Consider the following 144,179-nt stretch of genomic DNA (forward strand, 5'->3'; position numbering starts at 1 on the left):
GATTTCTTAAAAAACTGGACATAGAACTGCCATATGACCCAGCAATCCCACTTCTGGGCATACACACTGAGGAAACCAGATCTGAAAGAGACACGTGCACCCCAATGTTCATTGCAGCACTGTTTATAATAGCCAGGACATGGAAGCAACCTAGATGCCCATCAGCAGATGAATGGATAAGGAAGCTGTGGTACATATATACCATGGAATATTACTCAGCCATTAAAAAGAATTCATTTGAACCAGTCCTAATGAGATGGATGAAGCTGGAGCCCCTTATACAGAGTGAAGTAAGCCAGAAAGATAAAGAACATTACAGCATACTGACCCATGTATATGGAATTTAGAAAGGTGATAACGATAACCCTATATGCAGAACAGAAAAAGAGACACAGAAATACAGAACAGACTTTTGAACTTTGTGGGAGAATGTGAGGGTGGGATATTTCAAAAGAACAGCATGTATACTATCTATGGTGAAACAGATCACCAGCCCAGGTGGGATGCACGAGACAAGTGCTCCGGCCTGGTGCACTGGGAAGACCCAGAGGAATCGGGTGGAGAGGGAGGTTGGAGGGGGGATCGGGATTGGGAATACATGTAAATCCATGGCTGATTCATATCAATGTATGACAAAACCCACTGGAAAAAAAAATAATAATAATAAAAATTAAAGAAAAGAAAATGGATAGGAGTCCCAGGATCCCTGTGGCACGTGGAAAGGGACCCTGGGTCTCCGGCCTCACGTGGAGACGCGTCAAAATTGCCATGCCAAGTCTCGAGGAGAATCCCGAGGTGTCCCTCGCACCTAGGCAGGAGTCCTGACGTCGCTGAACAAACACGTGTCTGGAAGGTCCCTCCCCGTCGTAACTCGAGAATATACCCCAGGTTCCGGCCTCAACTCGAGAAAAACCATGAGACTTCCCCCTCGCCGCGAGATGAGGCCCGTTTCCCCTGCACTGCGTGCAGAGCAATTCCGTGTTCCACATCAAACGTGAAAGGAGCCTTGATTTCCTTGATGGCACTCCAGAGAAAACCCAAGATCACTGTCTCAAGTCTAGAGGGATCCTGAGGTCAATGGAGCAACACGAAGGGCTCCGTGGACCCCAAATCGACTCGAGATGAGAGCTTAGTCCCTGGCTTCGACTCAAGAGGAATACCAACTTTCCACAAGCACCTCAAGAGGAGGCTTCTCTCAGCTACAGCTATGTGAGAGGACCCTGAGTTCGTGGCCTTAAGTGGAATGGACACCGAGATGCTCTGACTCGATGTAAGGCCGGGTATCCCTGCAGTGAATTGAATGCAGGTTCGTCTTGCATCTCCCAAGACGAAGGGATGTCTGAATCCCTGTGGAGACCACAGAGAAAGACCTAGTTCTCCGCCTCATCGCGACCGGAGTCCTCACATCGTTTGAAAATTCGAGAGGTCCGCGGAGATCAATGCTTCCAAAGCAGACGATGCCTGACTCCTCTTGAAAATGGATAGGAGTCCCAGGATCCCTGTGGCACGTGGAAAGGGACCCTGGGTCTCCCGCCTCACGTGGAGACGCGTCCCAATTGCTATGCCAAGACTCGAGGAGAATCCCGAGGTGTCCCTCGCACCTAGGCAGGAGTCCTGACGTCGCTGAACAAACACGTGTCTGGAAGGGCCCTCCCCGTCGTAACTCGAGAATATGCCCCAGATTCCGGCCGGAACTCGAGAAAAACCATGAGACTTCCCCCTCGCCGCGAGACGAGGCCCGATTCCCCTGCACTGCATGCAGAGCAATTCCGTGTTCCACATCAAACGTGAAAGGAGCCTTGATTTCCTTGATGACACTCCAGAGAAAACCCAAGATCACTGTCTCAAGTCTAGAGGGATCCTGAGGTCACTGGAGCAACACGAAAGGGCTCCGTGGACCCCAAATCAACTCGAGATGAGAGCTTAGTCCCTGGCTTAGACTCAAGAGGAATACCAACTTTCCACAAGCACCTCAAGAGGAGGCTGCTCTCAGCTACATGTATGTGAGAGGAACCCTGAGTTTGTGGCCTCAAGTGCAATGGACACCGAGATGCTCTGACTCGAAATAAGGCCGGATATCCCTGCAGTGAATTGAAAGCAGGCTCGTCTTGCATCTCCCAAGATGAAGGGATGTCTGAATCCCCTGTGGAGACCACAGAGAAAGACCTAGTCCTCCGCCTCATCGCGACCGGAGGCCTCACATCCTTTGAAACCTCGAGAGGTCCGCGGAGATCAATGCCTCCAAAGGAGACGATGCCTGACTCCTCTTGAAAATGGATAGGAGTCCCAGGATCCCTGTGGCACGTGGAAAGGGACCCTGGGTCTCCCGCCTCACCTGCAGACGCGTCCCAATTGCCATGCCAAGACTCGAGGAGAATACCGAGGTGTCCCTCGCACCTAGGCCGGAGTCCTGCCGTCGCTGAACAAACACGAGTCTGGAAGGGCCCTCCCCGTCGTAACTCGAGAATATACCCCAGGTTCCGGCCGCAACTCGAGAAAAACCATGAGACTTCCCCCTCGCCGCAAGATGAGGCCCGATTCCCCTGCACTGCCTGCAGAGCAATTCCGTGTTGCACATCAAACGTGAAAGGAGCCTTGATTTCCTTGATGGCACTCCAGAGAATACCCAAAGTCACTGTCTCAAGTCTAGAGGGATCCTGAGGTCACTGGAGCAACACGAAAGGGCTCCATGGACCCCAAATCAACTCGAGATGAGAGCTTAGTCCCTGGCTTCGACTCAAGAGGAATACCAAGTTTCCACAACCACCTCAAGAGGAGGCTTCTCTCAGCTACATGTATGTGAGAGGTACCCTGAGTTTGTGGCCTCAAGTGGAATGGACACCGAGATGCTCTGACTCGACGTAAGGCCGGTTATCCCTGCAGTGAATTGAATGCAAGGTCGTCTTGCATCTCCCAAGACGAAGGGATGTCTGAATCCCCTGTGGAGACCACAGAGAGAGACCTAGTTCTCCGCCTCATCTCGACCGGAGGCCTCACATCCTTTGAAAACTCGAGAGGTCCGCGGAGATCAATGCTTCCAAAGGAGACGTTGCCTGACTCCTCTTGAAAATGGTTAGGAGTCCCAGGATCCCTGTCCACATGGACGGGGACACTGGGTCTCCCGCTTCACGTGGAGACGCGTCCCAATTGCCATGCTAAGACTCGAGGAGAATCCCGAGGTGTCCTCGCACCTAGGCAGGAGTCCTGCCGTCGCTGAACAAACACTTTTCTGGAAGGGCCCTCCCCGTGGTAACTCGAGAATATACCCCAGGTTCCGGCCGCAACTCGAGAAGAACCATGAGACTTCCCCCTCGTCGCGAGATGAGGCCCGATTCCCTTGCACTGCGTGCAGAGCAATTCCGTGTTCCACATCAAACGTGAAAGGAGCCTTGATTTCCTTGATGGCACTCCAGAGAAAACCCAAGATCACTGTCTCAAGTCTAGAGGGATCCTGAGGTCACTGGAGCAACACGAAAGGGCTCCGTGGACCCCAAATCAACTCGAGATGAGAGCTTAGTCCCTGGCTTCGACTCAAGAGGAATACCAAGTTTCCACAAGCACCTCAAGAGGAGGCTTCTCTCAGCTACAGGTAGGTGAGAGGGACCCTGAGTTTGTGGCCTCAAGTGGAATGGACACTGAGATGCTCTGACTCGAATTTAGGCTGGATATCCCTGCAGTGAATTGAATGCAGGCTCGTCTTGCATCTCCCAAGACGAAGGGATGTCTGAATCCCCTGTGGAGACCACAGAGAAAGACCTAATTCTCCGCCTCATCGCGACCGGAGGCCTCACATCCTTTGAAAACTCGAGAGGTCCGCGGAGATCAATGCTTCCAAAGGAGACGATGCCTGACTCCTCTTGAAAATGGATAGGAGACCCAGGATCCCTGTGGCACGTGGAAAGGGACCCTGGGTCTCCCGCCTCACGTGGAGACGCCTCCCAATTGCCATGCCAAGACTCGTGGAGAATCCCGAATTGTCCCACGCACCTAGGCAGGAGTCCTGACGTCGCTGAACAAACACGTGTCTGGAAGGGCCCTCCCCGTCGTAACTCGAGAATATACCCCAGGTTCCGGCCGCAACTCGAGAAAAACCATGAGAATTCCCCCTCACCGCGAGATGAGGCCCGATTCCCCTGCACTGCGTGCAGAGCAATTCCTGAGCAGCGCAGACGGAGAGAGCAGCGCCAGCCCCTCCCCGCAGCGCCAGCCCGTCCCCGCAGCACAAGCCCCTCCCCCCGGAGCGACGGAACTAGCTACCTGAATAAGAGTCCACCTCCGCCCGCCTGTGTCAGGGCGGAAATGAGGCTCTGAAGAGACCGGCAAACAGAAGCCAAATAAACAAAGGGAACCGCTTCAGAAGGGACTGGTGCAACAGATTAAAATCCCTCTAGGAAACATTGACTACACCGGAGGAGCCTGTAGATATCGAGAAGCATAAGCTGGAACGAGGAGCTATCTGAAACTGAGCCGAACCCACACTGACCGCAACAGCTCCAGAGAAACTCCTAGATATAATTTTACTTTTTTCTCTTTTTTTAATTTTTTTTCTTTTTTTCTTTTTTCTTTTTTATTTTTTCTCTTTTATTTTCCTTTAAAATCCCCTATTACTCCCCCATTACTCCTTAACTTTCATTTCCATAGACTTTTACGATTTTTTAATTAGGGGGAAAAAAAAAATTTTTTTTCCTTTTTTTTTTCTTTTTTTTCTGTTTTTTTTTCTTTTTCTTTCTTTTTTGTTTCTTTTTTTTCTTTCCTTTTTCTCTTCTATTTTCTATTTTTCTTTTTCTCTTATTTCTTTTAAATTCCTCTAGTACTCCTCTACTACTCCTTAATTTTCATTTTCAATACACTATAACCTTACAAAAAAAAAAAAAAAAAAGAAGAGAAGCCCTATTTTTAAACTGAAGATTATTCTCTCCCAATCTTGACTCTCTGTTTTCTACCTCAGAACACCTCTATTTCCTCCTTTCCCCTTCTCTTCCCAATCCAATTCTGTGAATCTTTGTAGGTGACTGGGCTACGGAGAACACTCTGGGAACAGACAGCTGTGTAGATCTGTCTCTCTCCTCTTGAGTCCCCCTTTTTCTCCTCCTGTTCATCTCTATCTCCCTCCTCCCTCTCCTCTTCTTCATGTGACTCTGTGAACCTCTCTGGGTGTCCCTAACGGGGGAGAATCTTTTAGCCATTAACCTAGAAGTTTTCTTATCAGGGCTGCATAGTTGGAGAAGTCCTGAGACTACAGGAAGAATAAAACTGAAATCCAGAGGCAGGAGACTTAAGCCCAAAACCTGAGAACACCAGAAAACTCCTGACTACAAGGAACTTTAAGTGATAAGTGACTGTCCAAAAGCCTCCATACCTACACTGAAACCAACTACCACACAAGAGCCAATAAGTTTTAGAGCAAGACATACCACGCAAATTCTCCAGCAACGCAGGAACATAGCCCTGAACATCAACATACAGGCTGCCCAAGGTCACACCTAACACATAGACCCATCTCAAAACTCATTACTGGGCACTCCATTGCTTTCCAAAGAGAAGAAATCAAGTTCCACACACCAGAACACTGATGCAAGCTTCCCTAACCAGGAAACCTTGACAAGCCAATCGTCTAACCCCATCCACTGGGTTAATCCTCCACAACAAAAAGGAACCACAGACCTCCAGAATACAGAAAGCCCACTCCAGATACAGCAATCTAAACAAGATGAAAAGGCAAAGAAATACCCAACAGGTAAAGGAACATGAAAAATGCCCACCAAGTCAAACAAAAGAGGAGGAGATAGGGAATCTACCTGAAAAAGAATTTAGAATAATGATAATAAAAATGATCCAAAATCTTGAAAACAAAATGGAGTTACAGATAAATAGCCTGGAAACAAAGATTGAAAAGATTCAAGAACTGTTTAATAAAGACCTAGAAGAAATAAAAAAGAGTCAATTACAAATGAATAATGCAATGAATGAGATCAAAAACACTTTGGAGGGAACCAAGAGTAGAATAACGGAGGCAGAAGATAGGATAAGTGAGGTAGAAGATAAAATGGTGGAAATAAATGAAGCAGAGAGGAAAAAAGAAAAAAGGATCAAAAGAAATGAGGACAACCTCAGGGACCTCTGGGACACTGTGAAACGCCCCAACATTCGAATCATAGGAGTTCCAGAAGAAGAAGACAAAAAGAAGGGCCATGAGAAAATACTCGAGGAGATAATAGCTGAAAACTTCCCGAAAATGGGGAAGGAAATAGCCACCCAAATCCAAGAAACCCAGAGAGTCCCAAACAGGATAAACCCAAGGCGAAACACCCCAAGACACATATTAATCAAATTAACAAAGATCAAACACAAAGAACAAATATTAAAAGCAGCAAGGGAAAAACAACAAATAACACACAAAGGGATTCCCATAAGGATAACAGCTGATCTATCAATAGAAACCCTCCAGGCCAGAAGGGAATGGCAGGACGTACTGAAAGTAATGAAAGAGAATAACCTACAACCTAGATTACTGTATCCAGCAAGGATCTCATTCAGATATGAAGGAGAATTCAAAAGCTTTACAGATAAGCAAAAGCTGAGAGAATTCAGCACCACCAAACCAGCTCTTCAACAAATGCTAAAGGATCTTCTCTAGACAGGAAATGCAGAAAGGTTTTATAAATGTGAACCCAAAACAACAAAGTAAATGGCAACGGGACCACACCTATCAATAATTACCCTAAATGTAAATGGGTTGAATGCCCCAACCAAAAGACAAAGATTGGCTGAATGGATACAAAAACAAGACCCCTATATATGCTGTCTACAAGAGACCCACCTCAAAACAAGAGACACATACAGACTAAAAGTGAAGGGCTGGAAAAAAATATTTCATGCAAATGGAGACCAAAAGAAAGCAGGAGTCGCAATACTCATATCAGATAAAATAGACTTTCAAATAAAGGAAGTGAAAAGAGACAAAGAAGGACACTACATAATGATCAAAGGATCAATCAAAAAAGAAGATATAACAATTATAAATATATATGCACCCAACATAGGAGCACCGCAATATGTACGGCAAACGCTAACAAGTATGAAAGAGGAAATTAATAGTAACACAATAATAGTGGGAGACTTTAATACCCCACTCACAACTATGGATAGATCAACTAAACAGAAAATTAACAAGGAAACACAAACCTTAAATGACACAATGGACCAGCTAGACCTAATTGATATCTATAGGACATTTCACCCCAAAACAATCAACTTCACCTTTTTCTCAAGTGCACACGGAACATTCTCCAGAATAGATCACATCCTGGGCCATAAATCTGGTCTTGGAAAATTCAAAAAAATTGAAATCATTCCAGTTATCTTTTCTGACCACAGTGCAGTAAGATTAGATCTCAATTACAGGGAAAAAATTGTTAAAACTTCAAACATATGGAGGCTAAATAACACGCTTCTGAATAACCAACAAATCATAGAAGAAATCAAAAAAGAAATCAAAATATGTATAGAAATGAATGAAAATGAAAACACAACAACCCAAAACCTATGGGACACTGTAAAAGCAGTGCTAAGGGGAAGGTTCATAGCATTACAGGCTTACATCAAGAAACAGGAAAAAAACCAATTAAATAACCTAACTCTACACCTAAAGCAATTAGAGAAGGAAGAAATGAAGAACCCCAGAGTTAGCAGAAGGAAAGAAATCTTAAAAATCAGGGCAGAAATAAATGCAAAAGAAACTAAAGAGACCATAGCAAAAATCAACAAAGCTAAAAGCTGGTTTTTTGAAAAAATAAACAAAATTGACAAACCATTAGCAAGACTCATTAAGAAACAAAGAGAGAAAAACCAAATTAACAAAATTAGAAATGAAAATGGAGAGATCACAACAGACAACACTGAAATACAAAGGATCATAAGAGACTACTACCAGCAGCTCTATGCCAATAAAATGGACAACTTGGATGAAATGGACAAATTCTTAGAAAAGTATAACTTTCCAAAACTGAACCAGGAAGAAATAGAAGATCTTAACAGACCCATCACAAGCAAGGAAATCGAAACTGTCATCAAAAATCTTCCAGCAAACAAAAGCCCAGGACCAGATGGCTTCACAGCTGAATTCTACCAAAAATTTAGAGAAGAGCTAACACCTATCTTACTCAAACTCTTCCAGAAAATTGCAGAAGAAGGTAAGCTTCCAAACTCATTCTATGAGGCCACCATCACCCTAATTCCAAAACCAGACAAAGATGCCACAAAAAAAGAAAACTACAGGCCAATATCACTGATGAACATAGATGCAAAAATCCTTAACAAAATTCTAGCAAACAGAATCCAACAACATATTAAAAAAATCATACACCATGACCAAGTGGGCTTTATCCCAGGAATGCAAGGATTCTTTAATATCCGCAAATCAATCAATGTAATACACCACATTAACAAATTGAAAGATAAAAACCATATGATTATCTCAATAGATGCAGAGAAAGCCTTTGACAAAATTCAACACTCATTTATGATTAAAACTCTCCAAAAAGCAGGAATAGAAGGAACATACCTCAACATAATAAAAGCTATATATGACAAACCCACAGCAAGCATCACCCTCAATGGTGAAATATTGAAGGCATTTCCCCTGAAATCAGGAACAAGACAAGGGTGCCCACTCTCACCACTACTATTCAACATAGTGTTGGAAGTGCTGGCCACAGCAATCAGAGCAGAAAAAGAAGTAAAAGGAATCCAGATAGGAAAAGAAGAAGTAAAACTCTCACTGTTTGCAGATGACATGATCCTCTACATAGAAAACCCTAAAGATTCTACCAGAAAATTACTAGAGCTAATCAATGAATATAGTAAAGTTGCAGGATATAAAATTAACACACAGAAATCCCTTGCATTCCTATATACTAACAATGAAAAAACAGACAGAGAAATTAAGGAAACAATACCATTCACCATTGCAACAAAAAGAATAAAATACTTAGGAGTATATCTACCTAAAGAAACAAAGGACCTATACATAGAAAACTATAAAACACTGATGAAAGAAATCAAAGAGGACACAAACAGATGGAGAAACATACCGTGTTCATGGATTGGAAGAATTAATATTGTCAAAATGGCTATTCTACCCAAAGCAGTCTATAGATTCAATGCAATCCCTATCAAGCTACCAACGGTATTTTTCACAGAACTAGACCAAAGAATTTCACAATTTGTATGGAAATACAAAAAACCTCGAATAGCCAAAGTAATCTTGAGAAAGAAGAATGGAACTGGAGGAATCAACCTGCCTGACTTCAGACTCTACTACAAAGCCACAGTCATCAAGACAGTATGGTACTGGCACAAAGACAGAAATATAGATCAATGGAACAGAATAGAAAGCCCAGAGATAAATCCACGAACCTATGGACACCTTATCTTTGACAAAGGAGGCAAGGATATACAATGGAAAAAAGACAACCTCTTTAACAAGTGGTGCTGGGAAAACTGGTCAACCACTTGTAAAAGAATGAAACTAGAACACTTTCTAACACCATACACAAAAATAAACTCAAAATGGATTAAAGATCTAAATGTAAGACCAGAAACTATAAAACTCCTAGAGGAGAACATAGGCAAAACACTCTCCGACATAAATCAAAGCAAGATCCTCTATGACCCACCTCCCAGAATATTGGAAATAAAAGCAAAACTAAACAAATGGGACCTAATGAAACTTAAAAGCTTTTGCACTACAAAGGAAACTATAAGTAAGATGAAAAGACAGCCCTCAGATTGGGAGAAAATAATAGCAAATGAAGAAACAGACAAAGGACTAATCTCAAAAATATACAAGCAACTCCTGCAGCTCAATTCCAGAAAAATAAATGACCCAATCAAAAAATGGGCCAAAGAACTAAACAGACATTTCTCCAAGGAAGACATACAGATGGCTAACAAACACATGAAAAGAGGCTCAACATCACTCATTATTAGAGAAATGCAAATCAAAACCACAATGAGGTACCATTACACGCCAGTCAGGATGGCTGCTATCCAAAAGTCTACAAGCAATAAATGCTGGAGAGGGTGTGGAGAAAAGGGAACCCTCTTACACTGTTGGTGGGAATGCAAACTAGTACAGCCGCTATGGAAAACAGTGTGGAGATTTCTTAAAAAACTGGACATAGAACTGCCATATGACCCAGCAATCCCACTTCTGGGCATACACACTGAGGAAACCAGATCTGAAAGAGACACGTGCACCCCAATGTTCATTGCAGCACTGTTTATAATAGCCAGGACATGGAAGCAACCTAGATGCCCATCAGCAGATGAATGGATAAGGAAGCTGTGGTACATATATACCATGGAATATTACTCAGCCATTAAAAAGAATTCATTTGAACCAGTCCTAATGAGATGGATGAAGCTGGAGCCCCTTATACAGAGTGAAGTAAGCCAGAAAGATAAAGAACATTACAGCATACTGACCCATGTATATGGAATTTAGAAAGGTGATAACGATAACCCTATATGCAGAACAGAAAAAGAGACACAGAAATACAGAACAGACTTTTGAACTTTGTGGGAGAATGTGAGGGTGGGATATTTCAAAAGAACAGCATGTATACTATCTATGGTGAAACAGATCACCAGCCCAGGTGGGATGCACAGGACAAGTGCTCCGGCCTGGTGCACTGGGAAGACCCAGAGGAATCGGGTGGAGAGGGAGGTTGGAGGGGGGATCGGGATTGGGAATACATGTAAATCCATGGCTGATTCATATCAATGTATGACAAAACCCACTGGAAAAAAAAATAATAATAATAAAAATTAAAAAAAAAAAAAAAAAAGAAAATGGATAGGAGTCCCAGGATCCCTGTGGCACGTGGAAAGGGACCCTGGGTCTCCCGCCTCACGTGGAGACGCGTCAAAATTGCCATGCCAAGTCTCGAGGAGAATCCCGAGGTGTCCCTCGCACCTAGGCAGGAGTCCTGACGTCGCTGAACAAACACGTGTCTGGAAGGTCCCTCCCCGTCGTAACTCGAGAATATACCCCAGGTTCCGGCCTCAACTCGAGAAAAACCATGAGACTTCCCCCTCGCCGCGAGATGAGGCCCGTTTCCCCTGCACTGCGTGCAGAGCAATTCCGTGTTCCACATCAAACGTGAAAGGAGCCTTGATTTCCTTGATGGCACTCCAGAGAAAACCCAAGATCACTGTCTCAAGTCTAGAGGGATCCTGAGGTCAATGGAGCAACACGAAGGGCTCCGTGGACCCCAAATCGACTCGAGATGAGAGCTTAGTCCCTGGCTTCGACTCAAGAGGAATACCAACTTTCCACAAGCACCTCAAGAGGAGGCTTCTCTCAGCTACAGCTATGTGAGAGGACCCTGAGTTCGTGGCCTTAAGTGGAGTGGACACCGAGATGCTCTGACTCGATGTAAGGCCGGGTATCCCTGCAGTGAATTGAATGCAGGTTCGTCTTGCATCTCCCAAGACGAAGGGATGTCTGAATCCCTGTGGAGACCACAGAGAAAGACCTAGTTCTCCGCCTCATCGCGACCTGAGTCCTCACATCGTTTGAAAATTCGAGAGGTCCACGGAGATCAATGCTTCCAAAGCAGACGATGCCTGACTCCTCTTGAAAATGGATAGGAGTCCCAGGATCCCTGTGGCACGTGGAAAGGGACCCTGGGTCTCCCGCCTCACGTGGAGACGCGTCCCAATTGCTATGCCAAGACTCGAGGAGAATCCCGAGGTGTCCCTCGCACCTAGGCAGGAGTCCTGACGTCGCTGAACAAACACGTGTCTGGAAGGGCCCTCCCCGTCGTAACTCGAGAATATGCCCCAGATTCCGGCCGGAACTCGAGAAAAACCATGAGACTTCCCCCTCGCCGCGAGACGAGGCCCGATTCCCCTGCACTGCATGCAGAGCAATTCCGTGTTCCACATCAAACGTGAAAGGAGCCTTGATTTCCTTGATGACACTCCAGAGAAAACCCAAGATCACTGTCTCAAGTCTAGAGGGATCCTGAGGTCACTGGAGCAACACAAAAGGGCTCCGTGGACCCCAAATCAACTCGAGATGAGAGCTTAGTCCCTGGCTTAGACTCAAGAGGAATACCAACTTTCCACAAGCACTTCAAGAGGAGGCTGCTCTCAGCTACATGTATGTGAGAGGAACCCTGAGTTTGTGGCCTCAAGTGCAATGGACACCGAGATGCTCTGACTCGAAATAAGGCCGGATATCCCTGCAGTGAATTGAAAGCAGGCTCGTCTTGCATCTCCCAAGATGAAGGGATGTCTGAATCCCCTGTGGAGACCACAGAGAAAGACCTAGTCCTCCGCCTCATCGTGACCGGAGGCCTCACATCCTTTGAAAACTCGAGAGGTCTGCAGAGATCAATGCTTCCAAAGGAGACGATGCCTGACTCCTCTTGAAAATGGATAGGAGTCCCAGGATCCCTGTGGCACGTGGAAAGGGACACTGGGTCTCCCTCCTCACGTGGAGACGCGTGCCAATTGCCATGCCAAGTCTCGAGGACAATCACGAGGTGTCCCTCGCACCTAGGCAGGAGTCCTGACGTCGCTGAACAAACACGTGTCTGGAAGGGCCCTCCCAGTCGTAACTCGAGAATATACCCCAGGTTCGGGCCGCAACTCGAGAAAAACCATGAGACTTCCGCCTCCCCGCAGGATGAGGCCCGATTCCCCTGCACTGCGTGCAGACCAATTCCGTGTTCCACATCAAACGTGAAAGGAGCCTTGATTTCCTTAATGGCACTCCAGAGAAAACCCAAGATCACTGTCTCAAGTCTAGAGGGATCCTGAGGTCACTGTAGCAACACGAAAGGTCTCTGTGGACCACAAATCAACTCGACATGAGAGCTTAGTCCCTGGCTTCAACTCAAGAGGAATACCAACTTTCCACAAGCACCTCAAGAGGAGGCTTCTCTCAGCTACAGGTATGTGAGAGGGACCCTGAGTTTGTGGCCTCAAGTGGAATGGACACCGAGATGCTCTGACTCGAAGTAAAGCCGGATATCCCTGCAGTGAATTGAATGCAGGCTCGTCTTTCATCTCCCAAGATGAAGGGATGTCTGAATCCGCTGTGGAGACCACAGAGAAGACCTAGTTCTCCACCTCTTCACTACTGGAGGCCTCACATCCTTTCAAAACTCGAGAGGTCTGCGGAGATCAATGCTTCCAAAGGAGACGATGCCTGACTCTTCTTGAAAATGGATAGGAGTCCCAGGATCCCTGTGGCACGTGGAAAGGGACCCTAGGTCTCCCACCTCACGTTTAGACGCATCCCAATTGCCATGCCAAGACTCGAGGAGAATCCCGAGGTGTCCCTCGCACCTAGGCAGGAGTCCTGACGTCGCTGAACAAACACGTGTCTGGAAGGGCCCTCCCCGTCGTAACTCGAGAATATACCCCAGGTTCCGGCCGCAACACGAGAAAAACCATGAGACTTCCCCCTCCCCGGGAGATGAGGCCCGATTAACGTGCACTGCGTGCAGACCAATTCCATGTTCCACATCAAACGTGAAAGGAGCCTTGATTTCCTTAATGGCACTCCAGAGAAAACCCAAGATCACTGTCTCAAGTCTAGAGGGATCCTGAGGTCACTGTAGCAGCACGAAAGGGCTCCGTGGACCCCAAATCAACTCGAGATGAGAGCTTAGTCCCTGGCTTCGACTCAAGAGTAATACCAACTTTCCACAAGCACCTCAAGAGGAGGATTCTCTCAGCTACTGGTATGTCAGAGGGACCCTGAGTTTGTGGCCTCAAGTGGAATGGACACCGAGATGCTCTGACTCGAAGTAAGGCCGGATATCCCTGCAGTGAATTGAATACAGGCTCGTCTTGCATCTCCCAATTCGAAGGGTTGTCTGAATCCCCTGTGGAGACCACAGAGAAAGACCTAGTCCTCCGCCTCAACGCGACCGGAGGCCTCACATCCTTTGAAAATTCGAAAGGTCCGCGGAGATCAATACTTCCGAAGGAGACGATGCCTGACTCCTCTTGAAAATGGATAGGAGTCCCAGGATCCGTGTGGCACGTGGAAAGGGACCCTGGGTCTCCCGCCTCACGTGGAGACGCCTCCCAATTGCCATGCCAAGACTCTAGGAGAATCCCGAGGTGTCCCTCGCACCTAGACAGGAGTCCTGACGTCGCTGAACAAACACGTGTCTCGAAGGGCCCTCCCCGTCGTAACTCGAGAATATGCCCCAGGTTCCGGCCGCAACTCGAGAAAAACCATGAGACTTCCCCCTCGCCGTGAGATGAGGCCCGATTCCCCTGCACTGCGTGCAGACCAATTCCGTGTTCCACATCAAACGTGAAAGGAGCCTTGATTTCCTTGATGGCACTCCAGAGAAAACCCAAGATCACTGTCTCAAGTCTAGAGGGATCCTGAGGTCACTGGAGCAACACGAAAGGGCTCCGTGGACCCCAAATCAACTCGAGATGAGAGATTAGTCCCTGGCTTCAACTCAAGAGAAATACGAAATTTCCCGAAGCCCCTCAAGAGGAGGCTTCTCTCAGCTACAGGTATGTGAGAGGGACCCTGAGTTTGTGGCCTCAAGTGGAATGGACACCGAGATGCTCTGACTCAAAGTAAGGCCAGATATCCCTGCAGTGAATTGAATGCAGGCTCGTCTTGCATCTCCCAAGATGAAGGGATGTCTGAATCCCCTGTGGAGACCACAGAGAAAGACCTAGTCCTCCGCCTCATCGCGACCGGAGGCCTCACATCCTTTGAAAACTAGAGATGTCCGCGGAGATCAATGCTTCCAAAGGAGACGATGCCTGACTCCTCTTGAAAATGGATAGGAGTCCCAGGATCCCTGTGGCACGTGGAAAGGGACCCTGGGTCTCCCGCCTCACGTGGAGACGCGTCCCCATTGCCATGCCAAGACTCGAGGAGAATCCCGAGGTGTCCCTCGCACCTAGGCAGGAGTCCTGACGTCGCTGAACAAACACGTGTCTGGAAGGGCCCTCCCCGTCGTAACTCGAGAATATACTCCAGGTTCCGGGCGCAACTCGAGAAAAACCATGAGACTTCCCCCTCGCCGTGAGATGAGGCCCGATTCCCCTGCCCTGCGTGCAGAGCAATTCCGTACTCCACATCAAAAATGAAAGGAGCCTTGATTTCCTTGATGGCACTCCAGAGAAAACCCAAGATCACTGTCTCAAGTCTAGAGGGGTCCTGAGGTCACTGGAGCATCACGAAAGGGCTCCGTGGACCCCAAATCAACTCGAGATGAGAGCTTAGTCCCTGGCTTCGACTCAACAGGAATACCAACTTTCCACAAGCACCTCAAGAGGAGGCTACTCTCAGCTAATGGTATGTGAGAGGGACCCTGAGTTTGTCGCCTCAAGTGGAATGGACACCGAGATGCTCTGACTCAAAGTAAGGCCGGATATCCCTGCAGTGAATTGAATGCAGGCTCGTCTTGCATCTCCCAAGACGAAGGGATGTCTGAATCCCCTGTGGAGACCACAGAGAAAGACCTAGTCCTCCGCCTCATCGCGACCGGAGGCCTCACATCCTTTGAAAACTCGAGAGGTCCGCGGAGATCAATGCTTCCAAAGGAAACGATGCCTGTCGCCTCTTGAAAATGGATAGGAGTCCCAGGATCACTGTCGCACGTGGAAAGGGACCCGGGGTCTCCCGCCTCACGTGGAGACGCATCCCAATTGCCATTCCAAGACTTGAGGAGAATCCCGAGGTGTCCCTCGCACCTAGGCAGGAGTCCAGACGTCGCTGAACAAACACGTGTCTGGAAGGGCCCTCCCCGTCGTAACTCGAGAATATACCCCAGGTTCCGGCCACAATTCGAGAAAAACCATGAAACTTCTTCCTCGCCGCGAGATGAGGCCCGATTCCCCTGCACTGCGTGCAGAGTAATTCTGTGTTCCACATCAAACGTGAAAGGAGCCTTGATTTCCTTGATGGCACTCCAGAGAAAACCCAAGATCACTGTCTCAAGTCTAGAGGGATCCTGAGGTCACTGGAGCATCACGAAAGGGCTCCATGAACCCCAAATCAACTCGAGATGAGAGCTTAGTCCCTGGCTTCGACTCAACAGGCATACCAACTTTCCACAAGCACCTCAAGAGGAGGCTTCTCTCAGCTACAGGTATGTGAGAGGGACCCTGAGTTTGTGGCCTCAAGTGGAATGGACACCGAGATGCTCTGATTCGAAATAAGGCCGGATATCCCTGCAGTGAATTGAATGCAGGCTCGTCTCGCATCTCCCAAGTCGAAGGGATGTCTGAATCCCCTGTGGAGACCACAGAGAAAGACCTAGTTCTCCGCCTTATCTTGACCGGAGGCCTCACATTCTTTAAAAACTCAAGAGGTCCGCGGAGATCAATGCTTCCAAAGGAGACGATGCCTGACTCCACTTGAAAAAGGATAGGAGTCCCAGGATCCCTGTGGCACGTGGAAAGGGACCCTGGGTCTCCCGCCTCACGTGGAGACGCGTCAGAATTGCCATGCCAAGACTCGAGGAGAATGCCGAGGTGTCCCTCGCACCTAGGCAGTAGTCCTGACGTCGCTGAACAAACACGTGTCTGGAAGGGCCCTCCCCGTCGTAACTCGAGAATATACCCCAGGTTCCGGCCGCAACTCGAGAAAAACCATGAGACTTCCCCCTAGCTGCGAGATGAGGCCCTATTCCCCTGCACTGCGTGCAGAGCAATTCCGTGTTCCACATCAAACGTGAAAGGAGCCTTGATTTCCTTGATGGCACTCCAGAGAAAACCCAAGATCACTGTCTCAAGTCTAGAGGGATCCTGAGGTGACTGTAGCAACACGAAAAGGCTCCGTGGACCCCAAATCAAATCGAGATGAGAGCTTAGTCCCTGGCTTTGACTCAGGAGGATTACCAACTTTCCACAAGCACCTCAAGAGGAGGTTTCTCTCAGCTACAGGTATGTGAGCGGGACCCTGAGTTTGTGGCCTCAAGTGGAATGGACACCGAGATGCTCTGACTTGAAGTAAGGCCGGATATCCCTGCAGTGAATTGAATGCAGGCTCGTCTTGCATCTCCCAAGACGAAGGGTTGTCTGAATCCCCTGTGGAGACAACAGAAAAAGACCTAGTTCTCCGCCTTATCGTGACCTGTGGCCTCACATCCTTTGAAAATTCGAGAGGTCCGCGGAGATCAATGTTTCCAAATGAGACGATGCCTGACTACTCTTGAAAATGGATAGGAGTCCCAGGATCCCTGTGGCATGTGGAAAGGGACAGTGGGTCTCCCGCCTCACGTGGAGACGCGTCCCAATTGCCATGCCAAGACTCGAGAAGAAACCCGAGGTGTCCCTCGCACCTAGGCAGTAGTCCAGACATCGCTGAACAAACACGTGACTGGAAGGGCCCTTCCCGTCGTAACTCTAGAATATACCCCCGGTTCCTGCCGCAAGTCGAGAAAAACCATGAGACTTCCCCCTCGCCGCGTGATGAGGCCCTAATCCCCTGCACTGCGTGCAGAGCAATTCCGTGTTCCACATCAAACGTGAAAGGAGCCTTGATTTCCTTGATTGCACTCCAGAGAGTATCCAGCATCACTGCCTCAAGTCTAGAGGGATCCTGAGGTCACTGTCGCAACACGAAAGGGCTCCGTGGACCCCAAATCAACTCGAGATGAGAGGTTAGTCCCTGGCTTCGACTCAAGAGGAATACCAACTTTCCACAAGCACCTCAAGAGGAGGCTTCTCTCAGCTACAGGAATGTGAGAGGGACACTGAGTTTGTGGCCTCAATTGGAATGGACACCGAGATGCTCTGACTGGAAGTAAGGCCGGATATCCCTGCAGTGAATTGAATGCAGGCTCGTCTTGCATCTCCCAAGACGAAGGGATGTCTGAATCCCCTGTGGAGACCACAGAGAAAGACCTAGTTTTCCGCCTCATCGCGACCGGAGGCCTCACATCCTTTGAAAACTCTTGAGGTCCGCCGAGAACCATGCTTAAAAAGGAGACGATGCCTGACTCCTCTTGAAAATGGATAGGAGTCCCAGGATCCCTGTGGCACGTGGAAAGGGACACTGGGTCTCCCGCCTCACGTGGAGACGAGTCCCAATTGCCATGCCAAGTCTCGAGGAAAATCCCGAGGTGTCCCTCGCACCTAGGCAGGAGTCCTGACGTCGCTGAACAAACACGTATATGGAAGCGCCCTCCCCGTCGTAACTCGAGAATATACCCCAGGTTCTGGCCCAACTCGAGAAAAACCATGAGACTTCCCCCTCGCCGCGAGATAAGGCCCGATTCCCCTGCACTGCGTGCAGAGCAATTCCGTGTTCCACATCAAACGTGAAAGGAGCATTGATTTCCTTGATGGCACTCCAGAGAAAACCCAAGATCACTGTCTCAAGTCTAGAGGGATCCTGAGGTCACTGGAGTAACACGAAAAGCCTCCTGGAACCCAAATCAACTCGAGATGAGAGCTTAGTCCCTGGCTTCGACTCAAGAGGAATACCAACTTTCCATAAGCACCTCAAGAGGAGGCTTCTCTCAGCAACAGGTATGTGAGAGGGACCCTGAGTTTGTGGCCTCAATTGGAATGGACACCGAGATGCTCTGACTCGAAGTAAGGCCAGATATCCCTGCAGTGAATTTAATGCAGGCTCGTCTTGCATCTCCCAAGACGAAGGGATGTCTGAATCCCCTGTGGAGACCACAGAGAAAGACCTAGTCATCCGCCTCAACGCGAACGGAGGCCTCACAACCTTTGAAAACTCGAGAGGTCCGCGGAGATCAATGCTTCCAAAGGATACGATGCCTGACTACTCTTGAAACTGGATAGGAGGCCCAGGATCCCTGAGGCACGTGGAAAGGGACCCTGGGTCTCGCGCCTCACGTGGAGACGCGTCCCAATTGCCATGCCAAGACTCGAGGAGAATACCGAGGTGTCCCTCGCACCTAGGCAGGAATCCTGACGTCGCTGAACAAACACGTGTCTGGAAGGGCCCTCCCCGTCGAAACTCGAGAATATACCCTGGGTTCCGGCCGCAACTCGAGAAAAACCAAGAGACTTCCCCCTCGCCGCGAGATGAGGCCCGATTCCCCTGCACTGCGTGCAGAGCATTTCCGTGTTCCACATCAAACGTGAAAGGAGCCTTGATTTCCTTCATGGCACTCCAGAGAAAACCCTGATCACTGGCTCAAGTCTAGAGGGATCCTGAGGTCACTGGAGCATCACGAAAGGGCTCCAGGGACCCCAAATCAACTCGAGATGAGAGCATAGTCCCTGGCTTCGACTCAAGAGGAATACCAACTTTCCACAAGCACCTCAAGAGGAGGCATCTCTCAGCTACAGGTATGTGAGAGGGATCCTGAGTTTGTGGCCTCAAGTGCAATGGACACCGAGATGCTCTGACTCGAAGTAAGGCCGAATATCCCTGCAATGAATTGAATGCAGGCTCCTCTTGCATCTCCCAACACGAAGGGTTGTCTGAATCCCCTGTGGAGACCACAGAGAAAGACCTAGTCCTCCGCCTCAACGCGAACGGAGGCCTCACATCCTTTGAAAACTCGAGAGGTCCGAGGAGATCAATGTTTCCAAAGGAGACGATGCCTGACTCCTCTTGAAAATGGATAGGAGTCCCAGGATCCCTGTGGCACGTGGAAAGGGAACCTGGGTCTCCCGCCTCAGGTGGAGACGCATCCCAATTGCCATGCCAAGACTCGAGGAGAATTCCGAGGTGTCCCGCGCACCTAGGCAGGAGTCCTGACGTCGCTGAGCAAACACGTGTCTGGAAGGCCCTCCCCGTCGTAACTCGAGAATATACCCCAGGTTCCGGCCGGAACTCAAGAAAAACCATGAGACTTCCCCCTCGCCGCAGATGAGGCCCGATTCCCCTGCACTGCGTGCAGAGCATTTCCGTGTTCCACATCAAACGTGAAAGGAGCCTTGATTTCCTTGATTGCACTCCAGAGAGTATCCAGCATCACTGCCTCAAGTCTAGAGGGATCCTGAGGTCACTGTACCAAAACGAAAGAGCTCCGTGGACCCCAAATCAACTCGAGATGAGAGCTTAGTCCCTGGTTTCGACTCAAGAGGATTACCAACTTTCCACAAGCACCTCAAGAGGAGGCTTCTCTCAGCTACAGGTATGTGAGAGGGACCCTGAGTTTGTGGCCTCAAGTGGAATGGACACCGAGATGCTCTGACTCGAAGTAAGGCCGGATATCCCTGCAGTGAAGTGAATGCAGGCTCGTCTTGCATCTCCCAAGACGAACGGTTGTCTGAATCCCCTGTGGAGAGCACAGAGAAAGACCTAGTCCTACGCCTCAAAGCAACCGGAGGCCTCATATTCTTTGAAAAATCGAAAGGTCTGCGTAGATCAATACTTCCGAAGGAGACGATGCCTGACTCCTCTTGAAAATGGATAGGAGTCCCAGGATCCCTGTGGCACGTGGAAATGGACACTGGGTCTCCGGCCTCACGTGGAGACGCGTCCCAATTGCCATGCCAAGCCTCGAGGAGAATCCCGAGGTGTCCCTCGCACCTAGGCAGGAGTCCTGACGTCCCTGAACAAACACGTGTCTGGAAGGGCCCTCCCCGTCGTAACTCGAGAATATACCCCAGGTTCCGGCCGCAACTCGAGAAAAACCATGAGACTTCCCCCTCGCCGCGAGATGAGGCCCGATTCCCCTGCACTGCGTGCAGAGCAATTCCGTGTTCCACATCAAACGTGAAAGGAGCCTTGATTTCCTTGATGGCACTCTAGAGAAAACCCAAGATCACTGTCTCAAGTCTAGAGGGATCCTGAGGTCACTGTAGCAACACGAAAGGGCTTCATGGACCCCAAATCAACTCGAGATGAGAGCTTAGTCCCTTGCTTCAACTCAAGAGGAATACCAACTTTCCACAAGCACCTCAAGAGGAGGCTTCTCTCAGCTACAGGTTTGTGAGAGGGACCCTGAGTTTGTGGCCTCAAGTGGAATGGACACCGAGATGCTCTGACTCGAAGTAAGGCCGGATATCCCTGCAGTGAATTGAATGCAGGCTCGTCTTGCATCTCCCAAGACGAAGGGTTGTCTGAATCCCCTGTGGAGACCACAGAGAAAGACCTAGTCCTCCACCTCATCGCGACCGGAGGCCTCACATCCTTTGAAAACTCGAGAGGTCCGCAGAGATCAATACTTCCGAAGGAGACGATGCCTGAGTCCTCTTGAAAATGGATAGTAGTCCCAGGATCCCTGTGGCTCGTGGAAAGGGACCCTGGGTCTCCCGCCTCACTTGGAGACGCGTCCCAATTGCCATGCCAAGACTCGAGGAGAATCCCGAGGTGTCCCTCGCACCAAGGCAGGAGTCCTGACGTCGCTGAACAAACACGTGTCTGGAAGGGCCCTCCCCACGTAACTCGAGAATATACCCCAGGTTCCGGCCGCAACTCGAGAAAAACCATGAGACTTCCTCCTCACCGCGAGATGAGGCCCGATTCCCCTGCACTGCGTGCAGAGCAATTCCTTCTTCCACATCAAACGTGAAAGGAGCCTTGATTTCCTTGATGGCACTCTAGAGAAAACCCAAGATCACTGTCTCAAGTCTAGAGGGATCCTGAGGTCACTGTAGCAACACGAAAGGGCTCCGTGGACCCCAAATCAACTCGAGATGAGAGCTTAGTCCCTGGCTTCGACTCAAGAGGAATACCAACTTTCCACAAGCACCTCAAGAGGAGGCTTCTCTCAGCTACAGTTATGTGAGAGGGACCCTGAGTTTGTGGCCTCAAGTGGAATGGACCCCGAGATGCTCTGACTCGAAGTAAGGCCGGATATCCCTGCAGTGAATTGAATGAAGGCTCGTCTTGCATCTCCCAAGACGAAGGGATGTCTGAATCCCCTGTGGAGACCACAGAGAAAGACCTAATTCTCCGCCTCATCGCGACCGGAGGCCTCACATCTTTGAAAACTCGAGAGGTCTACGGAGATCAATGCTTCCAAAGGAGACGATGCCTGACTCCTCTTGAAAATGGATAGGAGTCCCAGGATCACTGTGGCACGTGGAAAGGGACCCTTGGTCTACCGCCTCACGTGGAGACGCGTCCCAATTGCCATGCCAAGACTCGAGTAGAATACCGAGGTGTCCCTCGCACCTAGGCAGGAATCCTGACGTCGCTGAACAAACACGTGTCTGGAAGGGCGCTCCCCGTCGTAACTCGAGAATATACCCTGGGATCCGGCCGCAACTCGAGAAAAACCAAGAGACTTCCCCCTCGCCGCGAGATGAGGCCCGATTCCACTGCACTGCGTGCAGAGCAATTCCGTGTTCCACATCAAACGTGAAAGGAGCCTTGATTTCCTTGATGGCACTCCAGAGAAAACCCTGATCACTGGCTCAAGTCTAGAGGGATCCTGAGGTCACTGGAGCAACACGAAAGGGCTCCAGGGACTCCAAATCTACTCGAGATGAGAGCATAGTCCCTGGCTTCGACTCAAGAGGAATACCAACTTTCCACAAGCACCTCAAGAGGAGGCATCTCTCAGCTACAGGTATGTGAGAGGGATCCTGAGTTTGTGGCCTCAAGTGGAATGGACACCGAGATGCTCTGACTCGAAGTAAGGCCGAATATCCCTGCAATGAATTGAATGCAGGCTCCTCTTGCATCTCCCAAGACGAAGGGTTGTCTGAATCCCCTGTGGAGACCACAGAGAAAGACTAGTCCTCCGCCTCAACGCGAACGGAGGCCTCACATCCTTTGAAAACTCGAGAGGTCCGAGGAGATCAATGCTTCCAAAGGAGACGATGCCTGACTCCTCTTGAAAATGGATAGGAGTCCCAGGATCCCTGTGGCACGTGGAAAGGGACCCTGGGTCTCCCGCCTCAGGTGGAGACGCATCCCAATTGCCATGCCAAGACTCGAGGAGAATTCCGAGGTGTCCCGCGCACCTAGGCAGGAGTCCTGACGTCGCTGAGCAAACATGTGTCTGGAAGGCCCTCCCCGTCGTAACTCGAGAATATACCCCCGGTTCCGGCCGGAACTCAAGAAAAACCATGAGACTTCCCGCTCGCCGCAGATGAGGCCCGATTCCCCTGCACTGCGTGCAGAGCATTTCCGTGTTCCACATCAAACGTGAAAGGAGCCTTGATTTCCTTGATTGCACTCCAGAGAGTATCCAGCATCACTGCCTCAAGTCTAGAGGGATCCTGAGGTCACTGGAGCAACACGAAAGGGCTCGGTGGACCCCAAATCAACTCGAGATGAGAGCTTAATCTCTGGCTTCGACTCAAGAGGAATACCAACTTTCCACAAGCACCTCAAGAGGAGGCTTCTCTCAGCTACAGGTATGTGAGAGGGACCCTGAGTTTGTGGCCTCAATTGGAATGGACACTGAGATGCTCTGACTCGAAGTAAGGCCGGATATCCGTGCAGTGAATTGAATGCAGGCTCGTCTTGCTCCTCCCAATCCGAAGGGATGTCTGAATCCCCTGTGGAGACCACAGAGAAAGATCTAGTTCTCCGCCTCATCGTGACCGGAGGCCTCACATCCGTTCAATACTGGAGAGGTCCGCGGCGATCAATGCTTCCAAAGGAGACGATGCGTGACTCCTCTTGAAAATGGACAGGAGTTTCAGGATCCCTGTGGAACTTGGAAAGGGACCCTTGGTCTACCGCCTCACGTGGAGACGCGTCCCAATTGCCATGCCAAGACTCGAAGAGAATCCCGAGGAGTCAATCGCTCCTAGGCAGGAGTCCTGACTTCGCTGAACAAACACGTGTTCGGAAGGGACCTCCCCGTCGTAACTCGAGAATATACCCCAGGTTCCGGCCGCAACTCGAGAAAAACCATGAAACTTCCCCCTCGCTGCGAGATGAGGCCCGATTCCCCTGCACTGTGTGCAGAGCAATTCCGGGTTCCACATCAAACTTAAAAGGAGCCTTGATTTCCTTGATGGCACTCCAGAGAAAACCCAAGATCACTGTCTCAAGTCTAGAGGGATCCTGAGGTCACTGTACCAAAACGAAAGGGCTCCGTGGACCCCAAATCAACTCGAGATGAGAGCTTAGTCCCTGGCTTCGACTCAAGAGGATTACCAACTTTCCACAAGCACCTCAAGAGGAGGCTTCTCTCAGCTACAGGTATGTGAGAGGGACCCTGAGTTTGTGGCCTCAAGTGGAATGGACACCGAGATGCTCTGACTCGAAGTAAGGCCGGATATCCCTGCAGTGAAGTGAATGCAGGCTCGTCTTGCATCTCCCAAGACGAAGGGATGTCTGAATCCCCTGTGGAGAGCACAGAGAAAGACCTAGTCCTACGCCTCAAAGCAACCGGAGGCCTCATATTCTTTGAAAAATCGAAAGGTCTGCGTAGATCAATACTTCCGAAGGAGACGATGCCTGACTCCTCTTGAAAATGGATAGGAGTCCCAGGATCCCTGTGGCACGTGGAAAGGGACCCTGGGTCTCCCGCCTCACGTGGAGACGCGTCCCAATTGCCATGCCAAGACTCGAGGAGAATCCCGAGGTGTCCCTCGCACCTAGGCAGGAGTCCTGACGTCCTGAACAAACACGTGTCTGGAAGGGCCCTCCCCGTCGTAACTCGAGAATATACCCCAGGTTCCGGCCGCAACTCGAGAAAAACCATGAGACTTCCCGTTCGCCGCGAGATAAGGCCTTATTCCCCTGCACTGCGTGCAGAGCAATTCCGTGTTCCACATCAAATGTGAAAGGAGCCTTGATTTCCTTGATGGCACTCCAGAGAAAACCCAAGATCACTGTCTCAAGTCTAGAGGGATCCTGAGGTCACTGGAGCAAAAGGAAAGGGCTCCGTGGACCCCAAATCACCTCGAGATGAGAGCTTAGTCCCTGGCTTCGACTCAAGATGAATACGAACTTTCCACAAGCCCCTCAATAGGAGGCTTCTCTCAGCTACAGGTATGTGAGAGGGACCCTGAGTTTGTGGCCTCAAGTGAAATGGACACCGAGATGCTCTGACTCGAAGTAAGGCCAGATATCCCTGCAGTGAATTGAATGCAGGCTCGTCTTGCATCTCCCAAGACAAATGGATGTCTGAATCCCCTGTGGAGACCACAGAGAAAGACCTAGTTCTCCGCCTCTTCGGGACCGGAGGCCTGACATCCTTTGAAAACTCGAGAGGTCCGCGGAGATCAATGCTTCCAAAGGAGACGATACCTGACTCCTCTTGCAAATGGATAGCAGTCCCAGGATCCCTGTGGCACGTGGAAAGGGACGCTGGGTCTCCAGCCTCACGGGGAGACGCGTCTCAATTGCCATGCCAAGACTCGAGAAGAATCCCGAGGTGTCCCTCGAACCTAGGCAGGAGTGCTGACGTCGCTGAACAAACACGTGTCTGGAAGGGCCCTCCCCATCGTAACTCGAGAATATACCCCAGGTTCCGGCCGCAACTCGAGAAAAACTATGAGACTTCCCCCTCGCCGCGAGATGAGGCCCTATTCCCCTGCACTGCGTGCAGAGCAATTCCGTGTTCCACATCAAACATGAAATGAGCCTTGATTTCCTTGATGGCACTCCAGAGGAAACCCAAGATCACTGTCTCAAGTCTAGAGGGATCCTGAGGTCACTGGAGCAACACGAAAGGGCTCCGTGGACCCCAAATCAATTCGAGATGAGAGCTTAGTCCCTTGCTTCAACTCAAGAGGAATACCAACTTTCCAAAAGCATCTAAAGTGGAGGCTTCTCTCAGCTACAGGTATGTGAGAGGGACCCTGAGTTTGTGGCCTCAACTCAAGGACACCGAAATGCTCTGACTCGAAGTAAGGCCGGATATCCCTGCAGTGAATTGAATGCAGGCTCGTCTTCAATCTCCCAAGATGAAGGGATGTCTGAATCCCCTGTGAAGACCACAGAGAAAGACCTAATACTCCGCCTCATCGCGACAGGAGGCCTCACATCCTTTGAAAACTAGAGAGGTCCGCGGAGATCAATGCTTCCAAAGGAGAAGATGCCTTACTCCTCTCGAAAATGGATAGGAGTCCCAGGATCACTGTGGCACGTGGAAAGGGACCCTGGGTCTCCCGCCTCACGTGGAGACGCGTCCCAAATGCCATGCCAAGACTCGAGAAGAATCCCGAGGTGTCCCTCGAACCTAGGCAGGAGTGCTGACGTCGCTGAACAAACACGTGTCTGGAAGGGCCCTCCCCGTCCAAAACCCAAGAAAACTGTCTCAAGTCTAGAGGGATCCTGAGGTCACTGTAGCAACACGAAAGGGCTCTGTGGACCCCAAATCAACTGGAGATGGGTGCTTAGTCCCTGGCTTCAACTCAAGAGGAATACCAACTTTCTACAAGCACCTCAAGAGGAGGCTTCTCTCAGCTACAGGTATGTGAGAGGAATGCTGAGTTTGTGGCCTCAAGTGGAATGGACACCGAGATGCTCTGACTCGAAGTAAGGCCGGATATCCCTGCAGTGAATTGAATGCAGGTTCGTCTTGCATCTCCCAAGACGAAGGGATGTCTGAATCCCCTGTGGAGACCACAGAGAAAGACCTAGTCCTCCGCCTCATCGCGACCGGAGGCCTCACATCCTATGAAAATTCGAGAGGTCCGCGGAGATCAATGCTTCCAAAGGAGACGATGCCTGAATCCTCTTGAAAATGGATAGGAGTCCCAGGATCCCTGTGGCACGTGGAAAGGTACCCTGGATCTCCCGCCTCACGTGGAGACGCGTCCCAATTGCCATGCAAAGACTCGAGGAGAATCCCGAGGTATCCTTCGCACCTAGGCAGGAGTCCTGACTTCGCTGTTCAAACACGTGTCTGGAAGGGCCCTCCCCGTGGTAACTCGAGAATATACCCCAGGTTCCGGCCGCAACTCGAGAAAAACCATAGGACTTCCCCCTCGCCGCGAGATGAGGCCCGATTCCCCTGCACTGCGTGCAGAGCAATTCCGTGTTCCACATCAAACGTGAAAGGAGACTTGATCTCCTTGATGGCACTCCAGAGAAAACCCAAGATCACTGTCTCAAGTCTAGAGGGATCCTGAGGTCACTGTAGCAACACAAAAGGGCTCCGTGGACCCCAAATCAACTCGAGATGAGAGCTTAGTCCCTGGCTTCGACTCAAGAGGAATACCAACTTTCCACAAGCACATCAAGAAGAGGCTTCTCTCAGCTACATGGATGTGAGAGGTACCCTGAGTTTGTGGCCTCAAGTGGAATGGACACCGAGATGCTCTGACTCGAAGTAAGGCCGGATATCCCTGCAGTGAATTGAATGCAGGCTCGTCTTGCATCTCCCAAGACGAAGGGATGTCTGAATCCCCTGTGGAGGCCACAGAGAAAGACCTAGTCCTCCGCCTCATCGCGACCGGAGGCCTCACATCCTTTGAAAACTCGAGATGTCCGCGGAGATCAATGCTTCCAAAGGAGACGATGCCTGACTCCTCTTGAAAATGGATAGGAGTCCCAGGATCCCTGTGGCACGTGGAAAGGTACCCTGGATCTCCCGCCTCACGTGGAGACGCGTCCCAATTGCCAGGCCAAGACTCGAGGAGAATCTCGAGGTGTCCCTCGCACCTAGGCCAGAGTCCTGACGTCGCTGAACAAACAGGTGTCTGGAGGGCCCTCCCCGTCGTAACTCGAGAATATACCCCAGGTTCCGGCCGCAACTCGAGAAAAACCATGAGACTTCCCCCTCGCCCTGAGATGAGGCCCGATTCCCCTGCACTGCGTGCAGAGCAATTCCGTGTTCCACATCAAACGTGAAAGGAGCCTTGATTTCCTTGATGGCACTCCAGAGAAAACCCAAGATCACTGTCTCAAGTCTAGAGGGATCCTGAGGTCACTGGAGCAACACGAAAGGGCTCCGAGGACCCCAAATCAACTCGAGATGAAAGCTTAGTCCCTGGCTTCGACTCAAGAGGAATACCAACTTTCCACAAGCACCTCAAGAGGAGGCTTCTCTCAGCTACAGGTATGTGAGAGGGCCCCTGAGTTTGTGGCCTCAAGTGGAATGGACACCGAGATGCTCTGACTCGAAGTAAGGCCGGATATCCCTGCAGTGAATTGAATGCAGGCTCGTCTTGCATCTCCCAAGACGAAGGGATGTCTGAATACCCTCTGGAGACCACAGAGAAAGACCTAGTTCTCTGCCTCATCGCGACCGGAGGCCTCACATTCTTTGAAAACTCGAGAGGTCCGGGGAGATCAATGCTTCCAAAGGAGACGATGCCTGACTCTTCTTGAAAATGGATAGGAGTCCCAGGATCCCTGTGGCACGTGGAAAGGGACCCTGGGTCTCCCGCCTCACGTGGAGACGCGTCCCAATTGCCATGCCAAGACTCGAGGAGAATCCCGAGGTGTCCATGGCACCTAGGCAGGAGTCCTGACGTCGCTGAACAAACACGTGTCTGAAAGGGCCCTCCCCATCGTAACTCGAGAATATACCCCAGGTTCCGGCCGCAACTCGAGAAAAATCATGAGACTTCCCACTCGCTGGGAGGTGAGGCCCGATTCCCCTGCACTGCGTGCAGAGCAATTCCGTGTTCCACATCAAACGAGAAAAAAGCCTTGATTTCCTTGATGGCACTCCAGAGAAAACCCAAGATCACTGTCTCAAGTCTAGAGGGATCCTGAGGTCACTGTAGCAAAATGAAAGGGCTCCGTGGACCCCAAATCAACTCGAGATGAGAGCTTAGTCCCTGGCTTCGACTCAAGAGGAATACCTCCTTTCCACAAGCACCTCAAGAGGAGGCTTCTCTCTGCTACAGGTATGTGAGAGGGACCCTGAGTTTGTGGCCTCAAGTGGAATGGACACCGAGATGCTCTGACTCGAAGTAAGGCCGGATATCCCTGCAGTGAATTGAATGCAGGCTCGTCCTGCATTTCCCAAGAGGAAGGGATGTCTGAATCCCCTGTGGAGACCACAGAGAAAGACCTAGTTCTCCGCCTCATCGCGACCGGAGGCCTCACATCCTTTGAAAACTCGAGAGGTCCGCGGAGATCAATGCTTCCAAAGGAGACGTTGCTGACTCTCTTGAAATTGCATAGGAGTTCCAGGATCCCTGTGGCAATTGGAAAGGGACCCGTGGTCTCCTGCGTCACGTGGAGACGGGTCCCAATTGCGATGCCAGGAGTGAAGGAGAATCCCGAGTTGTCCCTCGCACCTAGGCAAAAGTCCTGACGTCGCTGAACAAACACGTGTCTGGAAGGGCCCTCCCCGTCGTAACTCGAGAATATAACCCAGGTTCCGGCCGCAACTCGAGAAAAACCATGAGACTTCCCCCTCGCCGCGAGATGAGGCCCGATTCCCCTGCACTGTGTGCAGAGCAATTCCGTGTTCCGCATCAAACGTGAAAGGAGCCTTGATTTCCTTGATGGCACTCCAGAGAAAACCAAACATCACTGTCTCAAGTCTAGAAGGATCCTGAGGTCACTGTTGCAACACAAAAGGGCTCCGTGGACACAAAATCAACTCGAGATGAGAGCTTAGTCCCTGGCTTCAACTCAAGAGGAATACCAACTTTCCACAATCACCTCAAGAGGAGGCTTCTCTCAGCTACAGGTATGTGAGAGGGACCCTGAGTTTGTGGCCTCAAGTGGAATGGACACCGAGATGCTCTGACTCGGAGTAAGGCCGGATATCCCTGCAGTGAGTTGAATGCAGGCTCGTCTTGCATCTCCCAAGACGAAGGGATGTCTGAATCCCCTGTGGAGACCACAGAGAAAGACCTAGTTCTCCACCTCATCGCGACCGGAGGCCTCACATCCTTTGAAAACTCGAGAGGTCCGCGGAGATCAATGCTTCCAAAGGAGACGATGCCTGACTCCTCTTGAAAATGGATAGGAGTCCCAGGATCCCTGTGGCATGTGGAAACGGAACTGGGTCTCACATCTCACATGGAGACGCGTCCCAATGGCCATGCCAAGACTCGAGGAGAATCCCGAGGTGTCCCTCGCACCTAGGCAGGAGTCCTGACGTCGCTGAACAAACACGTGTCTGGAACGGCCCTCCCCGTCGTAACTCGAGAATATACCCCAGGTTCCGGCCGCAACTCGACAAAAACCATGAGACTTCCCCCTCACCGCGAGATGAGGCCCGATTCCCCTGCAATGCGTGCAGAGCAATTCCGTGTTCCACATCAAACATGAAAGGAGCCTTGATTTCCCTGATGGCACTCCAGATAAAACCCAAGATTACTGTCTCAAGTCTAGAGGGATCCTGAGGTCACTGTAGCAACACGAAAGGGCTCCTTGGACCCGAAATCAACTCGAGATGAGAGCTTCGTCCCTGGCTTCGACTCAAGAGGAATACCCACTTTCCACAAGCACCTCAAGAGGAGGCTTCTCTCAGCTACAGGTATGTGAGAGGGACCCTGAGCTTGTGGCCTCAAGGAGAATGGACACCGAGATGCTCTGACTCGAAGTAAGACCGGATATCCCTGCAGTGAATTGAATGCAGGCTCGTCTTGCATCTCCCAAGATGAAGGGATGTCTGAATCACCTGTGGAGACCACAGAGAAAGACCTAGTCCTCCGCCTCAACGCGAACGGAGGCCTCACATCCTTTGAAAACTCGAGAGGTCCGAGGAGATCAATGCTTCCCAAGGAGACGATGCCTGACTCCTCTTGAAAGTGGATAGGAGTCCCAGGATCCCTGTGGCACGTGGAATGGGACCCTGGGTCTCCCGCCTCACGTGGAGACGCGTCCCAATTGCCATGCCAAGACTCGAGGAGAATCCTGAGGTGTCCCTCGCACCTAGGCAGGAGTCCTGACGTCGCTGAACAAACACGTGTCTGGAAGGGCCCTCCCCGTCGTAACTCGAGAATATACCCCAGGTTCCGGCCGCAACTCGAGAAAAACCATGAGACTTCCCCCTCGCCTCGAGATGAGGCCCGATTCCCCTGCACTGCGTGCAGAGCAATTCCGTGTTCCGCATCAAATGTGAAAGGAGCCTTGATTTCCTTGATGGCACTCCAGAGAAAACCCAAGATCACTGTATCAAGCCTAGAGGGATCCTGAGGTCACTGGAGCAACATGAAAGGTCTCTGTGGACCCCAAGTCAACTCGAGATGAGAGCTTAGTCCTTGGCTTCGACTCAAGAGGAACACCAACTTTCCATAAGCACCTCAAGAGGAGGCTTCTCTCAGCTACAGGTATGTGAGAGGGACCCTGAGTTTGTGGCCTCAAGTGGAATGGACACCGAGATGCTCTGACTCGAAGTAGGGCCGGATATCCCTGCAGTTAATTGAATCCAGGCTCGTCTTGCATCTCCCAAGACGAAGGGATGTCTGAATCCCCTGTGGAGACCACAGAGAAAGATCTAGTCCTCCGCCTCATCGCGACCGGAGGCCTCACATCCTTTGAAAACTCGTGAGGTCTGCGGAGATCAATGCTTCCAAAGGAGACGATGCCTACCTCCTCTTGAAAATGGATAGGAGTCCAAGGATCCCTGTGGCACGTGGGAAGGGACACTGGGTCTCGCCCCTCACGTGGAGACGCGTCCCAAATGCCATGCCAAAACTCGAGGAGAATCCCGAGGTGTCCCTCGCACGTAGGCAGGAGTCCTGACGTCGCTGAACAAACACGTGCATGGAAGGGCCCTCCCCGTCGTAACTCGAGAATATACCCCAGATTCCGGCCGCAACTCGAGAAAAACCATAGGACTTCCCCCTCGCCGCGAAATGAGGCCCGATTCCCCTGCACTGCGTGCAGAGCAATTCCGTGTTCCACATCAAACGTGAAAGGAGACTTGATTTCCTTGATGGCACTTCAGAGAAAACCCAAGATCACTGTCTCAAGTCTAGAGGGATCCTGAGGTCACTGTAGCAACACAAAAGGGCTCCGTGGAACCCAAATCAACTCGAGATGAGAGCTTAGTCCCTGGCTTCGACTCAAGAGGAATACCAACTTTCCACAAGCGCATCAAGAAGAGGCTTCTCTCAGCTACATGGATGTGAGAGGTACCCTGAGTTTGTGGCCTCAAGTGGAATGGACACCGAGATGCTCTGACTCGAAGTAAGGCCGGATATCCCTGCAGTGAATTGAATGCAGGCTCGTCTTGCATCTCCCAAGACGAAGGGATGTCTGAATCCCCTGTGGAGGCCACAGAGAAAGACCTAGTCCTCCGCCTCATCGCGACCGGAGGCCTCACATCCTTTGAAAACTCTAGAGGTCCGCGGAGATCAATGCTTGCAAAGGAGACGATGCCTGACTTCTCTTGAAAATGGATAGGAGTCCCAGGATCCCTGTGGCATGTGGAAACGAACCTGGGTCTCCCATTTCACATGGAGACGCGTCCCAATTGCCATGACAAGACTCGAAGAGAATCCCGAGGTGTCCCTCGCACCTAGGCAGGAGTCCTGACGTCGCTGAACAAACACGTATCTGGAAGGGCCCTCCCCGTCGTAACTCGAGAATATACCCCACGTTCCGGCCGAAACTCGAGAAAAACTATGAGACTTCCCCCTCGCCACGAGATGAGGCCCGATTCCCCTGCACTGCGTGCAGAGCAATTCCGTGTTCCACATCAAACGTGAAAGGAGCCTTGATTTCCTTGATGGCACTCCAGAGAAAACCCAAGATCACTGTCTCAATTCTAGAGGGATCCTGAGGTCACTGGAGCAACATGAAAGGGCTCCGTGGACCCCAAATCAACTCGAGATGAGAGCTTAGTCCCTGGCTTCGACTCAAGAGTGATACCAATTTTCCACAAGCACCTCAAGAGGAGGCTTCTCTCAGCTACAGGTATGTGAGAGGGACCCTGAGTTTGTGGCCTCAAGTGGAATTGACACGGAGATGCTCTGACTCGAAGTAAGGCCGGATATCCCTGCAGTGAATTGAATGCAGGCTCGCCTTGCATCTCCCAAGACGAAGGGATGTCTGAATCCCCTGTGGAGACCACAGAGAAAGACCTAGTTCTCCGCCTCATCGCGACCAGAGGCCTCACATCCTTTGAAAACTCGAGAGGACCGCGGAGATCAATGCTTAGAAAGGAGACGATGCCTGACTCCTCTTGAAAATGGATAGGAGTCCCAGGATCCCTGTGGCACGTGGAAAGGGACACTGGGTCTTCCGCCTCACGTGGAGATGCGTCCCAATTGCCATGCCAAGACTCGAGGAGAATCCCGAGGTGTCCCTTGCACCTAGGCAGGAGTCCTGACGTCGCTGAACAAACACGTGTTTGGAAGGGCCCTCCCCGTCATAACTCGAGAATATACCCCAGGTTCCGACCGCAACTCGAGAAAAACCATGAGACTTACGCCTCGCCGCGAGATGAGGCCCGATTCCCCTGCACTGGGTGCAGCACAATTCCGTGATCGACATCAAACGTGAAAGGAGCCTTGATTTTATTGATGGCACTCCTGAGAAAACCCAAGATCACTGTCTCAAGTCTAGAGGGATCCTGAGGACACTGTAGCAACACGAATGGGCTCCAAGGACCCCAAATCACCTCGAGATGAGAGCTTAGTCCCTGGCTTCAACTCAAGAGGAATACCAACTTTCCACAAACACCTCAAGAGGAGGCTTCTCTCAGCTACAGGTATGTGAGAGGGACCCTGAGTTTGTGGCCTCAGGAGGAATGGACACCGAGATGCTCTGACTCGAATTAAGGCCGGATATCCCTGCAGTGAATTGAGTGCAGGCTCGTCCTGCATCTCCCAAGACGAAGGGATGTCTGAATCCCCTGTGGAGACCACAGAGAAAGACCTAGTTCTCTTCCTCATCGCGACCGGAGGCCTCACATCCTTTGAAAACTCGAGAGGTCCACGGAGATCAATGCTTCCAAAGGAGACGATGCCTGACTCCTCTTGAAAATGGATAGGATTCCCAGGATCCCTGTGGCACGTGGAAAGGGACCCTGGGTCTCCCGCCTCATGTGGAGACGCGTCCCAATTGCCATGCCAAGACTCGAGGAGAATCCCGAGGTGTCCCTCGCAACTAGGCAGGAGTCCTGACGTCGCTGAACAAACACATGTCTGGAAGGGCCCTCCCCGTCGTAACTCGAGAATATAGCCCAGGTTTCGGCCGCCACTCGAGAAAAACCATGAGACTTCCCCCTCGCCACGAGATGAGGCCCGATTCCCTTGCACTGCGTGCAGAGCAATTCCGTGTTCCCCATCAAACGTGAAAGGAGCCTTGATTTCCTTGATGGCACTCCAGAGAAAACCCAAGATCACTGTCTCAGGTCTAGAGGGATCCTCAGGTCACTGGAGCATAACGAATGGGCTCCGTGGACCCCAAATCAACTCGAGATGAGAGCTTAGTCCCTGGCTTCAGCTCAAGAGGAACACAAACTTTCCACAAGCACCTCAAGAGGAGGCTTCTCTCACCTACAGGTATGTGAGAGGGACCCTGAGTTTGTGGCCTCAAGTGGAATGGACACCGAGATGCTCTGACTCGAAGTAAGGCCATATATCCCTGCAGTGAATTGAATGCAGGCTCGTTTTGCATCTCCCAAGACGAAGGGATGTCTGAATCCCCTGTGGAGACCACAGAGAAAGACCTAGTTCTCCGCCTCATCGCGAGCAGAGCCCTCACATCCTTTGAAAACTCGAGAGGTCCGCGGAGATCAATGCTTTCAAAGGAGACGATGCCTGACTCCTCGTGAAAATGGATAGGAGTCCCAGGATCCCTGTGGCACGTGGAAAGGGACCCTGGGTCTCCTGCCTCACGTGGAGACGCGTCCCAATTGCCATGCCAAGACTCGAGGAGAATCCCAAGGTGTCCCTCGCACCTAGGCAGTAGTGCTGACGTCGCTGAACAAACACCTGTCTGGAAGGGCCCTCCCCGTCGTAACTCGAGAATATACCCCAGGTTCCGGCCGCAACTCGAGAAAAACCATGAGACTTCGCCCTCGCCGCGAGATGAGGCCCGACTCCCCTGCCGTGCGTGCATAACAATTGCGTGTTCCACATCAAACGTGAAAGAAGCCTTGATTTCCTTGAGGGCACACCAGAGAAAACCCAAGATCAATGTCTCAAGTCTACAGGGATCCTGAGGTCACTGTAGCAACACGAAAGGGCCCCGTGGACCCCAAATCAACTCGAGATGAGACCTTAGCCCCGGGCTTCGACTCAAGGGGAATACCAACTTTCCACATGCACCTCAAGAGGAGGCTTCTCTCAGCTACAGGTATGTGAGAGGGACCCTGAGTTTGTGGCCTCAAGTGGAATGGACACCTCTATGCTCTGACTCGAAGTAAGGCTGGATATCCCTGCAGTGAATTGAATGCAGGCTCGTCTTGCATCTGCCAAGACGAAGGGATGTCTGAATCCCCTGTGGAGACCACAGAGAAAGACCTAGTTCTCCGCCTCATCGCGACCGGAGGCCTCACATACTTTGAAAACTCGAGAGGTCCGCGGAGATCAATGTTTCCAAAGGAGAAGATGCTTGACTCCTCTTAAAATGGATATGAGACCCAGGATCCCTGTGCCACGTGGAAAGGGACCCTGGGTCTACCGCCTCACGTGGAGACGCGTCCCAATTGCCATGCCAAGACTCGAGGAGAATCCCGAGGTGTCCCTCGCACCTAGGCAGGAGTCCTGAGGTCGCTGAACAAACACGTGTCTGGCAGGGACCTCCCCGTCATAACTCGAGAATATACCCCAGGTTCCGGCCTCAACTCGAGAAAAACCATGAGACTTCCCACTCACCACGAGATGAGGCCTGATTCCCCTGCACTGCGTGCAGAGCAATTCTGTGTTCCACATCCAACGTGAAAGGAGCCTTGATTTCCTTGATGGCACTCCAGAGAAAACCCAAGATCACTGGCTCAAGTCTAGAGGGATCCTGAGGTCACTGGAACAACATGAAAGGGCTCCGTGGAACCCAAATCAACTCGAGATGAGAGCTTAGTCCCTGGCTTCGACTCAAGAGGAATTCCAACTTTCCACAAGCACCTCAAGAGAAGGCTTCCCTCAGCTAACATGTATGTGAGAGGGACCCTGAGGTTATGGCCTCAAGATGAATGGACACCGAGATGCTCTGACTCGAAGTAAGGCTGGATATCCCTGCAGTGAATTGAATGCAGGCTCGTCTTGCATCTCCCAAGACGAAGGGATATCTGAATCCCCTGTGGAGACCACAGAGAAAGACCTAGTCCTCCGCCTCATCGCGACCGGAGGCCTCACATCCTTTGAAAACTCGAGAGGTCCAAGGAGATCAATGCTTCCAAAGGAGACGGTGCCTGGCTCTTCTTGAAAATGGATAGGAGTCCCAGGATCCCTGTGGCACGTGGAAAGGGACCCTGGGTCTCCCGCCTCACGTGGAGACGCATCCCAATTGCCATGCCAAGACTCGAGGAGAATCCTGAGGTGTCCCTCACACCTAGGTAGGAGTCCTGACGTCGCTGACCAAACACGTGTCTGGAAGGGCTCTCCCGGTCGTAACTCGAGAATATATCCCAGGTTCCGGCCGCAACTCGATAAAAACCATGCGACTTCCCCCTCGCCGCGAGATGAGGCCCGATTCCCCTGCACTGCGTGCAGAGCAATTCCGTGTTCCACATCAAACGTGCAAGGAGCCTTGATTTCCTTGATGGCACTACAGAGAAAACCCAAGATCACTGTCTCAAGTCTAGAGGGATCCTGAGGTCACTGGAGCAACACGAAAGGGCTCTGTGGACCCCAAATCAACTCGAGATGAGAGCTTAGTCCCTGGCTTCGACTCAAGAGGAATACCAACTTTCCACAAGCACCTCAAGAGGAGGCTTCTCTCAGCTACAGGTATGTGAGAGGGACACTGAGTTTGTGGCCTCAAGTGGAATGGACACCGAGATGCTCTGACTCGAAGTAAGACCGGATATCCCTGCAGTGAATTGAATGCAGGCTCGTCTTGCATCTCCCAAGATGAAGGGATGTCTGAATCACCTGTGGAGACCACAGAGAAAGACCTAGTCCTCCGCCTCAACGCGAACGGAGGCCTCACATCCTTTGAAAACTCGAGAGGTCCGAGGAGATCAATGATTCCCAAGGAGACGATGCCTGACTCCTCTTGAAAGTGGATAGGAGTCCCAGGATCCCTGTGGCACGTGGAATGGGACCCTGGGTCTCCCGCCTCACGTGGAGACGCGTCCCAATTGCCATGCCAAGACTCGAGGAGAATCCCGAGGTGTCCCTCGCACCTAGGCAGGAGTCCTGACGTTGCTGAACAAACACGTGTCTGGAAGGGCCCTCCCCTTCGTAACTCGAGAATATACCACAGGTTCCGGCCGCAACTCGAGAAAAACCATGAGACTTCCCCCTCGCCGCGAGATGAGGCCCGATTCCCCTAACTGCGTGCAGAGCAATTCCGTGTTCCACATCAAACGTGAAAGGAGCCTTGATTTCCTTGATGGCACTCCAGAGAAAACCCAAGATCACTGTCTCAAGCCTAGAGGGATCCTGAGGTCACTGTAGCAACACAAAAGGGCTCCGTGGACCCCAAATCAACTCGAGATGAGAGCTTAGTCCCTGGCTTCGACTCAAGAGGAATACCAACTTTCCACAATCACCTCAAGAGGAGGCTTCTCTCAGCTACAGGTATGTGAGAGGGACCCTGAGTTTGTGGCCTCAAGTGGAATGGACACCGAGATGCTCTGACTCGGAGTAAGGCCGGATATCCCTGCAGTGAGTTGAATGCAGGCTCGTCTTGCATCTCCCAAGACGAAGGGATGTCTGAATCCCCTGTGGAGACCACAGAGAAAGACCTAGTTCTCCACCTCATCGCGACCGGAGGCCTCACATCCTTTGAAAACTCGAGAGGTCCGCGGAGATCAATGCTTCCAAAGGAGACGATGCCTGACTCCTCTTGAAAATGGATAGGAGTCCCAGGATCCCTGTGGCATGTGGAAACGGACCTGGGTCTCCCATCTCACATGGAGACGCGTCCCAATTGCCATGACAAGACTCGAGGAGAATCCCGAGGTGTCCCTCGCACCTAGGCAGGAGTCCTGACGTCGCTGAACAAGCACGTATCTGGAAGGGCCCTCCCCGTCGTAACTCGAGAATATACCCCAAGTTCCGGCCGAAACTCGAGAAAAACTATGAGACTTCCCCGTCGCCACGAGATGAGGCCCGATTCCCCTGCACTGCGTGCAGAGCAATTCCGTGTTCCACATCAAACGTGAAAGGAGCCTTGATTTCCTTGATGGCACTCCAGAGAAAACCCAAGATCACTGTCTCAATTCTAGAGGGATCCTGAGGTCACTGGAGCAACATGAAAGGGCTCCGTGGACCCCAAATCAACTCGAGATGAGAGCTTAGTCCCTGGCTTCGACTCAAGAGTGATACCAACTTTCCACAAGCACCTCAAGAGGAGGCTTCTCTCAGCTACAGGTATGTGAGAGGGACCCTGAGTTTGTGGCCTCAAGTGGAATTGACACGGAGATGCTCTGCCTCGAAGTAAGGCCGGATATCCCTGCAGTGAATTGAATGCAGGCTCGCCTTGCATCTCCCAAGACGAAGGGATGTCTGAATCCCCTGTGGAGACCACAGAGAAAGACCTAGTTCTCCGCCTCATCGCGACCGGAGGCCTCACATCCTTTGAAAACTCGAGAGGACCGCGGAGATCAATGCTTAGAAAGGAGACGATGCCTGACTCCTCTTGAAAATGGATAGGAGTCCCAGGATCCCTGTGGCACGTGGAAAGGGACACTGGGTCTTCCGCCTCATGTGGAGATGCGTCCCAATTGCCATGCCAAGACTCGAGGAGAATCCCGAGGTGTCCCTTGCACCTAGGCAGGAGTCCTGACGTCGCTGAACAAACACGTGTCTGGAAGGGCCCTCCCCGTCATAACTCGAGAATATACCCCGGGTTCCGACCGCAACTCGAAAAAAACCATGAGACTTACCCCTCGCCGCGAGATGAGGCCCGATTCCCCTGCACTGCGTGCAGCACAATTCCGTGATCGACATCAAACGTGAAAGGAGCCTTGATTTTATTGATGGCACTCCTGAGAAAACCCAAGATCACTGTCTCAAGTCTAGAGGGATCCTGAGGACACTGTAGCAACACGAATGGGCTCCAAGGACCCCAAATCAACTCGAGATGAGAGCTTAGTCCCTGGCTTCAACTCAAGAGGAATGCCAACTTTCCACAAGCACCTCAAGAGGAGGCTTCTCTCAGCTACAGGTATGTGAGAGGGACCCTGAGTTTGTGGCCTCAAGTGGAATGGACACCGAGATGCTCTGACTCGAAGTAAGGCCGGATATCCCTGCAGTGAATTGAATACAGGCTCGTCTTGCATCTCCCAAGACGAAGGGATGTCTGAATCCCCTGTGGAGACCACAGAGAAAGACCTAGTCCTCCGCCTCATCGCGACCGGAGGCCTCACATCCTTTGAAAACTCGAGAGGTCCGCGGAGATCAATGCTTCCAAAGGAGACGATGCCTGAATCCTCTTGAAAATGGATAGGAGTCCCAGGATCCCTGTGGCACGTGGAAAGGTACCCTGGATCTCCCGCCTCACGTGGAGACGCGTCCCAATTGCGATGCCAGGAGTGAAGGAGAATCCCGAGGTGTCCCTCGCACCTAGGCAAAAGTCCTGACGTCGCTGAACAAACACGTGTCTGGAAAGGCCCTCCCCGTCGTAACTCGAGAATAAACCCCAGGTTCCGGCCGCAACTCGAGAAAAACCATGAGACTTCGCCCTCGCCGCGAGATGAGGCCCGATTCCCCTGCACTGTGTGCAGAGCAATTCCGTGTTCCACATCAAACGTGAAAGGAGGCTTGATTTCCTTGATGGCACTCCAGAGAAAACCAAACATCACTGTCTCAAGTCTAGAAGGATCCTGAGCTCACTGTTTCAACACGAAAGGGCTCCGTGGACCCCAAATCAACTCGAGATGAGAGCTTAGTCCCTGGCTTCGACTCAAGAGGAATACCAACTTTCCACAATCACCTCAAGAGGAGGCTTCTCTCAGCTACAGGTATGTGTGAGGGACCCTGAGTTTGTGGCCTCAAGTGGAATGGACACCGAGATGCTCTGACTCGGAGTAAGGCCGGATATCCCTGCAGTGAGTTGAATGCAGGCTCGTCTTGCATCTCCCAAGACGAAGGGATGTCTGAATCCCCTGTGGAGACCACAGAGAAAGACCTAGTTCTCCACCTCATCGCGACCGGAGGCCTCACATCCTTTGAAAACTCGAGAGGTCCGCGGAGATCAATGCTTCCAAAGGAGACGATGCCTGACTCCTCTTGAAAATGGATAGGAGTCCCAGGATCCCTGTGGCATGTGGAAACGGACCTGGGTCTCCCATCTCACATGGAGACGCGTCCCAATTGCCATGACAAGACTCGAGGAGAATCCCGAGGTGTCCCTCGCACCTAGGCAGGAGTCCTGACGTCGCTGAACAAACACGTATCTGGAAGGGCCCTCCCCGTCGTAACTCGAGAATATACCCCAAGTTCCGGCCGAAACTCGAGAAAAACTATGAGACTTCCCCCTCGCCACGAGATGAGGCCCGATTCCCCTGCACTGCGTGCAGAGCAATTCCGTGTTCCACATCAAACGTGAAAGGAGCCTTGATTTCCTTGATGGCACTCCAGAGAAAACCCAAGATCACTGTCTCAAGTCTAGAGGGATCCTGAGGTCACTGTAGCAACAAGAAAGGGCTCCGTGGAACCCAAATCAACTCGAGATTAGAGGTTAGTCCCTGGCTTAAACTCAAGAGGAATACCAACTTTCCACAAGCACCTCAAGAGGAGGCTTCTCTCAGCTACAGGTATGTGAGAGGGACCCTGAGTTTGTGGCCTCAAGTGGAATGGACACCGAGATGCTCTGACTCGAAGTAAGGCCGGATATCCCTGCAGTGAATTTAATGCAGGCTCGTCTTGCATCTCCCAAGAGGAAGGGATATCTGAATCCCCTGTTGAGACCACAGAGAAAGAACTAGTTCTCCATCTCATCGCAATCAAAGGCCTCACATCCTTTGAAAATCCGAGAGGTCCGCGGAGATCAATGCTTCCAAAGGAGACGATGCCTGACTCCTCTTGAAAATGGATAGGAGTCCCAGGATCCCTGTGGCACGTGGAACGGAACCCTGGGTCTCCCGCCTCACGTGGAGATGCGTCCCAATTGCCATGCCACGCCTCGAGGAGAATACCGAGGTGTCCATCGAACCTAGGCATTGGTTCTGACGTCGCTGAACAAACACGTGTCTGGAAGGGCACACCCCGTCGTAACTCGAGAATATACCAAAGGTTCCGGCAGCCACTCGAGAAAAACCATGAGACTTCCCCCTCGCCGTGAGATGAAGACCGATTCCTCTGCACTGCGTGCAAAGCAATTCCGTGTTCCACATCAAACGTGAAAGGAGCCTTGATTTCCTTGATGGCACTCCAGAGAAAACCCAAGATCACTGTCTCAAGTCTAGAGGGAACATGAGGTCACTGGAGCAACACGAAAGGGCTCCGTGGACGCCAAATCAACTCAAGATGAGAGCTTAGTCCCTGGCTTCGACTCAAGAGGAATACCAACTTTCCACAAGCAGCTCAAGAGGAGGCTTCTCTCAGCTACAGGTATGTGAGAGGGACCCTGAGTTTGTGGCCTCAAGTGGAATGGACACCGAGATGCTCTGACTCGAAGTAAGGCCGGATATCCCTGCAGTGAATTGAATACAGGCTCGTCTTGCATCTCCCAAAACGAAGGGATGTCTGAATCCCCTGTGGAGACCACAGAGAAAAAACTAGTTCTCGCCACATCGCGACCGGAGGACTCACATCCATTGAAAACTCGAGGTCCGTGGAGATCAATGCTTCCAAAGGAGACGATGCCTGACTCCTCTTGAAAATGGTTATTATTCCCAGGATCCCTGTGGCACGTGGAAAGGGACCCTGGGTCTCCCGCCTCATGTAGAGACGCGTCCCAATTGCCATGCCAAGACTCGAGGAGAATCCCGAGTTGTCCTTGGCACCTGGGCAGGAGTCCTAACGTCGCTGAACAAACACGTGTCTGGAAGGGCCCTCGCCGTCGTAACTCGAGAATATACCCCAGGATCCGGCCGCATCTCGAGAAAAACCATGAAACTTCCCCTCGCCGCAACATGAGGCCCGATTCCCCTGCACTGTGTGCAGAGCAAATCCATGTTCCATATCAAACTTGAAAGGAGCCTTGATTTCCTTGATGGCACTCCAGAGAAAACCCAAGATCACTGTCTCAAGTCTAGAGGGATCCTGAGGTCAATTGAGCAACACGAAAGGGCTCCGTAGACCCCAAATTAACTCGAGATGAGAGCTTAGTCCCTGGCTTCAACTCACGGGAAATACCAACTTTCCACAAGCACGTCAAGAGGAGGCTTCTCTCAGCTACAGGTATGTGAGAGGGACCCTGAGTTTGTGGCCTCAAGTGGAATGGACACCGAGATGCTCTGACTCAAAGTAAGGCCGGATATCCCTGCAGTGAATTGAATGCAGCCTCGTCTTGCATCTCCCAAGACGAAGAGATGTCTGAATCTGCTGTTGAGACCACCGAGAAAGACCTAGTTCTCCGACTCATCGCGACCGGAGGCCTCACATCCTTTGAAAATTCGAGAGGTATGCGGAGATCAATGCTTCCAGAGGAGACGATGCCTGACTCCTCTTGAAAATGGATAGGAGTCACAGGATCCCTGTGGCACGTGGAAAGGGACCCTGGGTCTCCCGCCTCACGTGGAGACGCGTCCCAATTGCCATGTCAAGACTCAAGGAGAATCCCGGGTGTCCATCCCACCTAGGAAGGAGTCCTGACGTCGCTGAACAAACACGTGTCTCGAAGGGCCCTCCCCGTCGTAACTCGAGTATATACCCCAGGTTCGGCCCGCAACTCGAGAAAAACCATGAGACTTCCCCCTCGCCGCGAGATGAGGCCCGATTCCCCTGCTCTGCGTGCAGAGCAATTCCGTGTTCCACATCAAACGTGAAAGGAGCCTGGATTTCCTTGATGGCACTCCAGAGAAAACCCAAGATCACTGTCTCAAGTCTACAGGGATCCTGAGGTCACTGTAGCAACACGAAAGGGCCCCGTGGACCCCAAATCAACTCGAGATGGGACCTTAGCCCCGGGTTTCGACTCAAGGGGAATACCAACTTTCCACATGCACCTCAAGAGGAGGCTTCTCTCAGCTACAGGTATGTGAGAGGGACCCTGAGTTTGTGGCCTCAAGTGGAATGGACACCGAGATGCTCTGACTCGAAGTAAGGCCGGATATCCCTGCAGTGAATTGAATGCAGGCTCGTCTTGCATCTGCCAAGACGAAGGGATGTCTGAATCCCCTGTGGAGACCACAGAGAAAGACCTAGTTCTCCGCCTCATCGCGACCGGAGGCCTCACATACTTTGAAAAGTCGAGAGGTCCGCGGAGATCAATGTTTCCAAAGGAGAAGATGCTTGACTCCTCTTAAAATGGATATGAGACCCAGGATCCCTGTGGCACGTGGAAAGGGACCCTGGGTCTACCGCCTCACGTGGAGACGCGTCCCAATTGCCATGCCAAGACTCGAGGAGAATCCCGAGGTGTCCCTCGCACCTAGGCAGGAGTCCTGAGGTCGCTGAAAAAACAGGTGTCTGGAAGGGCCCTCCCCGTCGTAACTCGAGAATATACCACAGGTTCCGGCCGCAACTCGAGAAAAACCATGAGACTTCTCCCTCTCCGCAAGATGAGGCCCGATTCCCTGCACTGTGTGCAGAGCAATTCCGAGATCCACATCAAACATGAAAGGAGGCTTGATTTCATTGATGGCACTCCAGAGAAAAAGCAAGATCACTGTGTCAAGCCTAGAGGGATCCTGAGGTCACTGGAGAAACACGAAAGGGCTCCGTGGACACCAAATCAACTCGAGATGAGAGCTTAGTCCCTCGCTTCGACTCAGGAGGAATACCAACTTTCCACAAGCATCTCGAGAGGAGGCTTCTCTCAGCTACAGGTATGTGAGAGGGACCCTGAGTTTGTGGCCTCAAGTGGAATGGACACCGAAATGCTCTGACTCGAATTAAGGCCGGATATCCCTGCAGTGAATTGAATGCAGGCTCGTCTTGCATCTGCCAAGACGAAGGGATGTCTGAATCCCCTGTGGAGACGACAGAGAAAGGCCTAGTTCTCCGCCTCATCGCGACCGGAGGCCTCACATCCTTTCAAAACTGGAGAGGTCCGCGGAGATCAATGCTTCCAAAGGAGACGATGCCTGACTCCTCTTGAAAATGGACAGGAGTCCCAGGATCGCTGTGGCACGTGGAAAGGGACCCTGGGCCTCCCGGCTCACGTGGAGACGCGTCCCAATTGCCATGCCAAGACTCGAGGAGAATCCCGAGGTGTCCCTCGCACCTAGGCAGGAGTCCTGACGTCGCTGAACAAACACGTGTCTGGAAGGGCCCTCCCCGTCGTAACTCGAGAATATACCCCACGTTCCGGCCGCAATTCGAGAAAAACTATGAGATTTCCCCCTCGCCGCGAGATGAGGAACGATTCCCATGCACTGCGTGCAGAGCAATTCCGTGTTCCACATCAAACGTGAAAGGAGCCTTGATTTCCTTGATGGCACTCCAGAGAAAACCCAAGATCACTGTCTCAAGTCTAGAGGGATCCTGAGTTCACTAGGCAACACGAAAGGGCTCCGTGGACCCCAAATCAACTCGAGATGAGAGCTTAGTCCCTTGCTTCGACTCAAGAGCAATACCAACTTTCCACAAGCACCTCAAGAGAAGGCTTCTCTCAGCAGCAGGTATGTGAGAGGGACCCTGAGTTTGTGGCCTCAAGTGGAATGGACTCCGAGATGCTCTGACTCGAAGTAAGGCGAGATATCCCTGCAGTGAATTGAATGCAGGCTCGTCTTGCATCTCCCAAGACGAAGGGATGTCTGAATCCCCTGTGGAGACCACAGAGAAAGACCTAGTCGTCCGCCTCATCGCGACCGGAGGCCTCACATCTTTTGAAAACTGGAGAGGTCCGCGGAGATCAATGCTTCCAAAGGTGACGATGCCGGACTCCTCTTGAAAATGGATAGGAGTCCCAGGATCCCTGTGGCACGTGGAAAGGGACGCTGGATCTCCCGCCTCATGTGGAGACGTTTCCCAATTGCCATGCGAAGATTCAAGGAGAATATCGAGGTGTCCCATGAACCTAGGCAGGAGTCCTGACGTCGCTGAACAAACACGTGTCTGGAAGGGCCCTCCCCGTCGTAACTCGAGAATATACCCCAGGTTCCGCCCGCAACTCGAGAAAAACCATGAGACTTCCCCCTCGCCGCGAGATGAGGCCCGATTCCCCTGCACTGCGTGCAGAGCAATTCCGTGTTCCACATCAAAAGTCAAAGTAGCCTTGATTTCCTTGATGGCACTCCAGAGAAAACCCAAGATCAATGTCTCAAGTCTAGAGGGATCCTGAGGTCACTGGAACAACACCAAAGGGCTCCGATGACCCCAAATCAACTCGAGATGAGAGCTTAGTCCCTGGCTTCGACTCAAGAGGAATACCAACTTTCCACAAGCACCTCAAGAGGAGGCTTCTCTCAGCTACAGGTATGTGAGAGGGACTCTGAGTTTGTATCCTCAAGTGGAATGGACACCGAGATGCTCTGACTCGAAGTAAGGCCGGATATCCCTGCAGTGAATTGAATGCAGGCTCGTCTTGCATCTCCCAAGACGAAGGGATGTCTGAATCCCCTGTGGAGACGACAGAGAAAGAAGTAATCCTCCGCCTCATCGCGATCGAAAGGCCTCACATCCTTTGAAAACTCGAGAGGTCCGCGGAGATCAATGCTTCCAAAGGAGACGATGCCTGACTCCTCTTGAAAATGGATAGGAGTCCCAGGATCCCTGTGGCACGTTAAAAACAACACTGGGTCTCCCGCCACACGTGAAGACGCGTCCCAATTGCCATGCCAAGACTCGAGGAGAATCCCGAGGTGTCCCTCGCACCTAGGCAGGAGTCCTGACTTCGCTCAACAAACACGTGTCTGGAAGGGCCCTCCCCGTCGTAACTCGAGAATATACCCTAGGTTCCGGCCGCAACTTGAGAAAAACCTTGAGACATACTCCTTGCCGCGAGATGAGGCCCTATTCCCCTGCACTGCGTGCAGAGCAATTCGTGTTCCACATCAAACTTCAAAGGAGCCTTGATTTCCTTGATGGCACTCCAGAGGAAACCCAAGATCACTGTCTCAAGTGTAGAGGGATCCTGAGGTCACTGGAGCAACACGAAAGGGCTCCGTGGACCCGAAATCAATTCGAGATGAGAGTTTAGTCCCTGGCTTCGACTCAAGAGGAATACCAACTTTCCACAAGCACCTCAAGAGGAGGCTTCTCTCAGCTACAAGTATATGAGAGGGCCCCAGAGATTGTGGCCTCAAGTGGAATGGACACCGAGATGCTCTGACTCGAAGTAAGGCCGGATATCCCTGCAATGAATTGAATGCAGGCTCGTCTTGCATCTCCCAAGACGAAGGGATGTCTGAATCCCCTGTGGAGACCACAGAGAAAGACCTAGTCCTCCGCCTCAACGCGACCGGAGGCCTCACATTCTTTGAAAACTCGAGAGGTCCGCGGAGATCAATGCTTCCAAAGGAGACGATGCCTGACTCCTCTTGAAAATGGATAGGAGACCCAGGATCCCTGTGGTACGTGGAAAGGGACCCTGGGCCTCCCGCCTCACGTGGAGACGCGTCCCGATTGCCATGCCAAGACTCGAGGAGAATCCCGAGGTGTCCCTCGCACCTAGGCAGGAGTCCTGACGTCGCTGAACAAACACGTGTCTGGAAGGGCCCTCCCCGTCGTAACTCGAGAATATACCCCAGGTTCCGGCCGCAACTCGAGAAAAACCATGAGACTTCTCCCTCGCCGCGAGATGAGGCCCAATTCCCCTGCACTGCATGCAGAGCAATTCCGTGTTCCACATCAAACGTGAAAGGAGCCTTGATTTCCTTGATGGCACTCCAGAGAAAATGCAAGATCACTATCACTGTCTCAAGTCTAGAGGGATCCTGAGGTCACTGGAGCTACACGAAAGGGCTCCGTGGAACCCAAATCAACTCGAGATGAGAGCTTAGTCCCTGGCTTCGACTCAAGAGGAATAGCAACTATCCACAAGCACCTCAAGAGGAGGCTTCTTTCAGCAACAGGTATGTGAGAAGGACCCTGAGTTTGTGGCCTCATGTGGAATGGACACCGAGATACTCTGACTCGAAGTAAGGCTGGATATCCCTGCAGTGAATTGAATGCACGCTCGTCTTGCATCTCCCAAGATGAAGGGATGTCTGAATCCCCGGTGGAGACCACAGAGAAAGACCTAGTCCTCCGCCTCATCGCGACCGGAGGCCTCACATCCTTTGAAAACTCGAGAGGTCCGCGGAGATCAATGCTTCCAAAGGAGACGATGCCTGAATCCTCTTGAAAATGGATAGGAGTCCCAGGATCCCTGTGGCACGTGGAAAGGTACCCTGGATCTCCCGCCTCACGTGGAGACGCGTCCCAATTGCGATGCCAGAAGTGAAGGAGAATCCCGAGGTGTCCCTCGCACCTAGGCAAAAGTCCTGACGTCGCTGAACAAACACGTGTCTGGAAAGGCCCTCCCCGTCGTAACTCGAGAATAAACCCCAGGTTCCGGCCGCAACTCGAGAAAAACCATGAGACTTCCCCCTCGCCGCGAGATGAGGCCCGATTCCCCTGCACTGTGTGCAGAGCAATTCCGTGTTCCACATCAAACGTGAAAGGAGGCTTGATTTTCTTGATGGCACTCCAGAGAAAACCAAACATCACTGTCTCAAGTCTAGAAGGATCCTGAGCTCACTGTTTCAACACGAAAGGGCTCCGTGGACCCCAAATCAACTCGAGATGAGAGCTTAGTCCCTGGCTTAAACTCAAGAGGAATACCAACTTTCCACAAGCACGTCAAGAGGAGGCTTCTCTCAGCTACAGGTATGTGAGAGGGACCCTGAGTTTGTGGCCTCAAGTGGAATGGACACCGAGATGCTCTGACTCGAAGTAAGGCCGGATATCCCTGCAGTGAATTGAATGCAGCCTCGTCTTGCATCTCCCAAGACGAAGAGATGTCTGAATCTGCTGTTGAGACCACCGAGAAAGACCTAGTTCTCCGACTCATCGCGACCGGAGGCCTCACATCCTTTGAAAATTCGAGAGGTATGCGGAGATCAATGCTTCCAGAGGAGACGATGCCTGACTCCTCTTGAAAATGGATAGGAGTCACAGGATCCCTGTGGCACGTGGAAAGGGACCCTGGGTCTCCCGCCTCACGTGGAGATGCGTCCCAATTGCCATGCCAAGACTCGTGGAGAATCCCGAGGTGTCCCTCGCACCTAGGAAGGAGTCCTGACGTCGCTGAACAAACACGTGTCTGGAAGGGCCCTCCCCGTCGTAACTCGAGAATATACCCCAGGTTCCGGCCGCAACTCGAGAAAAACCATGAGACTTCCCCCTCGCCGCGAGATGAGGCCCGATTCCCCTGCACTGCGTGCAGAGCAATTCCGTGTTCCACATCAAACGTGAAAGGAGCCTTGATTTCCTTGATGGCACTCCAGAGAAAACCCAAGATCACTGTCCCAAGTCTAGAGGGATCCTGAGGTCACTGGAGAAACACGAAAGGGCTCCGTGGACCCCAAGTCAACTCGAGATGAGAGCTTAGTCCTTGGCTTCGACTCAAGAGGAACACCAACTTTCCACAAGCACCTCAAGAGGAGGCTTCTCTCAGCTACAGGTATGTGAGAGGGACCCTGAGTTTGTATCCTCAGGTGGAATGGACACCGAGATGCTCTGACTCGAAGTAAGGCCGGATATCCCTGCAGTGAATTGAATGCAGGCTCGTCTTGCATCTCCCAAGACGAAGGGATGTCTGAATCCCCTGTGGAGACGACAGAGAAAGAAGTAATCCTCCGCCTCATCGCGATCGAAAGGCCTCACATCCTTTGAAAACTCGAGAGGTCCGCGGAGATCAATGCTTCCAAAGGAGAGGATGCCTGACTCCTCTTGAAAATGGATAGGAGTCCCAGGATCCCTGTGGCACGTGGAAAGGGACTCTGGGTCTCCCGCCTCACGTGGAGACGCGTCCCAATTGCCATGCCAAGACTCGAGGAGAATCCCGAGTTGTCCCTCGCACCTAGCCAGGAGTCCTGATGTCTCTGAACAAACACATGTCTGGAAGGGCCCTCCCCGTCGTAACTCGAGAATATACCCCATGTTCCGGCCGCAACTCGAGAAAAACCATAAGACTTCCCCCTCGCCGCGAGATGAGGCCCGATTCCCCTGCTCTGCGTGCAGAGCAATTCCGTGTTCCACATCAAACGTGAAAGGAGCCTTGATTTCCTTGATGGCACTCTAGAGAAAACCCAAGATCACTGTCTCAAGTCTAGAGGGATCCTGAGGTCACTGGAGCAACATGAAAGGGCTCCGTGGACCCAAAATTAAATCGAGATGAGAGCTTAGTCCCTGGCTTCGACTCAAGAGGAATACCAACTATCCACAAGCACCTCAAGAGGAGGCTTCTCTCAGCTACAGGTATGTGAGAGGGACCCTGAGTTTGTGGCCTCAAGTGGAATGGACACCGAGATGCTCTGACTCGAAGTAAGGCCGGATATCGCGTCAGTGAATTGAATGCAGGCTCGTCTTGCATCTCCCAAGACAAAGGGATGTCTGAATCCCCTGTGGAGACCACAGAGAAAGACCTAGTTCTCGCCACATTGCGACCGGAGTACTCACAATCTTTGAAAACTCGAGAGGTCCGCGGAGATCAATGCTCCAAAGGAGACGATGCCTGACTCCTCTTGAAAATGGATAGGAGTCCCAGCATCCCTATGGCACGAGGAAAGGGACCCTGGGTCTCCGGCCTCACGTGGAGACGCGTCCCAATTGCCATGTCAAGACTCAAGGAGAATCCCGGGTGTCCATCCCACCTAGGAAGGAGTCCTGACGTCGCTGAACAAACACGTGTCTCGAAGGGCCCTCCCCGTCGTAACTCGAGTATATACCCCAGGTTCGGCCCGCAACTCGAGAAAAACCATGAGACTTCCCCCTCGCCGCGAGATGAGGCCCGATTCCCCTGCTCTGCGTGCAGAGCAATTCCGTGTTCCACATCAAACGTGAAAGGAGCCTGGATTTCCTTGATGGCACTCCAGAGAAAACCCAAGATCACTGTCTCAAGTCTACAGGGATCCTGAGGTCACTGTAGCAACACGAAAGGGCCCCGTGGACCCCAAATCAACTCGAGATGGGACCTTAGCCCCGGGTTTCGACTCAAGGGGAATACCAACTTTCCACATGCACCTCAAGAGGAGGCTTCTCTCAGCTACAGGTATGTGAGAGGGACCCTGAGTTTGTGGCCTCAAGTGGAATGGACACCGAGATGCTCTGACTCGAAGTAAGGCCGGATATCCCTGCAGTGAATTGAATGCAGGCTCGTCTTGCATCTGCCAAGACGAAGGGATGTCTGAATCCCCTGTGGAGACCACAGAGAAAGACCTAGTTCTCCGCCTCATCGCGACCGGAGGCCTCACATACTTTGAAAAGTCGAGAGGTCCGCGGAGATCAATGTTTCCAAAGGAGAAGATGCTTGACTCCTCTTAAAATGGATATGAGACCCAGGATCCCTGTGGCACGTGGAAAGGGACCCTGGGTCTACCGCCTCACGTGGAGACGCGTCCCAATTGCCATGCCAAGACTCGAGGAGAATCCCGAGGTGTCCCTCGCACCTAGGCAGGAGTCGTGAGGTCGCTGAAAAAACAGGTGTCTGGAAGGGCCCTCCCCGTCGTAACTCGAGAATATACCACAGGTTCCGGCCGCAACTCGAGAAAAACCATGAGACTTCTCCCTCTCCGCAAGATGAGGCCCGATTCCCTGCACTGTGTGCAGAGCAATTCCGAGATCCACATCAAACATGAAAGGAGGCTTGATTTCATTGATGGCACTCCAGAGAAAAAGCAAGATCACTGTGTCAAGCCTAGAGGGATCCTGAGGTCACTGGAGAAACACGAAAGTGCTCCGTGGACACGAAATCAACTCGAGATGAGAGCTTAGTCCCTCGCTTCGACTCAGGAGGAATACCAACTTTCCACAAGCATCTCGAGAGGAGGCTTCTCTCAGCTACAGGTATGTGAGAGGGACCCTGAGTTTGTGGCCTCAAGTGGAATGGACACCGAAATGCTCTGACTCGAATTAAGGCCGGATATCCCTGCAGTGAATTGAATGCAGGCTCGTCTTGCATCTGCCAAGACGAAGGGATGTCTGAATCCCCTGTGGAGACGACAGAGAAAGGCCTAGTTCTCCGCCTCATCGCGACCGGAGGCCTCACATCCTTTCAAAACTGGAGAGGTCCGCGGAGATCAATGCTTCCAAAGGAGACGATGCCTGACTCCTCTTGAAAATGGACAGGAGTCCCAGGATCGCTGTGGCACGTGGAAAGGGACCCTGGGCCTCCCGGCTCACGTGGAGACGCGTCCCAATTGCCATGCCAAGACTCGAGGAGAATCCCGAGGTGTCCCTCGCACCTAGGCAGGAGTCCTGACGTCGCTGAACAAACACGTGTCTGGAAGGGCCCTCCCCGTCGTAACTCGAGAATATACCCCAGGTTCCGGCCGCAATTCGAGAAAAACTATGAGATTTCCCCCTCGCCGCGAGATGAGGCCCGATTCCCATGCACTGCGTGCAGAGCAATTCCGTGTTCCACATCAAACGTGAAAGGAGCCTTGATTTCCTTGATGGCACTCCAGAGAAAACCCAAGATCACTGTCTCAAGTCTAGAGGGATCCTGAGTTCACTAGGCAACACGAAAGGGCTCCGTGGACCCCAAATCAACTCGAGATGAGAGCTTAGTCCCTTGCTTCGACTCAAGAGCAATACCAACTTTCCACAAGCACCTCAAGAGAAGGCTTCTCTCAGCAGCAGGTATGTGAGAGGGACCCTGAGTTTGTGGCCTCAAGTGGAATGGACGCCGAGATGCTCTGACTCGAAGTAAGGCGAGATATCCCTGCAGTGAATTGAATGCAGGCTCGTCTTGCATCTCCCAAGACGAAGGGATGTCTGAATCCCCTGTGGAGACCACAGAGAAAGACCTAGTCGTCCGCCTCATCGCGACCGGAGGCCTCACATCTTTTGAAAACTGGAGAGGTCCGCGGAGATCAATGCTTCCAAAGGTGACGATGCCGGACTCCTCTTGAAAATGGATAGGAGTCCCAGGATCCCTGTGGCACGTGGAAAGGGACGCTGGATCTCCCGCCTCATGTGGAGACGTTTCCCAATTGCCATGCGAAGATTCGAGGAGAATATCGAGGTGTCCCTTGAACCTAGGCAGGAGTCCTGACGTCGCTGAACAAACACGTGTCTGGAAGGGCCCTCCCCGTCGTAACTCGAGAATATACCCCAGGTTCCGCCCGCAACTCGAGAAAAACCATGAGACTTCCCCCTCGCCGCGAGATGAGGCCCGATTCCCCTGCACTGCGTGCAGAGCAATTCCGTGTTCCACATCAAAAGTCAAAGTAGCCTTGATTTCCTTGATGGCACTCCAGAGAAAACCCAAGATCAATGTCTCAAGTCTAGAGGGATCCTGAGGTCACTGGAACAACACCAAAGGGCTCCGATGACCCCAAATCAACTCGAGATGAGAGCTTAGTCCCTGGCTTCGACTCAAGAGGAATACCAACTTTCCACAAGCACCTCAAGAGGAGGCTTCTCTCAGCTACAGGTATGTGAGAGGGACTCTGAGTTTGTATCCTCAAGTGGAATGGACACCGAGATGCTCTGACTCGAAGTAAGGCCGGATATCCCTGCAGTGAATTGAATGCAGGCTCGTCTTGCATCTCCCAAGACGAAGGGATGTCTGAATCCCCTGTGGAGACGACAGAGAAAGAAGTAATCCTCCGCCTCATCGCGATCGAAAGGCCTCACATCCTTTGAAAACTCGAGAGGTCCGCGGAGATCAATGCTTCCAAAGGAGACGATGCCTGACTCCTCTTGAAAATGGATAGGAGTCCCAGGATCCCTGTGGCACGTTAAAAACAACACTGGGTCTCCCGCCACACGTGAAGACGCGTCCCAATTGCCATGCCAAGACTCGAGGAGAATCCCGAGGTGTCCCTCGCACCTAGGCAGGAGTCCTGACTTCGCTCAACAAACACGTGTCTGGAAGGGCCCTCCCCGTCGTAACTCGAGAATATACCCTAGGTTCCGGCCGCAACTTGAGAAAAACCTTGAGACATACTTCTTGCCGCGAGATGAGGCCCTATTCCCCTGCACTGCGTGCAGAGCAATTCGTGTTCCACATCAAACTTCAAAGGAGCCTTGATTTCCTTGATGGCACTCCAGAGGAAACCCAAGATCACTGTCTCAAGTGTAGAGGGATCCTGAGGTCACTGGAGCAACACGAAAGGGCTCCGTGGACCCGAAATCAATTCGAGATGAGAGTTTAGTCCCTGGCTTCGACTCAAGAGGAATACCAACTTTCCACAAGCACCTCAAGAGGAGGCTTCTCTCAGCTACAAGTATATGAGAGGGCCCCAGAGATTGTGGCCTCAAGTGGAATGGACACCGAGATGCTCTGACTCGAAGTAAGGCCGGATATCCCTGCAATGAATTGAATGCAGGCTCGTCTTGCATCTCCCAAGACGAAGGGATGTCTGAATCCCCTGTGGAGACCACAGAGAAAGACCTAGTCCTCCGCCTCAACGCGACCGGAGGCCTCACATTCTTTGAAAACTCGAGAGGTCCGCGGAGATCAATGCTTCCAAAGGAGACGATGCCTGACTCCTCTTGAAAATGGATAGGAGTCCCAGGATCCCTGTGGCACGTGGAAAGGGACCCTGGGCCTCCCGCCTCACGTGGAGACGCGTCCCGATTGCCATGCCAAGACTCGAGGAGAATCCCGAGGTGTCCCTCGCACCTAGGCAGGAGTCCTGACGTCGCTGAACAAACACGTGTCTGGAAGGGCCCTCCCCGTCGTAACTCGAGAATATACCCCAGGTTCCGGCCGCAACTCGAGAAAAACCATGAGACTTCTCCCTCGCCGCGAGATGAGGCCCAATTCCCCTGCACTGCATGCAGAGCAATTCCGTGTTCCACATCAAACGTGAAAGGAGCCTTGATTTCCTTGATGGCACTCCAGAGAAAATGCAAGATCACTATCACTGTCTCAAGTCTAGAGGGATCCTGAGGTCACTGGAGCTACACGAAAGGGCTCCGTGGAACCCAAATCAACTCGAGATGAGAGCTTAGTCCCTGGCTTCGACTCAAGAGGAATAGCAACTATCCACAAGCACCTCAAGAGGAGGCTTCTTTCAGCAACAGGTATGTGAGAAGGACCCTGAGTTTGTGGCCTTATGTGGAATGGACACCGAGATACTCTGACTCGAAGTAAGGCTGGATATCCCTGCAGTGAATTGAATGCACGCTCGTCTTGCATCTCCCAAGATGAAGGGATGTCTGAATCCCCGGTGGAGACCACAGAGAAAGACCTAGTCCTCCGCCTCATCGCGACCGGAGGCCTCACATCCTTTGAAAACTCGAGAGGTCCGCGGAGATCAATGCTTCCAAAGGAGACGATGCCTGAATCCTCTTGAAAATGGATAGGAGTCCCAGGATCCCTGTGGCACGTGGAAAGGTACCCTGGATCTCCCGCCTCACGTGGAGACGCGTCCCAATTGCGATGCCAGAAGTGAAGGAGAATCCCGAGGTGTCCCTCGCACCTAGGCAAAAGTCCTGACGTCGCTGAACAAACACGTGTCTGGAAAGGCCCTCCCCGTCGTAACTCGAGAATAAACCCCAGGTTCCGGCCGCAACTCGAGAAAAACCATGAGACTTCCCCCTCGCCGCGAGATGAGGCCCGATTCCCCTGCACTGTGTGCAGAGCAATTCCGTGTTCCACATCAAACGTGAAAGGAGGCTTGATTTCCTTGATGGCACTCCAGAGAAAACCAAACATCACTGTCTCAAGTCTAGAAGGATCCTGAGCTCACTGTTTCAACACGAAAGGGCTCCGTGGACCCCAAATCAACTCGAGATGAGAGCTTAGTCCCTGGCTTCGACTCAAGAGGAATACCAACTTTCCACAATCACCTCAAGAGGAGGCTTCTCTCAGCTACAGGTATGTGTGAGGGACCCTGAGTTTGTGGCCTCAAGTGGAATGGACACCGAGATGCTCTGACTCGGAGTAAGGCCGGATATCCCTGCAGTGAGTTGAATGCAGGCTCGTCTTGCATCTCCCAAGACGAAGGGATGTCTGAATCCCCTGTGGAGACCACAGAGAAAGACCTAGTTCTCCACCTCATCGCGACCGGAGGCCTCACATCCTTTGAAAACTCGAGAGGTCCGCGGAGATCAATGCTTCCAAAGGAGACGATGCCTGACTCCTCTTGAAAATGGATAGGAGTCCCAGGATCCCTGTGGCATGTGGAAACGGACCTGGGTCTCCCATCTCACATGGAGACGCGTCCCAATTGCCATGACAAGACTCGAGGAGAATCCCGAGGTGTCCCTCGCACCTAGGCAGGAGTCCTGACGTCGCTGAACAAACACGTATCTGGAAGGGCCCTCCCCGTCGTAACTCGAGAATATACCCCAAGTTCCGGCCGAAACTCGAGAAAAACTATGAGACTTCCCCCTCGCCACGAGATGAGGCCCGATTCCCCTGCACTGCGTGCAGAGCAATTCCGTGTTCCACATCAAACGTGAAAGGAGCCTTGATTTCCTTGATGGCACTCCAGAGAAAACCCAAGATCACTGTCTCAAGTCTAGAGGGATCCTGAGGTCACTGTAGCAACAAGAAAGGGCTCCGTGGAACCCAAATCAACTCGAGATTAGAGGTTAGTCCCTGGCTTAAACTCAAGAGGAATACCAACTTTCCACAAGCACCTCAAGAGGAGGCTTCTCTCAGCTACAGGTATGTGAGAGGGACCCTGAGTTTGTGGCCTCAAGTGGAATGGACACCGAGATGCTCTGACTCGAAGTAAGGCCGGATATCCCTGCAGTGAATTTAATGCAGGCTCGTCTTGCATCTCCCAAGAGGAAGGGATATCTGAATCCCCTGTTGAGACCACAGAGAAAGAACTAGTTCTCCATCTCATCGCAATCAAAGGCCTCACATCCTTTGAAAATCCGAGAGGTCCGCGGAGATCAATGCTTCCAAAGGAGACGATGCCTGACTCCTCTTGAAAATGGATAGGAGTCCCAGGATCCCTGTGGCACGTGGAACGGGACCCTGGGTCTCCCGCCTCACGTGGAGATGCGTCCCAATTGCCATGCCACGCCTCGAGGAGAATACCGAGGTGTCCATCGAACCTAGGCATTGGTTCTGACGTCGCTGAACAAACACGTGTCTGGAAGGGCACACCCCGTCGTAACTCGAGAATATACCAAAGGTTCCGGCAGCCACTCGAGAAAAACCATGAGACTTCCCCCTCGCCGTGAGATGAAGACCGATTCCTCTGCACTGCGTGCAAAGCAATTCCGTGTTCCACATCAAACGTGAAAGGAGCCTTGATTTCCTTGATGGCACTCCAGAGAAAACCCAAGATCACTGTCTCAAGTCTAGAGGGAACATGAGGTCACTGGAGCAACACGAAAGGGCTCCGTGGACGCCAAATCAACTCAAGATGAGAGCTTAGTCCCTGGCTTCGACTCAAGAGGAATACCAACTTTCCACAAGCACCTCAAGAGGAGGCTTCTCTCAGCTACAGGTATGTGAGAGGGACCCTGAGTTTGTGGCCTCAAGTGGAATGGACACCGAGATGCTCTGACTCGAAGTAAGGCCGGATATCCCTGCAGTGAATTGAATACAGGCTCGTCTTGCATCTCCCAAAACGAAGGGATGTCTGAATCCCCTGTGGAGACCACAGAGAAAAAACTAGTTCTCGCCACATCGCGACCGGAGGACTCACATCCATTGAAAACTCGAGGTCCGTGGAGATCAATGCTTCCAAAGGAGACGATGCCTGACTCCTCTTGAAAATGGTTAGGATTCCCAGGATCCCTGTGGCACGTGGAAAGGGACCCTGGGTCTCCCGCCTCATGTGGAGACGCGTCCCAATTGACATGCCAAGACTCGAGGAGAATCCCGAGTTGTCCTTCGCACCTGGGCAGGAGTCCTAACGTCGCTGAACAAACACGTGTCTGGAAGGGCCCTCGCCGTCGTAACTCGAGAATATACCCCAGGATCCGGCCGCATCTCGAGAAAAACCATGAGACTTCCCCTCGCCGCAACATGAGGCCCGATTCCCCTGCACTGTGTGCAGAGCAAATCCATGTTCCATATCAAACTTGAAAGGAGCCTTGATTTCCTTGATGGCACTCCAGAGAAAACCCAAGATCACTGTCTCAAGTCTAGAGGGATCCTGAGGTCAATGGAGCAACACGAAAGGGCTCCGTAGACCCCAAATTAACTCGAGATGAGAGCTTAGTCCCTGGCTTCAACTCACGGGAAATACCAACTTTCCACAAGCACGTCAAGAGGAGGCTTCTCTCAGCTACAGGTATGTGAGAGGGACCCTGAGTTTGTGGCCTCAAGTGGAATGGACACCGAGATGCTCTGACTCGAAGTAAGGCCGGATATCCCTGCAGTGAATTGAATGCAGCCTCGTCTTGCATCTCCCAAGACGAAGAGATGTCTGAATCTGCTGTTGAGACCACCGAGAAAGACCTAGTTCTCCGACTCATCGCGACCGGAGGCCTCACATCCTTTGAAAATTCGAGAGGTATGCGGAGATCAATGCTTCCAGAGGAGACGATGCCTGACTCCTCTTGAAAATGGATAGGAGTCACAGGATCCCTGTGGCACGTGGAAAGGGACCCTGGGTCTCCCGCCTCACGTGGAGATGCGTCCCAATTGCCATGCCAAGACTCGTGGAGAATCCCGAGGTGTCCCTCGCACCTAGGAAGGAGTCCTGACGTCGCTGAACAAACACGTGTCTGGAAGGGCCCTCCCCGTCGTAACTCGAGAATATACCCCAGGTTCCGGCCGCAACTCGAGAAAAACCATGAGACTTCCCCCTCGCCGCGAGATGAGGCCCGATTCCCCTGCACTGCGTGCAGAGCAATTCCGTGTTCCACATCAAACGTGAAAGGAGCCTTGATTTCCTTGATGGCACTCCAGAGAAAACCCAAGATCACTGTCCCAAGTCTAGAGGGATCCTGAGGTCACTGGAGAAACACGAAAGGGCTCCGTGGACCCCAAGTCAACTCGAGATGAGAGCTTAGTCCTTGGCTTCGACTCAAGAGGAACACCAACTTTCCACAAGCACCTCAAGAGGAGGCTTCTCTCAGCTACAGGTATGTGAGAGGGACCCTGAGTTTGTATCCTCAGGTGGAATGGACACCGAGATGCTCTGACTCGAAGTAAGGCCAGATATCCCTGCAGTGAATTGAATGCAGGCTCGTCTTGCATCTCCCAAGACGAAGGGATGTCTGAATCCCCTGTGGAGACGACAGAGAAAGAAGTAATCCTCCGCCTCATCGCGATCGAAAGGCCTCACATCCTTTGAAAACTCGAGAGGTCCGCGGAGATCAATGCTTCCAAAGGAGAGGATGCCTGACTCCTCTTGAAAATGGATAGGAGTCCCAGGATCCCTGTGGCACGTGGAAAGGGACTCTGGGTCTCCCGCCTCACGTGGAGACGCGTCCCAATTGCCATGCCAAGACTCGAGGAGAATCCCGAGTTGTCCCTCGCACCTAGCCAGGAGTCCTGATGTCTCTGAACAAACACATGTCTGGAAGGGCCCTCCCCGTCGTAACTCGAGAATATACCCCATGTTCCGGCCGCAACTCGAGAAAAACTATAAGACTTCCCCCTAGCCGCGAGATGAGGCCCGATTCCCCTGCTCTGCGTGCAGAGCAATTCCGTGTTCCACATCAAACGTGAAAGGAGCCTTGATTTCCTTGATGGCACTCCAGAGAAAACCCAAGATCACTGTCTCAAGTCTAGAGGGATCCTGAGGTCACTGGAGCAACATGAAAGGGCTCCGTGGACCCAAAATTAAATCGAGATGAGAGCTTAGTCCCTGGCTTCGACTCAAGAGGAATACCAACTATCCACAAGCACCTCAAGAGGAGGCTTCTCTCAGCTACAGGTATGTGAGAGGGACCCTGAGTTTGTGGCCTCAAGTGGAATGGACACCGAGATGCTCTGACTCGAAGTAAGGCCGGATATCGCGTCAGTGAATTGAATGCAGGCTCGTCTTGCATCTCCCAAGACAAAGGGATGTCTGAATCCCCTGTGGAGACCACAGAGAAAGACCTAGTTCTCGCCACATTGCGACCGGAGTACTCACATCCTTTGAAAACTCGAGAGGTCCGCGGAGATCAATGCTCCAAAGGAGACGATGCCTGACTCCTCTTGAAAATGGATAGGAGTCCCAGCATCCCTATGGCACGAGGAAAGGGACCCTGGGTCTCCGGCCTCACGTGGAGACGCGTCCCAATTGCCATGTCAAGACTCAAGGAGAATCCCGGGTGTCCATCCCACCTAGGAAGGAGTCCTGACGTCGCTGAACAAACACGTGTCTGGAAGGGCCCTCCCCGTCGTAACTCGAGTATATACCCCAGGTTCGGCCCGCAACTCGAGAAAAACCATGAGACTTCCCCCTCGCCGCGAGATGAGGCCCGATTCCCCTGCTCTGCGTGCAGAGCAATTCCGTGTTCCACATCAAACGTGAAAGGAGCCTGGATTTCCTTGATGGCACTCCAGAGAAAACCCAAGATCACTGTCTCAAGTCTACAGGGATCCTGAGGTCACTGTAGCAACACGAAAGGGCCCCGTGGACCCCAAATCAACTCGAGATGGGACCTTAGCCCCGGGTTTCGACTCAAGGGGAATACCAACTTTCCACATGCACCTCAAGAGGAGGCTTCTCTCAGCTACAGGTATGTGAGAGGGACCCTGAGTTTGTGGCCTCAAGTGGAATGGACACCGAGATGCTCTGACTCGAAGTAAGGCCGGATATCCCTGCAGTGAATTGAATGCAGGCTCGTCTTGCATCTGCCAAGACGAAGGGATGTCTGAATCCCCTGTGGAGACCACAGAGAAAGACCTAGTTCTCCGCCTCATCGCGACCGGAGGCCTCACATACTTTGAAAAGTCGAGAGGTCCGCGGAGATCAATGTTTCCAAAGGAGAAGATGCTTGACTCCTCTTAAAATGGATATGAGACCCAGGATCCCTGTGGCACGTGGAAAGGGACCCTGGGTCTACCGCCTCACGTGGAGACGCGTCCCAATTGCCATGCCAAGACTCGAGGAGAATCCCGAGGTGTCCCTCGCACCTAGGCAGGAGTCCTGAGGTCGCTGAAAAAACAGGTGTCTGGAAGGGCCCTCCCCGTCGTAACTCGAGAATATACCACAGGTTCCGGCCGCAACTCGAGAAAAACCATGAGACTTCTCCCTCTCCGCAAGATGAGGCCCGATTCCCTGCACTGTGTGCAGAGCAATTCCGAGATCCACATCAAACATGAAAGGAGGCTTGATTTCATTGATGGCACTCCAGAGAAAAAGCAAGATCACTGTGTCAAGCCTAGAGGGATCCTGAGGTCACTGGAGAAACACGAAAGTGCTCCGTGGACACGAAATCAACTCGAGATGAGAGCTTAGTCCCTCGCTTCGACTCAGGAGGAATACCAACTTTCCACAAGCATCTCGAGAGGAGGCTTCTCTCAGCTACAGGTATGTGAGAGGGACCCTGAGTTTGTGGCCTCAAGTGGAATGGACACCGAAATGCTCTGACTCGAATTAAGGCCGGATATCCCTGCAGTGAATTGAATGCAGGCTCGTCTTGCATCTGCCAAGACGAAGGGATGTCTGAATCCCCTGTGGAGACGACAGAGAAAGGCCTAGTTCTCCGCCTCATCGCGACCGGAGGCCTCACATCCTTTCAAAACTGGAGAGGTCCGCGGAGATCAATGCTTCCAAAGGAGACGATGCCTGACTCCTCTTGAAAATGGACAGGAGTCCCAGGATCGCTGTGTCACGTGGAAAGGGACCCTGGGCCTCCCGGCTCACGTGGAGACGCGTCCCAATTGTCATGCCAAGACTCGAGGAGAATCCCGAGGTGTCCCTCGCACCTAGGCAGGAGTCCTGACGTCGCTGAACAAACACGTGTCTGGAAGGGCCCTCCCCGTCGTAACTCGAGAATATACCCCAGGTTCCGGCCGCAATTCGAGAAAAACTATGAGATTTCCCCCTCGCCGCGAGATGAGGCCCGATTCCCATGCACTGCGTGCAGAGCAATTCCGTGTTCCACATCAAACGTGAAAGGAGCCTTGATTTCCTTGATGGCACTCCAGAGAAAACCCAAGATCACTGTCTCAAGTCTAGAGGGATCCTGAGTTCACTAGGCAACACAAAAGGGCTCCGTGGACCCCAAATCAACTCGAGATGAGAGCTTAGTCCCTTGCTTCGTCTCAAGAGCAATACCAACTTTCCACAAGCACCTCAAGAGAAGGCTTCTCTCAGCAGCAGGTATGTGAGAGGGACCCTGAGTTTGTGGCCTCAAGTGGAATGGACTCCGAGATGCTCTGACTCGAAGTAAGGCGAGATATCCCTGCAGTGAATTGAATGCAGGCTCGTCTTGCATCTCCCAAGACGAAGGGATGTCTGAATCCCCTGTGGAGACCACAGAGAAAGACCTAGTCGTCCGCCTCATCGCGACCGGAGGCCTCACATCTTTTGAAAACTGGAGAGGTCCGCGGAGATCAATGCTTCCAAAGGTGACGATGCCGGACTCCTCTTGAAAATGGATAGGAGTCCCAGGATCCCTGTGGCACGTGGAAAGGGACGCTGGATCTCCCGCCTCATGTGGAGACGTTTCCCAATTGCCATGCGAAGATTCGAGGAGAATATCGAGGTGTCCCTTGAACCTAGGCAGGAGTCCTGACGTCGCTGAACAAACACGTGTCTGGAAGGGCCCTCCCCGTCGTAACTCGAGAATATACCCCAGGTTCCGCCCGCAACTCGAGAAAAACCATGAGACTTCCCCCTCGCCGCGAGATGAGGCCCGATTCCCCTGCACTGCGTGCAGAGCAATTCCGTGTTCCACATCAAAAGTCAAAGTAGCCTTGATTTCCTTGATGGCACTCCAGAGAAAACCCAAGATCACTGTCTCAAGTCTAGAGGGATCCTGAGGTCACTGGAACAACACCAAAGGGCTCCGATGACCCCAAATCAACTCGAGATGAGAGCTTAGTCCCTGGCTTCGACTCAAGAGGAATACCAACTTTCCACAAGCACCTCAAGAGGAGGCTTCTCTCAGCTACAGGTATGTGAGACGGACCCTGAATTTGTGGCCTCAAGTGTAATGGACACCGAGATTCTGTGACTCGAAGTAAGGCCGGATATCCCTGCAGTGAATTGAATGCAGGCTCGTCTTGCATCTCCCAAGACTAAGGGATGTCTGAATCCCCTGTGGAGACGACAGAGAAAGACGTAGTCCTCCGCCTCATCGCGACCGGAGCTCTCACATCCTTTGAAAACTCGAGAGGTCCGCGGAGATCAATGCTTCCAAAGGAGACGATGCCTGACTCCTCTTGAAAATGGATAGGAGTCCCAGGATCCCTGTGGCACGTGGAAAGGGACCCTGGGTCTCCCACCTCACGTGGAGACGCGTCCCAATTGCCATGCCAAGACTCGAGGAGAATCCCGACATGTTCCTCGCACCTAGGCAGGAGTCCTGACGTCGCTGAACAAAGACGTGTCTGGAAGTTCCTTCCCCATCGTAACTCGAGAATATACCCCAGGTTCCGGCCGCAACTCGAGAAAAACCATGAGACTTCCCCCTCGCCGCGAGATGAGGCCCGATTCCCCTGCACTGCGTGCAGAGCAATTCCGTGTTCCACATCAAACGTGAAAGGAGCCTTGATTTCCTTGATGGCACTCCAGAGAAAACCCAAGATCACTGTCTCAAGTCTAGAGGGATCCTGAGGTCACTGTAGCAACACGAAAGGGCTCCGTGGACCCGAAATCCACTCGAGATGAGAGCTAAGTCCCTGGCTTCGACTCAAGAGGAATACCAACTTTCCACAAGCACCTCAAGACGAGGCTTCTCTCAGCTACAGGTATGGGAGAGGGACCCTGAGTTTGTAGCCTCAAGTGGAATAGACACCGAGATACTCTGACTCGAAGTAAGGCCAGATATCCCTGCAGTGAATTGAATGCAGGCTCATCTTGCATCTCCCAAGACGAAGGGATGTCTGAATCCCCGGTGGAGACCACAGAGAAACACCTAGTTTTCCGCCTCATCGCGGCCGGAGGCCTCACATCCTTTGAAAACTCGAGAGGTCCGCGGAAATCAATGCTTCCAAAGGAGACGATGCCTGACTCCTCTTGAAAATGGATAGGAGTCCCAGGATCCCTTTGGCACTTGGAAAGGGACCCTGGGTCTCCCGCCTCACGTGGAGACGCCTCGCAATTGCCATGCCAAGACTCGAGGAGAATCCCGAGGTGTCCCTCGCACCTAGGCAGAAGTCCTGACGTCGCTGAACAAACACGTGTCTGGACGGGAACTCCCCTTCGAAACTCGAGAATATACCCCAGGTTCCGGCCGCAACTCGAGAAAAACCATGAAACTTCCCCCTCGGCGCGAGATGAGGCCTGATTCCCCTGCACTGCGTGCAGAGCAATTCCGTGTTCCACATCAAACGTGAAAGGAGCCTTGATTTACTTGATTGCACTCCAGAGAAAACCCAAGATCACTGTCTCAAGTCAAGAGGGATTGAGGTCACAGGAGCAACACAAAAGGGCTCCGAGGACCCCAAATCAACTCGAGATGAGAGCTTAGTCAATGGCTTCGACTCAAGAGCAATACCAACTTTCCACAAGCACCTCAAGAGGAGGCTTCTCGCATCTACAGGTATGTGAGTGGGACCCTGAGTTTGTGGCCTCAAGTGGAATGGAAACAGAGATGCTCTGACTCGAAGTAAGGCCGGATATCCCTGCAGTGTATTGAATGCAGGCTCGTCTTGCATCTCCCAAGACGAAGGGATGTCTGAATCCCCTGTGGAGACCACAGAGAAAGACCTAGTCCTCCGCCTCATCGTGACCGGAGGCCTCACATCCTTTGAAAACTCGCGAAGTCTGCAGACATCAATGCTTCCAAAGGAGACGATGCCTGACTCCTCTTGAAAATGGATAGGAGTCCCAGGATCCCTGTGGCACGTGGAAAGGGACCCTGGGTCTCCCGCCTCACGTGGAGACGCGTCCCAATTGCCATGCCAAGACTCGAGGAGAATCCCGAGGTGTCCCTCGCACCTAGGCAGGAGTCCTGACGTCGCTGAACAAACACATGTCTGGAAGGGCCCTCCCCGTCGTAACTCGAGAATATACCCCAGGTTCCGGCCGCAACTCGAGAAAAACCATGAGACTTCCCCCTCGCCCCGACATGAGGCCCGATTCCCCTGCACTGCGTGCAGAGCAATTCCGTGTTACACATCAAACGTGAAAGGAGCCTTGATTTCCTTGATGGCACTCCAGAGAAAACCCAAGATCACTGTCTCAAGTCTAGAGGGATCCTGAGGTTACTGGAGGAACACGAAAGTGCTCCGTGGACCCCAAATCAACTCGAGATGACAGCTTAGTCCCTGGCTTCGACTCAAGAGGAATACCAAGTTTCCACAAGCACCTCAAGAGGAGGCTTCTCCCAGCTACATGGATGTGAGAGGTACCCTGAGTTTGTGGCCTCAAGTGGAATGGACACCGAGATGCTCTGACTCGAAGTAAGGCCGGATATCCCTGCAGTGAATTGAATGCAGGCTCGTCTTGCATCTCCCAAGACGAAGGGATGTCTGAATCCCCTGTGGAGAGCACAGAGAAAGACCTAGTTCTCAGCCTCATGGCGACCGGAGGCCTCACATCCTTTGAAAACTCGAGAGGTCCGCGGAGATCAATGCTTCCAAAGGAGACGATGCCTGACTCCTCTTGCAAATGGATAGCAGTCCCAGGATCCCTGTGGCACGTGGAAAGGGACGCTGGGTCTCCAGCCTCACGGGGAGACGCATCTCAATTGCCATGCCAAGGCTCGAGGAGAATCCCGAGGAGTCCCTCGCACCTAGGCAGGAATCCTGACGTCGCTGAAAAAACACGCGACCTGAAGGGCCCTCCCCATCGTAACTCGAGAATATACCCCAGGTTCCGGCCGCAACTCGAGAAAAACCATGAAACTTCCCCCTCGGCGCGAGATGAGGCCTGATTCCCCTGCACTGCGTGCAGAGCAATTCCGTGTTCCACATCAAACGTGAAAGGAGCCTTGATTTACTTGATTGCACTCCAGAGAAAACCCAAGATCACTGTCTCAAGTCAAGAGGGATCCTGAGGTCACAGGAGCAACACAAAAGGGCTCCGTGGACCCCAAATCAACTCGAGATGAGAGCTTAGTCAATGGCTTCGACTCAAGAGCAATACCAACTTTCCACAAGCACCTCAAGAGGAGGCTTCTCGCATCTACAGGTATGTGAGTGGGACCCTGAGTTTGTGGCCTCAAGTGGAATGGACACCGAGATGCTCTGACTCGAAGTAAGGCCGGATATCCCTGCAGTGTATTGAATGCAGGCTCGTCTTGCATCTCCCAAGACGAAGGGATGTCTGAATCCCCTGTGGAGACCACAGAGAAAGACCTAGTCCTCCGCCTCATCGTGACCGGAGGCCTCACATCCTTTGAAAACTCGTGAAGTCTGCAGACATCAATGCTTCCAAAGGAGACGATGCCTGACTCCTCTTGAAAATGGATAGGAGTCCCAGGATCCCTGTGGCACGTGGAAAGGGACCCTGGGTCTCCCGCCTCACGTGGAGACGCGTCCCAAATGCCATGCCAAGACTGGAGGAGAATCCCGAGGTGTCCCTCCAACCTAGGCAGGAGTCCTGACGTCGCTGAACAAACACGTGTCTGGAAGGGCCCTCCGCGTCTTAACTCTAGAATATACCCCAGGTTCCGGCCGCAACTCGAGAAAAACCAAGAGACTTCCCCCTCGCCGCGAGATGAGGCCCGATTCCACTGCACTGTGTGCAGAGCAATTCCGTGTTCCACATCAAACGTGAAAGGAGCCTTGATTTCCTTGATGGCACTTCAGAGAAAACCCAAGATCACTGTCTCAAGTCTAGAGGGATCCTGAGGTCACTGGAGCAACACGAAAGGGCTCCGTGGACCCCAAATCAACTCGAGATGATAGCTTAGTCCCTGGCTTCGACTCAAGAGGAATACCAACTTTCCACAAGCACCTCAAGAGGAGGCTTCTCTCAGCTACAGGTATGTGAGAGGGACCCTGAGTTTGTGGCCTCAAGTGGAATGGACACCGAGATGCTCTGACTCGAAGTAAGGCCGGATATCCCTGCAGTGAATTGAATGCAGGCTCGTCTTGCATCTCCCCAGACGAAGGGTTGTCTGAATCCCCTGTGGAGACCACAGAGAAAGACCTAATTCTCCGCCTCCTCGCGACCGCAGGCCTCACATCCTTTGAAAACTCGAGAGGTCCGCGGAGATCAATGCTTCCAAAGGAGACGATGCCTGACTCCTCTTGAAAATGGATAGGAGTCCCAGGATCCCTGTGGCACGTGGAAAGGGACCCTGGGTCTCCCGCCTCACGTGGAGACGCGTCCCAATTGCCATGCCAAGACTCGAGGAGAATCCCGAGGTGTCCCTCGCACCTAGGCAGGAGTCCTGACGTCGCTGAATAAACACGTGTCTGGAAGGGCCCTCCCCGTCGTAACTCGAGAATATACCCCAGGTTCCGGCCGCAACTCGAGAAAAACCATGAGACTTCCCCCTCGCCCCGACATGAGGCCCGATTCCCCTGCACTGCGTGCAGAGCAATTCCGTGTTACACATCAAACGTGAAAGGTGCCTTGATTTCCTTGATGGCACTCCAGAGAAAACCCAAGATCACTGTCTCAAGTCTAGAGGGATCCTGAGGTTACTGGAGCAACACGAAAGTGCTCCGTGGACCCCAAATCAACTCGAGATGACAGCTTAGTCCCTGGCTTCGACTCAAGAGGAATACCAAGTTTCCACAAGCACCTCAAGAGGAGGCTTCTCCCAGCTACATGGATGTGAGAGGTACCCTGAGTTTGTGGCCTCAAGTGGAATGGACACCGAGATGCTCTGACTCGAAGTAAGGCCGGATATCCCTGCAGTGAATTCAATGCAAGCTCGTCTTGCATCTCCCAAGACGAAGGAATGTCTGAATCCCCTGTGGAGAGCACAGAGAAAGACCTAGTTCTCAGCCTCATGGCGACCGGAGGCCTCACATCCTTTGAAAACTCGAGAGGTCCGCGGAGATCAATGCTTCCAAAGGAGACGATGCCTGACTCCTCTTGCAAATGGATAGCAGTCCCAGGATCCCTGTGGCACGTGGAAAGGGACGCTGGGTCTCCAGCCTCACGGGGAGACGCATCTCAATTGCCATGCCAAGGCTCGAGGAGAAACCCGAGGAGTCCCTCGCACCTAGGCAGGAATCCTGACGTCGCTGAAAAAACACGCGACCTGAAGGTACCTCCCCATCGTAACTCGAGAATATACCCCAGGTTCCGGTTGCAACTCTAGAAAAACCATGAGACTTCCCCCTCGCCGTGAGATGAGGCCCGATTTCCATGCACTGCGTGCAGAGCAATTCCGTGTTCCACATCAAACATGAAAGGAGCCTTGATTTCCTTGATGGCACTCCAGAGGAAACCCAAGATCACTGTCTCAAGTCTAGAGGGATCCTGAGGTCACTGTAGCAACACGAAAGGGCCCCGTGGACCCGAAATCAACTCGAGATGAGAGCTTAGCCCCGGGCTTCGACTCAAGAGGAATACCAACTTTCCACAAGCACCTCAAGAGGAGGCTTCTCTCAGCTACAGGTATGTGAGAGGGACCCTGAGTTTGTGGCCTCAAGTGGAATAGACACTGAGATGCTCTGACTCGAATTAAGGCCGGATATCCCTGCAGTGAATTGAATGCAGGCTCGTCTTCAATCTCCCAAGACGAAGGGATATCTGAATCCCCTGTGGAGACCACAGAGAAAGACCTAGTCCTCCGCCTCATCGCGACCGGAGTCCTCACATCCTTTGAAAACTCGAGAGGTCCGCGGAGATCAATGCTTCCAAAGGAGACGATGCCTGACTCCTCTTGAAAATGGATATGAGTCCCAGGATCCCTGTGACACTTGGAAAGGGACCCTGGGTCTGCCGCCTCACGTGGAGACGCGTCCCAATTGCCATGCCAAGAATCGAGGAGAATTCCGAGGTGTCCCTCGCACCTAGGCAGGAGTCCTGTGGTCGCTGAACAAACACGTGTCTGGAAGGGCGCTCCCCATCGTAACTCGAGAATATACCCCAGGTTCCGGCCGAAACTCGAGAAAAACCATGAGACTTCCACCTCGCCGCGAGATGAGGCCCGATTCCCCTGCACTGTGTGCAGAGCAATTCCGTGATCCACATCAAACATGAAAGGAAGCTTGATTTCCTTGATGACACTCCAGAGAAAAAGGAAGATCACTGTGTCAAGTCTAGAGGGATCCTGAGGTCACTGGAGAAACACGAAAGGGCTCCGTGGACCCCAAATCAATTCGAGATGAGAGCTTAGCCCCGAGCTTCGACTCAAGAGGAATACCAACATTCCAAAAGCATCTAAAGTGGAGGCTTCTCTCAGCTACAGGTATGTGAGAGGGACCCTGAGTTTGTGGCCTCAACTGAAAAGGACACCGAAATGCTCTGACTCGAAGTAAGGCCGGATATCCCTGCAGTGAATTGAATGCAGGCTCGTCTTCAATCTCCCAAGATGAAGGGATGTCTGAATCCCCAGTGGAGACCACAGAGAAAGACCTAGTCCTCCGCCTCATCGCGACCGGAGGCCTCACATCCTTTGAAAATTCGAGAGGTACGTGGAGATCAATGCTTCCAAAGGAGACGATGCCTGACTCCTCTTGAAAATGGATAGGAGTCCCAGGATCCCTGTGGCACGTGGAAAGGGACCCTGGGTCTCCCGCCTCACGTGGAGACACGTCCCAATTGCCATGCCAAGACTCGAGGAGAATCCCGAGGTGTCCCTCGCACCTAGGCAGGAGTCCTGACGTCCTGAACAAACACGTGTCTGGAAGGGCCCTCCCCGTCGTAACTCGAGAATATACCCCAGGTTCCGGCCGCAACTCGAGAAAAACCATGAGACTTCCCGTTCGCCGCGAGATAAGGCCTTATTCCCCTGCACTGCGTGCAGAGCAATTCCGTGTTCCACATCAAATGTGAAAGGAGCCTTGATTTCCTTGATGGCACTCCAGAGAAAACCCAAGATCACTGTCTCAAGTCTAGAGGGATCCTGAGGTCACTGGAGCAAAAGGAAAGGGCTCCGTGGACCCCAAATCACCTCGAGATGAGAGCTTAGTCCCTGGCTTCGACTCAAGATGAATACGAACTTTCCACAAGCCCCTCAATAGGAGGCTTCTCTCAGCTACAGGTATGTGAGAGGGACCCTGAGTTTGTGGCCTCAAGTGAAATGGACACCGAGATGCTCTGACTCGAAGTAAGGCCAGATATCCCTGCAGTGAATTGAATGCAGGCTCGTCTTGCATCTCCCAAGACAAATGGATGTCTGAATCCCCTGTGGAGACCACAGAGAAAGACCTAGTTCTCCGCCTCTTCGGGACCGGAGGCCTGACATCCTTTGAAAACTCGAGAGGTCCGCGGAGATCAATGCTTCCAAAGGAGACGATGCCTGACTCCTCTTGCAAATGGATAGCAGTCCCAGGATCCCTGTGGCACGTGGAAAGGGACGCTGGGTCTCCAGCCTCACGGGGAGACGCGTCTCAATTGCCATGCCAAGACTCGAGAAGAATCCCGAGGTGTCCCTCGAACCTAGGCAGGAGTGCTGACGTCGCTGAACAAACACGTGTCTGGAAGGGCCCTCCCCATCGTAACTCGAGAATATACCCCAGGTTCCGGCCGCAACTCGAGAAAAACTATGAGACTTCCCCCTCGCCGCGAGATGAGGCCCTATTCCCCTGCACTGCGTGCAGAGCAATTCCGTGTTCCACATCAAACATGAAATGAGCCTTGATTTCCTTGATGGCACTCCAGAGGAAACCCAAGATCACTGTCTCAAGTCTAGAGGGATCCTGAGGTCACTGGAGCAACACGAAAGGGCTCCGTGGACCCCAAATCAATTCGAGATGAGAGCTTAGCCCCGGGCTTCGACTCAAGAGGAATACCAACTTTCCAAAAGCATCTAAAGTGGAGGCTTCTCTCAGCTACAGGTATGTGAGAGGGACCCTGAGTTTGTGGCCTCAACTCAAGGACACCGAAATGCTCTGACTCGAAGTAAGGCCGGATATCCCTGCAGTGAATTGAATGCAGGCTCGTCTTCAATCTCCCAAGATGAAGGGATGTCTGAATCCCCTGTGAAGACCACAGAGAAAGACCTAGTACTCCGCCTCATCGCGACAGGAGGCCTCACATCCTTTGAAAACTAGAGAGGTCCGCGGAGATCAATGCTTCCAAAGGAGAAGATGCCTTACTCCTCTCGAAAATGGATAGGAGTCCCAGGATCACTGTGGCACGTTGAAAGGGACCCTGGGTCTCCCGCCTCACGTGGAGACGCGTCCCAAATGCCATGCCAAGACTCGAGAAGAATCCCGAGGTGTCCCTCGAACCTAGGCAGGAGTGCTGACGTCGCTGAACAAACACGTGTCTGGAAGGGCCCTCCCCGTCCAAAACCCAAGATCACTGTCTCAAGTCTAGAGGGATCCTGAGGTCACTGTAGCAACACGAAAGGGCTCTGTGGACCCCAAATCAACTGGAGATGGGTGCTTAGTCCCTGGCTTCAACTCAAGAGGAATACCAACTTTCTACAAGCACCTCAAGAGGAGGCTTCTCTCAGCTACAGGTATGTGAGAGGAATGCTGAGTTTGTGGCCTCAAGTGGAATGGACACCGAGATGCTCTGACTCGAAGTAAGGCCGGATATCCCTGCAGTGTATTGAATGCAGGTTCGTCTTGCATCTCCCAAGACGAAGGGATGTCTGAATCCCCTGTGGAGACCACAGAGAAAGACCTAGTCCTCCGCCTCATCGCGACCGGAGGCCTCACATCCTATGAAAATTCGAGAGGTCCGCGGAGATCAATGCTTCCAAAGGAGACGATGCCTGAATCCTCTTGAAAATGGATAGGAGTCCCAGGATCCCTGTGGCACGTGGAAAGGTACCCTGGATCTCCCGCCTCACGTGGAGACGCGTCCCAATTGCCATGCAAAGACTCGAGGAGAATCCCGAGGTATCCTTCGCACCTAGGCAGGAGTCCTGACTTCGCTGTTCAAACACGTGTCTGGAAGGGCCCTCCCCGTGGTAACTCGAGAATATACCCCAGGTTCCGGCCGCAACTCGAGAAAAACCATAGGACTTCCCCCTCGCCGCGAGATGAGGCCCGATTCCCCTGCACTGCGTGCAGAGGAATTCCGTGTTCCACATCAAACGTGAAAGGAGACTTGATCTCCTTGATGGCACTCCAGAGAAAACCCAAGATCACTGTCTCAAGTCTAGAGGGATCCTGAGGTCACTGTAGCAACACAAAAGGGCTCCGTGGACCCCAAATCAACTCGAGATGAGAGCTTAGTCCCTGGCTTCGACTCAAGAGGAATACCAACTTTCCACAAGCACATCAAGAAGAGGCTTCTCTCAGCTACATGGATGTGAGAGGTACCCTGAGTTTGTGGCCTCAAGTGGAATGGACACCGAGATGCTCTGACTCGAAGTAAGGCCGGATATCCCTGCAGTGAATTGAATGTAGGCTCGTCTTGCATCTCCCAAGACGAAGGGATGTCTGAATCCCCTGTGGAGGCCACAGAGAAAGACCTAGTCCTCCGCCTCATCGCGACCGGAGGCCTCACATCCTTTGAAAACTCGAGATGTCCGCGGAGATCAATGCTTCCAAAGGAGACGATGCCTGACTCCTCTTGAAAATGGATAGGAGTCCCAGGATCCCTGTGGCACGTGGAAAGGTACCCTGGATCTCCCGCCTCACGTGGAGACGCGTCCCAATTGCCAGGCCAAGACTCGAGGAGAATCTCGAGGTGTCCCTCGCACCTAGGCCAGAGTCCTGACGTCGCTGAACAAACAGGTGTCTGGAGGGCCCTCCCCGTCGTAACTCGAGAATATACCCCAGGTTCCGGCCGCAACTCGAGAAAAACCATGAGACTTCCCCCTCGCCCTGAGATGAGGCCCGATTCCCCTGCACTGCGTGCAGAGCAATTCCGTGTTCCACATCAAACGTGAAAGGAGCCTTGATTTCCTTGATGGCACTCCAGAGAAAACCCAAGATCACTGTCTCAAGTCTAGAGGGATCCTGAGGTCACTGGAGCAACACGAAAGGGCTCCGAGGACCCCAAATCAACTCGAGATGAGAGCTTAGTCCCTGGCTTCGACTCAAGAGGAATACCAACTTTCCACAAGCACCTCAAGAGGAGGCTTCTCTCAGCTACAGGTATGTGAGAGGGCCCCTGAGTTTGTGGCCTCAAGTGGAATGGACACCGAGATGCTCTGACTCGAAGTAAGGCCGGATATCCCTGCAGTGAATTGAATGCAGGCTCGTCTTGCATCTCCCAAGACGAAGGGATGTCTGAATACCCTCTGGAGACCACAGAGAAATACCTAGTTCTCTGCCTCATCGCGACCGGAGGCCTCACATTCTTTGAAAACTCGAGAGGTCCGGGGAGATCAATGCTTCCAAAGGAGACGATGCCTGACTCTTCTTGAAAATGGATAGGAGTCCCAGGATCCCTGTGGCACGTGGAAAGGGACCCTGGGTCTCCCGCCTCACGTGGAGACGCGTCCCAATTGCCATGCCAAGACTCGAGGAGAATCCCGAGGTGTCCATGGCACCTAGGCAGGAGTCCTGACGTCGCTGAACAAACACGTGTCTGAAAGGGCCCTCCCCATCGTAACTCGAGAATATACCCCAGGTTCCGGCCGCAACTCGAGAAAAATCATGAGACTTCCCACTCGCTGGGAGGTGAGGCCCGATTCCCCTGCACTGCGTGCAGAGCAATTCCGTGTTCCACATCAAACGAGAAAAAAGCCTTGATTTCCTTGATGGCACTCCAGAGAAAACCCAAGATCACTGTCTCAAGTCTAGAGGGATCCTGAGGTCACTGTAGCAAAATGAAAGGGCTCCGTGGACCCCAAATCAACTCGAGATGAGAGCTTAGTCCCTGGCTTCGACTCAAGAGGAATACCTCCTTTCCACAAGCACCTCAAGAGGAGGCTTCTCTCTGCTACAGGTATGTGAGAGGGACCCTGAGTTTGTGGCCTCAAGTGGAATGGACACCGAGATGCTCTGACTCGAAGTAAGGCCGGATATCCCTGCAGTGAATTGAATGCAGGCTCGTCCTGCATTTCCCAAGAGGAAGGGATGTCTGAATCCCCTGTGGAGACCACAGAGAAAGACCTAGTTCTCCGCCTCATCGCGACCGGAGGCCTCACATCCTTTGAAAACTCGAGAGGTCCGCGGAGATCAATGCTTCCAAAGGAGACGTTGCTGACTCTCTTGAAATTGCATAGGAGTTCCAGGATCCCTGTGGCAATTGGAAAGGGACCCGTGGTCTCCTGCGTCACGTGGAGACGGGTCCCAATTGCGATGCCAGGAGTGAAGGAGAATCCCGAGTTGTCCCTCGCACCTAGGCAAAAGTCCTGACGTCGCTGAACAAACACGTGTCTGGAAGGGCCCTCCCCGTCGTAACTCGAGAATATACCCCAGGTTCCGGCCGCAACTCGAGAAAAACCATGAGACTTCCCCCTCGCCGCGAGATGAGGCCCGATTCCCCTGCACTGTGTGCAGAGCAATTCCGTGTTCCGCATCAAACGTGAAAGGAGCCTTGATTTCCTTGATGGCACTCCAGAGAAAACCAAACATCACTGTCTCAAGTCTAGAAGGATCCTGAGGTCACTGTTGCAACACAAAAGGGCTCCGTGGACACAAAATCAACTCGAGATGAGAGCTTAGTCCCTGGCTTCAACTCAAGAGGAATACCAACTTTCCACAATCACCTCAAGAGGAGGCTTCTCTCAGCTACAGGTATGTGAGAGGGACCCTGAGTTTGTGGCCTCAAGTGGAATGGACACCGAGATGCTCTGACTCGGAGTAAGGCCGGATATCCCTGCAGTGAGTTGAATGCAGGCTCGTCTTGCATCTCCCAAGACGAAGGGATGTCTGAATCCCCTGTGGAGACCACAGAGAAAGAACTATTTCTCCACCTCATCGCGACCGGAGGCCTCACATCCTTTGAAAACTCGAGAGGTCCGCGGAGATCAATGCTTCCAAAGGAGACGATGCCTGACTCCTCTTGAAAATGGATAGGAGTCCCAGGATCCCTGTGGCATGTGGAAACGGAACTGGGTCTCACATCTCACATGGAGACGCGTCCCAATGGCCATGCCAAGACTCGAGGAGAATCCCGAGGTGTCCCTCGCACCTAGGCAGGAGTCCTGACGTCGCTGAACAAACACGTGTCTGGAACGGCCCTCCCCGTCGTAACTCGAGAATATACCCCAGGTTCCGGCCGAAACTCGAGAAAAACCATGAGACTTCCCCCTCACCGCGAGATGAGGCCCGATTCCCCTGCAATGCGTGCAGAGCAATTCCGTGTTCCACATCAAACATGAAAGGAGCCTTGATTTCCCTGATGGCACTCCAGATAAAACCCAAGATTACTGTCTCAAGTCTAGAGGGATCCTGAGGTCACTGTAGCAACACGAAAGGGCTCCTTGGACCCGAAATCAACTCGAGATGAGAGCTTCGTCCCTGGCTTCGACTCAAGAGGAATACCCACTTTCCACAAGCAACTCAAGAGGAGGCTTCTCTCAGCTACAGGTATGTGAGAGGGACCCTGAGCTTGTGGCCTCAAGGAGAATGGACACCGAGATGCTCTGACTCGAAGTAAGACCGGATATCCCTGCAGTGAATTGAATGCAGGCTCGTCTTGCATCTCCCAAGATGAAGGGATGTCTGAATCACCTGTGGAGACCACAGAGAAAGACCTAGTCCTCCGCCTCAACGCGAACGGAGGCCTCACATCCTTTGAAAACTCGAGAGGTCCGAGGAGATCAATGCTTCCCAAGGAGACGATGCCTGACTCCTCTTGAAAGTGGATAGGAGTCCCAGGATCCCTGTGGCACGTGGAATGGGACCCTGGGTCTCCCGCCTCACGTGGAGACGCGTCCCAATTGCCATGCCAAGACTCGAGGAGAATCCCGAGGTGTCCCTCGCACCTAGGCAGGAGTCCTGACGTCGCTGAACAAACACGTGTCTGGAAGGGCCCTCCCCGTCGTAACTCGAGAATATACCCCAGGTTCCGGCCGCAACTCGAGAAAAACCATGAGACTTCCCCCTCGCCGCGAGATGAGGCCCGATTCCCCTGCACTGCGTGCAGAGCAATTCCGTGTTCCACATCAAACGTGAAAGGAGCCTTGATTTCCTTGATGGCACTCCAGAGAAAACCCAAGATCACTGTCTCAAGCCTAGAGGGATCCTGAGGTCACTGGAGCAACATGAAAGGTCTCTGTGGACCCCAAGTCAACTCGAGATGAGAGCTTAGTCCTTGGCTTCGACTCAAGAGGAACACCAACTTTCCATAAGCACCTCAAGAGGAGGCTTCTCTCAGCTACAGGTATGTGAGAGGGACCCTGAGTTTGTGGCCTCAAGTGGAATGGACACCGAGATGCTCTGACTCGAAGTAGGGCCGGATATCCCTGCAGTTAATTGAATCCAGGCTCGTCTTGCATCTCCCAAGACGAAGGGATGTCTGAATCCCCTGTGGAGACCACAGAGAAAGATCTAGTCCTCCGCCTCATCGCGACCGGAGGCCTCACATCCTTTGAAAACTCGTGAGGTCTGCGGAGATCAATGCTTCCAAAGGAGACGATGCCTGACTCCTCTTGAAAATGGATAGGAGTCCAAGGATCCCTGTGGTACGTGGGAAGGGACACTGGGTCTCGCCCCTCACGTGGAGACGCGTCCCAAATGCCATGCCAAAACTCGAGGAGAATCCCGAGGTGTCCCTCGCACGTAGGCAGGAGTCCTGACGTCGCTGAACAAACACGTGCATGGAAGGGCCGTCCCCATCGTAACTCGAGAATATACCCCAGATTCCGGCCGCAACTGGAGAAAAACCATAGGACTTCCCCCTCGCCGCGAAATGAGGCCCGATTCCCCTGCACTGCGTGCAGAGCAATTCCGTGTTCCACATCAAACGTGAAAGGAGACTTGATTTCCTTGATGGCACTTCAGAGAAAACCCAAGATCACTGTCTCAAGTCTAGAGGGATCCTGAGGTCACTGTAGCAACACAAAAGGGCTCCGTGGACCCCAAATCAACTCGAGATGAGAGCTTAGTCCCTGGCTTCGACTCAAGAGGAATACCAACTTTCCACAAGCGGATCAAGAAGAGGCTTCTCTCAGCTACATGGATGTGAGAGGTACCCTGAGTTTGTGGCCTCAAGTGGAATGGACACCGAGATGCTCTGACTCGAAGTAAGGCCGGATATCCCTGCAGTGAATTGAATGCAGGCTCGTCTTGCATCTCCCAAGACGAAGGGATGTCTGAATCCCCTGTGGAGGCCACAGAGAAAGACCTAGTCTTCCGCCTCATCGCGACCGGAGGCCTCACATCCTTTGAAAACTCTAGAGGTCCGCGGAGATCAATGCTTCCAAAGGAGACGATGCCTGACTTCTCTTGAAAATGGATAGGAGTCCCAGGATCCCTGTGGCATGTGGAAACGAACCTGGGTCTCCCATTTCACATGGAGACGCGTCCCAATTGCCATGACAAGACTCGAAGAGAATCCCGAGGTGTCCCTCGCACCTAGGCAGGAGTCCTGACGTCGCTGAACAAACACGTGTCTGGAAGGGCCCTCCCCGTCGTAACTCGAGAATATACCCCAGGTTCCGGCCGCAACTCGAGAAAAACCATGAGACTTCCCCCTCGCCGCGAGATGAGGCCCGATTCCCCTGCACTGCGTGCAGAGCAATTCCGTGTTCCACATCAAACGTGAAAGGAGCCTTGATTTCCTTGATGGCACTCCAGAGAAAACCCAAGATCACTGTCTCAAGCCTAGAGGGATCCTGAGGTCACTGGAGCAACATGAAAGGTCTCTGTGGACCCCAAGTCAACTCGAGATGAGAGCTTAGTCCTTGGCTTCGACTCAAGAGGAACACCAACTTTCCATAAGCACCTCAAGAGGAGGCTTCTCTCAGCTACAGGTATGTGAGAGGGACCCTGAGTTTGTGGCCTCAAGTGGAATGGACACCGAGATGCTCTGACTCGAAGTAGGGCCGGATATCCCTGCAGTTAATTGAATCCAGGCTCGTCTTGCATCTCCCAAGACGAAGGGATGTCTGAATCCCCTGTGGAGACCACAGAGAAAGATCTAGTCCTCCGCCTCATCGCGACCGGAGGCCTCACATCCTTTGAAAACTCGTGAGGTCTGCGGAGATCAATGCTTCCAAAGGAGACGATTCCTGACTCCTCTTGAAAATGGATAGGAGTCCAAGGATCCCTGTGGTACGTGGGAAGGGACACTGGGTCTCGCCCCTCACGTGGAGACGCGTCCCAAATGCCATGCCAAAACTCGAGGAGAATCCCGAGGTGTCCCTCGCACGTAGGCAGGAGTCCTGACGTCGCTGAACAAACACGTGCATGGAAGGGCCGTCCCCATCGTAACTCGAGAATATACCCCAGATTCCGGCCGCAACTGGAGAAAAACCATAGGACTTCCCCCTCGCCGCGAAATGAGGCCCGATTCCCCTGCACTGCGTGCAGAGCAATTCCGTGTTCCACATCAAACGTGAAAGGAGACTTGATTTCCTTGATGGCACTTCAGAGAAAACCCAAGATCACTGTCTCAAGTCTAGAGGGATCCTGAGGTCACTGTAGCAACACAAAAGGGCTCCGTGGACCCCAAATCAACTCGAGATGAGAGCTTAGTCCCTGGCTTCGACTCAAGAGGAATACCAACTTTCCACAAGCGCATCAAGAAGAGGCTTCTCTCAGCTACATGGATGTGAGAGGTACCCTGAGTTTGTGGCCTCAAGTGGAATGGACACCGAGATGCTCTGACTCGAAGTAAGGCCGGATATCCCTGCAGTGAATTGAATGCAGGCTCGTCTTGCATCTCCCAAGACGAAGGGATGTCTGAATCCCCTGTGGAGGCCACAGAGAAAGACCTAGTCCTCCGCCTCATCGCGACCGGAGGCCTCACATCCTTTGAAAACTCTAGAGGTCCGCGGAGATCAATGCTTCCAAAGGAGACGATGCCTGACTTCTCTTGAAAATGGATAGGAGTCCCAGGATCCCTGTGGCATGTGGAAACGAACCTGGGTCTCCCATTTCACATGGAGACGCGTCCCAATTGCCATGACAAGACTCGAAGAGAATCCCGAGGTGTCCCTCGCACCTAGGCAGGAGTCCTGACGTCGCTGAACAAACACGTATCTGGAAGGGCCCTCCCCGTCGTAACTCGAGAGTATACCCCACGTTCCGGCCGAAACTCGAGAAAAACTATGAGACTTCCCCCTCGCCACGAGATGAGGCCCGATTCCCCTGCACTGCGTGCAGAGCAATTCCGTGTTCCACATCAAACGTGAAAGGAGCCTTGATTTCCTTGATGGCACTCCAGAGAAAACCCAAGATCACTGTCTCAATTCTAGAGGGATCCTGAGGTCACTGGAGCAACATGAAAGGGCTCCGTGGACCCCAAATCAACTCGAGATGAGAGCTTAGTCCCTGGCTTCGACTCAAGAGTGATACCAACTTTCCACAAGCACCTCAAGAGGAGGCTTCTCTCAGCTACAGGTATGTGAGAGGGACCCTGAGTTTGTGGCCTCAAGTGGAATTGACACGGAGATGCTCTGACTCGAAGTAAGGCCGGATATCCCTGCAGTGAATTGAATGCAGGCTCGCCTTGCATCTCCCAAGACGAAGGGATGTCTGAATCCCCTGTGGAGACCACAGAGAAAGACCTAGTTCTCCGCCTCATCGCGACCAGAGGCCTCACATCCTTTGAAAACTCGAGAGGACCGCGGAGATCAATGCTTAGAAAGGAGACGATGCCTGACTCCTCTTGAAAATGGATAGGAGTCCCAGGATCCCTGTGGCACGTGGAAAGGGACACTGGGTCTTCCGCCTCACGTGGAGATGCGTCCCAATTGCCATGCCAAGACTCGAGGAGAATCCCGAGGTGTCCCTTGCACCTAGGCAGGAGTCCTGACGTCGCTGAACAAACACTTGTTTGGAAGGGCCCTCCCCGTCATAACTCGAGAATATACCCCAGGTTCCGACCGCAACTCGAGAAAAACCATGAGACTTACGCCTCGCCGCGAGATGAGGCCCGATTCCCCTGCACTGCGTGCAGCACAATTCCGTGATCGACATCAAACGTGAAAGGAGCCTTGATTTTATTGATGGCACTCCTGAGAAAACCCAAGATCACTGTCTCAAGTCTAGAGGGATCCTGAGGACACTGTAGCAACACGAATGGGCTCCAAGGACCCCAAATCACCTCGAGATGAGAGCTTAGTCCCTGGCTTCAACTCAAGAGGAATACCTACTTTCCACAAACACCTCAAGAGGAGGCTTCTCTCAGCTACAGGTATGTGAGAGGGACCCTGAGTTTGTGGCCTCAGGAGGAATGGACACCGAGATGCTCTGACTCGAATTAAGGCCGGATATCCCTGCAGTGAATTGAGTGCAGGCTCGTCCTGCATCTCCCAAGACGAAGGGATGTCTGAATCCCCTGTGGAGACCACAGAGAAAGACCTAGTTCTCTTCCTCATCGCGACCGGAGGCCTCACATCCTTTGAAAACTCGAGAGGTCCACGGAGATCAATGCTTCCAAAGGAGACGATGCCTGACTCCTCTTGAAAATGGATAGGATTCCCAGGATCCCTGTGGCACGTGGAAAGGGACCCTGGGTCTCCCGCCTCATGTGGAGACGCGTCCCAATTGCCATGCCAAGACTCGAGGAGAATCCCGAGGTGTCCCTCGCAACTAGGCAGGAGTCCTGACGTCGCTGAACAAACACATGTCTGGAAGGGCCCTCCCCGTCGTAACTCGAGAATATAGCCCAGGTTTCGGCCGCCACTCGAGAAAAACCATGAGACTTCCCCCTCGCCACGAGATGAGGCCCGATTCCCTTGCACTGCGTGCAGAGCAATTCCGTGTTCCCCATCAAACGTGAAAGGAGCCTTGATTTCCTTGATGGCACTCCAGAGAAAACCCAAGATCACTGTCTCAGGTCTAGAGGGATCCTCAGGTCACTGGAGCATAACGAATGGGCTCCGTGGACCCCAAATCAACTCGAGATGAGAGCTTAGTCCCTGGCTTCAGCTCAAGAGGAACACAAACTTTCCACAAGCACCTCAAGAGGAGGCTTCTCTCACCTACAGGTATGTGAGAGGGACCCTGAAATTGTGGCCTCAAGTGGAATGGACACCGAGATGCTCTGACTCGAAGTAAGGCCATATATCCCTGCAGTGAATTGAATGCAGGCTCGTTTTGCATCTCCCAAGACGAAGGGATGTCTGAATCCCCTGTGGAGACCACAGAGAAAGACCTAGTTCTCCGCCTCATCGCGAGCAGAGCCCTCACATCCTTTGAAAACTCGAGAGGTCCGCGGAGATCAATGCTTTCAAAGGAGACGATGCCTGACTCCTCGTGAAAATGGATAGGAGTCCCAGGATCCCTGTGGCACGTGGAAAGGGACCCTGGGTCTCCTGCCTCACGTGGAGACGCGTCCCAATTGCCATGCCAAGACTCGAGGAGAATCCCAAGGTGTCCCTCGCACCTAGGCAGTAGTGCTGACGTCGCTGAACAAACACCTGTCTGGAAGGGCCCTCCCCGTCGTAACTCGAGAATATACCCCAGGTTCCGGCCGCAACTCGAGAAAAACCATGAGACTTCGCCCTCGCCGCGAGATGAGGCCCGACTCCCCTGCCGTGCGTGCATAACAATTGCGTGTTCCACATCAAACGTGAAAGAAGCCTTGATTTCCTTGAGGGCACACCAGAGAAAACCCAAGATCACTGTCTCAAGTCTAGAGGGATCCTGAGGTCACTGTAGCAACACAAAAGGGCTCCGTGGACCACAAATCATCTCGAGATGAGAGCTTAGTCTCTGGCTTCGACTCAAGAGGAATACCAACTTTCCAAAAGCACCTCAAGAGGAGGCTTCTCTCAGCTACAGGTATGTGAGAGGGACCCTGAGTTTGTGGCCTCAAGTGGAATGGACACCGAGATGCTCTGACTCGGAGTAAGGCCGGATATCCCTGCAGTGAATTGAATGCAGGCTCGTCTTGCATCTCCCAAGATGAAGGGATGTCTGAATCCCCTCGGGAGACCACAGAGAAAGACCTAGTTCTCCGCCTCATCGCAACCGGAGGCCTCACATCCTTTGAAAACTCGAGAGGTCCACGGAAATCAATGCTTCCAATAGAGACGATGCCTGACTCCTCTTGAAAATGGATAGGAGTCCCAGCATCCCTATGGCACGTGGAAAGGGACCCTGGGTCTCCGGCCTCACGTGGAGACGCGTCCCAATTGCCAAGTCAAGACACAAGGAGAATCCCGGGTGTCCATCCCACCTAGGAAGGAGTCCTGACGTCGCTGATCAAACACGTGTCTCGAAGGGCCCTCCCCGTCGTAACTCGAGTATATACCCCAGGTTCGGCCCGAAACTCGAGAAAAACCATGAGACTTCCCCCTCGCCGCGAGATGAGGCCCGATTCCCCTGCACTGCGTGCAGAGCAATTCCGTGTTCCACATCAAACGTGAAAGGAGCCTGGATTTCCTTGATGGCACTCCAGAGAAAACCCAAGATCAATGTCTCAAGTCTACAGGGATCCTGAGGTCACTGTAGCAACACGAAAGGGCCCCGTGGACCCCAAATCAACTCGAGATGAGACCTTAGCCCCGGGCTTCGACTCAAGGGGAATACCAACTTTCCACATGCACCTCAAGAGGAGGCTTCTCTCAGCTACAGGTATGTGAGAGGGACCCTGAGTTTGTGGCCTCAAGTGGAATGGACACCTCTATGCTCTGACTCGAAGTAAGGCTGGATATCCCTGCAGTGAATTGAATGCAGGCTCGTCTTGCATCTGCCAAGACGAAGGGATGTCTGAATCCCCTGTGGAGACCACAGAGAAAGACCTAGTTCTCCGCCTCATCGCGACCGGAGGCCTCACATACTTTGAAAACTCGAGAGGTCCGCGGAGATCAATGTTTCCAAAGGAGAAGATGCTTGACTCCTCTTAAAATGGATATGAGACCCAGGATCCCTGTGCCACGTGGAAAGGGACCCAGGGTCTACCGCCTCACGTGGAGACGCGTCCAAATTGCCATGCCAAGACTCGAGGAGAATCCCGAGGTGTCCCTCGCACCTAGGTAGGAGTCCTGACGTCGCTGACCAAACACGTGTCTGGAAGGGCTCTCCCGGTCGTAACTCGAGAATATATCCCAGGTTCCGGCCGCAACTCGATAAAAACCATGCGACTTCCCCCTCGCCGCGAGATGAGGCCCGATTCCCCTGCACTGCGTGCAGAGCAATTCCGTGTTCCACATCAAACGTGAAAGGAGCCTTGATTTCCTTGATGGCACTACAGAGAAAACCCAAGATCACTGTCTCAAGTCTAGAGGGATCCTGAGGTCACTGGAGCAACACGAAAGGGCTCTGTGGACCCCAAATCAACTCGAGATGAGAGCTTAGTCCCTGGCTTCGACTCAAGAGGAATACCAACTTTCCACAAGCACCTCAAGAGGAGGCTTCTCTCAGCTACAGGTATGTGAGAGGGACACTGAGTTTGTGGCCTCAAGTGGAATGGACACCGAGATGCTCTGACTCGAAGTAAGACCGGATATCCCTGCAGTGAATTGAATGCAGGCTCGTCTTGCATCTCCCAAGATGAAGGGATGTCTGAATCACCTGTGGAGACCACAGAGAAAGACCTAGTCCTCCGCCTCAACGCGAACGGAGGCCTCACATCCTTTGAAAACTCGAGAGGTCCGAGGAGATCAATGATTCCCAAGGAGACGATGCCTGACTCCTCTTGAAAGTGGATAGGAGTCCCAGGATCCCTGTGGCACGTGGAATGGGACCCTGGGTCTCCCGCCTCACGTGGAGACGCGTCCCAATTGCCATGCCAAGACTCGAGGAGAATCCCGAGGTGTCCCTCGCACCTAGGCAGGAGTCCTGACGTCGCTGAACAAACACGTGTCTGGAAGGGCCCTCCCCTTCGTAACTCGAGAATATACCACAGGTTCCGGCCGCAACTCGAGAAAAACCATGAGACTTCCCCCTCGCCGCGAGATGAGGCCCGATTCCCCTAACTGCGTGCAGAGCAATTCCGTGTTCCACATCAAACGTGAAAGGAGCCTTGATTTCCTTGATGGCACTCCAGAGAAAACCCAAGATCACTGTCTCAAGCCTAGAGGGATCCTGAGGTCACTGGAGCAACACAAAAGGGCTCCGTGGACCCCAAATCAACTCGAGATGAGAGCTTAGTCCCTGGCTTCGACTCAAGAGGAATACCAACTTTCCACAATCACCTCAAGAGGAGGCTTCTCTCAGCTACAGATATGTGAGAGGGACCCTGAGTTTGTGGCCTCAAGTGGAATGGACACCGAGATGCTCTGACTCGGAGTAAGGCCGGATATCCCTGCAGTGAGTTGAATGCAGGCTCGTCTTGCATCTCCCAAGACGAAGGGATGTCTGAATCCCCTGTGGAGACCACAGAGAAAGACCTAGTTCTCCACCTCATCGCGACCGGAGGCCTCACATCCTTTGAAAACTCGAGAGGTCCGCGGAGATCAATGCTTCCAAAGGAGACGATGCCTGACTCCTCTTGAAAATGGATAGGAGTCCCAGGATCCCTGTGGCATGTGGAAACGGACCTGGGTCTCCCATCTCACATGGAGACGCGTCCCAATTGCCATGACAAGACTCGAGGAGAATCCCGAGGTGTCCCTCGCACCTAGGCAGGAGTCCTGACGTCGCTGAACAAACACGTATCTGGAAGGGCCCTCCCCGTCGTAACTCGAGAATATACCCCAAGTTCCGGCCGAAACTCGAGAAAAACTATGAGACTTCCCCGTCGCCACGAGATGAGGCCCGATTCCCCTGCACTGCGTGCAGAGCAATTCCGTGTTCCACATCAAACGTGAAAGGAGCCTTGATTTCCTTGATGGCACTCCAGAGAAAACCCAAGATCACTGTCTCAATTCTAGAGGGATCCTGAGGTCACTGGAGCAACATGAAAGGGCTCCGTGGACCCCAAATCAACTCGAGATGAGAGCTTAGTCCCTGGCTTCGACTCAAGAGTGATACCAACTTTCCACAAGCACCTCAAGAGGAGGCTTCTCTCAGCTACAGGTATGTGAGAGGGACCCTGAGTTTGTGGCCTCAAGTGGAATTGACACGGAGATGCTCTGCCTCGAAGTAAGGCCGGATATCCCTGCAGTGAATTGAATGCAGGCTCGCCTTGCATCTCCCAAGACGAAGGGATGTCTGAATCCCCTGTGGAGACCACAGAGAAAGACCTAGTTCTCCGCCTCATCGCGACCGGAGGCCTCACATCCTTTGAAAACTCGAGAGGACCGCGGAGATCAATGCTTAGAAAGGAGACGATGCCTGACTCCTCTTGAAAATGGATAGGAGTCCCAGGATCCCTGTGGCACGTGGAAAGGGACACTGGGTCTTCCGCCTCATGTGGAGATGCGTCCCAATTGCCATGCCAAGACTCGAGGAGAATCCCGAGGTGTCCCTTGCACCTAGGCAGGAGTCCTGACGTCGCTGAACAAACACGTGTCTGGAAGGGCCCTCCCCGTCATAACTCGAGAATATACCCCGGGTTCCGACCGCAACTCGAGAAAAACCATGAGACTTACCCCTCGCCGCGAGATGAGGCCCGATTCCCCTGCACTGCGTGCAGCACAATTCCGTGATCGACATCAAACGTGAAAGGAGCCTTGATTTTATTGATGGCACTCCTGAGAAAACCCAAGATCACTGTCTCAAGTCTAGAGGGATCCTGAGGACACTGTAGCAACACGAATGGGCTCCAAGGACCCCAAATCAACTCGAGATGAGAGCTTAGTCCCTGGCTTCAACTCAAGAGGAATGCCAACTTTCCACAAGCACCTCAAGAGGAGGCTTCTCTCAGCTACAGGTATGTGAGAGGGACCCTGAGTTTGTGGCCTCAAGTGGAATGGACACCGAGATGCTCTGACTCGAAGTAAGGCCGGATATCCCTGCAGTGAATTGAATACAGGCTCGTCTTGCATCTCCCAAGACGAAGGGATGTCTGAATCCCCTGTGGAGACCACAGAGAAAGAACTAGTTCTCGCCACATCGCGACCGGAGGCCTCACATCCTTTGAAAATTCGAGAGGTATGCGGAGATCAATGCTTCCAGAGGAGACGATGCCTGACTCCTCTTGAAAATGGATAGGAGTCACAGGATCCCTGTGGCACGTGGAAAGGGACCCTGGGTCTCCCGCCTCACGTGGAGATGCGCCAATTGCCATGCCAAGACTCGTGGAGAATCCCGAGGTGTCCCTCGCACCTAGGCAGGAGTCCTGACGTCGCTGAACAAACACGTGTCTGGAAGGGCCCTCCCCGTCGTAACTCGAGAATATACCCCAGGTTCCGGCCGCAACTCGAGAAAAACCATGAGACTTCCCCCTCGCCGCGAGATGAGGCCCGATTCCCCTGCCCTGCGTGCAGAGCAATTCCGTGTTCCACATCAAACGTGAAAGGAGCCTTGATTTCCTTGATGGCACTCCAGAGAAAACCCAAGATCACTGTCCCAAGTCTAGAGGGATCCTGAGGTCACTGGAGAAACACGAAAGGGCTCCGTGGACCCCAAGTCAACTCGAGATGAGAGCTTAGTCCTTGGCTTCGACTCAAGAGGAACACCAACTTTCCACAAGCACCTCAAGAGGAGGCTTCTCTCAGCTACAGGTATGTGAGAGGGACTCTGAGTTTGTATCCTCAAGTGGAATGGACACCGAGATGCTCTGACTCGAAGTAAGGCCGGATATCCCTGCAGTGAATTGAATGCAGGCTCGTCTTGCATCTCCCAAGACGAAGGGATGTCTGAATCCCCTGTGGAGACGACAGAGAAAGAAGTAATCCTCCGCCTCATCGCGATCGAAAGGCCTCACATCCTTTGAAAACTCGAGAGGTCCGCGGAGATCAATGCTTCCAAAGGAGACGATGCCTGACTCCTCTTGAAAATGGATAGGAGTCCCAGGATCCCTGTGGCACGTTAAAAACAACACTGGGTCTCCCGCCACACGTGAAGACGCGTCCCAATTGCCATGCCAAGACTCGAGGAGAATCCCGAGGTGTCCCTCTCACCTAGGCAGGAATCCTGACTTCGCTCAACAAACACGTGTCTGGAAGGGCCCTCCCCGTCGTAACTCGAGAATATACCCTAGGTTCCGGCCGCAACTTGAGAAAAACCTTGAGACATACTCCTTGCCGCGAGATGAGGCCCTATTCCCCTGCACTGCGTGCAGAGCAATTCGTGTTCCACATCAAACTTCAAAGGAGCCTTGATTTCCTTGATGGCACTCCAGAGGAAACCCAAGATCACTGTCTCAAGTGTAGAGGGATCCTGAGGTCACTGGAGCAACACGAAAGGGCTCCGTGGACCCCAAATCAATTCGAGATGAGAGTTTAGTCCCTGGCTTCGACTCAAGAGGAATACCAACTTTCCACAAGCACCTCAAGAGGAGGCTTCTCTCAGCTACAAGTATATGAGAGGGCCCCAGAGATTGTGGCCTCAAGTGGAATGGACACCGAGATGCTCTGACTCGAAGTAAGGCCGGATATCCCTGCAATGAATTGAATGCAGGCTCGTCTTGCATCTCCCAAGACGAAGGGATGTCTGAATCCCCTGTGGAGACCACAGAGAAAGACCTAGTCCTCCGCCTCAACGCGACCGGAGGCCTCACATTCTTTGAAAACTCGAGAGGTCCGCGGAGATCAATGCTTCCAAAGGAGACGATGCCTGACTCCTCTTGAAAATGGATAGGAGTCCCAGGATCCCTGTGGCACGTGGAAAGGGACCCTGGGCCTCCCGCCTCACGTGGAGACGCGTCCCGATTGCCATGCCAAGACTCGAGGAGAATCCCGAGGTGTCCCTCGCACATAGGCAGGAGTCCTGACGTCGCTGAACAAACACGTGTCTGGAAGGGCCCTCCCCGTCGTAACTCGAGAATATACCCCGGGTTCCGGCCGCAACTCGAGAAAAACCATGAGACTTCTCCCTCGCCGCGAGATGAGGCCCAATTCCCCTGCACTGCATGCAGAGCAATTCCGTGTTCCACATCAAACGTGAAAGGAGCCTTGATTTCCTTGATGGCACTCCAGAGAAAATGCAAGATCACTATCACTGTCTCAAGTCTAGAGGGATCCTGAGGTCACTGGAGCTACACGAAAGGGCTCCGTGGAACCCAAATCAACTCGAGATGAGAGCTTAGTCCCTGGCTTCGACTCAAGAGGAATAGCAACTATCCACAAGCACCTCAAGAGGAGGCTTCTTTCAGCAACAGGTATGTGAGAAGGACCCTGAGTTTGTGGCCTCATGTGGAATGGACACCGAGATACTCTGACTCGAAGTAAGGCTGGATATCCCTGCAGTGAATTGAATGCACGCTCGTCTTGCATCTCCCAAGATGAAGGGATGTCTGAATCCCCGGTGGAGACCACAGAGAAAGACCTAGTCCTCCGCCTCATCGCGACCGGAGGCCTCACATCCTTTGAAAACTCGAGAGGTCCGCGGAGATCAATGCTTCCAAAGGAGACGATGCCTGAATCCTCTTGAAAATGGATAGGAGTCCCAGGATCCCTGTGGCACGTGGAAAGGTACCCTGGATCTCCCGCCTCACGTGGAGACGCGTCCCAATTGCGATGCCAGGAGTGAAGGAGAATCCCGAGGTGTCCCTCGCACCTAGGCAAAAGTCCTGACGTCGCTGAACAAACACGTGTCTGGAAAGGCCCTCCCCGTCGTAACTCGAGAATAAACCCCAGGTTCCGGCCGCAACTCGAGAAAAACCATGAGACTTCCCCCTCGCCGCGAGATGAGGCCCGATTCCCCTGCACTGTGTGCAGAGCAATTCCGTGTTCCACATCAAACGTGAAAGGAGGCTTGATTTCCTTGATGGCACTCCAGAGAAAACCAAACATCACTGTCTCAAGTCTAAAAGGATCCTGAGCTCACTGTTTCAACACGAAAGGGCTCCGTGGACCCCAAATCAACTCGAGATGAGAGCTTAGTCCCTGGCTTCGACTCAAGAGGAATACCAACTTTCCACAATCACCTCAAGAGGAGGCTTCTCTCAGCTACAGGTATGTGTGAGGGACCCTGAGTTTGTGGCCTCAAGTGGAATGGACACCGAGATGCTCTGACTCGGAGTAAGGCCGGATATCCCTGCAGTGAGTTGAATGCAGGCTCGTCTTGCATCTCCCAAGACGAAGGGATGTCTGAATCCCCTGTGGAGACCACAGAGAAAGACCTAGTTCTCCACCTCATCGCGACCGGAGGCCTCACATCCTTTGAAAACTCGAGAGGTCCGCGGAGATCAATGCTTCCAAAGGAGACGATGCCTGACTCCTCTTGAAAATGGATAGGAGTCCCAGGATCCCTGTGGCATGTGGAAACGGACCTGGGTCTCCCATCTCACATGGAGACGCGTCCCAATTGCCATGACAAGACTCGAGGAGAATCCCGAGGTGTCCCTCGCACCTAGGCAGGAGTCCTGACGTCGCTGAACAAACACGTATCTGGAAGGGCCCTCCCCGTCGTAACTCGAGAATATACCCCAAGTTCCGGCCGAAACTCGAGAAAAACTATGAGACTTCCCCCTCGCCACGAGATGAGGCCCGATTCCCCTGCACTGCGTGCAGAGCAATTCCGTGTTCCACATCAAACGTGAAAGGAGCCTTGATTTCCTTGATGGCACTCCAGAGAAAACCCAAGATCACTGTCTCAAGTCTAGAGGGATCCTGAGGTCACTGTAGCAACAAGAAAGGGCTCCGTGGAACCCAAATCAACTCGAGATTAGAGGTTAGTCCCTGGCTTAAACTCAAGAGGAATACCAACTTTCCACAAGCACCTCAAGAGGAGGCTTCTCTCAGCTACAGGTATGTGAGAGGGACCCTGAGTTTGTGGCCTCAAGTGGAATGGACACCGAGATGCTCTGACTCGAAGTAAGGCCGGATATCCCTGCAGTGAATTTAATGCAGGCTCGTCTTGCATCTCCCAAGAGGAAGGGATATCTGAATCCCCTGTTGAGACCACAGAGAAAGAACTAGTTCTCCATCTCATCGCAATCAAAGGCCTCACATCCTTTGAAAATCCGAGAGGTCCGCGGAGATCAATGCTTCCAAAGGAGACGATGCCTGACTCCTCTTGAAAATGGATAGGAGTCCCAGGATCCCTGTGGCACGTGGAACGGGACCCTGGGTCTCCCGCCTCACGTGGAGATGCGTCCCAATTGCCATGCCACGCCTCGAGGAGAATACCGAGGTGTCCATCGAACCTAGGCATTGGTTCTGACGTCGCTGAACAAACACGTGTCTGGAAGGGCACACCCCGTCGTAACTCGAGAATATACCAAAGGTTCCGGCAGCCACTCGAGAAAAACCATGAGACTTCCCCCTCGCCGTGAGATGAAGACCGATTCCTCTGCACTGCGTGCAAAGCAATTCCGTGTTCCACATCAAACGTGAAAGGAGCCTTGATTTCCTTGATGGCACTCCAGAGAAAACCCAAGATCACTGTCTCAAGTCTAGAGGGAACATGAGGTCACTGGAGCAACACGAAAGGGCTCCGTGGACGCCAAATCAACTCAAGATGAGAGCTTAGTCCCTGGCTTCGACTCAAGAGGAATACCAACTTTCCACAAGCAGCTCAAGAGGAGGCTTCTCTCAGCTACAGGTATGTGAGAGGGACCCTGAGTTTGTGGCCTCAAGTGGAATGGACACCGAGATGCTCTGACTCGAAGTAAGGCCGGATATCCCTGCAGTGAATTGAATACAGGCTCGTCTTGCATCTCCCAAAACGAAGGGATGTCTGAATCCCCTGTGGAGACCACAGAGAAAAAACTAGTTCTCGCCACATCGCGACCGGAGGACTCACATCCATTGAAAACTCGAGGTCCGTGGAGATCAATGCTTCCAAAGGAGACGATGCCTGACTCCTCTTGAAAATGGTTAGGATTCCCAGGATCCCTGTGGCACGTGGAAAGGGACCCTGGGTCTCCCGCCTCATGTGGAGACGCGTCCCAATTGCCATGCCAAGACTCGAGGAGAATCCCGAGTTGTCCTTTGCACCTGGGCAGGAGTCCTAACGTCGCTGAACAAACACGTGTCTGGAAGGGCCCTCGCCGTCGTAACTCGAGAATATACCCCAGGATCCGGCCGCATCTCGAGAAAAACCATGAGACTTCCCCTCGCCGCAACATGAGGCCCGATTCCCCTGCACTGTGTGCAGAGCAAATCCATGTTCCATATCAAACTTGAAAGGAGCCTTGATTTCCTTGATGGCACTCCAGAGAAAACCCAAGATCACTGTCTCAAGTCTAGAGGGATCCTGAGGTCAATGGAGCAACACGAAAGGGCTCCGTAGACCCCAAATTAACTCGAGATGAGAGCTTAGTCCCTGGCTTCAACTCACGGGAAATACCAACTTTCCACAAGCACGTCAAGAGGAGGCTTCTCTCAGCTACAGGTATGTGAGAGGGACCCTGAGTTTGTGGCCTCAAGTGGAATGGACACCGAGATGCTCTGACTCGAAGTAAGGCCGGATATCCCTGCAGTGAATTGAATGCAGCCTCGTCTTGCATCTCCCAAGACGAAGAGATGTCTGAATCTGCTGTTGAGACCACCGAGAAAGACCTAGTTCACCGACTCATCGCGACCGGAGGCCTCACATCCTTTGAAAATTCGAGAGGTATGCGGAGATCAATGCTTCCAGAGGAGACGATGCCTGACTCCTCTTGAAAATGGATAGGAGTCACAGGATCCCTGTGGCACGTGGAAAGGGACCCTGGGTCTCCCGCCTCACGTGGAGATGCGTCCCAATTGCCATGCCAAGACTCGTGGAGAATCCCGAGGTGTCCCTCGCACCTAGGAAGGAGTCCTGACGTCGCTGAACAAACACGTGTCTGGAAGGGCCCTCCCCGTCGTAACTCGAGAATATACCCCAGGTTCCGGCCGCAACTCGAGAAAAACCATGAGACTTCCCCCTCGCCGCGAGATGAGGCCCGATTCCCCTGCACTGCGTGCAGAGCAATTCCGTGTTCCACATCAAACGTGAAAGGAGCCTTGATTTCCATGATGGCACTCCAGAGAAAACCCAAGATCACTGTCCCAAGTCTAGAGGGATCCTGAGGTCACTGGAGAAACACGAAAGGGCTCCGTGGACCCCAAGTCAACTCGAGATGAGAGCTTAGTCCTTGGCTTCGACTCAAGAGGAACACCAACTTTCCACAAGCACCTCAAGAGGAGGCTTCTCTCAGCTACAGGTATGTGAGAGGGACCCTGAGTTTGTATCCTCAGGTGGAATGGACACCGAGATGCTCTGACTCGAAGTAAGGCCGGATATCCCTGCAGTGAATTGAATGCAGGCTCGTCTTGCATCTCCCAAGACGAAGGGATGTCTGAATCCCCTGTGGAGACGACAGAGAAAGAAGTAATCCTCCGCCTCATCGCGATCGAAAGGCCTCACATCCTTTGAAAACTCGAGAGGTCCGCGGAGATCAATGCTTCCAAAGGAGAGGATGCCTGACTCCTCTTGAAAATGGATAGGAGTCCCAGGATCCCTGTGGCACGTGGAAAGGGACTCTGGGTCTCCCGCCTCACGTGGAGACGCGTCCCAATTGCCATGCCAAGACTCGAGGAGAATCCCGAGTTGTCCCTCGCACCTAGCCAGGAGTCCTGATGTCTCTGAACAAACACATGTCTGGAAGGGCCCTCCCCGTCGTAACTCGAGAATATACCCCATGTTCCGGCCGCAACTCGAGAAAAACCATAAGACTTCCCCCTCGCCGCGAGATGAGGCCCGATTCCCCTGCTCTGCGTGCAGAGCAATTCCGTGTTCCACATCAAACGTGAAAGGAGCCTTGATTTCCTTGATGGCACTCTAGAGAAAACCCAAGATCACTGTCTCAAGTCTAGAGGGATCCTGAGGTCACTGGAGCAACATGAAAGGGCTCCGTGGACCCAAAATTAAATCGAGATGAGAGCTTAGTCCCTGGCTTCGACTCAAGAGGAATACCAACTATCCACAAGCACCTCAAGAGGAGGCTTCTCTCAGCTACAGGTATGTGAGAGGGACCCTGAGTTTGTGGCCTCAAGTGGAATGGACACCGAGATGCTCTGACTCGAAGTAAGGCCGGATATCGCGTCAGTGAATTGAATGCAGGCTCGTCTTGCATCTCCCAAGACAAAGGGATGTCTGAATCCCCTGTGGAGACCACAGAGAAAGACCTAGTTCTCGCCACATTGCGACCGGAGTACTCACATCCTTTGAAAACTCGAGAGGTCCGCGGAGATCAATGCTCCAAAGGAGACGATGCCTGACTCCTCTTGAAAATGGATAGGAGTCCCAGCATCCCTATGGCACGAGGAAAGGGACCCTGGGTCTCCGGCCTCACGTGGAGACGCGTCCCAATTGCCATGTCAAGACTCAAGGAGAATCCCGGGTGTCCATCCCACCTAGGAAGGAGTCCTGACGTCGCTGAACAAACACGTGTCTCGAAGGGCCCTCCCCGTCGTAACTCGAGTATATACCCCAGGTTCGGCCCGCAACTCGAGAAAAACCATGAGACTTCCCCCTCGCCGCGAGATGAGGCCCGATTCCCCTGCTCTGCATGCAGAGCAATTCCGTGTTCCACATCAAACGTGAAAGGAGCCTGGATTTCCTTGATGGCACTCCAGAGAAAACCCAAGATCACTGTCTCAAGTCTACAGGGATCCTGAGGTCACTGTAGCAACACGAAAGGGCCCCGTGGACCCCAAATCAACTCGAGATGGGACCTTAGCCCCGGGTTTCGACTCAAGGGGAATACCAACTTTCCACATGCACCTCAAGAGGAGGCTTCTCTCAGCTACAGGTATGTGAGAGGGACCCTGAGTTTGTGGCCTCAAGTGGAATGGACACCGAGATGCTCTGACTCGAAGTAAGGCCGGATATCCCTGCAGTGAATTGAATGCAGGCTCGTCTTGCATCTGCCAAGACGAAGGGATGTCTGAATCCCCTGTGGAGACCACAGAGAAAGACCTAGTTCTCCGCCTCATCGCGACCGGAGGCCTCACATACTTTGAAAAGTCGAGAGGTCCGCGGAGATCAATGTTTCCAAAGGAGAAGATGCTTGACTCCTCTTAAAATGGATATGAGACCCAGGATCCCTGTGGCACGTGGAAAGGGACCCTGGGTCTACCGCCTCACGTGGAGACGCGTCCCAATTGCCATGCCAAGACTCGAGGAGAATCCCGAGGTGTCCCTCGCACCTAGGCAGGAGTCCTGAGGTCGCTGAAAAAACAGGTGTCTGGAAGGGCCCTCCCCGTCGTAACTCGAGAATATACCACAGGTTCCGGCCGCAACTCGAGAAAAACCATGAGACTTCTCCCTCTCCGCAAGATGAGGCCCGATTCCCTGCACTGTGTGCAGAGCAATTCCGAGATCCACATCAAACATGAAAGGAGGCTTGATTTCATTGATGGCACTCCAGAGAAAAAGCAAGATCACTGTGTCAAGCCTAGAGGGATCCTGAGGTCACTGGAGAAACACGAAAGTGCTCCGTGGACACCAAATCAACTCGAGATGAGAGCTTAGTCCCTCGCTTCGACTCAGGAGGAATACCAACTTTCCACAAGCATCTCGAGAGGAGGCTTCTCTCAGCTACAGGTATGTGAGAGGGACCCTGAGTTTGTGGCCTCAAGTGGAATGGACACCGAAATGCTCTGACTCGAATTAAGGCCGGATATCCCTGCAGTGAATTGAATGCAGGCTCGTCTTGCATCTGCCAAGACGAAGGGATGTCTGAATCCCCTGTGGAGACGACAGAGAAAGGCCTAGTTCTCCGCCTCATCGCGACCGGAGGCCTCACATCCTTTCAAAACTGGAGAGGTCCGCGGAGATCAATGCTTCCAAAGGAGACGATGCCTGACTCCTCTTGAAAATGGACAGGAGTCCCAGGATCGCTGTGGCACGTGGAAAGGGACCCTGGGCCTCCCGGCTCACGTGGAGACGCGTCCCAATTGCCATGCCAAGACTCGAGGAGAATCCCGAGGTGTCCCTCGCACCTAGGCAGGAGTCCTGACGTCGCTGAACAAACACGTGTCTGGAAGGGCCCTCCCCGTCGTAACTCGAGAATATACCCCAGGTTCCGGCCGCAATTCGAGAAAAACTATGAGATTTCCCCCTCGCCGCGAGATGAGGCCCGATTCCCATGCACTGCGTGCAGAGCAATTCCGTGTTCCACATCAAACGTGAAAGGAGCCTTGATTTCCTTGATGGCACTCCAGAGAAAACCCAAGATCACTGTCTCAAGTCTAGAGGGATCCTGAGTTCACTAGGCAACACGAAAGGGCTCCGTGGACCCCAAATCAACTCGAGATGAGAGCTTAGTCCCTTGCTTCGACTCAAGAGCAATACCAACTTTCCACAAGCACCTCAAGAGAAGGCTTCTCTCAGCAGCAGGTATGTGAGAGGGACCCTGAGTTTGTGGCCTCAAGTGGAATGGACTCCGAGATGCTCTGACTCGAAGTAAGGCGAGATATCCCTGCAGTGAATTGAATGCAGGCTCGTCTTGCATCTCCCAAGACGAAGGGATGTCTGAATCCCCTGTGGAGACCACAGAGAAAGACCTAGTCGTCCGCCTCATCGCGACCGGAGGCCTCACATCTTTTGAAAACTGGAGAGGTCCGCGGAGATCAATGCTTCCAAAGGTGACGATGCCGGACTCCTCTTGAAAATGGATAGGAGTCCCAGGATCCCTGTGGCACGTGGAAAGGGACGCTGGATCTCCCGCCTCATGTGGAGACGTTTCCCAATTGCCATGCGAAGATTCGAGGAGAATATCGAGGTGTCCCTTGAACCTAGGCAGGAGTCCTGACGTCGCTGAACAAACACGTGTCTGGAAGGGCCCTCCCCGTCGTAACTCGAGAATATACCCCAGGTTCCGCCCGCAACTCGAGAAAAACCATGAGACTTCCCCCTCGCCGCGAGATGAGGCCCGATTCCCCTGCACTGCGTGCAGAGCAATTCCGTGTTCCACATCAAAAGTCAAAGTAGCCTTGATTTCCTTGATGGCACTCCAGAGAAAACCCAAGATCAATGTCTCAAGTCTAGAGGGATCCTGAGGTCACTGGAACAACACCAAAGGGCTCCGATGACCCCAAATCAACTCGAGATGAGAGCTTAGTCCCTGGCTTCGACTCAAGAGGAATACCAACTTTCCACAAGCACCTCAAGAGGAGGCTTCTCTCAGCTACAGGTATGTGAGAGGGACTCTGAGTTTGTATCCTCAAGTGGAATGGACACCGAGATGCTCTGACTCGAAGTAAGGCCGGATATCCCTGCAGTGAATTGAATGCAGGCTCGTCTTGCATCTCCCAAGACGAAGGGATGTCTGAATCCCCTGTGGAGACGACAGAGAAAGAAGTAATCCTCCGCCTCATCGCGATCGAAAGGCCTCACATCCTTTGAAAACTCGAGAGGTCCGCGGAGATCAATGCTTCCAAAGGAGACGATGCCTGACTCCTCTTGAAAATGGATAGGAGTCCCAGGATCCCTGTGGCACGTTAAAAACAACACTGGGTCTCCCGCCACACGTGAAGACGCGTCCCAATTGCCATGCCAAGACTCGAGGAGAATCCCGAGGTGTCCCTCGCACCTAGGCAGGAGTCCTGACTTCGCTCAACAAACACGTGTCTGGAAGGGCCCTCCCCGTCGTAACTCGAGAATATACCCTAGGTTCCGGCCGCAACTTGAGAAAAACCTTGAGACATACTCCTTGCCGTGAGATGAGGCCCTATTCCCCTGCACTGCGTGCAGAGCAATTCGTGTTCCACATCAAACTTCAAAGGAGCCTTGATTTCCTTGATGGCACTCCAGAGGAAACCCAAGATCACTGTCTCAAGTGTAGAGGGATCCTGAGGTCACTGGAGCAACACGAAAGGGCTCCGTGGACCCCAAATCAATTCGAGATGAGAGTTTAGTCCCTGGCTTCGACTCAAGAGGAATACCAACTTTCCACAAGCACCTCAAGAGGAGGCTTCTCTCAGCTACAAGTATATGAGAGGGCCCCAGAGATTGTGGCCTCAAGTGGAATGGACACCGAGATGCTCTGACTCGAAGTAAGGCCGAATATCCCTGCAATGAATTGAATGCAGGCTCGTCTTGCATCTCCCAAGACGAAGGGATGTCTGAATCCCCTGTGGAGACCACAGAGAAAGACCTAGTCCTCCGCCTCAACGCGACCGGAGGCCTCACATTCTTTGAAAACTCGAGAGGTCCGCGGAGATCAATGCTTCCAAAGGAGACGATGCCTGACTCCTCTTGAAAATGGATAGGAGTCCCAGGATCCCTGTGGCACGTGGAAAGGGACCCTGGGCCTCCCGCCTCACGTGGAGACGCGTCCCGATTGCCATGCCAAGACTCGAGGAGAATCCCGAGGTGTCCCTCGCACCTAGGCAGGAGTCCTGACGTCGCTGAACAAACACGTGTCTGGAAGGGCCCTCCCCGTCGTAACTCGAGAATATACCCCAGGTTCCGGCCGCAACTCGAGAAAAACCATGAGACTTCTCCCTCGCCGCGAGATGAGGCCCAATTCCCCTGCACTGCATGCAGAGCAATTCCGTGTTCCACATCAAACGTGAAAGGAGCCTTGATTTCCTTGATGGCACTCCAGAGAAAATGCAAGATCACTATCACTGTCTCAAGTCTAGAGGGATCCTGAGGTCACTGGAGCTACACGAAAGGGCTCCGTGGAACCCAAATCAACTCGAGATGAGAGCTTAGTCCCTGGCTTCGACTCAAGAGGAATAGCAACTATCCACAAGCACCTCAAGAGGAGGCTTCTTTCAGCAACAGGTATGTGAGAAGGACCCTGAGTTTGTGGCCTCATGTGGAATGGACACCGAGATACTCTGACTCGAAGTAAGGCTGGATATCCCTGCAGTGAATTGAATGCACGCTCGTCTTGCATCTCCCAAGATGAAGGGATGTCTGAATCCCCGGTGGAGACCACAGAGAAAGACCTAGTCCTCCGCCTCATCGCGACCGGAGGCCTCACATCCATTGAAAACTCGAGAGGTCCGCGGAGATCAATGCTTCCAAAGGAGACGATGCCTGAATCCTCTTGAAAATGGATAGGAGTCCCAGGATCCCTGTGGCACGTGGAAAGGTACCCTGGATCTCCCGCCTCACGTGGAGACGCGTCCCAATTGCGATGCCAGAAGTGAAGGAGAATCCCGAGGTGTCCCTCGCACCTAGGCAAAAGTCCTGACATCGCTGAACAAACACGTGTCTGGAAAGGCCCTCCCCGTCGTAACTCGAGAATAAACCCCAGGTTCCGGCCGCAACTCGAGAAAAACCATGAGACTTCCCCCTCGCCGCGAGATGAGGCCCGATTCCCCTGCACTGTGTGCAGAGCAATTCCGTGTTCCACATCAAACGTGAAAGGAGGCTTGATTTCCTTGATGGCACTCCAGAGAAAACCAAACATCACTGTCTCAAGTCTAGAAGGATCCTGAGCTCACTGTTTCAACACGAAAGGGCTCCGTGGACCCCAAATCAACTCGAGATGAGAGCTTAGTCCCTGGCTTCGACTCAAGAGGAATACCAACTTTCCACAATCACCTCAAGAGGAGGCTTCTCTCAGCTACAGGTATGTGTGAGGGACCCTGAGTTTGTGGCCTCAAGTGGAATGGACACCGAGATGCTCTGACTCGGAGTAAGGCCGGATATCCCTGCAGTGAGTTGAATGCAGGCTCGTCTTGCATCTCCCAAGACGAAGGGATGTCTGAATCCCCTGTGGAGACCACAGAGAAAGACCTAGTTCTCCACCTCATCGCGACCGGAGGCCTCACATCCTTTGAAAACTCGAGAGGTCCGCGGAGATCAATGCTTCCAAAGGAGACGATGCCTGACTCCTCTTGAAAATGGATAGGAGTCCCAGGATCCCTGTGGCATGTGGAAACGGACCTGGGTCTCCCATCTCACATGGAGACGCGTCCCAATTGCCATGACAAGACTCGAGGAGAATCCCGAGGTGTCCCTCGCACCTAGGCAGGAGTCCTGACGTCGCTGAACAAACACGTATCTGGAAGGGCCCTCCCCGTCGTAACTCGAGAATATACCCCAAGTTCCGGCCGAAACTCGAGAAAAACTATGAGACTTCCCCCTCGCCACGAGATGAGGCCCGATTCCCCTGCACTGCGTGCAGAGCAATTCCGTGTTCCACATCAAACGTGAAAGGAGCCTTGATTTCCTTGATGGCACTCCAGAGAAAACCCAAGATCACTGTCTCAAGTCTAGAGGGATCCTGAGGTCACTGTAGCAACAAGAAAGGGCTCCGTGGAACCCAAATCAACTCGAGATTAGAGGTTAGTCCCTGGCTTAAACTCAAGAGGAATACCAACTTTCCACAAGCACCTCAAGAGGAGGCTTCTCTCAGCTACAGGTATGTGAGAGGGACCCTGAGTTTGTGGCCTCGAGTGGAATGGACACCGAGATGCTCTGACTCGAAGTAAGGCCGGATATCCCTGCAGTGAATTTAATGAAGGCTCGTCTTGCATCTCCCAAGAGGAAGGGATATCTGAATCCCCTGTTGAGACCACAGAGAAAGAACTAGTTCTCCATCTCATCGCAATCAAAGGCCTCACATCCTTTGAAAATCCGAGAGGTCCGCGGAGATCAATGCTTCCAAAGGAGACGATGCCTGACTCCTCTTGAAAATGGATAGGAGTCCCAGGATCCCTGTGGCACGTGGAACGGGACCCTGGGTCTCCCGCCTCACGTGGAGATGCGTCCCAATTGCCATGCCACGCCTCGAGGAGAATACCGAGGTGTCCATCGAACCTAGGCATTGGTTCTGACGTCGCTGAACAAACACGTGTCTGGAAGGGCACACCCCGTCGTAACTCGAGAATATACCAAAGGTTCCGGCAGCCACTCGAGAAAAACCATGAGACTTCCCCCTCGCCGTGAGATGAAGACCGATTCCTCTGCACTGCGTGCAAAGCAATTCCGTGTTCCACATCAAACGTGAAAGGAGCCTTGATTTCCTTGATGGCACTCCAGAGAAAACCCAAGATCACTGTCTCAAGTCTAGAGGGAACATGAGGTCACTGGAGCAACACGAAAGGGCTCCGTGGACGCCAAATCAACTCAAGATGAGAGCTTAGTCCCTGGCTTCGACTCAAGAGGAATACCAACTTTCCACAAGCAGCTCAAGAGGAGGCTTCTCTCAGCTACAGGTATGTGAGAGGGACCCTGAGTTTGTGGCCTCAAGTGGAATGGACACCGAGATGCTCTGACTCGAAGTAAGGCCGGATATCCCTGCAGTGAATTGAATACAGGCTCGTCTTGCATCTCCCAAAACGAAGGGATGTCTGAATCCCCTGTGGAGACCACAGAGAAAAAACTAGTTCTCGCCACATCGCGACCGGAGGACTCACATCCATTGAAAACTCGAGGTGCGTGGAGATCAATGCTTCCAAAGGAGACGATGCCTGACTCCTCTTGAAAATGGTTAGGATTCCCAGGATCCCTGTGGCACGTGGAAAGGGACCCTGGGTCTCCCGCCTCATGTGGAGACGCGTCCCAATTGCCATGCCAAGACTCGAGGAGAATCCCGAGTTGTCCTTCGCACCTGGGCAGGAGTCCTAACGTCGCTGAACAAACACGTGTCTGGAAGGGCCCTCGCCGTCGTAACTCGAGAATATACCCCAGGATCCGGCCGCATCTCGAGAAAAACCATGAGACTTCCCCTCGCCGCAACATGAGGCCCGATTCCCCTGCACTGTGTGCAGAGCAAATCCATGTTCCATATCAAACTTGAAAGGAGCCTTGATTTCCTTGATGGCACTCCAGAGAAAACCCAAGATCACTGTCTCAAGTCTAGAGGGATCCTGAGGTCAATGGAGCAACACGAAAGGGCTCCGTAGACCCCAAATTAACTCGAGATGAGAGCTTAGTCCCTGGCTTCAACTCACGGGAAATACCAACTTTCCACAAGCACGTCAAGAGGAGGCTTCTCTCAGCTACAGGTATGTGAGAGGGACCCTGAGTTTGTGGCCTCAAGTGGAATGGACACCGAGATGCTCTGACTCGAAGTAAGGCCGGATATCCCTGCAGTGAATTGAATGCAGCCTCGTCTTGCATCTCCCAAGACGAAGAGATGTCTGAATCTGCTGTTGAGACCACCGAGAAAGACCTAGTTCTCCGACTCATCGCGACCGGAGGCCTCACATCCTTTGAAAATTCGAGAGGTATGCGGAGATCAATGCTTCCAGAGGAGACGATGCCTGACTCCTCTTGAAAATGGATAGGAGTCACAGGATCCCTGTGGCACGTGGAAAGGGACCCTGGGTCTCCCGCCTCACGTGGAGATGCGTCCCAATTGCCATGCCAAGACTCGTGGAGAATCCCGAGGTGTCCCTCGCACCTAGGAAGGAGTCCTGACGTCGCTGAACAAACACGTGTCTGGAAGGGCCCTCCCCGTCGTAACTCGAGAATATACCCCAGGTTCCGGCCGCAACTCGAGAAAAACCATGAGACTTCCCCCTCGCCGCGAGATGAGGCCCGATTCCCCTGCACTGCGTGCAGAGCAATTCCGTGTTCCACATCAAACGTGAAAGGAGCCTTGATTTCCTTGATGGCACTCCAGAGAAAACCCAAGATCACTGTCCCAAGTCTAGAGGGATCCTGAGGTCACTGGAGAAACACGAAAGGGCTCCGTGGACCCCAAGTCAACTCGAGATGAGAGCTTAGTCCTTGGCTTCGACTCAAGAGGAACACCAACTTTCCACAAGCACCTCAAGAGGAGGCTTCTCTCAGCTACAGGTATGTGAGAAGGACCCTGAGTTTGTATCCTCAGGTGGAATGGACACCGAGATGCTCTGACTCGAAGTAAGGCCGGATATCCCTGCAGTGAATTGAATGCAGGCTCGTCTTGCATCTCCCAAGACGAAGGGATGTCTGAATCCCCTGTGGAGACGACAGAGAAAGAAGTAATCCTCCGCCTCATCGCGATCGAAAGGCCTCACATCCTTTGAAAACTCGAGAGGTCCGCGGAGATCAATGCTTCCAAAGGAGAGGATGCCTGACTCCTCTTGAAAATGGATAGGAGTCCCAGGATCCCTGTGGCACGTGGAAAGGGACTCTGGGTCTCCCGCCTCACGTGGAGACGCGTCCCAATTGCCATGCCAAGACTCGAGGAGAATCCCGAGTTGTCCCTCGCACCTAGCCAGGAGTCCTGATGTCTCTGAACAAACACATGTCTGGAAGGGCCCTCCCCGTCGTAACTCGAGAATATACCCCATGTTCCGGCCGCAACTCGAGAAAAACCATAAGACTTCCCCCTCGCCGCGAGATGAGGCCCGATTCCCCTGCTCTGCGTGCAGAGCAATTCCGTGTTCCACATCAAACGTGAAAGGAGCCTTGATTTCCTTGATGGCACTCCAGAGAAAACCCAAGATCACTGTCTCAAGTCTAGAGGGATCCTGAGGTCACTGGAGCAACATGAAAGGGCTCCGTGGACCCAAAATTAAATCGAGATGAGAGCTTAGTCCCTGGCTTCGACTCAAGAGGAATACCAACTATCCACAAGCACCTCAAGAGGAGGCTTCTCTCAGCTACAGGTATGTGAGAGGGACCCTGAGTTTGTGGCCTCAAGTGGAATGGACACCGAGATGCTCTGACTCGAAGTAAGGCCGGATATCGCGTCAGTGAATTGAATGCAGGCTCGTCTTGCATCTCCCAAGACAAAGGGATGTCTGAATCCCCTGTGGAGACCACAGAGAAAGACCTAGTTCTCGCCACATTGCGACCGGAGTACTCACATCCTTTGAAAACTCGAGAGGTCCGCGGAGATCAATGCTCCAAAGGAGACGATGCCTGACTCCTCTTGAAAATGGATAGGAGTCCCAGCATCCCTATGGCACGAGGAAAGGGACCCTGGGTCTCCGGCCTCACGTGGAGACGCGTCCCAATTGCCATGTCAAGACTCAAGGAGAATCCCGGGTGTCCATCCCACCTAGGAAGGAGTCCTGACGTCGCTGAACAAACACGTGTCTCGAAGGGCCCTCCCCGTCGTAACTCGAGTATATACCCCAGGTTCGGCCCGCAACTCGAGAAAAACCATGAGACTTCCCCCTCGCCGCGAGATGAGGCCCGATTCCCCTGCTCTGCGTGCAGAGCAATTCCGTGTTCCACATCAAACGTGAAAGGAGCCTGGATTTCCTTGATGGCACTCCAGAGAAAACCCAAGATCACTGTCTCAAGTCTACAGGGATCCTGAGGTCACTGTAGCAACACGAAAGGGCCCCGTGGACCCCAAATCAACTCGAGATGGGACCTTAGCCCCGGGTTTCGACTCAAGGGGAATACCAACTTTCCACATGCACCTCAAGAGGAGGCTTCTCTCAGCTACAGGTATGTGAGAGGGACCCTGAGTTTGTGGCCTCAAGTGGAATGGACACCGAGATGCTCTGACTCGAAGTAAGGCCGGATATCCCTGCAGTGAATTGAATGCAGGCTCGTCTTGCATCTGCCAAGACGAAGGGATGTCTGAATCCCCTGTGGAGACCACAGAGAAAGACCTAGTTCTCCGCCTCATCGCGACCGGAGGCCTCACATACTTTGAAAAGTCGAGAGGTCCGCGGAGATCAATGTTTCCAAAGGAGAAGATGCTTGACTCCTCTTAAAATGGATATGAGACCCAGGATCCCTGTGGCACGTGGAAAGGGACCCTGGGTCTACCGCCTCACGTGGAGATGCGTCCCAATTGCCATGCCAAGACTCGAGGAGAATCCCGAGGTGTCCCTCGCACCTAGGCAGGAGTCCTGAGGTCGCTGAAAAAACAGGTGTCTGGAAGGGCCCTCCCCGTCGTAACTCGAGAATATACCACAGGTTCCGGCCGCAACTCGAGAAAAACCATGAGACTTCTCCCTCTCCGCAAGATGAGGCCCGATTCCCTGCACTGTGTGCAGAGCAATTCCGAGATCCACATCAAACATGAAAGGAGGCTTGATTTCATTGATGGCACTCCAGAGAAAAAGCAAGATCACTGTGTCAAGCCTAGAGGGATCCTGAGGTCACTGGAGAAACACGAAAGGGCTCCGTGGACACCAAATCAACTCGAGATGAGAGCTTAGTCCCTCGCTTCGACTCAGGAGGAATACCAACTTTCCACAAGCATCTCGAGAGGAGGCTTCTCTCAGCTACAGGTATGTGAGAGGGACCCTGAGTTTGTGGCCTCAAGTGGAATGGACACCGAAATGCTCTGACTCGAATTAAGGCCGGATATCCCTGCAGTGAATTGAATGCAGGCTCGTCTTGCATCTGCCAAGACGAAGGGATGTCTGAATCCCCTGTGGAGACGACAGAGAAAGGCCTAGTTCTCCGCCTCATCGCGACCGGAGGCCTCACATCCTTTCAAAACTGGAGAGGTCCGCGGAGATCAATGCTTCCAAAGGAGACGATGCCTGACTCCTCTTGAAAATGGACAGGAGTCCCAGGATCGCTGTGGCACGTGGAAAGGGACCCTGGGCCTCCCGGCTCACGTGGAGACGCGTCCCAATTGCCATGCCAAGACTCGAGGAGAATCCCGAGGTGTCCCTCGCACCTAGGCAGGAGTCCTGACGTCGCTGAACAAACACGTGTCTGGAAGGGCCCTCCCCGTCGTAACTCGAGAATATACCCCAGGTTCCGGCCGCAATTCGAGAAAAACTATGAGATTTCCCCCTCGCCGCGAGATGAGGCCCGATTCCCATGCACTGCGTGCAGAGCAATTCCGTGTTCCACATCAAACGTGAAAGGAGCCTTGATTTCCTTGATGGCACTCCAGAGAAAACCCAAGATCACTGTCTCAAGTCTAGAGGGATCCTGAGTTCACTAGGCAACACGAAAGGGCTCCGTGGACCCCAAATCAACTCGAGATGAGAGCTTAGTCCCTTGCTTCGACTCAAGAGCAATACCAACTTTCCACAAGCACCTCATGAGAAGGCTTCTCTCAGCAGCAGGTATGTGAGAGGGACCCTGAGTTTGTGGCCTCAAGTGGAATGGACTCCGAGATGCTCTGACTCGAAGTAAGGCGAGATATCCCTGCAGTGAATTGAATGCAGGCTCGTCTTGCATCTCCCAAGACGAAGGGATGTCTGAATCCCCTGTGGAGACCACAGAGAAAGACCTAGTCCTCCGCCTCATCACGACCGGAGGCCTCACATCTTTTGAAAACTGGAGAGGTCCGCGGAGATCAATGCTTCCAAAGGTGACGATGCCGGACTCCTCTTGAAAATGGATAGGAGTCCCAGGATCCCTGTGGCACGTGGAAAGGGACGCTGGATCTCCCGCCTCATGTGGAGACGTTTCCCAATTGCCATGCGAAGATTCGAGGAGAATATCGAGGTGTCCCTTGAACCTAGGCAGGAGTCCTGACGTCGCTGAACAAACACGTGTCTGGAAGGGCCCTCCCCGTCGTAACTCGAGAATATACCCCAGGTTCCGGCCGCAACTCGAGAAAAACCATGAAACTTCCCCCTCGGCGCGAGATGAGGCCTGATTCCACTGCACTGCGTGCAGAGCAATTCCGTGTTCCACATCAAACGTGAAAGGAGCCTTGATTTACTTGATTGCACTCCAGAGAAAACCCAAGATCACTGTCTCAAGTCAAGAGGGATCCTGAGGTCACAGGAGCAACACAAAAGGGCTCCGTGGACCCCAAATCAACTCGAGATGAGAGCTTAGTCAATGGCTTCGACTCAAGAGCAATACCAACTTTCCACAAGCACCTCAAGAGGAGGCTTCTCGCATCTACAGGTATGTGAGTGGGACCCTGAGTTTGTGGCCTCAAGTGGAATGGAAACAGAGATGCTCTGACTCGAAGTAAGGCCGGATATCCCTGCAGTGTATTGAATGCAGGCTCGTCTTGCATCTCCCAAGACGAAGGGATGTCTGAATCCCCTGTGGAGACCACAGAGAAAGACCTAGTCCTCCGCCTCATCGTGACCGGAGGCCTCACATCCTTTGAAAACTCGCGAAGTCTGCAGACATCAATGCTTCCAAAGGAGACGATGCCTGACGCCTCTTGAAAATGGATAGGAGTCCCAGGATCCCTGTGGCACGTGGAAAGGGACCCTGGGTATCCCGCCTCACGTGGAGACGCGTCCCAAATGCCATGCCAAGACTGGAGGAGAATCCCGAGGTGTCCCTCCAACCTAGGCAGGAGTCCTGACGTCGCTGAACAAACACGTGTCTGGAAGGGCCCTCCGCGTCTTAACTCTAGAATATACCCCAGGTTCCGGCCGCAACTCGAGAAAAACCAAGAGACTTCCCCCTCGCCGCGAGATGAGGCCCGATTCCACTGCACTGTGTGCAGAGCAATTCCGTGTTCCACATCAAACGTGAAAGGAGCCTTGATTTCCTTGATGGCACTTCAGAGAAAACCCAAGATCACTGTCTCAAGTCTAGAGGGATCCTGAGGTCACTGGAGCAACACGAAAGGGCTCCGTGGACCCCAAATCAACTCGAGATGATAGCTTAGTCCCTGGCTTCGACTCAAGAGGAATACCAACTTTCCACAAGCACCTCAAGAGGAGGCTTCTCTCAGCTACAGGTATGTGAGAGGGACCCTGAGTTTGTGGCCTCAAGTGGAATGGACACCGAGATGCTCTGACTCGAAGTAAGGCCGGATATCCCTGCAGTGAATTGAATGCAGGCTCGTCTTGCATCTCCCCAGACGAAGGGTTGTCTGAATCCCCTGTGGAGACCACAGAGAAAGACCTAATTCTCCGCCTCCTCGCGACCGCAGGCCTCACATCCTTTGAAAACTCGAGAGGTCCGCGGAGATCAATGCTTCCAAAGGAGACGATGCCTGACTCCTCTTGAAAATGGATAGGAGTCCCAGGATCCCTGTGGCACGTGGAAAGGGACCCTGGGTCTCCCGCCTCACGTGGAGACGCGTCCCAATTGCCATGCCAAGACTCGAGGAGAATCCCGAGGTGTCCCTCGCACCTAGGCAGGAGTCCTGACGTCGCTGAACAAACACGTGTCTGGAAGGGCCCTCCCCGTCGTAACTCGAGAATATACCTCAGGTTCCGGCCGCAACTCGAGAAAAACCATGAGACTTCCCCCTCGCCCCGAAATGAGGCCCGATTCCCCTGCACTGCGTGCAGAGCAATTCCGTGTTACACATCAAACGTGAAAGGAGCCTTGATTTCCTTGATGGCACTCCAGAGAAAACCCAAGATCACTGTCTCAAGTCTAGAGGGATCCTGAGGTTACTGGAGCAACACGAAAGTGCTCCGTGGACCCCAAATCAACTCGAGATGACAGCTTAGTCCCTGGCTTCGACTCAAGAGGAATACCAAGTTTCCACAAGCACCTCAAGAGGAGGCTTCTCCCAGCTACATGGATGTGAGAGGTACCCTGAGTTTGTGGCCTCAAGTGGAATGGACACCGAGATGCTCTGACTCGAAGTAAGGCCGGATATCCCTGCAGTGAATTCAATGCAAGCTCGTCTTGCATCTCCCAAGACGAAGGAATGTCTGAATCCCCTGTGGAGAGCACAGAGAAAGACCTAGTTCTCAGCCTCATGGCGACCGGAGGCCTCACATCCTTTGAAAACTCGAGAGGTCCGCGGAGATCAATGCTTCCAAAGGAGACGATGCCTGACTCCTCTTGCAAATGGATAGCAGTCCCAGGATCCCTGTGGCACGTGGAAAGGGACGCTGGGTCTCCAGCCTCACGGGGAGACGCATCTCAATTGCCATGCCAAGGCTCGAGGAGAATCCCGAGGAGTCCCTCGCACCTAGGCAGGAATCCTGACGTCGCTGAAAAAACACGCGACCTGAAGGTACCTCCCCATCGTAACTCGAGAATATACCCCAGGTTCCGGTTGCAACTCTAGAAAAACCATGAGACTTCCCCCTCGCCGTGAGATGAGGCCCGATTTCCATGCACTGCGTGCAGAGCAATTCCGTGTTCCACATCAAACATGAAAGGAGCCTTGATTTCCTTGATGGCACTCCAGAGGAAACCCAAGATCACTGTCTCAAGTCTAGAGGGATCCTGAGGTCACTGTAGCAACACGAAAGGGCCCCGTGGACCCCAAATCAACTCGAGATGAGAGCTTAGCCCCGGGCTTCGACTCAAGAGGAATACCAACTTTCCACAAGCACCTCAAGAGGAGGCTTCTCTCAGCTACAGGTATGTGAGAGGGACCCTGAGTTTGTGGCCTCAAGTGGAATAGACACCGAGATGCTCTGACTCGAATTAAGGCCGGATATCCCTGCAGTGAATTGAATGCAGGCTCGTCTTCAATCTCCCAAGACGAAGGGATATCTGAATCCCCTGTGGAGACCACAGAGAAAGACCTAGTTCTCCGCCTCATCGCGACAGGAGGCCTCACATCCTTTGAAAAATAGAGAGGTCCGCGGAGATCAATGCTTCCAAAGGAGAAGATGCCTTACTCCTCTCGAAAATGGATAGGAGTCCCAGGATCCGTGTGGCACGTGGAAAGGGACCCTGGGTCTACCGCCTCACGTGGAGACGCGTCCCAAATGCCATGCCAAGACTCGAGGAGAATCCCGAGGTGTCCCTCGCACCTAGGCAGGAGTGCTGACGTCGCTGAACAAACACGTGTCTGGAAGGGCCCTCCCCGTCGTAACTCGAGAATATACCCCAGGTTCCGGCCGCAACTCGAGAAAAACAATGAGACTTCCCCCTCGCCGCAAGATGAGGCCCTATTCCCCTGCACTGCGTGCAGAGCAATTCCGTGTTCCACATCAAACGTGAAAGGAGCCTTGATTTACTTGATGGCACTCCAGAGGAAACCCAAGATCACTGTCTCAAGTCTAGAGGGATGCTGAGGTCACTGGAGCAACACGAAAGGGCTCCGTGGACCCCAAATCAAGTCGAGATGAGAGCTTAGTCCTTGGATTCGACTCAACAGGATTACCAACTTTCCACAAGCACCTCAAGAGGAGGCTTCTCTCAGCTACAGGTATGTGAGAGGAACCCTGAGTTTGTGGCCTCAAGTGGAATGGACACCGAGATCCTCTGACTGGAAGTAAGGCCGGATATCGCTGCAGTGAATTGAATGCAGGCTCGTGTTGCATCTCCCAAGACGAAGGGATGTCTGAATCCCCTGTGGAGACCACAGAGAAAGACCTAGTCCTCCGCCTCATCGCGACCGGAGTCCTCACATCCTTTGAAAACTCGAGAGGTCCGCGGAGATCAATGCTTCCAAAGGAGACGATGCCTGACTCCTCTTGAAAATGGATATGAGTCCCAGGATCCCTGTGACACTTGGAAAGGGACCCTGGGTCTGCCGCCTCACGTGGAGACGCGTCCCAATTGCCATGCCAAGAATCGAGGAGAATTCCGAGGTGTCCCTCGCACCTAGGCAGGAGTCCTGTGGTCGCTGAACAAACACGTGTCTGGAAGGGCCCTCCCCGTCGTTACTCGAGAATATACCCCAGGTTCCGGCCGAAACTCGAGAAAAACCATGAGACTTCCACCTCGCCGCGAGATGAGGCCCGATTCCCCTGCACTGTGTGCAGAGCAATTCCGTGATCCACATCAAACATGAAAGGAAGCTTGATTTCCTTGATGGCACTCCAGAGAAAAAGGAAGATCACTGTGTCAAGTCTAGAGGGATCCTGAGGTCACTGGAGAAACACGAAAGGGCTCCGTGGACCCCAAATCAATTCGAGATGAGAGCTTAGCCCCGAGCTTCGACTCAAGAGGAATACCAACTTTCCAAAAGCATCTAAAGTGGAGGCTTCTCTCAGCTACAGGTATGTGAGAGGGACCCTGAGTTTGTGGCCTCAACTGAAAAGGACACCGAAATGCTCTGACTCGAAGTAAGGCCGGATATCCCTGCAGTGAATTGAATGCAGGCTCGTCTTCAATCTCCCAAGATGAAGGGATGTCTGAATCCCCTGTGGAGACCACAGAGAAAGACCTAGTTCTCCGCCTCATCGCGACAGGAGGCCTCACATCCTTTGAAAACTAGAGAGGTCCGCGGAGATCAATGCTTCCAAAGGAGAAGATGCCTTACTCCTCTCGAAAATGGATAGGAGTCCCAGGATCCCTGTGGCACGTGGAAAGGGACCCTGGGTCTCCCGCCTCACGTGGAGACGCGTCCCAAATGCCATGCCGAGACTCGAGGAGAATCCCGGGTGTCCCTCGCACCTAGGCAGAAGTCCTGACGTCGCTGAACAAACACGTGTCTGGAAGGGCCCTCCCCATCGTAACTCGAGAATATACCCCAGGTTCCGGCCGCAACTCGAGAAAAACCATGAGACTTCCCCCTCGCCGTGAGATGAGGCCTGATTCCCCTGCACTGCGTGCAGAGCAATTCCGTGTTCCACATCAAACGTGAAAGGAGCCTTGATTTCCTTGATGGCACTCCAGAGAAAACCCAAGATCACTGTCTCAAGTCTAGAGGGATCCTGAGGTCACTGTAGCAACACGAAAGGGCTCTGTGGACCCCAAATCAACTGGAGATGGGTGCTTAGTCCCTGGCTTCGACTCAAGAGGAATACCAACTTTCTGCAAGCACCTCAAGAGGAAGCTTCTCTCAGCTACAGGTATGTGAGAGGAACGCTGAGTTTGTGGCCTCAAGTGGAATGGACACCGAGATGCTCTGACTCGAAGTAAGGCCGGATATCCCTGCAGTGAATTGAATGCAGGCTCGTCTTGCATCTCCCAAGTCGAAGGGATGTCTGAATCCCCTGTGGAGACCACAGAGAAAGACCTAGTTCTCCGCCTCATCGCGACAGGAGGCCTCACATCCTTTGAAAACTCGAGAGGTCCGCGGAGATCAATGCTTCCAAAGGAGACGATGCCTGAATCCTCTTGAAAATGGATAGGAGTCGCAGGATCCCTGTGGCCCGTGGAAAGGTACCCTGGATCTCCCGCCTCACGTGGAGACGCGTCCCAATTGCCATGCGAAGACTCGAGGAGAATCCCGAGGTATCCTTCGCACCTAGGCAGGAGTCCTGACGTCGCTGTTCAAACACGTGTCTGGAAGGGCCCTCCCCGTGGTAACTCGAGAATATACCCCAGGTTCCGGCCGCAACTCGAGAAAAACCATAGGACTTCCCCCTCCCCTGCGAGATGAGGGCCGATTCCCCTGCACTGCGTGCACAGCAAATCCGTGTTCCACATCAAACATGAAAGGATCCTTGATTTCCTTGATGGCACTCCATAGAAAACCCAAGATCACTGTCTCAACACTAGCAGGATCCTGAGGTCATTGTAGCAACAGGAAAGGGCTCCGTGGACACCAAATCAACTCGAGATGAGAGCTTAGGCCCTGGCTTCGACTCAAGAGGAATACCAACTTTCCACAAGCACCTCAACAGGAGGCTTCTCTCAGCTACAGGTATGTGAGAGGGACCCTGAGTTTGTTGCCTCACGTGGAACGGACACCGAGATGCTCTGACTCTAAGTAAGGCCGGATATCCCTGCAGTGAATTGAATGCAGGCTCGTCTTGCATCTCCCAAGAGGAAGGGATGTCTGAATCCAGTGTGGATACCACAGAGAAAGACCTAGTTCTCCGCCTCATCGCAACCAGAGGCCTCACATCCTTTGAAAACTCGAGAGGTCGGCGGAGATCAATGCTTCCAAAGGAGACGATGCCTGACTCCTCTTGAGAATGGATAGGAGTCCCAGGATCACTGTGGCACGTGGAAAGGGAACCTGGGTCTCCCGCCTCACGTGGAGACGCGTCCCAATTGACATGCCAAGACTCGAGGAGCATCCCGAGGTGTCCCTCACGCCTAGGCAGGAGTCCTGACGTCGCTGAAAAAACAGGTGTCTTGGAGGGCCCTCCCCCTCGTAACTCGAGAATATACCCCAGGTTCCGGCCGCAACTCGAGAAAAACCATGAGACTTCCCCCTCACCGCGAGATGAGGCCAGATTCCCCTGCACTGCGTGCAGAGTAATTCCGTGTTCCACATCAAACGTGAAAGAAGCCTTGATTTCCTTGATGGCACTCCAGAGAAAACCCAAGATCACTGTCTCAAGTCTAGAGGGATCCTGAGGTCACTGGAGCAACACGAAAGGGCTCCGTGGACCCCAAATCAACTCGAGATGAGAGCTTAGTACCTGGCTTCGACTCAAGAGGAATTCGAACTTTCCACAAGCACCTCAAGAGAAGGCTTCTCTCAGCCACAGGATTGTGAGAAGGACCCTGAATTTGTGGCCTCAAGTGGAATGGACACCGAGATGCTCTGACTCGAAGCAAGGCCGAATATCCCTCCAGTGAAGTGAAAGCAGGCTCGTCCTGCATCTCCCAAAACGAAGGGATATCTGAATCCCCTGTGGAGACTAAAGAGAAAGACCTAGTTCTCCGCCTCATCGCGACAGGAGGCCTCACATCCTTTGAAAACTCGAGAGGTCCGCGGAGATCAGTGCTTCCAAAGGAGACGATGCCTGACTCCTCTTGAAAATGAATAGGAGTGCCTGGATCCCTGTGGCACGTGGAAAGGGACCCTGGGTCTCCCGCCTCACGTGGAGACGCGTCCCAATTGCCATGCCAAGACTCGAGGAGAATCCCGAGGTGTCCCTCGCACCTAGGGAGGAGTCCTGTCGTCGCTGAACAAACACGTGTCTGTAAGGGCCCTCCCCGTCGTAACTCGAGAATATACCCCAGGTTCCGGTCTCAACACGAGAAAAATCATGAGACTTCCCACTTGCCCCGAGATGAGGCCCGATTCCCCTGCACTGCGTGCAGAGCAATTCCGTGTTCCACATCAAACGTGAAAGGAGCCTTGATTTCCTTGATGGCACTCCAGAGAAAACCCAAGATCACTGTCTCAAGTCTAGAGGGATCCTGAGGTCACTGTAGCAATACGAAAGGGCTCCGTGGACCCCAAATCAACTCATGATGAGAGCTTAGTCCCTGGCTTCGACTCAAGAGGAATACCAACTTTCCACAAGCACCTCAAGAGGAGGTTTCTCTCAGCTACAGGTATGTGAGAGGGACCCTGAGTTTGTGGCCTCAAGTGGAAATGACACCGAGATGCTCTGACTCGAAGTAAGGCCGGATATCCCTGCAGTGAATTGAATGCAGGCTCGTCCTGCATCTCCCCAGAGGAAGGGATGTCTGAATCACCTGTGGAGACCACAGAGAAAGACCTAGTTTTCCGCCTCATCGCGACCGGAGGCCTCACATCGTGTGAAAACTCAAAAGGTCCGCGGAGATCAATGCTTCCAAAGGAGACGTTGCTGAATCTCTTGAAATTGGATAGGAGTCCCAGGATCCCTGTCGCACGTGGAAAGGAACCCGTGGTCTCCTGCCTCAGGTGGAGCCGGGTCCCAATTGCCATGCCAGGATTGAAGGAGAATCCCGAGGTGTCCCTAGCACCTAGGCAAGAGTCCTGACGTCGCTGAACAAACACGTGTCTGGAAGGGCCCTCCCCGTCGTAACTCGAGAATATACGACAGGTTCTGGCCGCAACTCGAGAAAAACCATAAGACTTCCCCTCGCCGCGAGATGAGGCCCGATTCCCCTGCACTGCGTGCAGAGCAATTCCGTGTTCCACATCAAACATGAAAGGAGCCTTGATTTCCTTGATGGCACGACAGAGGAAACCCAAGATCACTGTCTCAAGTCTAGAGGGATCCTGAGGTCACTGTAGCAACACGAAAGGGCCCCGTGGACGTCAAATCAACTCCAGATGAGAGCTTAGTCCCTGGCTTCGACTCAAGAGGAATACCAACTTTCCACAAGCACCTCAACAGGAGGCTTCTCTCAGCTGCATGTAAGTGAGAGGGACCCTGAGTTTGTGGCTTCAAGTGGAATGGACACCGAGATGCTCTGACTGGAAGTAAGGCCAGATATCCCTGTAGTGAATTGAATGCAGGCTCGTCTTTCATCTCCCAAGACGATGGGATGTCTGAATCCCCTGTGGAGACCACAGAGAAAGACCTAGTTCTCCGCCTCATCGCGACCGGAGGCCTCACATCCTTTGAAAACTCGAGAGGCCCGCGGAGATCAATGCTTCCAAAGGAGACGATGCCTGACTCCTCTTGAAAATGGATAGGAGTCCCAGGATCCGTGTGGCACGTGGAAAGGGACCCTGGGTCTCCTGCCTCACGTGGAGACGCATCCCAATTGCCATGCCAAGACTCGAGGAGAATACCGAGGTGTCCCTCGCACCTAGGCAGGTGTGCTGACGTCGCTGAACAAACACGTGTCTGGAAGGGCCCTCCCAGTCGTAACTCGAGAATATACCCCAGGTTCCGGCCGCAACTCGAGAAAAACCATGAGACTTCCCCCTCGCCGCGAGATGAGGCCCTATTCCCCTGCACTGTGTGCAGAGCAATTCCGTGATCCACATCAAACATGAAAGGAGGCTTGATTTCCTTGATGGCACTCCAGAGAAAAAGCAAGATCACTGTGTCAAGTCTAGAGGGATCCTGAGGTGACTGGAGAAACACGAAAGGGCTCCGAGGACCCCAAATCAACTCGAAATGAGAGCTTAGTCCCTGGCTTCGACTCAAGAGGAAGACCAACTTTCCACAAGCATCTCAATTGGACGCTTCTCTCAGCTACAGGTATGTGAGAGGGACCCTGAGTTTGTGGCCTCAACTGAAAAGGACACTGAAATGCTCTGACTCGAAGTAAGGCCGGATATCCCTGCAGTGAATTGAATGCAGGCTCGTCTTGCATCTCCCAAGACGAAGGGATGTCTGAATCCCCTGTGGAGACCACAGAGAAAGACCTAGTTCTCCGCCTCATCGCGACCGGAGGCCTCACATTCTTTGAAAACTCGAGAGGTCCACGGAGATCAATGCTTCCAAAGGAGACGATGCCTGACTCTTCTTGAAAATGGATAGGAGTCCCAGGATCCCTGTGACACGTGGAAAGGGACCCTGGGTCTCCCGCCTCACGTGGAGACGCGTCCCAATTGCCATGCCACGACTCGAGGATAATCCCGAGGTGTCCCTCGCACCTAGGCAGGAGTCCTGAGGTCGCTGAACCAACACGTGTCTGGAAGGGCCCTCTCCGTCGTAACTCGAGAATATACCCCAGGTTCCGGCCGCAACTCGAGAAAAACCATGAGACTTCCCCCTCGCCGCGAGATGAGGCCCGATTCCCCTGCACTGTTTGCACAGCAATTCCGTGATGCACATGAAACATGAAAGGAGGCTTGATTTCCTTGATGGCACTCCAGAGAAAAAGCAAGATCACTGTCTCAAGTCTAGAGGGATCCTGAGGTCACTGTAGAAACGCGAAAGGGCTCCGTGGACTCCAAATCAACTCGAGATGAGAGCTTAGTCCCTGGCTTCGACTCAAGAGGAATACCAACTTTCCACAAGGACCTCAAGAAGACGCTTCTCTCAGCTACAGGTATGTGAAAGGGACCCTGATTTTGTGGCCTCAAATGGAATGGACACAGGGATGCTCTGACTCGAAGTAAGGCCGGATATCCCTGCAGTGAATTGAATGCAGGATCGTCTTTCACATTCCAAGACGATGGGATGTCTGAATGCCCTGTGGAGACCACAGAGAACGACATAGTTCTCCGCCTCATCGCGACCGGAGGCCTCACATCCTTTGAAAACTCGAGAGGTCCGCGGAGATCAATGCTTCCAAAGGAGACGATGCCTGACTCCTCTTGAAAATGGATAGGAGTCCCAGGATCCCTGTGGCACGTGGAAAGGGACCCTGGGTCTCCCGCCTCATGTGGAGACGCGTCCCATTGCCAAGCCAAGATTCGAGGAGAATCCCGAGTTGTCCCTCGCACCTAGGCAGGAGTCCTGACGTTGCTGAACAAACACGTGTCTGGAAGGGCCCTCCCCATCGTAACTCGAGATTACGCGACAGGTTCCGGCCGCAACTCGAGAAAAACCATGAGACTTCCCCCTCGCCGTGAGATGAGGCCCGATTCCCCTGCACTGCGTGCAGAGTAATTCCGTGTTCCACATCAAACGTGAAAGGAGCCTTGATTTCCTTGATGGCACTCCAGAGAATACCCAAGATCACTGTCTCAAGTCTAGAGGGATCCTGAGGTCACTATAACAACAGGAAAGGGCTCCGTGGACCCCAAATCAACTCGAAATGAGAGCTTAGACCCTGGCTTCGACTCAAGAAGAATACCAACTTTCCACAAGCACCTCAAGAGGAGGCTTCTCTCAGCTACAAGTATGTGAGAGGGACCCTGAGTTTGTGGCCTCAAGTGGAATGGACACCGAGATGCTCTGACTCGAACTAAGGCCAGATATCCCTGCAGTGAATTGAATGCAGGCTCGTCTTGCATCTACCAAGAAGAAGGGATGTCTGAATCCCCTGTGGAGACCACAGAGAAAGACCTAGTTCTCCGCCTCATCGCGACCGGAGGCCTCACATCCTTTAAAAACTGGAGAGGTCCGCGCAGATCAATGCTTCCAAAGGAGACGATGCCTGACTCCTCTTGAAAATGGATAGGAGTCCCAGGATCCCTGTGGCACGTGGAAAGGGACCCTGGGTCTCCCGCCTCACGTGGAGACGCGTCCCAATTGCCATGCCAAGACTCGAGGAGAATCCCGAGGAATCCCTCGCACCTAGGCAGGAGTCCTGACGTCACTGAACAAACACGGGTCTGGAAGGGCCCTCCCCATCGTAACTCGAGATTATGCGACAGGTTCCGGCCGCAACTCGAGAAAAACCATGAGACTTCCCCCTCCCCTGCGAGATGAGGGCCGATTCCCCTGCACTGCGTGCACAGCAAATCCGTGTTCCACATCAAACATGAAAGGATCCTTGATTTCCTTGATGGCACTCCATAGAAAACCCAAGATCACTGTCTCAACACTAGCAGGATCCTGAGGTCATTGTAGCAACAGGAAAGGGCTCCGTGGACACCAAATCAACTCGAGATGAGAGCTTAGGCCCTGGCTTCGACTCAAGAGGAATACCAACTTTCCACAAGCACCTCAACAGGAGGCTTCTCTCAGCTACAGGTATGTGAGAGGGACCCTGAGTTTGTTGCCTCACGTGGAACGGACACCGAGATGCTCTGACTCTAAGTAAGGCCGGATATCCCTGCAGTGAATTGAATGCAGGCTCGTCTTGCATCTCCCAAGAGGAAGGGATGTCTGAATCCAGTGTGGATACCACAGAGAAAGACCTAGTTCTCCGCCTCATCGCAACCAGAGGCCTCACATCCTTTGAATACTCGAGAGGTCGGCGGAGATCAATGCTTCCAAAGGAGACGATGCCTGACTCCTCTTGAGAATGGATAGGAGTCCCAGGATCACTGTGGCACGTGGAAAGGGAACCTGGGTCTCCCGCCTCACGTGGAGACGCGTCCCAATTGACATGCCAAGACTCGAGGAGAATCCCGAGGTGTCCCTCGCAATTTGGGAGGAGTGCTGACGTCGCTGAACAAACACGTGTCTGTAAGGGCCCTCCCCGTCGTAACTCGAGAATATACCCCAGGTTCCGGTCTCAACACGAGAAAAACCATGAGACTTCCCACTTGCCCCGAGATGAGGCCCGATTCCCCTGCACTGCGTGCAGAGCAATTCCGTGTTCCACATCAAACGTGAAAGGAGCCTTGATTTCCTTGATGGCACTCCAGAGAAAACCCAAGATCACTGTCTCAAGTCTAGAGGGATCCTGAGGTCACTGTAGCAATACGAAAGGGCTCCGTGGACCCCAAATCAACTCATGATGAGAGCTTAGTCCCTGGCTTCGACTCAAGAGGAATACCAACTTTCCACAAGCACCTCAAGAGGAGGTTTCTCTCAGCTACAGGTATGTGAGAGGGACCCTGAGTTTGTGGCCTCAAGTGGAAATGACACCGAGATGCTCTGACTCGAAGTAAGGCCGGATATCCCTGCAGTGAATTGAATGCAGGCTCGTCCTGCATCTCCCCAGAGGAAGGGATGTCTGAATCACCTGTGGAGACCACAGAGAAAGACCTAGTTTTCCGCCTCATCGCGACCGGAGGCCTCACATCGTGTGAAAACTCGAAAGGTCCGCGGAGATCAATGCTTCCAAAGGAGACGTTGCTGAATCTCTTGAAATTGGATAGGAGTCCCAGGATCCCTGTGGCACGTGGAAAGGAACCCGTGGTCTCCTGCCTCAGGTGGAGCCGGGTCCCAATTGCCATGCCAGGATTGAAGGAGAATCCCGAGGTGTCCCTAGCACCTAGGCAAGAGTCCTGACGTCGCTGAACAAACACGTGTCTGGAAGGGCCCTCCCGGTCGTAACTCGAGAATATACGCCAGGTTCTGGCCGCAACTCGAGAAAAACCATAAGACTTCCCCTCGCCGCGAGATGAGGCCCGATTCCCCTGCACTGCGTGCAGAGCAATTCCGTGTTCCACATCAAACATGAAAGGAGCCTTGATTTCCTTGATGGCACGACAGAGGAAACCCAAGATCACTGTCTCAAGTCTAGAGGGATCCTGAGGTCACTGGAGAAACACGAAAGGGCTCCGTAGACCCCAAATCAAGTCGAGATGAGAGCTTAGTCCTTGGTTTCGACTCAACAGGATTACCAACTTTCCACAAGCACCTCAAGATGAGGCTTCTCTCAGCTACAGGTATGTGAGAGGGACCCTGAGTATGTGGCCTCAAGTGGAATGGACACCGAGACGTATGACTGGAAGTAAGGCCGGATATCCCTGCAGTGAATTGAATGCAGGCTCATCCTGCATCTCCCAAGAGGAAGGGATGTCTGAATCCCCTGTGGAGACCACCGAGAAAGACCTAGTCCTCCGCCTCATCGCGACCGGAGGCCTCACATCCTTTGAAAACTCGAGAGGACCACGGAGATCAATGCTTCCAAAGGATACGTTGCTGACTCCTCTTGAAAATGGATAGGAGTCCCAGGATCCCTGTGACACGTGGAAAGGGACCCTGGGTCTACCGCCTCACGTGGAGACGCGTCCCAATTGCCATGCCACGACTCGAGGATAATCCCGAGGTGTCCCTCGCACCTAGGCAGGAGTCCTGACGTCGCTGAACAAACACGTGTCTGGAAGGGCCCTCTCCGTCGTAACTCGAGAATATACCCCAGGTTCCGGGCGCAACTCGCGAAAAACCATGAGACTTCCCCCTCGCCGCGAGATGAGGCCCGATTCCCCTGCACTGTTTGCACAGCAATTCCGTGATGCACATGAAACATGAAAGGAGGCTTGATTTCCTTGATGGCACTCCAGAGAAAAAGCAAGATCACTGTCTCAAGTCTAGAGGGATCCTGAGGTCACTGTAGAAATGCGAAAGGGCTCCGTGGACTCCAAATCAACTCGAGATGAGAGCTTAGTCCCTGGCTTCGACTCAAGAGGAAGACCAACTTTCCACAAGGAACTCAAGAAGACGCTTCTCTCAGCTACAGGTATGTGAAAGGGACCCTGATTTTGTGGCCTCAAGTGGAATGGACACCGGGATGCTCTGACTCGAAGTAAGGCCGGATATCCCTGCAGTGAATTGAATGCAGGATCGTCTTTCACATTCCAAGACGATGGGATGTCTGAATGCCCTGTGGAGACCAGAGAGAACGACATAGTTCTCCGCCTCATCGCGACCGGAGGCCTCACATCCTTTGAAAACTCGAGAGGTCCGCGGAGATCAATGCTTCCAAAGGAGACGATGCCTGACTCCTCTTGAAAATGGATAGGAGTCCCAGGATCCCTGTGACACGTGGAAAGGGACCCTGGGTCTCACGCCTCACGTGGAGACGCGTCCCAATTGCCATGTCATGACTCGAGGATAATCCCGAGGTGTCCCTCGCACCTAGGCAGGAGTCCTGAGGTCGCTGAACCAACACGTGTCTGGAAGGGCCCTCTCCATCGTAACTCGAGAATATACCCCAGGTTCCGGCCGCAACTCGCGAAAAACCATGAGACTTCCCCCTCGCCGCGAGATGAGGCCCGATTCCCCTGCACTGTTTGCACAGCAATTCCGTGATGCACATGAAACATGAAAGGAGGCTTGATTTCCTTGATGGCACTCCAGAGAAAAAGCAAGATCACTGTCTCAAGTCTAGAGGGATCCTGAGGTCACTGTAGAAACGTGAAAGGGCTCCGTGGACTCCAAATCAACTCGAGATGAGAGCTTAGTCCCTGGCTTCGACTCAAGAGGAATACCAACTTTCCACAAGCACGTCAAGAGGAGGCTTCTCTCAGCTACATGTATGTGAGAGGGACCCTCAGTTTATCGCCTCAAGTGGAATGGACACCGAGATGCTCTGACTCGTAGTAAGGCCGTATATCCCTGCAGTGAATTGAATGCAGGCTCGTCTTGCATCTCCCAAGACGAAGGGATGACTGAATCCCCTGTGGAGGTCACAGAGAAAGACCGAGTTCTCCGCCTCATCGCGACCTGAGACCTCACATCCTTTGAAAACTCGAGAGGTCCGCGGAGATCAATGCTTCCATAGGAGACGATGCCTGACTCCTCTTGAAAATGAATATGAGTCCCAGGATCCCTGTGACACGTGGAAAGGGACCCTGGGTCTCACGCCTCCAGTGGAGACGCGTCCCAATTGCCATGCCAAGACTCGAGGAGAATTCCGAGGTGTCCCTCGCACCTAGGCAGGAGTCCTGAGGTCGCTGAACAAATACGTGTCTGGAAGGGCCCTCCCCGTCGGAACTCGAGAATATACCCCAGGTTCTGGGCGCAACTCGAGAAAAACAATGAGACTTCCCACTCGCCGTGAGATGAGGCCCTATTCCCCTGCACTGCGTGCAGAGCAATTCCGTGTTCCTCATCAAATGAGAAAGAAGCCTTGATTTCCTTGATTTTACTCCAGAGAAACCCCAAGATCACTGTCTGAAGTCTAGAGGGATCTTGAGGTCACTGTAGCAACAAGAAAGGGCTCCGTGGACCCCAAATCAACTCGAGATGAAAGCTTAGTCCCTGGCTTCGACTCAAGAGGAATACCAACTTTCCACAAGCACCTCAAGAGGAGGCTTTTCTCAGCTACAGGTATGTGAGGGGGACCCTGAGTTTGTGGCCTCAAGTGGAATGGACACGAAGATACTCTGACTCGAAGTAAGGCTGGATATCCCTGCAGTGAATTGAATGCAGGCTCGTCTTGCATCTCCCAAGCGAAGGGATGTCTGAATCCAATGTGGATACCACAGAGAAAGACCTAGTTTTCCGCCTCATCGCGACCGGAGGCCTCACATCCTTTGAAAACTCGAGAGGTCTGCAGAGATCAATGCTTCCAAAGGAGACGATGCCTGACTCCTCTCGAAAATGGATAGGAGTCCCAGGATCCCTGTGGCACGTGGAAAGGGACCCTGGGTCTCGCGCCTCACGTGGAGACGCGTCCCAATTGCCATGCCAAGACTCGAGGAGCATCCCTAGTTGTCCCTGGCGCCTAGGCAGGAGTCCTGACGATGCTGAACAAACAGGTGTCTGGAAGGGCCCTCCCCGTCGTAACTCGAGAATATACACCAGGTTCTAGCCGCAACTCAAGAAAAACCATAAGAATTCCCCCTCGCCGCGAGATGAGGCCCGATTCCCCTGCACTGCGTGCAGAGCAATTCCGTGATTCACATCAAACGTGAAAGGACCCTTGATTTCCTTGATGGCACTCCAGAGAAAACCCAAAGTCACTGTCTCAAGTCTAGAGGGATCCTGAGGTCACTGGAGCAGCATGAAAGGGCTCCATGGACCCTAAATTAACTCGAGATGAGAGCTTAGACCTTGGCTTCGACTCAAGAGGAATACCAACTTTCCACAAGCACCTCAAGAGGAGGCTTCTCTCAGCTACAGGTATGTGAGAGGGACCCGGAGTTTGTGGCCTCAAGTGGAATGGACACCGAGATGCTCTGACTCGAAGTAAGGCCGAATATCCCTGCAGTGAATTGAATGCAGGCTCGTCTTGCATCTCCCAAGACGAAGGGTTGTCTGAATCCCCTGTGGAGTCCACAGAGAAAGACCTTGTACTCCGCCTCATCGCGACCGGAGGCCTCACATCCGTTGAAAACTTGAGAGGTCCGCGGAGATCAATGCTTCCAAAGGAGACGATGCCTGACTCCTCTTGAAAATGGATAGGAGACCCAGGATCCCTGTGGCACGTGGAAAGGGACCCTGGGTCTCCCGCCTCACTTCGAGACGCGTCCCATTGCCATGCCAAGATTCGAGGAGAATCCCGAGGTGTCCCTCGCACCTAGGCAGGAGTCCTGAGGTCGCTGAACAAACACCTGTCTGGAAGGGCCCTCCCCGTCGTAACTCGAGAATATACCCCAGGTTCCGGCCGCAACTCGAGAAAAACCATGAGACTTCCCCCTCGCCGCGAGATGAGGCCCGATTCCCCTGCACTGCGTGCAGAGCAATTCCGTGTTCCACATCAAACGTGAAAGGAGCCTTGATTTCCTTGATGGCACTCCAGAGAAAACCCAAGATCACTGTCTCGAGTCTAGAGGGATCCTGAGGTCACTGGAGCAACACAAAAGTGCTCCGTGGACCCAAAATGAACTCGAGATGAGAGCTTAGTCCCTGGCTTCGACTCAAGAGGAATACCAACTTTCCACAAGCACCTCAAGAGGAGGCTTCTCTCAGCTACAGGTATGTGAGAGGGACCCTGAGTTTGTGGCCTCAAGTGGAATGGACACCGAGATGCTCTGACTCGAAGTAAGGCCGGATATCCCTGCAGTGAATTGAATGCAGGCTCGTCTTACATCTCCCAAGACGAAGGGATGTCTGAATCCCCTGTGGAGACCACAGAGAAAGACCTTGATCTCTGCTTCATCGCGACCGGAGCCCTCACATTGTTTGAAAACTGGAGAGGTCTGCGGAGATCAATGCTTCCAAAGGAGACGATGCCTGACTCCTCTTCAAAATGGATAGGAGTCCCAGGAACCCTGTGGCACGTGGAACGGGAACCTCGGTCTCCCGCCTCACGTGGAGACGCGTCCCAATTGCCATGCCAAGACTCGAGGAGAATCCCGAGGTGTCCCTTGCACCTAGGCAGGAGTCCTGACGTTGCTGAACAAACTCGTGTCTGGAAGGGCACTCCCTATCGTAACTTGAGAATATACCCCAGGTTCCGGCCGCAACTCGAGAAAAACCATGAGACTTCCCACTCGCCGCGAGATGAGGCCCGATTCCCCTGCACTGCGTGCAGAGCAATTCCGTGTTCCACATCAAACGTGAAAGGAGCATTGATTTCCTTGATGGCTCTCCAGAGAAAACCCAAGATCACTGCCTCAAGTCTAGAGGGATCCTGAGGTCACTGCAGCAAAATGAAAGGGCTCCGTGGACCCCAAATCAACTCGAGATGAGAGCTTAATCCCTGGCTTCGACTCAAGAGGAATACCAACTTTCCACAAGCACCTCAAGAGGAGGCTTCTCTCATCTACAGGTATGTGAGAGGGACCCTGAGTTTGTGGCCTCAAGTGGAATGGACACCGAGATGCTCTGACTCGAGGTAAGGCCCGATATCCCTGCAGTGAATTGAATGCAGGCTCGTCTTGCATCTCCCAAGCGAAGGGATCTCTGAATCCCCTGTGGAGACCACAGAGAAAGACTTAGTTCTCCGCCTCATCGCGACCGGAGGCCTCACATGCTTTGAAAACTCGAGAGGTCCGCGGAGATCAATGCTTCCAAAGGAGACGATGCCTGACTCCTCTCGAAAATGGATAGGAGTCCCAGGATCCCTGTGGCACGTGGAAAGGGACACTGGGACTCGCGCCTCACGTGGAGACGCTTTCCAATTGCCATGCCAAGACTCGAGGAGGATCCCGAGGTGTCCCTCGCACCTAGGCAGGAGTCCTGACGTCACTGAAGAAACACGTGTCTGGAAGGGCCCTCCCCGTCGGAACTCGAGAATATACTCCAGGTTCCGGCCGGAACACAAGAAAAACCATGAGACTTCCCCCTCGCCGAGAGATGAGGCCCGATTCCCCTGCACTGCGTGCAGAGCAATTCCGTGTTCCACATCAAACGTGAAAGGAGCATTGATTTCCTTGATGGCACTCCAGAGAAAACCCAACATCAATGTCTCAAGTCTAGAGGGATCCTGAGGTCACTGGAGCAACACGAAAGGGCTCCGTGGACCCCAAATCAACTCGAGATGAGAGCTTAGTCCCTGGCTTCGACTCAAGAGGAATACCAACTTTCCACAAGCACCTCAAGTGGAGGCTTTTCTCAGCTACAGGTATGTGAGAGGGACCCTGAGTTTGTGGCCTCAAGTGGAATGGACACCGAGATGCTCTGACTCGAAGTAAGGCCGGATATCCCTGCAGTGAATTGAATGCAGCTCCTCTTGCATCTCCCAAGACGAAGGGATTTCTGAATCCCCTGTGGAGACCACAGAGAAAGACCTAGTTCTCCGCCTCATCGCGACCGGAGGCCTCACATCCTTTGAAAAATCGAGAGGTCCACGGAGATCAATGCTTCCAAAGGAGACGATGCCTGACTCCTCTTGAAAATGGATAGGAGTCCCAGGATCCCTGTGGCACGTGGAAAGGGACCCTGGGTCTCCCGCCTCACGTGGAGACGCGTCCCAATTGCCATGCCAAGATTTGAGGAGAATCCCGAGTTGTCCCTCGCACCTAGGCAGGAGTCCTGCCGTCGCTGAACAAACACGTGTCTGGAAGGGCCCTCCCCGTCGTAACTCGAGAATATACCCCAGGTTCCGGCCGCAACACGAGAAAAACCATGAGACTTCCCCCTCGCCGCGAGATGAGGCCCGATTCCCCTGCACTGCGTGCAGAGCAATTCCGTGTTCCACATCAAACGTGAAAGGAGCCTTGATTTCCTTGATGGCACTCCAGAGAAAACCCTGATCACTGGCTCAAGTCTAGAGGGATCCTGAGGTCACTGGAGCAACACGAAAGGGCTCCAGGGACCCCAAATCAACTCGAGATGAGAGCTTAGTCCCTGGCTTCGACTCAAGAGGAATACCAACTTTCCACAAGCACCTCAAGAGGAGGCATCTCTCAGCTACATGTATGTGAGAGGGATCCTGAGTTTGTGGCCTCAAGTGGAATGGACACCGAGATGCTCTGACTCGAAGTAAGGCCGAATATCCCTGCAATGAATTGAATGCAGGCTCGTCTTGCATCTCCCAAGACGAAGGGTTGTCTGAATCCCCTGTGGAGACCACAGAGAAAGACCTAGTCCTCCGCCTCAACGCGAACGGAGGCCTCACATCCTTTGAAAACTCGAGAGGTCCGAGGAGATCAATGCTTCCAAAGGAGACGATGCCTGACTCCTCTTGAAAATGGATAGGAGTCCCAGGATCCCTTTGGCACGTGGAAAGGGACCCTGGGTCTCCCGCTTCAGGTGGAGACGCATCCCAATTGCCATGCCAAGACTCGAGGAGAATTCCGAGGTGTCCCGCGCACCTAGGCAGGAGTCCTGACGTCGCTGAGCAAACACGTGTCTTTAAGGGGCCTGCCCGTCGTAACTCGAGAATATACCCCAGGTTCCGGCCGGAACTCAAGAAAAACCATGAGACTTCCCCCTCGCCGCAGATGAGGCCCGATTCCCCTGCACTGCGTGCAGAGCATTTCCGTGTTCCACATCAAACGTGAAAGGAGCCTTGATTTCCTTGATTGCACTCCAGAGAGTATCCAGCATCACTGCCTCAAGTCTAGAGGGATCCTGAGGTCACTGGAGCAACACGAAAGGGCTCCGTGGACCCCAAATCAACTCGAGATGAGAGCTTAATCTCTGGCTTCGACTCAAGAGGAATACCAACTTTCCACAAGCACCTCAAGAGGAGGCTTCTCTCAGCTACAGGTATGTGAGAGGGACCCTGAGTTTGTGGCCTCAAGTGGAATGGACACTGAGATGCTCTGACTCGAAGTAAGGCCGGATATCCGTGCAGTGAATTGAATCCAGGCTCGTCTTGCTCCTCCCAATCCGAAGGGATGTCTGAATCCCCTGTGGAGACCACAGAGAAAGACCTAGTTCTCCGCCTCATCGTGACCGGAGGCCTCACATCCGTTCAATACTGGAGAGGTCCGCGGCGATCAATGTTTCCAAAGGAGACGATGCGTGACTCCTCTTGAAAATGGACAGGAGTTTCAGGATCCCTGTGGAACTTGGAAAGGGACACTTGGTCTACCGCCTCACGTGGAGACGCGTCCCAATTGCCATGCCAAGACTCGAGGAGAATCCCGAGGTGTCCCTCGCACCTAGGCAGGAGTCCTGACGTCGCTGCACAAACACGTGTCTGGAAGGGCCCTCCCCATCGTAACTCGAGAATATACCCCAGATTCCGGTCGCGACTCGAGAAAAACCATGAGACTTCCCCCTCGCCGCGAGATGAGGTCCGATTCCCCTGCACTGCATGCAGAGCAATTCCATGTTCCACATCAAACGTGAAAGGAGCCTTGACTTCCTTGATGGCACTCCAGAGAATACCCAAGTTCACTGTCTCAAGTCTAGAGGGATCCTGAGGTCACTGTAGCAACACGAAAGGGCTCAGTGGAACCCAAATCAACTCGAGATGAGAGCTTAGTCCCTGACTTCGACTCAAGAGAAATACCAACTTTCCACAAGCACCTCAAGAGGAGGCTTCTCTCAGTTACATGTAGGTGAGAGGGACCCTGAGTCTGTGGCCTCAAGTGGAATGGATACCGAGATGCTCTGACTCGAAGTAAGGTCGGATATCCCTGCAGTGAAGTGAATGCAGGCTCGTCTTGCATCTCCCAAGACGAAGGGATGTCTGAATCCCCTGTGGAGTCCACAGAGAAAGACCTAGTCCTCCGCCTCATCGCGACCGGAGGCCTCACATCCTTTGTAACCTCGAGAGGTCCGCGGAGATCAATGCCTCCAAAGGAGACGATGCCTGACTCATCTTGAAAATGGATAGGAGTCCCAGGATCCCTGTGGCACGTGGAAAGGGACCCTGGGTCTCCCGCCTCACCTGCAGACGCTTCCCAATTGCCATGCCAAGACTCGAGGAGAATACCGAGGTGTCCCTCGCACCTAGGCCGGAGTCCTGCCGTCGCTGAACAAACACGAGTCTGGAAGGGCCCTCCCCGTCGTAACTCGAGAATATACCCCAGGTTCCGGCCGCAACTCGAGAAAAACCATGAGACTTCCCCCTCGCCGCAAGATGAGGCCCGATTCCCCTGCACTGCCTGCAGAGCAATTCCGTGTTGCACATCAAACGTGAAAGGAGCCTTGATTTCCTTGATGGCACTCCAGAGAAAACCCAAAGTCACTGTCTCAAGTCTAGAGGGATCCTGAGGTCACTGGAGCAACACGAAAGGGCTCCAGGGACCCCAAATCAACTCGAGATGAGAGCTTAGTCCCTGGCTTCGACTCAAGAGGAATACCAAGTTTCCACAACCACCTCAAGAGGAGGCTTCTCTCAGCTACATGTATGTGAGAGGTACCCTGAGTTTGTGGCCTCAAGTGGAATGGACACCGAGATGCTCTGACTCGACGTAAGGCCGGTTATCCCTGCAGTGAGTTGAATGCAGGCTCGTCTTGCATCTCCCAAGACGAAGGGATGTCTGAATCCCCTGTGGAGACCACAGAGAGAGACCTAGTTCTCTGCCTCATCTCGACCGGAGGCCTCACATCCTTTGAAAACTCGAGAGGTCCGCGGAGATCAATGCTTCCAAAGGAGACGTTGCCTGACTCCTCTTGAAAATGGTTAGGAGTCCCAGGATCCCTGTCCACATGGACGGGGACCCTGGGTCTCCCGCTTCACGTGGAGACGCTTCCCAATTGCCATGCTAAGACTCGAGGAGAATCCCGAGGTGTCCTCGCACCTAGGCAGGAGTCCTGCCGTCGCTGAACAAACACTTTTCTGGAAGGGCCCTCCCCGTGGTAACTCGAGAATATACCCCAGGTTCCGGCCGCAATTCGAGAAAAACCATGAGACTTCCCCCTCGTCGCGAGATGAGGCCCGATTCCCTTGCACTGCGTGCAGAGCAATTCCGTGTTCCACATCAAACGTGAAAGGAGCCTTGATTTCCTTGATGGCACTCCAGAGAAAACCCAAGATCACTGTCTCAAGTCTAGAGGGATCCTGAGGTCACTGGAGCAACACGAAAGGGCTCCGTGGACCCCAAATCAACTCGAGATGAGAGCTTAGTCCCTGGCTTCGACTCAAGAGGAATACCAAGTTTCCACAAGCACCTCAAGAGGAGGCTTCTCTCAGCTACAGGTAGGTGAGAGGGACCCTGAGTTTGTGGCCTCAAGTGGAATGGACACTGAGATGCTCTGACTCGAAGTTAGGCTGGATATCCCTGCAGTGAATTGAATGCAGGCTCGTCTTGCATCTCCCAAGACGAAGGGATGTCTGAATCCCCTGTGGAGACCACAGAGAAAGACCTAATTCTCCGCCTCATCGCGACCGGAGGCCTCACATCCTTTGAAAACTCGAGAGGTCCGCGGAGATCAATGCTTCCAAAGGAGACGATGCCTGACTCCTCTTGAAAATGGATAGGAGACCCAGGATCCCTGTGGCACGTGGAAAGGGACCCTGGGTCTCCCGCCTCACGTGGAGACGCCTCCCAATTGCCATGCCAAGACTCGTGGAGAATCCCGAAGTGTCCCACGCACCTAGGCAGGAGTCCTGACGTCGCTGAACAAACACGTGTCTGGAAGCGCCCTCCCCGTCGTAACTCGAGAATATACCCCACGTTCCGGCCGCAACTCGAGAAAAACCATGAGAATTCCCCCTCACCGCGAGATGAGGCCCGATTCCCCTGCACTGCGTGCAGAGCAATTCCTGAGCAGCGCAGACGGAGAGAGCAGCGCCAGCCCCTCCCCGCAGCGCCAGCCCGTCCCCGCAGCACAAGCCCCTCCCCCCGGAGCGACGGAACTAGCTACCTGAATAAGAGTCCACCTCCGCCCGCCTGTGTCAGGGCGGAAATGAGGCTCTGAAGAGACCGGCAAACAGAAGCCAAATAAACAAAGGGAACCGCTTCAGAAGGGACTGGTGCAACAGATTAAAATCCCTCTAGGAAACATTGACTACACCGGAGGAGCCTGTAGATATCGAGAAGCATAAGCTGGAACGAGGAGCTATCTGAAACTGAGCCGAACCCACACTGACCGCAACAGCTCCAGAGAAACTCCTAGATATAATTTTACTTTTTTCTCTTTTTTTAATTTTTTTTTCTTTTTTTCTTTTTTCTTTTTTATTTTTTCTCTTTTATTTTCCTTTAAAATCCCCTATTACTCCCCCATTACTCCTTAACTTTCATTTCCATAGACTTTTACGATTTTTTAATTAGGGGGAAAAAAAAAATTTTTTTTCCTTTTTTTTTTCTTTTTTTTCTCTTTTTTTTCTTTTTCTTTCTTTTTTGTTTCTTTTTTTTCTTTCCTTTTTCTCTTCTATTTTCTATTTTTCTTTTTCTCTTATTTCTTTTAAATTCCTCTAGTACTCCTCTACTACTCCTTAATTTTCCTTTTCAATACACTATAACCTTACAAAAAAAAAAAAAAAGAAGAGAAGCCCTATTTTTAAACTGAAGATTATTCTCTCCCAATCTTGACTCTCTGTTTTCTACCTCAGAACACCTCTATTTCCTCCTTTCCCCTTCTCTTCCCAATCCAATTCTGTGAATCTTTGTAGGTGACTGGGCTACGGAGAACACTCTGGGAACAGACAGCTGTGTAGATCTGTCTCTCTCCTCTTGAGTCCCCCTTTTTCTCCTCCTGTTCATCTCTATCTCCCTCCTCCCTCTCCTCTTCTTCATGTGACTCTGTGAACCTCTCTGGGTGTCCCTAACGGGGGAGAATCTTTTAGCCATTAACCTAGAAGTTTTCTTATCAGGGCTGCATAGTTGGAGAAGTCCTGAGACTACAGGAAGAATAAAACTGAAATCCAGAGGCAGGAGACTTAAGCCCAAAACCTGAGAACACCAGAAAACTCCTGACTACAAGGAACTTTAAGTGATAAGTGACTGTCCAAAAGCCTCCATACCTACACTGAAACCAACTACCACACAAGAGCCAATAAGTTTTAGAGCAAGACATACCACGCAAATTCTCCAGCAACGCAGGAACATAGCCCTGAACATCAACATACAGGCTGCCCAAGGTCACACCTAACACATAGACCCATCTCAAAACTCATTACTGGGCACTCCATTGCTTTCCAAAGAGAAGAAATCAAGTTCCACACACCAGAACACTGATGCAAGCTTCCCTAACCAGGAAACCTTGACAAGCCAATCGTCTAACCCCATCCACTGGGTTAATCCTCCACAACAAAAAGGAACCACAGACCTCCAGAATACAGAAAGCCCACTCCAGATACAGCAATCTAAACAAGATGAAAAGGCAAAGAAATACCCAACAGGTAAAGGAACATGAAAAATGCCCACCAAGTCAAACAAAAGAGGAGGAGATAGGGAATCTACCTGAAAAAGAATTTAGAATAATGATAATAAAAATGATCCAAAATCTTGAAAACAAAATGGAGTTACAGATAAATAGCCTGGAAACAAAGATTGAAAAGATTCAAGAACTGTTTAATAAAGACCTAGAAGAAATAAAAAAGAGTCAATTACAAATGAATAATGCAATGAATGAGATCAAAAACACTTTGGAGGGAACCAAGAGTAGAATAACGGAGGCAGAAGATAGGATAAGTGAGGTAGAAGATAAAATGGTGGAAATAAATGAAGCAGAGAGGAAAAAAGAAAAAAGGATCAAAAGAAATGAGGACAACCTCAGGGACCTCTGGGACACTGTGAAACGCCCCAACATTCGAATCATAGGAGTTCCAGAAGAAGAAGACAAAAAGAAGGGCCATGAGAAAATACTCGAGGAGATAATAGCTGAAAACTTCCCGAAAATGGGGAAGGAAATAGCCACCCAAATCCAAGAAACCCAGAGAGTCCCAAACAGGATAAACCCAAGGCGAAACACCCCAAGACACATATTAATCAAATTAACAAAGATCAAACACAAAGAACAAATATTAAAAGCAGCAAGGGAAAAACAACAAATAACACACAAAGGGATTCCCATAAGGATAACAGCTGATCTATCAATAGAAACCCTCCAGGCCAGAAGGGAATGGCAGGACGTACTGAAAGTAATGAAAGAGAATAACCTACAACCTAGATTACTGTATCCAGCAAGGATCTCATTCAGATATGAAGGAGAATTCAAAAGCTTTACAGATAAGCAAAAGCTGAGAGAATTCAGCACCACCAAACCAGCTCTTCAACAAATGCTAAAGGATCTTCTCTAGACAGGAAATGCAGAAAGGTTTTATAAATGTGAACCCAAAACAACAAAGTAAATGGCAACGGGACCACACCTATCAATAATTACCCTAAATGTAAATGGGTTGAATGCCCCAACCAAAAGACAAAGATTGGCTGAATGGATACAAAAACAAGACCCCTATATATGCTGTCTACAAGAGACCCACCTCAAAACAAGAGACACATACAGACTAAAAGTGAAGGGCTGGAAAAAAATATTTCATGCAAATGGAGACCAAAAGAAAGCAGGAGTCGCAATACTCATATCAGATAAAATAGACTTTCAAATAAAGGAAGTGAAAAGAGACAAAGAAGGACACTACATAATGATCAAAGGATCAATCAAAAAAGAAGATATAACAATTATAAATATATATGCACCCAACATAGGAGCACCGCAATATGTACGGCAAACGCTAACAAGTATGAAAGAGGAAATTAATAGTAACACAATAATAGTGGGAGACTTTAATACCCCACTCACAACTATGGATAGATCAACTAAACAGAAAATTAACAAGGAAACACAAACCTTAAATGACACAATGGACCAGCTAGACCTAATTGATATCTATAGGACATTTCACCCCAAAACAATCAACTTCACCTTTTTCTCAAGTGCACACGGAACATTCTCCAGAATAGATCACATCCTGGGCCATAAATCTGGTCTTGGAAAATTCAAAAAAATTGAAATCATTCCAGTTATCTTTTCTGACCACAGTGCAGTAAGATTAGATCTCAATTACAGGGAAAAAATTGTTAAAACTTCAAACATATGGAGGCTAAATAACACGCTTCTGAATAACCAACAAATCATAGAAGAAATCAAAAAAGAAATCAAAATATGTATAGAAATGAATGAAAATGAAAACACAACAACCCAAAACCTATGGGACACTGTAAAAGCAGTGCTAAGGGGAAGGTTCATAGCATTACAGGCTTACATCAAGAAACAGGAAAAAAACCAATTAAATAACCTAACTCTACACCTAAAGCAATTAGAGAAGGAAGAAATGAAGAACCCCAGAGTTAGCAGAAGGAAAGAAATCTTAAAAATCAGGGCAGAAATAAATGCAAAAGAAACTAAAGAGACCATAGCAAAAATCAACAAAGCTAAAAGCTGGTTTTTTGAAAAAATAAACAAAATTGACAAACCATTAGCAAGACTCATTAAGAAACAAAGAGAGAAAAACCAAATTAACAAAATTAGAAATGAAAATGGAGAGATCACAACAGACAACACTGAAATACAAAGGATCATAAGAGACTACTACCAGCAGCTCTATGCCAATAAAATGGACAACTTGGATGAAATGGACAAATTCTTAGAAAAGTATAACTTTCCAAAACTGAACCAGGAAGAAATAGAAGATCTTAACAGACCCATCACAAGCAAGGAAATCGAAACTGTCATCAAAAATCTTCCAGCAAACAAAAGCCCAGGACCAGATGGCTTCACAGCTGAATTCTACCAAAAATTTAGAGAAGAGCTAACACCTATCTTACTCAAACTCTTCCAGAAAATTGCAGAAGAAGGTAAGCTTCCAAACTCATTCTATGAGGCCACCATCACCCTAATTCCAAAACCAGACAAAGATGCCACAAAAAAAGAAAACTACAGGCCAATATCACTGATGAACATAGATGCAAAAATCCTTAACAAAATTCTAGCAAACAGAATCCAACAACATATTAAAAAAATCATACACCATGACCAAGTGGGCTTTATCCCAGGAATGCAAGGATTCTTTAATATCCGCAAATCAATGTAATACACCACATTAACAAATTGAAAGATAAAAACCATATGATTATCTCAATAGATGCAGAGAAAGCCTTTGACAAAATTCAACACTCATTTATGATTAAAACTCTCCAAAAAGCAGGAATAGAAGGAACATACCTCAACATAATAAAAGCTATATATGACAAACCCACAGCAAGCATCACCCTCAATGGTGAAATATTGAAGGCATTTCCCCTGAAATCAGGAACAAGACAAGGGTGCCCACTCTCACCACTACTATTCAACATAGTGTTGGAAGTGCTGGCCACAGCAATCAGAGCAGAAAAAGAAGTAAAAGGAATCCAGATAGGAAAAGAAGAAGTAAAACTCTCACTGTTTGCAGATGACATGATCCTCTACATAGAAAACCCTAAAGATTCTACCAGAAAATTACTAGAGCTAATCAATGAATATAGTAAAGTTGCAGGATATAAAATTAACACACAGAAATCCCTTGCATTCCTATATACTAACAATGAAAAAACAGACAGAGAAATTAAGGAAACAATACCATTCACCATTGCAACAAAAAGAATAAAATACTTAGGAGTATATCTACCTAAAGAAACAAAGGACCTATACATAGAAAACTATAAAACACTGATGAAAGAAATCAAAGAGGACACAAACAGATGGAGAAACATACCGTGTTCATGGATTGGAAGAATTAATATTGTCAAAATGGCTATTCTACCCAAAGCAGTCTATAGATTCAATGCAATCCCTATCAAGCTACCAACGGTATTTTTCACAGAACTAGACCAAAGAATTTCACAATTTGTATGGAAATACAAAAAACCTCGAATAGCCAAAGTAATCTTGAGAAAGAAGAATGGAACTGGAGGAATCAACCTGCCTGACTTCAGACTCTACTACAAAGCCACAGTCATCAAGACAGTATGGTACTGGCACAAAGACAGAAATATAGATCAATGGAACAGAATAGAAAGCCCAGAGATAAATCCACGAACCTATGGACACCTTATCTTTGACAAAGGAGGCAAGGATATACAATGGAAAAAAGACAACCTCTTTAACAAGTGGTGCTGGGAAAACTGGTCAACCACTTGTAAAAGAATGAAACTAGAACACTTTCTAACACCATACACAAAAATAAACTCAAAATGGATTAAAGATCTAAATGTAAGACCAGAAACTATAAAACTCCTAGAGGAGAACATAGGCAAAACACTCTCCGACATAAATCAAACCAAGATCCTCTATGACCCACCTCCCAGAATATTGGAAATAAAAGCAAAACTAAACAAATGGGACCTAATGAAACTTAAAAGCTTTTGCACTACAAAGGAAACTATAAGTAAGATGAAAAGACAGCCCTCAGATTGGGAGAAAATAATAGCAAATGAAGAAACAGACAAAGGACTAATCTCAAAAATATACAAGCAACTCCTGCAGCTCAATTCCAGAAAAATAAATGACCCAATCAAAAAATGGGCCAAAGAACTAAACAGACATTTCTCCAAGGAAGACATACAGATGGCTAACAAACACATGAAAAGAGGCTCAACATCACTCATTATTAGAGAAATGCAAATCAAAACCACAATGAGGTACCATTACACGCCAGTCAGGATGGCTGCTATCCAAAAGTCTACAAGCAATAAATGCTGGAGAGGGTGTGGAGAAAAGGGAACCCTCTTACACTGTTGGTGGGAATGCAAACTAGTACAGCCGCTATGGAAAACAGTGTGGAGATTTCTTAAAAAACTGGACATAGAACTGCCATATGACCCAGCAATCCCACTTCTGGGCATACACACTGAGGAAACCAGATCTGAAAGAGACACGTGCACCCCAATGTTCATTGCAGCACTGTTTATAATAGCCAGGACATGGAAGCAACCTAGATGCCCATCAGCAGATGAATGGATAAGGAAGCTGTGGTACATATATACCATGGAATATTACTCAGCCATTAAAAAGAATTCATTTGAACCAGTCCTAATGAGATGGATGAAGCTGGAGCCCCTTATACAGAGTGAAGTAAGCCAGAAAGATAAAGAACATTACAGCATACTGACCCATGTATATGGAATTTAGAAAGGTGATAACGATAACCCTATATGCAGAACAGAAAAAGAGACACAGAAATACAGAACAGACTTTTGAACTTTGTGGGAGAATGTGAGGGTGGGATATTTCAAAAGAACAGCATGTATACTATCTATGGTGAAACAGATCACCAGCCCAGGTGGGATGCACGAGACAAGTGCTCCGGCCTGGTGCACTGGGAAGACCCAGAGGAATCGGGTGGAGAGGGAGGTTGGAGGGGGGATCGGGATTGGGAATACATGTAAATCCATGGCTGATTCATATCAATGTATGACAAAACCCACTGGAAAAAAAAATAATAATAATAAAAATTAAAAAAAAAAAAAAAGAAAATGGATAGGAGTCTCAGGATCCCTGTGGCACGTGGAAAGGGACCCTGGGTCTCCCGCCTCACGTGGAGACGCGTCAAAATTGCCATGCCAAGTCTCGAGGAGAATCCCGAGGTGTCCCTCGCACCTAGGCAGGAGTCCTGACGTCGCTGAACAAACACGTGTCTGGAAGGTCCCTCCCCGTCGTAACTCGAGAATATACCCCAGGTTCCGGCCTCAACTCGAGAAAAACCATGAGACTTCCCCCTCGCCGAGAGATGAGGCCCGTTTCCCCTGCACTGCGTGCAGAGCAATTCCGTGTTCCACATCAAACGTGAAAGGAGCCTTGATTTCCTTGATGGCACTCCAGAGAAAACCCAAGATCACTGTCTCAAGTCTAGAGGGATCCTGAGGTCAATGGAGCAACACGAAGGGCTCCGTGGACCCCAAATCGACTCGAGATGAGAGCTTAGTCCCTGGCTTCGACTCAAGAGGAATACCAACTTTCCACAAGCACCTCAAGAGGAGGCTTCTCTCAGCTACAGCTATGTGAGAGGACCCTGAGTTCGTGGCCTTAAGTGGAATGGACACCGAGATGCTCTGACTCGATGTAAGGCCTGGTATCCCTGCAGTGAATTGAATGCAGGTTCGTCTTGCATCTCCCAAGACGAAGGGATGTCTGAATCCCTGTGGAGACCACAGAGAAAGACCTAGTTCTCCGCCTCATCGCGACCGGAGTCCTCACATCGTTTGAAAATTCGAGAGGTCCGCGGAGATCAATGCTTCCAAAGCAGACGATGCCTGACTCCTCTTGAAAATGGATAGGAGTCCCAGGATCCTTGTGGCACGTGGAAAGGGACCCTGGGTCTCCCGCCTCACGTGGAGACGCGTCCCAATTGCCATGCCAAGACTCGAGGAGAATCCCGAGGTGTCCCTCGCACCTAGGCAGGAGTCCTGACGTCGCTGAACAAACACGTGTCTGGAAGGGCCCTCCCCGTCGTAACTCGAGAATATGCCCCAGATTCCGGCCGCAACTCGAGAAAAACCATGAGACTTCGCCCTCGCCGCGAGACGAGGCCCGATTCCCCTGCACTGCATGCAGAGCAATTCCGTGTTCCACATCAAACGTGAAAGGAGCCTTGATTTCCTTAATGGCACTCCAGAGAAAACCCAAGATCACTGTCTCAAGTCTAGAGGGATCCTGAGGTCACTGTAGCAACAAGAAAGATCTCCGTGGACCCCAAATCAACTCGAGATGAGAGATTAGTCCCTGGCTTCAACTCAAGAGAAATACGAAATTTCCCGAAGCCCCTCAAGAGGAGGCTTCTCTCAGCTACAGGTATGTGAGAGGGACCCTGAGTTTGTGGCCTCAAGTGGAATGGACACCGAGATGCTCTGACTCAAAGTAAGGCCAGATATCCCTGCAGTGAATTGAATGCAGGCTCGTCTTGCATCTCCCAAGATGAAGGGATGTCTGAATCCCCTGTGGAGACCACAGAGAAAGACCTAGTCCTCCGCCTCATCGCGACCGGAGGCCTCACATCCTTTGAAAACTAGAGATGTCCGCGGAGATCAATGCTTCCAAAGGAGACGATGCCTGACTCCTCTTGAAAATGGATAGGAGTCCCAGGATCCCTGTGGCACGTGGAAAGGGACCCTGGGTCTCCCGCCTCACGTGGAGACGCATCCCCATTGCCATGCCAAGACTCGAGGAGAATCCCGAGGTGTCCCTCGCACCTAGGCAGGAGTCCTGACGTCGCTGAACAAACACGTGTCTGGAAGGGCCCTCCCCGTCGTAACTCGGGAATATACCCCAGGTTCCGGGCGCAACTCGAGAAAAACCATGAGACTTCCCCCTCGCCGTGAGATGAGGCCCGATTCCCCTGCCCTGCGTGCAGAGCAATTCCGTACTCCACATCAAAAATGAAAGGAGCCTTGATTTCCTTGATGGCACTCCAGAGAAAACCCAAGATCACTGTCTCAAGTCTAGAGGGGTCCTGAGGTCACTGGAGCATCACGAAAGGGCTCCGTGGACCCCAAATCAACTCGAGATGAGAGCTTAGTCCCTGGCTTCGACTCAACAGGAATACCAACTTTCCACAAGCACCTCAAGAGGAGGCTACTCTCAGCTAATGGTATGTGAGAGGTACCCTGAGTTTGTCGCCTCAAGTGGAATGGACACCGAGATGCTCTGACTCAAAGTAAGGCCAGATATCCCTGCAGTGAATTGAATGCAGGCTCGTCTTGCATCTCCCAAGACGAAGGGATGTCTGAATCCCCTGTGGAGACCACAGAGAAAGACCTAGTCCTCCGCCTCATCGCGACCGGAGGCCTCACATCCTTTGAAAACTCGAGAGGTCCCCGGAGATCAATGCTTCCAAAGGAGACGATGCGAGACTCCTCTTGAAAATGGACAGGAGTTTCAGGATCCCTGTGGAACTTGGAAAGGGACCCTTTGTCTACCGCCTCACGTGGAGACGCGTCCCAATTGCCATGCCAAGACTCGAAGAGAATCCCGAGGAGTCAATCGCTCCTAGGCAGGAGTCCTGACTTCGCTGAACAAACACGTGTTCGGAAGGGCCCTCCCCGTCGTAACTCGAGAATATACCCCAGTTTCCGGCCGCAACTCGAGAAAAACCATGAAACTTCCCCCTCGCTGCGAGATGAGGCCTGATTCCCCTGCACTGTGTGCAGAGCAATTCCGGGTTCCACATCAAACTTAAAAGGAGCCTTGATTTCCTTGATGGCACTCCAGAGAAAACCCAAGATCACTGTCTCAAGTCTAGAGGGATCCTGAAGTCACTGTACCAAAACGAAAGGGCTCCGTGGACCCCAAATCAACTTGAGATGAGAGCTTAGTCCCTGGCTTCGACTCAAGAGGATTACCAACTTTCCACAAGCACCTCAAGAGGAGGCTTCTCTCAGCTACAGGTATGTGAGAGGGACCCTGAGTTTGTGGCCTCAAGTGGAATGGACACCGAGATGCTCTGACTCGAAGTAAGGCCGGATATCCCTGCAGTGAAGTGAATGCAGGCTCGTGTTGCATCTCCCAAGAGGAACGGTTGTCTGAATCCCCTGTGGAGAGCACAGAGAAAGACCTAGTCCTACGCCTCAAAGCAACCGGAGGCCTCATATTCTTTGAAAAATCGAAAGGTCTGCGTAGATCAATACTTCCGAAGGAGACGATGCCTGACTCCTCTTGAAAATGGATAGGAGTCCCAGGATCCCTGTGGCACGTGGAAATGGACACTGGGTCTCCGGCCTCACGTGGAGACGCGTCCCAATTGCCATGCCAAGCCTCGAGGAGAATCCCGAGGTGTCCCTCGCACCTAGGCAGGAGTCCTGACGTCGCTGAACAAACACGTGTCTGGAAGGGCCCTCCCCGTCGTAACTCGAGAATATACCCCAGGTTCCGGCCGCAACTCGAGAAAAACCATGAGACTTCCCCCTCGCCGCGAGATGAGGCCCGATTCCCCTGCACTGCGTGCAGAGCAATTCCGTGTTCCACATCAAACGTGAAAGGAGCCTTGATTTCCTTGATGGCACTCTAGAGAAAACCCAAGATCACTGTCTCAAGTCTAGAGGGATCCTGAGGTCACTGTAGCAACACGAAAGGGCTTCATGGACCCCAAATCAACTCGAGATGAGAGCTTAGTCCCTTGCTTCAACTCAAGAGGAATACCAACTTTCCACAAGCACCTCAAGAGGAGGCTTCTCTCAGCTACAGGTTTGTGAGAGGGACCCTGAGTTTGTGGCCTCAAGTGGAATGGACACTGAGATGCTCTGACTCGAAGTAAGGCCGGATATCCCTGCAGTGAATTGAATGTAGGCTCGTCTTGCATCTCCCAAGACGAAGGGATGTCTGAATCCCCTGTGGAGACCACAGAGAAAGACCTAGTCCTCCACCTCAACGCGAATGGAGGCCTCACATCCTTTGAAAACTCGAGAGATCCGCGGAGATCAATGTTTCCAAAGGAGACGATGCCTGACTCCTCTTGAAAATGGATAGGAGTCCCAGGATCCCTGTGGCACGTGGAAAGGGACCCTGGGTCTCCCTACTCACGTGGAGACGCGTCCCAATTGCCATGCCAAGACTCGAGGAGAATCCCGAGTTGTCCCTCGCACCTAGGCAGGAGTCCTGACGTCGCTGAACAAACACGTGTCTGGAAGGGCCCTCCCCGTCGTAACTCGAGAATATACCCCAGGTTCTGGCCGGAACTCAAGAAAAACCATGAGACTTCCCCCTCGCCGCGAAATGATGGCCGATTTCACAGCACTGCGTGAAGAGCAATTCCGTGTTCCACATCAAACGTGAAAGGAGCCTTGCTTTCCTTGATAGCACTCCAGAGAAAACCCAAGATCACTGTCTCAAGTCTAGAGGGATCCTGAGGTCAGTGGAGCAACACGAAAGGGCTCCGTGGACCCCAAATCAACTCGAGATGAGACCTTAGTCTCTGGCTTCGACTCAAGAGGAATACCAACTTTCCACAAGCACCTCAAGAGGAGGCTTCTCTCAGCTACAGGTATGTGAGAGGACCCTGAGTTTGTGGCCTCAAGTGGAATGGACCCCGAGATGCTCTGACTCGAAGTATGGCCGGATATCCCTGCAGTGAATTGAATGCAGGCTCGTCTTGCATCTCCCAAGTCGAAGGGATGTCTGAATACCCTGTGGAGACCACAGAGAAAGACCTAGTTCTCCGCCTCATCGCGACCGGAGGCCTCACATCCTTTGAAATCTCGAGAGGTACGCGCAGAACAATGCTTCCAAAGGAGACGATGCCTGACTCCTCTTGAAAATGGATAGGAGTCCCAGGATCACTGTGGCACGTGGAAAGGGACCCTTGGTCTACCGCCTCACGTGGAGACGCGTCCCAATTGCCATGCCAAGACTCGAGGAGAATACCGAGGTGTCCCTCGCACCTAGGCAGGAATCCTGACGTCGCTGAACAAACACGTGTCTGGAAGGGCCCTCCCCGTCGTAACTCGAGAATATACCCTGGGATCCGGCCGCAACTCGAGAAAAACCAAGAGACTTCCCCCTCGCCGCGAGATGAGGCCCGATTCCCCTGCACTGCGTGCAGAGCAATTCCGTGTTCCACATCAAACGTGAAAGGAGCCTTGATTTCCTTGATGGCACTCCAGAGAAAACCCTGATCACTGGCTCAAGTCTAGAGGGATCCTGAGGTCACTGGAGCAACACGAAAGGGCTCCAGGGACCCCAAATCAACTCGAGATGAGAGCATAGTCCCTGGCTTCGACTCAAGAGGAATACCAACTTTCCACAAGCACCTCAAGAGGAGGCATCTCTCAGCTACAGGTATGTGAGAGGGATCCTGAGTTTGTGGCCTCAAGTGGAATGGACACCGAGATGCTCTGACTCGAAGTAAGGCCGAATATCCCTGCAATGAATTGAATGCAGGCTCGTCTTGCATCTCCCAAGACGAAGGGTTGTCTGAATCCCCTGTGGAGACCACAGAGAAAGACCTAGTCCTCCGCCTCAACGCGAACGGAGGCCTCACATCCTTTGAAAACTCGAGAGGTCCGAGGAGATCAATGCTTCCAAAGGAGACGATGCCTGACTCCTCTTGAAAATGGATAGGAGTCCCAGGATCCCTGTGGCACGTGGAAAGGGACCCTGGGTCTCCCGCCTCAGGTGGAGACGCATCCCAATTGCCATGCCAAGACTCGAGGAGAATTCCGAGGTGTCCCGCGCACCTAGGCAGGAGTCCTGACGTCGCTGAGCAAACACGTGTCTGGAAGGCCCTCCCCGTCGTAACTCGAGAATATACCCCAGGTTCCGGCCGGAACTCAAGAAAAACCATGAGACTTTCCCCTCGCCGCAGATGAGGCCCGATTCCCCTGCACTGCGTGCAGAGCATTTCCGTGTTCCACATCAAACGTGAAAGGAGCCTTGATTTCCTTGATTGCACTCCAGAGAGTATCCAGCATCACTGCCTCAAGTTTAGAGGGATCCTGAGGTCACTGGAGCAAAACGAAAGGGCTCCGTGGACCCCAAATCAACTCGAGATGAGAGCTTAATCTCTGGCTTCGACTCAAGAGGAATACCAACTTTCCACAAGCACCTCAAGAGGAGGCTTCTCTCAGCTACAGGTATGTGAGAGGGACCCTGAGTTTGTGGCCTCAAGTGGAATGGACACTGAGATGCTCTGACTCGAAGTAAGGCCGGATATCCGTGCAGTGAATTGAATGCAGGCTCGTCTTGCATCTCCCAAGACGAAGGGTTGTCTGAATCCCCTGTGGAGACCACAGAGAAAGACCTAGTCCTCCGCCTCATCGCGACCGGAGGCCTCACATCCTTTGAAAACTCGAGAGGTCCCCGGAGATCAATGCTTCCAAAGGAGACGATGCGTGACTCCTCTTGAAAATGGACAGGAGTTTCAGGATCCCTGTGGAACTTGGAAAGGGACCCTTTGTCTACCGCCTCACGTGGAGACGCGTCCCAATTGCCATGCCAAGACTCGAAGAGAATCCCGAGGAGTCAATCGCTCCTAGGCAGGAGTCCTGACTTCGCTGAACAAACACGTGTTCGGAAGGGCCCTCCCCGTCGTAACTCGAGAATATACCCCAGGTTCCGGCCGCAACTCGAGAAAAACCATGAAACTTCCCCCTCGCTGCGAGATGAGGCCTGATTCCCCTGCACTGTGTGCAGAGCAATTCCGGGTTCCACATCAAACTTAAAAGGAGCCTTGATTTCCTTGATGGCACTCCAGAGAAAACCCAAGATCACTGTCTCAAGTCTAGAGGGATCCTGAGGTCACTGTACCAAAACGAAAGGGCTCCGTGGACCCCAAATCAACTTGAGATGAGAGCTTAGTCCCTGGCTTCGACTCAAGAGGATTACCAACTTTCCACAAGCACCTCAATAGGAGGCTTCTCTCAGCTACAGGTATGTGAGAGGGACCCTGAGTTTGTGGCCTCAAGTGGAATGGACCCCGAGATGCTCTGACTCGAAGTAAGGCCGGATATCCCTGCAGTGAAGTGAATGCAGGCTCGTGTTGCATCTCCCAAGAGGAACGGTTGTCTGAATCCCCTGTGGAGAGCACAGAGAAAGACCTAGTCCTACGCCTCAAAGCAACCGGAGGCCTCATATTCTTTGAAAAATCGAAAGGTCTGCGTAGATCAATACTTCCGAAGGAGACGATGCCTGACTCCTCTTGAAAATGGATAGGAGTCCCAGGATCCCTGTGGCACGTGGAAATGGACACTGGGTCTCCGGCCTCACGTGGAGACGCGTCCCAATTGCCATGCCAAGCCTCGAGGAGAATCCCGAGGTGTCCCTCGCACCTAGGCAGGAGTCCTGACGTCGCTGAACAAACACGTGTCTGGAAGGGCCCTCCCCGTCGTAACTCGAGAATATACCCCAGGTTCCGGCCGCAACTCGAGAAAAACCATGAGACTTCCCCCTCGCCGCGAGATGAGGCCCGATTCCCCTGCACTGCGTGCAGAGCAATTCCGTGTTCCACATCAAACGTGAAAGGAGCCTTGATTTCCTTGATGGCACTCTAGAGAAAACCCAAGATCACTGTCTCAAGTCTAGAGGGATCCTGAGGTCACTGTAGCAACACGAAAGGGCTTCATGGACCCCAAATCAACTCGAGATGAGAGCTTAGTCCCTTGCTTCAACTCAAGAGGAATACCAACTTTCCACAAGCACCTCAAGAGGAGGCTTCTCTCAGCTACAGGTTTGTGAGAGGGACCCTGAGTTTGTGGCCTCAAGTGGAATGGACACTGAGATGCTCTGACTCGAAGTAAGGCCGGATATCCCTGCAGTGAATTGAATGTAGGCTCGTCTTGCATCTCCCAAGACGAAGGGATGTCTGAATCCCCTGTGGAGACCACAGAGAAAGACCTAGTCCTCCACCTCAACGCGAATGGAGGCCTCACATCCTTTGAAAACTCGAGAGATCCGCGGAGATCAATGTTTCCAAAGGAGACGATGCCTGACTCCTCTTGAAAATGGATAGGAGTCCCAGGATCCCTGTGGCACGTGGAAAGGGACCCTGGGTCTCCCGACTCACGTGGAGACGCGTCCCAATTGCCATGCCAAGACTCGAGGAGAATCCCGAGTTGTCCCTCGCACCTAGGCAGGAGTCCTGACGTCGCTGAACAAACACGTGTCTGGAAGGGCCCTCCCCGTCGTAACTCGAGAATATACCCCAGGTTCTGGCCGGAACTCAAGAAAAACCATGAGACTTCCCCCTCGCCGCGAAATGATGGCCGATTTCACAGCACTGCGTGAAGAGCAATTCCGTGTTCCACATCAAACGTGAAAGGAGCCTTGCTTTCCTTGATAGCACTCCAGAGAAAACCCAAGATCACTGTCTCAAGTCTAGAGGGATCCTGAGGTCAGTGGAGCAACACGAAAGGGCTCCGTGGACCCCAAATCAACTCGAGATGAGACCTTAGTCTCTGGCTTCGACTCAAGAGGAATACCAACTTTCCACAAGCACCTCAAGAGGAGGCTTCTCTCAGCTACAGGTATGTGAGAGGACCCTGAGTTTGTGGCCTCAAGTGGAATGGACCCCGAGATGCTCTGACTCGAAGTATGGCCGGATATCCCTGCAGTGAATTGAATGCAGGCTCGTCTTGCATCTCCCAAGTCGAAGGGATGTCTGAATACCCTGTGGAGACCACAGAGAAAGACCTAGTTCTCCGCCTCATCGCGACCGGAGGCCTCACATCCTTTGAAATCTCGAGAGGTACGCGCAGAACAATGCTTCCAAAGGAGACGATGCCTGACTCCTCTTGAAAATGGATAGGAGTCCCAGGATCACTGTGGCACGTGGAAAGGGACCCTTGGTCTACCGCCTCACGTGGAGACGCGTCCCAATTGCCATGCCAAGACTCGAGGAGAATACCGAGGTGTCCCTCGCACCTAGGCAGGAATCCTGACGTCGCTGAACAAACACGTGTCTGGAAGGGCCCTCCCCGTCGTAACTCGAGAATATACCCTGGGATCCGGCCGCAACTCGAGAAAAACCAAGAGACTTCCCCCTCGCCGCGAGATGAGGCCCGATTCCCCTGCACTGCGTGCAGAGCAATTCCGTGTTCCACATCAAACGTGAAAGGAGCCTTGATTTCCTTGATGGCACTCCAGAGAAAACCCTGATCACTGGCTCAAGTCTAGAGGGATCCTGAGGTCACTGGAGCAACACGAAAGGGCTCCAGGGACCCCAAATCAACTCGAGATGAGAGCATAGTCCCTGGCTTCGACTCAAGAGGAATACCAACTTTCCACAAGCACCTCAAGAGGAGGCATCTCTCAGCTACAGGTATGTGAGAGGGATCCTGAGTTTGTGGCCTCAAGTGGAATGGACACCGAGATGCTCTGACTCGAAGTAAGGCCGAATATCCCTGCAATGAATTGAATGCAGGCTCGTCTTGCATCTCCCAAGACGAAGGGTTGTCTGAATCCCCTGTGGAGACCACAGAGAAAGACCTAGTCCTCCGCCTCAACGCGAACGGAGGCCTCACATCCTTTGAAAACTCGAGAGGTCCGAGGAGATCAATGCTTCCAAAGGAGACGATGCCTGACTCCTCTTGAAAATGGATAGGAGTCCCAGGATCCCTGTGGCACGTGGAAAGGGACCCTGGGTCTCCCGCCTCAGGTGGAGACGCATCCCAATTGCCATGCCAAGACTCGAGGAGAATTCCGAGGTGTCCCGCGCACCTAGGCAGGAGTCCTGACGTCGCTGAGCAAACACGTGTCTGGAAGGCCCTCCCCGTCGTAACTCGAGAATATAC

Source organism: Dama dama, chromosome 2 (genome assembly GCF_033118175.1).
Source record: "Dama dama isolate Ldn47 chromosome 2, ASM3311817v1, whole genome shotgun sequence".
Classification (NCBI taxonomy): Eukaryota; Metazoa; Chordata; class Mammalia; order Artiodactyla; family Cervidae; genus Dama; species Dama dama.